Source organism: Oryza glaberrima, chromosome 8 (genome assembly GCF_000147395.1).
Source record: "Oryza glaberrima chromosome 8, OglaRS2, whole genome shotgun sequence".
Taxonomy (NCBI): domain Eukaryota; kingdom Viridiplantae; phylum Streptophyta; class Magnoliopsida; order Poales; family Poaceae; genus Oryza; species Oryza glaberrima.
The window spans coordinates 19,126,344-19,248,239 of record NC_068333.1 but is presented as its reverse complement, the minus strand read 5'-3'; the positions used below and the strand labels follow the sequence as shown (position 1 = coordinate 19,248,239).

General features: G+C 42.9%; 7 protein-coding genes and 1 pseudogene across 11 annotated transcripts in view; 4 read left to right on the top strand and 4 right to left on the bottom strand.

The window, feature by feature from the left end:
• Positions 1-6,983: 6,983 nt before the first annotated feature.
• On the top strand, positions 6,984-12,106 carry LOC127782232 (D-3-phosphoglycerate dehydrogenase 1, chloroplastic-like). Its single transcript, XM_052309334.1, has 5 exons — positions 6,984-7,669; positions 10,157-10,533; positions 10,633-10,743; positions 10,845-10,940; positions 11,067-12,106. Exons 1-5 carry the CDS (start codon positions 7,066-7,068, stop codon positions 11,742-11,744), a joined length of 1,866 nt encoding a protein of 621 aa, XP_052165294.1. The 5' UTR covers positions 6,984-7,065; the 3' UTR covers positions 11,745-12,106.
• Positions 12,107-13,000: 894 nt separating this feature from the next.
• On the bottom strand, positions 13,001-13,567 carry LOC127781333 (uncharacterized; annotated as a pseudogene).
• Positions 13,568-24,400: 10,833 nt separating this feature from the next.
• Positions 24,401-25,225, bottom strand: LOC127781505 (protein GLUTAMINE DUMPER 3-like). Its single transcript, XM_052308464.1, has one exon. The coding sequence runs from the start codon at positions 25,096-25,098 to the stop codon at positions 24,556-24,558; it is 543 nt and encodes a 180-aa protein (XP_052164424.1). The 5' UTR covers positions 25,099-25,225; the 3' UTR covers positions 24,401-24,555.
• Positions 25,226-45,422: 20,197 nt separating this feature from the next.
• Positions 45,423-46,961, top strand: LOC127782783 (beta-1,2-xylosyltransferase XYXT1-like). Its single transcript, XM_052310051.1, has 2 exons — positions 45,423-45,928; positions 46,017-46,961. The coding sequence occupies exon 2, from the start codon at positions 46,082-46,084 to the stop codon at positions 46,364-46,366; it is 285 nt and encodes a 94-aa protein (XP_052166011.1). The 5' UTR covers positions 45,423-45,928; positions 46,017-46,081; the 3' UTR covers positions 46,367-46,961.
• Positions 46,962-59,227: 12,266 nt separating this feature from the next.
• Positions 59,228-65,166, top strand: LOC127782514 (receptor-like protein kinase). Of its 4 annotated transcripts, none has more exons than XM_052309756.1 (5): positions 59,228-59,370; positions 60,341-63,006; positions 63,705-64,227; positions 64,369-64,445; positions 64,658-65,166. In XM_052309756.1, exons 2-3 carry the CDS (start codon positions 60,348-60,350, stop codon positions 64,076-64,078), a joined length of 3,033 nt encoding a protein of 1,010 aa, XP_052165716.1. In that variant the 5' UTR covers positions 59,228-59,370; positions 60,341-60,347; the 3' UTR covers positions 64,079-64,227; positions 64,369-64,445; positions 64,658-65,166. The 4 variants fall into 4 exon arrangements, with proteins under 4 accessions (XP_052165716.1, XP_052165717.1, XP_052165714.1 ...); XM_052309757.1 differs by lacking the exon at positions 59,228-59,370 and adding an exon at positions 59,460-60,056 and having other exon boundaries at positions 64,663-65,166; XM_052309754.1 differs by lacking the exon at positions 59,228-59,370 and adding an exon at positions 59,460-60,056.
• A 3,029-nt stretch (positions 65,167-68,195) lies between these two features.
• LOC127782352 (receptor-like protein kinase) lies at positions 68,196-73,994 on the top strand. Of its 2 annotated transcripts, none has more exons than XM_052309521.1 (3): positions 68,196-68,523; positions 69,900-72,865; positions 73,297-73,994. In XM_052309521.1, the coding sequence occupies exons 2-3, from the start codon at positions 69,907-69,909 to the stop codon at positions 73,674-73,676; spliced, it is 3,339 nt and encodes a 1,112-aa protein (XP_052165481.1). In that variant the 5' UTR covers positions 68,196-68,523; positions 69,900-69,906; the 3' UTR covers positions 73,677-73,994. The 2 variants fall into 2 exon arrangements, with proteins under 2 accessions (XP_052165481.1, XP_052165483.1); XM_052309523.1 differs by lacking the exon at positions 68,196-68,523 and adding an exon at positions 68,534-68,860.
• Positions 73,995-103,660: 29,666 nt separating this feature from the next.
• On the bottom strand, positions 103,661-107,538 carry LOC127782843 (probable alpha,alpha-trehalose-phosphate synthase [UDP-forming] 9). Its single transcript, XM_052310117.1, has 3 exons — positions 105,619-107,538; positions 104,767-105,040; positions 103,661-104,266 (listed from the first exon to the last, which is right to left on the bottom strand). The coding sequence occupies exons 1-3, from the start codon at positions 107,502-107,504 to the stop codon at positions 103,952-103,954; spliced, it is 2,475 nt and encodes an 824-aa protein (XP_052166077.1). The 5' UTR covers positions 107,505-107,538; the 3' UTR covers positions 103,661-103,951.
• An 11,894-nt stretch (positions 107,539-119,432) lies between these two features.
• LOC127783103 (uncharacterized) overlaps positions 119,433-121,896 on the bottom strand; it is a 3,926-nt gene continuing 1,462 nt past the window's right edge. Inside the window, 3 exon segments of the mRNA XM_052310363.1 lie at positions 119,433-119,792; positions 119,795-119,927; positions 120,502-120,728. Of these exon segments, the coding sequence (XP_052166323.1) occupies positions 119,515-119,792; positions 119,795-119,927; positions 120,502-120,728 (638 nt within the window). The 3' untranslated portion in view covers positions 119,433-119,514.

The window sequence follows — 121,896 nt, the reverse complement described above, 5'->3', positions numbered from 1 at the left end:
CAACCACCTGACCCAAGCCCCCAGTCCAGGTAGGAGGAGTCCACTACACAGTAGTAGTACACACTAAGAGCTGCTTGCTCGGGCCGGCGTACGTGCGTGCTCGCGACGAAGCTTCGTTGGGGCGGACAAATTCGTTCACCTCACTGTCTTCTCTTCTCGGCGGAGATGGAGATGGGCTTGTAAAATAATAATAATAATAAAATTCTCCGGGTCTATCGTTTTTGAACGACTAATAGGCTGTATCTAAGAAGAAGAAGATAGAGAAGATTGGAAAGATACGCAAAACGAGGTGAGCTATTAGTGCATGATTAATTGAATATTAACTATTTTAAACTGAGCTATTAGTGCATGATTAATTGAATATTAACTATTTTAAACTTTAAAAATAGATTAATATGATTTTTAAGCAACTTTCCTATAGATTTTTTTTTAAAAAAAGTACCGTTTAATAGTTTGGGAAGTGTGCGCCCGGAAATCGAAACAAACAATCTCACAATCACCCAGGGCCGAACGCAGCCTAAAGACGGGGACGTAGAAACAACGAGCTTTCCGGGAACAGCAACGCAGGGGCGATCAGGCGATGGATGAATCGATCGATCGATTGTTGGGACCCATTCATACATGGCGCCACTATAATGTGATTGTTGTTCGCTAGTTAATCTATAGCGAGCTAGTCGCTGCAACTTGCATTGAATCTCGTATCGATCGTAGTACAGTATTAGCAACTTGCTTCTCCTGCAATGGCGATGCATAATTTGGTTGGTGCGTGATATACCCTGCTCCCCTCCGGCCCGTAATTGTCACACCTGACGTCATCCCATCTTTTCCAAATGTGCAAATTTTCCTACTTGAACCTTATTAAAACATACTCCCTCCTTTTTGTTTAACGCCGTTGATTTTTTTAAATATGTTTGACCGTTTGTCTTATTTAAAAATTTTTATAAAATATGTAAAACTATATGTATACATAAAATTATATTTAACAATAAATCAAATGATAGGAAAAGGATTAATAATTACTTAAATTTTTTGAATAAGACGAACGGTCAAATATTTTTAAAAAAATCAACGGCGTCAAATATTTTGAGATGGAAGGAGTATATTACTACCACACTATCCACTAATTTCACCTCACTTCGTGGTGAGCCAGTGGAGGATATTCGGGGGGACCTTTTTTTGGCTGCATATATACTTGCAAGTATGCTCACATTGCAAGAGGTCAAATTTCCATCTAGTGGTGAACATTGAAGGTTAAGATTATGTTGTCATAATTCTCTATTCCGTTGTACGATTTTACGATCCTAATCAAAGGACCTATGGCTTTATTATTATTTATTTATATGATTTGCGGATCCTACCTAGAGATCTCTAATTCTAACATGTACACTTGATTAAAATTAACATGCATTTAAGTTAATCCCTTTTTATATATTCTCACCAACTTGGGCTTTTGAGATTGAGCTGATTAGTGCATGCCACTTAATTAATAGTGTTGATGCCTCTTGTTTTTTACCTTTTTTTTGTATGACTGAAGTGAAATTAACGCTCTTTTTCTATTTTCTATATTAGTATAGTTTTTTTTTGAAAAGAACTATATTAGTATAGTAGATTCTTCTAAAAAATAAATTGTTGGCACGTTGACTTGTTGGAATTATTATTTTTCAGATTTCCTATGTGATGAGAAATGCATAGGGGTTTTCCGGCTAGCTCCACGAGGTGGTGGGCTAGATGATCTGGATTCGAAGTTTCACTCTTTCTAATTATTTGATATTAGTTTTAGATTTCCTAGCTATGTGATCTCGGCTGACATCTCTGATCTTTTTTTACCATCGGGGCCTTGCGATTGTAATTTCCTAGCAGCTGCAGCGAACATTCGGTAAACTTACCCTTACCTCGCACATAATTGGATAAGCATTTCTTAATCAAGAAGCATTGGACTGTTACGGAATAGCAGATGACAATAAGAGTTGCAAATATGCAAAGTTTTTTTTTATTGTTTTGCTTTTATGCAATGATTCTTGCTTACATCATCGATGATATTAGCCAAGATCTTTTGATTCCTTTTGGCTGCTTACATGCGGGCTTGTTGCCCAATCTAGCGAGCTTCACAAAGCAAATTGCTCGTAGTGGGTATCGATAGTATGTCTCCCTGCATGTGGGTCCCGTCTCAGAGATGCTGCTGCCATTTTCGAAAAGGGAAAAAAAACCTAATATTCTACTAGTTTAATATATCAAGAACTAATTTTGGATCAAACAAGGTTAAGCTCATGGTATTAAACAAAAGCTGTGGTTGAAAAAATGGAAGCACACAAATTAATTTAGAGCATCAAACAAGTCGTAGCAGCAAGGTCGGTTCAGCTCACAGTTATTTAAACAGAATAAATTATATTATGTTCAAATGCTCAACGCATACATATCCAGGTCACAACAGTGTAGTGAAGTGAGACTTAGCAAAACAAATTTATATTGTCCAATGAGTAACCAATTTTAAAATAATTTAACAACGGGAGTCTAGATAACAGGATGATGAAGGATAATAGAATAGGAAGCATAAGGTGGCTGGCAGGCATCAGCATCGGCAAAGCCCCTCCATCCTAAAAATGAAAAGGACAAAAGTTTCAATCTAATTGTTATGGCACTAATTAAACAGGGTTTATATCAGTGTGAAGAGACGCTCCCAATGGATGCTAGCTCCTTAATCAGGAAAGGCCAGGCGCTCCATTAATAGAAGCTATATGGTTCTATCACCAACAATCCATGTGTAAAATAAACTCACGCAGTACAAAAATACGCTCTTTTTTAAAGGACAGGGCAATAGCACTGTGTTAACAACCAAATTTGGTAATCTGATTATCGGAGATGAAGATAGAAACGAGGTGGAATTCAAGATGAAAATCGTTCCGGAAATAGAGCAAGCATCGGCTAAATTCCGAATCGGCTGCGACCAGGATCGGCAGAGTCCGAGTTGGACAAGGTTAGCCGATTGAGCCAAATCCGATAATATGACACGGCATACGTTGTCGGGTTGAGTTAATGTGTTTCATGAGGATTGCCACACATGGATAGAGTCCTGAGAAGGCAATTGTATCTGTTAATTAGGATATTTCATGTAATTTCCTTAGAGATATGTTTGGGCATAATTCTGCCACAAAGACTTATGGTATCTTAGAGTTTGTTAGAGATAAGAGTCGTGTCCGACACGGACTTGTTTTGTAATCTCGGGTATAAATAGACCCCGAGCCCCATGTAATTAAACAATACACGTTCAATACAATCTCGGCGCATCGCCACCCTTTTACTTTCGTTTTGTTTCGATGAGTTCATGCTTTTGGCTTGAGCTGCATCAGTTTCGATCTTCAACTAGAGGTAAAACTTGTTGTGGCGGCTTGCGTTCTCGGGATTAGTACTTCCATCTTTATGATACTCTAATCTTGTTTATGTAATTCGTCGAGTTATCATATGTTTTATATAATCTCTGGCAATATTGCTATCTAACTTTCAATCGGCTAACGTCTGTCATTAGAAGGCAGCCGATTAGGTTAAATACCGACGTTGACTTAGATTATATAGGATATCTATCACTCTATGAAACATCCAACGGCTTGATTGTCTAGATATTGTCCTTTTTTTCATACTTATAGCTGCATCAGATGTTTGACCTTATAAGTCGTGATTAGAATCTCGATCTCTAGCCTTCTTTTGGTTGCCGATTAGGGTAGCATCGGGGTTTCAGCCGATCTTACCTGATTTAACTATATTTATCTTATATGCTTGATTAACATGTTAAATCTGCCATTTATATTAAGATCTTGTTGCATTTAAGTATATTAGGCTCTCGTTTGATATATTCTACTTGCTTTGATATCTTAATATAGAGTGGTATTGGAGTATTAGCCGATACATGCTAGATCTATCTGATCAGCTATGCTACGAACATATATAGTCTTGTTGTTAATATATATTTCGATCTAAGTGATTTATACTGTCTCGGCATGGCGACCGATCTATCCCAATCACTTGATTTAAGTATATATTGTCATAAGGATCATATATTGTTAATATCTACAGCCGATCGAGTAGATTTAGTTCTTTCTTACTCATTCATGATTGCCGATCGATTTACATATGACATCGGCTCAAAGATAAATGATATGTCATCGGCAACTAGCCGATCGGCTATCATTTATGGATTTAACCGCGGTTTCTTTGTCTTTATTTCTTGTTGATTGCAGGATCAAATCAACTGGCACGCTCACGAACCTAAAGGCAAGCTTTTGGACCTGCACAGGAGTTAAGCAGATCTCCTAGGCCTCGTGTTTTTACATCAACACACTGCCAATCAAATTGTGAACAGTGAACTTAGATTCAACATGCGTTTGGTTGAAGGGATTGAATAGATTAAATTAGGATTATCCGTTTTTTACGGTGGTTGGTTTGGAAACAGGTGAGATGAAATGATCGCTAACGGGCAGATCCAGGCCTCGAGTCACTTGCGCTGTGGCCTGAGGCCAATGATTGTTCACCCACTATGCCCAACAAGATTTCACAATGTAACTCAAATATAGCTAAAAGCCTAATGGGTTGACCCATACTTTGACCCTATTCTAGATCCGCAATAATTTGTTTGGTTAATCCTTTCACACTAGGATTGAGGAGGTTTAGAGGAAAATAATTCCTCATTTATTAGGGTGTATAATTAATCCTCCTTGATACTTTTGTTCGGTTAATCTCAAAAGAAAGGAATTGGAGGAGATTGTGAAAGATGATTAACCGAACAAGATCTAAAGGGAAATATTCTCCTAAGGTGTGAATTAGCTTCATATCTCAAAAACTGATGTACCAATCCAACTCACTTCCTCTCTCTTATTGACATGTGGGCCACACCCTTCCATCCCTTAAAAACAAGGATTATTACATCCCTCATGCCAAACAGGTAGTGGGATCACCCATTTCGAAAAACATGATGTACCTAACACATTCCATCTCATTTTCAAACCAAACAAACGTGGTTTTAATCTTTTATCTTATGAGACTCCTTGGTTACCTTTGTAGTAAAAAATCTCTATGTAAATAGCAGTGGCGTAGCAAGGATTTAAAGTAAAGGCGGCCCATCTATATATACTAGGTTAATTAAAAGGGTGGTCCACTATACAATTTTTATTATATTAACTAGTACATATACTATAGTTTTAATCTTGATCAATTTTTAGGTGGTCCATGGACCACAACGCTACCTAGCTAGCTACGCCACTGGTAAATAGATACTCCATTCAAAAGTATTAGACATATCACTAAGATCTAGGAAAAAAATAACTTATAACGAAGACCAAAAAGTGTATGCATGTATACAACAAATAAGTATTAAGATAGTTGTTCTAGTTCAACTTTTAGTGGACCATTTAATTCATCTCTTCCCATCTTATTTGAAAAACTATAAAATAAAATATGTTTAACACTTTTGGATGAAGAGTGCACTACTACTTTCATATGTGGCTAGGGGTAGAAAAAAAAAACTCAAAACTCATGACCTAACTCAACTCGTATAAAACTCGGCTCGACTCGACTCGACTCGGGTAGTTAATGAGTTGAGTTGATTTTGAACTTTTACTCATTTGCTTAATGAGCCAACTCGAGCTAGCTCGTTGAGCTCATGATGTATTAAGACGGAAATTAATTGTCTATATATTTACAGGTGTAAAGGTCGTGTTAACTCATAATTATTCATTGTAGCACAATCCTATGAGTCATGATATATAGCATGCCAATTGTAATTTTTGTCATAGGCTAACAAATTATACCACATGAATTTTAAATCATGTATTTTGGTGCAACGAATTTAGTGAGTTTAATGAGCCAACTCGAACTTTTTAATGAGTCAAGTCGAGTTCAGTTTTTCACTCATTATGTTAACGAATCGAGACAAGGTAGCTTGCTAATTTAACGAGTTATTATGTGTCCAGTCGAGTCGAGTTGGCTCCTTAGCCACCGCTATGTGCGGCTAATCTCACCTAACAATCAAAACAGAGATATAAGAAGAGCATATATTGACCGTACTACTGTACTAGTACAGTTTGGTTTATAATTTTATACACAATATTAACTACTCCATATGTCTCAAAATTTAAGCATTTCAAGGTTTTACGAAAAGATTATGAAAAGTGATTGAATTTGGATAAAAATTGTGATTGGTTAAGGGTGTGTTTAGTTGGGGAAAATGAAATTTTTGGATGTCACATCGAACGTTTGATCGGATATCGGAAGGGGTTTTCGGACACGAATGAAAAAACTAATTTTAGAACTCGCCTGGAAACCGCGAGACGAATCTTTTGAGACTAATTAAGCCGTCATTAGCACATGTGGGTTACTATAGCACTTATGGCTAATCACGGACTAATTAGGCTTAAAAGATTCGTCTCGCGATTTCCTCCATAACTGTGCAATTAGTTTTTCTTTTTATCTATATTTAATGCTTCATGCATATGCCCAAAGATTTGATGTGATGTTTGTGGGAAAAATTTTTGGGGAACTAAACATGCCCTAAGATGATATTAAATGAATAATGGCTGTGATTGATTGAGACTTAAGAGGAGATGGTAAATGGATAAATTGTTATATTTTCAAACAAATTTTAAAAGCTATAATTCCCCAAGTTAGCTACTCCTATATTAGAAATGGAAGTAACAATTTATTTTAGTGAAGTCAGTTTTTACCATCTGTTTGATGAAGTCACTTTTATTACTTTTACCATTTGCTTGACGTTGACCCACTTGCATTCTAACCCAAATAAAATTCCCTATCCAAGCTATCCTATCCAAACATTTCTCTTCCCAAAAAATAAAAGTTTACAAACTCTACCCACACTGATCCCCAAGCAATAATTCCCGGGCCCACTTTTTCTATTAAAAAATTCCCCAAAAAATAACCCCACCAACCTCCCTCCCTCCCTTCCTCCAACGATATAAACCGAGCCCTCTCTCCCTCCTCCCTAATCACGCAAAAATCCTACGCAAAAAAAAAAAGAAAAAAACACACGATCACTCTCTCGCTCCCCATCGATCGGAGAAAATGGCAACCGCCGCCGCCGCCTCACGCGCCGCCCTCTCAAGGCCTCACGCCGCCGCCGCCGCGGCGCGCGCGAGCCCCGCCGCGGGGGCGCGGGTGACGCTCCCGCGGCGCCGAAGCGTCCGATCCGCGGTGATCTCGTCGTCGGCGTCCGCGGCGGCGGTGGCGGCGTCGGAGCCGGCGGCGGGGAGGGTGACGCTGGGCGCGGGGACGGACGGGGCGCTGTGGCCGAAGCCGGCGGTGCTGGTGGCGGAGAAGCTGAGCGAGGCCGGGCTGGCGGTGCTGCGCGGGTTCGCGGACGTGGAGTGCGCGTACGGGATGTCCCCCGCGGAGCTCCTCGCCAAGGTGGCGCAGTTCGACGCGCTCATCGTGCGCAGCGGCACCAAGGTGACGAGGGAGGTGCTGGAGGCCGGGCGCGGGCGGCTGCGCGTGGTGGGCCGCGCCGGCGTCGGGATCGACAACGTCGACCTCCAGGCCGCCACCGAGGCCGGCTGCCTCGTCGTCAACGCCCCCACCGCCAACACCGTCGCCGCCGCCGAGCACGGCATCGCGCTCCTCGCCTCCATGGCGCGCAACGTCTCCCAGGCCGACGCCGCCCTCAAGGCCGGTCAGTGATGTGATCCATTCAACTCTTCAACTCTGCCTTTACATTTTGTTGCCACCATTCCATTCGTTCATCGCTGTGGACTGACGTGTTCGACTTAGAACTCGAGGCTGATTTAGTTGACCAATGAGCCAAAAATGAGGTCATTCTACTATTACTAGTTGATTACTGGAGGATCGATTCAGATGCGAGCAGGTTGTTTGACATCGACGTCGTGTTCGATTCTGATGGTAGGAGTAGCAAACGAAGTTACAGACACAACAATATTTGGGCTTAGCCATCGATACTGCAAACTGATTGAATTTTATAACGAATCCCCTTCATTTTAAATAATCCCCATTACTTCTTCTGTTGTCTCTCAACTTGCACGCGCATCACAACCTTTGGACATTAGCTTCTTTTTGTCGAGAACAACTTTGGCGTCCGTTTCAGCATGTTGCGATGGTGCTATCGAGATATTTTTTCTCTTTTCATATGGCCCCATATCATTTTCTTGTTATACAGTCTACAGCCGCATTCTTACTGTTTTCACTGCACAAGGTACAGACTGTCAGCGAGACACTGGGACAGATGAGCACTAGTACTTCTGTTGCAGTACAGAATTAGTACTACTACTCCACTAGTGGGCTAGTGGCAGTTTGTGGATAATTATCTGACATGGTTAGTACTAACTCCGGTCCGCTCCTAATGTTGTGGATATCTGGATCGAGTAGTGAATAGTGAAGCGAACTGTTAGGCGTTACTGAAGGTGGGGAGGTTCAATGAATCTGGTTGTGCCTAGAGTTTCTTCTGTTGCAAATTCGATACTATTCCTATTACTTCCTCTGTTTCAGGTCATAAGACTTTACATATTCATATAGATATAAATGAATCTAGATATATATAGGTGTCTAGATTCATTAATATTTATATTAATGTAGACAATGCTAGAAAGTCTTATAATATGAAATGGACATGCCGCCTGTCCAGATTCATTGTATAAGGATATGTCACATCCACCTAAAATCTCTTATATTATGGAATGGAGGGAGTATTTGTAGAATAGGAAACTTAACATAGACATGTGGATCTAGGCATCTAGCAGAACGATTATAATTTTGTTCAACTACTACAACATGGGCATAATAGGTGCAATAATTGGTTGGGGACAAATGAAACTTGCTCCTGGTGTCTGAACTAAATTATTGCATCTCATGAACCGCTCTGCCTGTGCACCAACAAGACGCTCGGCCCCCCTTGTGTGCATAAGTCGTTATCAGCAGTGCTTCTATGTGCAATTTATTTACAAATTCAGAATACTTTGTATGCCCCTTTTGGTGTCTCTTTTTCTTTACTTACCTTTTCTTTTCTAAGGCAGATCTTTTTGCTTCCTTTGATATAGTGGAAATAAATTAAATAATTGAGAATACATAGAGTAGTTAAGCTCGCCACAAACTCTGAACTGATTAGTGAACTGAATCCATAAAATGACTACACTTACTAGTGTATATTTTAGCTACTTGCCTGTGAGTGAATTGGTATTAAATTTTTGTCACAATAATTTTTACCAATGGTTTCTCTCATTGTCCAGTAGGCTTAAAGAACTGTATTGAATTTGCGTTAAAACCAAGAAGGCTTAAACAAATTCATTCCAATTCTTACCACCGGCCTAGCAGATTAATGTTCAAGAAGATTCACTTTTTTACAATTAATGTTATATTATATTTCTAGTTCTTCGGAGAACTGAAGGAAAAAAAGATTAACGTGTAGCAGACTTCTGAAACTGATACCATTAGAGAGGGAAAAGCAGGAAAGAAAGAGTTAGGTAATAACTTACAGTCATCAAGTTGATTCACTTGATTGTGATGTCCACAACCTATCTATTGGGGTAATTGATTGGCATAGTTTATTGTCCTTTTCCAATATGCAAAGTCTAATTCAGATAATGACAGCTTATCAATTTGACCAATACAAATGCGTCATAACTCTCGGTGATGGGCATATATCTTCTGCCATTAGTTCGGATAGCACAATTATGTTAGCGACTTCACTTATCAGAATATATGATCAGAAAAACAAAATCTAGGTAGGCATTTACAGAAGGCATGATTCCTCAATTCAGTGGAGAATATGATCCTGATCAACTTTAGAAATTTGTTCTTTCTGCAGAGGACTATCTATTAGCAAAAGTTCTCCTAAAAAATGTTACTTGTTGAAACAAAACATATATAGGTTATTTATGAAAAGTAGCTGCGTTTTGGTGCTTACAAGTTATAACACTGAAAAGTCTTCGCAAACTGAATTCTGTGTGTGTAAACTGTTTATTAGACTTCTGTATTGAGTACTAGCTATGGGCTACCATCCACAGAAATAATTGTGGAATACCAAAACATTTTACTGTCTCAGGTCATGAAATGGTGTATTGCAGTTTATCTTTAAAGAGGTTCTTCATTAGTCGGTTCTTTCTTGCTATCCAATGCATCGAATAAACAAATCTGTCATTTATTACAGGGAAATGGCAAAGAACCAAGTACGTTGGAGTTTCTCTGGTCGGGAAGACACTTGCGGTCATGGGCTTTGGCAAGGTTGGTTCAGAGGTAGCCAGGCGGGCGAAAGGGCTCGGTATGCATGTGATTGCTCATGATCCGTACGCCCCTGCCGATAGGGCTCGTGCCATTGGAGCTGAACTGGTCTCTTTCGATGAGGCCATTGGCAGAGCCGACTTCATCTCCCTTCACATGCCTCTCACCCCAGCAACATCCAAGGTCTTCAACGACGAATCCTTTGCTAAGATGAAGAATGGAGTTCGGATCATCAATGTGGCCAGGGGTGGAGTGATCGACGAAGATGCTCTTGTCAGAGCCCTTGACTCTGGCAAAGTTGCTCAGGTGATTTGCAATTTCCCATATGTAATCCGTTATCTTCTGAATTATCAATGTGCGATTTTTCTGAAAGTTGGATTTCTTTTTCTTGCCAATGTGGATCAGGCAGCCCTTGATGTCTTCACTGAGGAGCCCCCAGCCAAGGACAGCAAGCTAGTCCTCCATGAGAATGTTACTGTTACACCCCATCTTGGAGCAAGTACAGTGGAGGCCCAGGTCTGCATCTTACCTACAAGCATATTGTCCTGCATTGATGCAGACCATTAGCTGTTGTTCCCAACTGATGTACTAACTTCAATGAACTCACCAAATCTCAGGAGGGCGTCGCTATCGAGATAGCCGAAGCTGTCGTCGGTGCACTGAGAGGTGAGCTCGCAGCAACAGCCGTGAATGCTCCCATGGTCCCAGCTGAGGTACGAACAAATTTCCCTATGTTGGTTTGTTGGTCAATTAATGTCACAATTCAGCAATGCAAGTTTCTTGGACCAGCTCGTTCGATCTCATCATATGGATGTTTCAATTTTTCACAACTATGGCAGGTCATGTCAGAGCTTGCCCCGTATGTTTCACTGGCAGAGAAGCTGGGCAAGCTGGCGGTGCAGCTCGTCGCAGGCGAGAGCGGCGGCATCAAGGGCGTCAAGGTGGTGTACACCACGGCCCGTGGCCCGGACGACCTCGACACGAGGCTCCTCCGCGCCATGGTGACCAAGGGCATCGTGGAGCCCGTGTCGAGCACGTTCGTCAACCTGGTGAACGCCGACTACACGGCGAAGCAGCGCGGCCTGCGCATCACCGAGGAGCGGGTCTCCCACGAGAGCCCCGCCGCGGAGGCGCCGCTGGAGTCCATCCAGGTGAGGCTCTCACACGTCCAGTCCAAGTTCGCCGGCGCCATCAGCGACGGCGGCGACATCGTCCTCGAGGGGAGGGTCAAGTACGGCGTGCCGCACCTCACCGTCGTCGGGCCCTACGAGGTGGACGTCAGCCTGGAGGGCAATCTGATCCTGTGCCGGCAGATCGACCAGCCCGGCATGATCGGCAAGGTCGGCAACATCCTCGGCCAGACGAACGTCAACATCAGCTTCATGAGCGTCGGCCGGACCTTCCGCGGCAAGCAGGCCATCATGGCCATCGGCGTCGACGAGGAGCCCGACAAGGAGACCCTCGAGCACATCGGCCACATCCCGGCGATCGAGGAGTTCGTCTTCCTCGAGCTATAATGAACAGCAGCAGCAGCAGCAGCTCGTCGGATTCAAGTAGGTTAAGCTAAGCTAAGTAGCAGCACGTAATTTGGGCCAAGTGGCCACAGGTGGCAACTTGGGGGCTTCTGCATTTTTTCCTGTCACGAGTAAGTATATATGTGATCATGTGAAGGGGTGCCTTCGCTTGGCCCCTGCTTAAATAAGCAGTTAAGCACGGTGTATGTCTATGTATGTATGTGTAACTGTATTATTATTGATGAATGTTTGTGCTGTGTCAGACATATTGTACTGCTTGATGCTATGAAAATAGTCGCTAGTTCTAATGCTTGGTCATTTTGATGATGGGAGGAAATGGCGGTATATGAACCCTTTTTAACCAATTTCACCACTGAATTGATGCTATCTTCCCGTAGCCAAACATTATTGAATTATTACTAGTTTGCTATATCTTGGACTAGTCTGCCATTCGCACAATGATACCAGACACAATAACCGAAAAGAATCATCACAAGCACAAGCGGCATCAAACTGGAATCAACAGGCTACCAAAAATGTGTGCTGGAATCTACAGCGTGAGGCGTTGCGTTGAATTCTTGATGCAGTCCAACGGTGGTGCATAGCAAAGGGATTGCAATTTTGCAATCATACTGCAGAGACTAAGAAATTATTCAGTCACCATCGCTGCCATTGTTTGGGCACTATCTTCTTCCCTGCAAGAGGAAAGAAAATGGAAATGCCCTTGTCCATTATTAGAAAGCTAATGCACTTATGAGCACCGATGGGCTGTCATTGCTGAACACTAACTATACTCTTCCCTGCAAGAAAAGGAAAATGGAAGATGGAAAGTGTCCTTAAAAGCTGATGTACTACGCTGAGCACAAATGGGCTCTTATTAGTTCTGCTGCTAAATTGGGCCCACCAGTCAGTAGGTAAGCTGTTTATTACGGCTCATCTGTTCATCTTGTTTGGCTCCGCTTCATCGCGCGACGTTGCGAGTGAAGAAGAGGAGGCATGGCATGGATCCGTCCCGGCCTCAGCCCCAAAACGCGCATTGCTACCGATCATTCGCGGGAAGACGAATCAGAAGCGAATATGTATACATTTTCTTGTCATGAACTATATCTGATTAAACATATGCCAATGTTGGACTGCAGTTCTCGGACATAATAGCAGCGTAGGTGTTTGATGAACCATGGGGGGTATAAGCACAAGAAATCGATGATCGGTTTCATCTCTGGCCACGGCGTATCCTCTTTACTTTACTGTCCTAGAAACTATTGCTCTTCGGTTGGCAGCGGGAATCGGCAGAGCGGGCAGAGATGGCTGACCCGGAGCCAGTCCGAGATACTGCTCCCATGGAAGCAATGGGAGCAGGGCATCCTCGCCAGCATCTCTCCTTCCTCGAAATCCTCGAAGCACACGGCGCACTCGCGCTCCCTCGCCTCACTCGCTACCGCCTCCTGCAACGCGGCGGCCACGGCCGTGCTCGACGCGGGGACAGCGCCGGCAACCCACCGCCGTCGTCGCTGTACATGTTGTCAATGGTGCCAGTGCCACGGCTCTGTTGCTCCATGTATATATATGATGCTGAAGCTGCCGGAAGAAATCCCTGTCCAGTGTTATCCTCCCCTCTCTGATGTCTCTTCCTCACGTCCTCGCGAATGATCTCGTGAGCTTCTTCCCGGGTTAATGGCGTCAGGCATCTCGGACGCATCAAGATGTTGGAGTAGCGCCGGTTGCCAATCGCTCACCTGTAATGCGGGATGCCTCGGCGGTCGACGGAGCTCTCGATGGGAGGGAAGTCGCTTGGTAGTGGCTCTTGCGACCGCGGAGGCCTCCATACGAAAAAAATTGATAATTTGACACTCCATCCATATCCATCTGCCGCTCCACGTTCGTTCCCTGCACAAGAGACCGAGTAGGGTGGGGAGAATGGATCAGAGGAGGCGAACGAACCAAGCAAGAGACAAGCCCCTACCTGCAGAGTTTATAGACGAAATCGATCGGACTCCGTGTCCGAATCGTAATTCAGTGCCTCTACCCTAGTACGCAGATCGCCGAGAAAGTAAGGAGAGGAGATAGATCTCCAAATCGAACTGTGATGGGCCGTACGCGGCGCAGCGAGCGAGTGCGAGAGGTTAGATGGGCTTGAGAAATTGAGAGGGATTTATGGCCCGCCAAATCTCGAAGAGGTAGAAAATGGGCCGAGGGCTAACGGACGGTCTACTGTTTTGGTAATTGGAATAAGTTTACTTTATGTTCCTCAACGCGTCATTGATCCGCAATTCTAGATATAGCACGTCTCTTACCTTCCAAAACCGGTGCAAATATAGTCACAAGATAGTACTGAGACTATTTTAGCTGACATGGTGCCAGAATAGAAAATAAAAAACCATGTGGGACCGCATACAAGTGAAACAACATCTCCCTTCTTATCCTTCTATCACTCTCTATCGGCTGTGAGCAAAGGGGACGGCGAGGAGGAGGTGGACAAGGAGTAGCAGCAGTGGAGGGTGCAACAAGGAGGATGGGGATGAGCGTCCCAAGGAGGAGTGGCAAGAGCGGAGGAGGAGCCTTGGGCTGCTGGCCCTCTAACAGCGGCGCAAACTGGTGGATTGTAGACGTGGAGGCAGTGGGTCGTCGATGTGCGCGATGCCTCGACCTAGCCATCCTAGCGTAGACTCGTGGGCATGGAGGCGGCACGTGTAGAGGGCGTGCGTGGGGAGGGAAGGGAGGAGAAGTGTGAGGGCGGGGTAAGGGAGGAGTGCTGTGAGGGCAGGGGAGGAGAATTATGAGGATATAGTTAGTATGGAGATGGTGCGCGCGGCGGGTTGTCGGTGCATGCGACAAGGCATAGAACATCGCGGGGGCAGATGGGTTTGCCGGTGGTAGTAGTAGTGCGAACAGAGGCGGGCGAGGTCGGCGGTGATGTCTGTGGTGGCGATGTTGTCATGGTCGCTGGAGTTGGACAAGAGGAGACAATGGTGCCGTAGGGATGGGGAGCTCACTGTTAGGACACACTAGCTCTCTCGTCACTAGCATGGGACCACGAGTGGTCGCTGCGGCCAACCACGTTGCTTGTGCAACAAGAGACCGAGTAGAGACAAAGCCACTAACCCGAGCATGTAGAAAAGGGGAAAAAAAGACACTGTCGCCGCCGCTTGAGGATCAGACCCGGACTCGCCACTGCCATGTCAGCCATTGAGAAGCGGGAAGCATCGTCACCGTGTCCATGGTTAACTGTCATTGAATTCTCTTTCTCCTGAATGCACGTGCACGCATCGTCGGCCGCTGCCTAGCTCCTTTCCTGCTGCCCGCCATCCACATCTGGGAAGGGAGAGGGGAGAAGAGGCACTCTGACTGGAGAGAGAGTAGAGATGGTGAGGTGGGTCCCACTTTTTTTAATTTTTTTTATTTGACTGATATATAGGTTTCACATATTTTGTTTATTTTTTTTAATCTTGCTTTTAGTGTCAAGTCAACACTACGTGAGACGAGGACCAAGTCAAACCAGTCACGTAGGCACCATGTTAGCTAAAATCATCATTCGAACCGTCTTATGATCTCTTTTGCATTGATTTTGAAAGTTGAGGAAAGCGTTATATCTGATACGCAGTTGAAGTATAGGATTCAAACTCGACGTCAAGATAATTAGGAATTTGAGCCTAACGTGACGTAAGGAGCTCATCCGACGGAGCATGAATCTTGGCGTTGATCCAAGGGCGAGAAAATTCGACCGTGATCCTCCATTCCTCCCTATAATGATTCGAAGCATCTTAGAGTATCTGTTTAAATTTATTCATTATTTTCATTCATCTATTGTAAACACGAATTGTAAATTTAGCACATAGCTTTCAATCTTACTCTACGCATTGGACTTGCTCAATGCATTCGACTAGTTCTTTTCTTTTCCTTTTATTCGAAGAAAGGAGGTATGGATTTCTACTCACCATCATCAGTTTTGATCATGCACATACTCGTCAGTTTCCATAGTGAAGGGTAACATCGGAGCAACGAAATGGGATATATATGGCATCATTCTGTGCTCCGTTGTCTCCTGTTAAAACGGAAGAACATTCTAGATTTCTGGGTATTAATTCCGGACCATACAGACAGACACAGCGTACGTACGTAGGAATTGACAACTATGTTCTCAGAGATGACGAGAGGACGACGGGGATTTTTAATCCCATCCCCACTCTGTCAATGCTTCACCTTCCGTCTCGTCCATTTCGGTCCCAAACCGATGCGAATGTGATCGTTCCATGGACCATTATATTTCCTCTCCTGTGGTTGCAGCAGCAAGCAAGATTCCACCGCGAGAGCCGAGAACCTCCACGACCACTGCTCTTACAACTGCATCAGCAAACGTGAGGCCTCAGCTGATGAAAACTGTGCATGTCGTACATCCCAAGCAGCCGCAGCAGCGACGCGCACGGGCGTACTCCGTTGCGTCGGCGTCGCGCATGATCACGTCGCCGTCGTCGTCGTCGTCGCTGCTCTCCTTTCTTCCGGCGCCTTTTCCCGGGGCCTCTGCTCCACCGCTGATCCGCTCGATCCACACGCGCGGTGGTAGCTAGTCGCGGCTCGCCTCAACACCTGAAGGACGCAGCCCGAGCCGTCGCCCTCCACCTCCGCGCCATTATTATATATTCTCCGGTGTGTTGACTGCCGCGCGCGCTTGCCGCCGCGCGCCACCTTTTTTCCGCTGGACGGCCTGGCCGGCCGACCGCTCCCGCCGCGTCGCTGTCCGCCGCGGCGGGCGTCGCCACCATATGACCATGCACCACGCGCCTCCGCCCCTTTTGCGCGACTGTTACTCACTTCAGGTTCAAAGGCTTGCCGATTCCTATATCAACGTTACTATACTTTCCAACCATTAAAGGGATATCCCCTTATTTTGCGTGTCACTTAAAAAGTCATCAAAAAAATTAGTAGGATATATAATATCTGATATGTCATTTCACAAATATGCATATTCAAATTCAACTTATACAAGTAGAAACAAAAATAATACATTTGACTATGAATAGAACGCGTAATTAATGGTTAAATTTTTTTTTTCGAATTGTATAAGTCGAATTTTAACTCGCATGTTTGTGAAACGATATATCTTGGTATTTTTTTAAAAAATATTTGATAACTTTTTAAATGACATGTACAAAATGAGGAGATGTCCCCTCGAGGGACAAAAAATCCACTCCCCACTATTGAACTATATCGATGCCAACTGCATCATGCATCTCGGGAAAATATATAGTGGAAATTATTGAAAAATTATAAGTTCTTGTGGAATAAAAAATGAGCGTTTAAGATTTGTTCATATCAACATCAGTAAAACTTTTACTCATATATATAATCATGATGACGTTGACAAATCTCTTTTTTTTTCTTTATCCTACGGGAGTTTTCATATTCTCATTACATATTTTTACATTCGTGTCCACTACTTCCACTTGGCATGCGTATATTCTCAGCAAAAGCTGTTGTTTGTATTTTCAGAGCATCATCAGGTCACTGCATGCACGTTTTGTTTTTAGATTACACGGAAGAGACACCACTATGAATTGCACACCATACACCCATGACCATCTATAGGTTTTTTAAGTCACTAATTTCCTATTAAAAGTGTTTGTGTGTGCATAATATTTAATATTTATAGTACAACGATTTAAAATTTGGTAGATGAAGTTGTGCACCTATAAATTATTGACCACCACACTAACTACTCCCTATATCCAAGAAAGAGATTAAAAAACTACTATGTTCTTCATTAATATGAAGAAAAACAAGGTGAGAGAGAAAATGACGAGGTGGGAGTACTATGGTTTGGTGACTAAAGTGAGAAGAAAAAAAATGAAGCAGTATTAAAGAGTTTTAGTGGACCACTTTAAAATTACACTATTTTAAGGACAAATTCTTAATCTAAATAATACTTATATTTAAAAACGAAGGGAGTATATGTAGGCTTGTTCACCAGGCTTTCTTCGCAAGAGAAAAAGCTATCCCCGAACTATTTCATCAGAGCACTTAGCATCTAAATAACTTTTACCTTATTTTACACCCGCACTATTAAAAATGCTTCACCTTACTCCGTAACGTTATTCATTCTGATCTTTCCTATATAAGTCATAATATGCACTAAAATACGATTGATAGATGCATTATAATTACCTCTCAATATTTTTAGATTTTTTTTATTGTTGTTTACAAATGTTGAAAGCACTAAGACTGATTTAATATTGAGGTTTTAAATTTTAAGCAAATAATTTGTCATTATTTTATAACTTTGATTATGGTGTCATCTATAACTTGAAAAAATTCAGCTTAACATTCAAGAAATAAACAAGAGAAATTTCAGCTTAAAATACATGTTATTTTTAATAGTTTTGGGTAAAATGAGTTCAGCAATAGTTTAGGGGTTATAAGTGATTAGTTGGGGCCTTGGGGGTTGTTTAAAATGGATTTTTTTTCTTTCTTCTATTCTCCACAAAGAGTAAGTTCATCTCCAATGGTTAAATGGGTGATAAGGAGAACACAAAAGTTACCACACCATTAGGCATCTTTCCCAAGAGCTTTATTTTTAGGAGTGGAGGTAGTATATGTTGTTGAATCGTAAGTTGGTAACCGGTGAGTGTATGGTAACCAGAGGGGAAAGAGAGAATATCCTATATATGGTGACCTACTGTGGGGAGACATGCACAAATTGCACATGACGCGTTAATAGTTCTCGGATGTTGAAAAGACGTAACGGTTTTGCTCGCACGCGGATGGGAGCGAGTGGCAATACGACAACGATCACACACGCAATAATGCATGGTGGAATCCCCCAGAGTGTGATATAGCCACTCTAATTTGTTTAAGTATGATTACTCAAACTTTACCGCCATGTTTTAAGAACCTTTTTGGGCTGATGCCTGTATATGAATGAAACTCAACAAAATGTCTGTCTGGGTCACAAAAAATACAATACAAAGCCAACAGGCTACCGGCTACGTACTAGTAGGAAACATGAAATGTTAAATATATGATATGACTTTTTGGACTTATAATATATTCGGATTAGTTTCCTAGTAAGAGTCCATGTTGTTTCCTATTAGGTGTTTTCCTATTATCTCTTATATATACTCTTGTAAGCCGTACAGGGAGGGTGCGACATCCAAATATATCCTCTGCGTTTGTATTCAGTTCCTCTATACTGATCATTATCACGGCAATTCAATATATCCCTTGCGTTTGTATTCAATTCCTCTATACTGATCATTGCCATTTGGTGTCCGTGGTTTTTTTCCGTAAGGGTTTTCCACGTAAAATTCATGTCTCCGTTATGCTTCTATTTTCATAACACATGATGCTTTTTGACGGAATTTGGTAAACCGAGCACAAACCGAAGGCACAACTATACAAGGCCTATTGTTTCACTCACGGAAAGGCCCATCTGCCGCTACGGAGAATTGAGCAGCTTATCCCTGTACCGCGACGAGCGTAATTTAATACACAGAGCAAAGCAGAGCACTCTGTCCTCGGCCAGGGCAGCAATATCATTCCGAGGTCAGGCCACCAGCCCACCACGCGCGCACCACACGCGATCCGTACGTTTTGCGGCGAAGCGAACGGAGGACGCGACACGGCGTCCCCCTTCTTCCCCCCGGTGGGTGTGCGTGGTTTGTGGGCGCGTGTGGTCGCCGTAGTTAGTGCATGCCCGCGCCGCGCGCAACGACGATCTGGGACGCGCGCAACGCCATCGCGCGGAGCATCGCACGTCCACGAACGGGTGTGGGGGTGGGGACGTACGTGGGGTGTGGCGGGGAGGGGAGAGGAGGCGCCGCTACGCCCGCGCGATCGATCGTGTCGTGCGGTTGATGTGGCGGCCATGCGGAGGGTGTGCACATGGCTTAGCTTGTGTCATCTCGGCCACCGTGACGCCGCCCGCTGGTGGTCCGCTCTCCTGCCGTGTCCTTTCTGCTGCTCCGGGTTGAGGTCTTGAGCAAAGCTTAGCACAGGAATTCGTTACAAAAAAAAATCTTTAAAATTACAAGATCAAAAATTTTGATGATCTGTTCTGTTCTTACATCTCTGTACTTCGGTCCAACACATATACATGGTTAATTAATTCAGTATTCTTGATTAACGTGGAAATTGCAAAAAAAAGTTGCATACCAAGTGAAATGGTGTGCGTACATTCGGATTGTTGCGTCAAAAAAACACAAAAAATCACAAATCTTTTCAAGAGGTCCATATTATTGGAGGAAGGTCATGCACCCCTTCACCAGAAGCTACCGAAGGTAGCGAAGATTGACGACAATGACGCAAATCGCTATAGATGGTGAAGTCCATAAAGAGCGACGAGGGTTACTGCCGGAGAGTGGATCTCTTCTAGCAGGAAAGCAAGAACCCCCTTTTGAGATTTGGCCAGGGGGCGAGTTGAGATCAAACTCTTTCATGCGATGAACCCTAACCCTAAATGCGATGAACACCAAACATGACCAACTATACAGGTTCAGCCCACTCTATCCTACTCCTGTGTTTGAGACTATGTGTGATGTATGCATTACAAAGTTCTTACAACGAGATGAACTAGGGTCGAGCTCAATTTTTTCAGAACCCAACCCCCTTCTATGTTATCGGACTCCTCCTTTTATACCCTAAGGAGAGCCGACAATTACATTCTTGAATGGGGAAGCGACTATGCTCGGTCTTGTCCTTGTTCCATATCTATCACATTAGTCTAAACGTAATCATTGTTGTTGATCGGGCCTGCGCTTGTGTTCTGAAAGGACTGAGCAGGAGCCTACGAAAGCTAGAGAAGGCTTCTTGCTCCACACCTCCACCTGTCCTGAAACCGGGCTCAATGGGCCCATACAAGGACACAGTGGATTGGCTGCCCACTTTATTGCTTTACGGCAAAGTCATGCACCGTTCACCAGCACACGGCTCATTGCCCTAATGTTGTTCCTTTGAGTGACGCGGCTAGCTTGATTACTTCATATCTTTGCCACCTCCTTATTGCATGTAATTGAGATATAACCTCGAGTTGTAATTCTCTAGGTTCCACTCTGCTACGGCTTAATGCCATCGTTGTCCAATCATCAGGCCCACCACCCTGCGTAGACCGCCGGGAGGAGATCCCGAGCTAAGCCCGAGCAGCGAGCGTTGCCGACGAAGTTCCTAGGTCTAGCCCAAGCAAAAGGCACTGCCAGGCTTGCCTTCCAAAATGGTAATGACATGTCTAAGTCTTACTTTGGACCTATATCAGTGCCTCGAACCACTGTATCTCTAGGACAAATCGTGCTCCTGGGGCACGGTCCATGCTTGGGGCCCACGGGTTCTCTCAGGGCCCCGCGCGCTCCCATGTTGCTTGATGGGAAGTCTTCTTAACTTTGACAAGCTTCTTGAAGATGCCGTTGATGAAGGAGTTCATAATGGACATGGCCTTAGAGGATATGCCAATGTTCATATGTATCTACTTTAGTACCTTGAACATATAGATCTTATACGTCTCCACACTCTTTTTCATTCTTTGTAGATGTAAATCTTGTATGTCTTGATACTCTTCTTGAGGCTTCCTAAATGAAAACCTTAAAGGGCGTCGGTGCCCCAGACCCCTGTTGGATAAGGGCCTAGGATCCTATTTCACACCAATTGTCATCTTCCACCTATGTAGTTTTTGACTTTGTGATGAATTATATATGTGATAGAAAGTGATCTTGTGAGCCCACGGTATCCCAGGCCCCCGGAGGAATGGGGACCTCACTTTCCCATTTCTCCAATAGTTACATAAGGTGAGAAAGACCACCAGGAATAATGGAGCACACCCTCGAAGATCACGAAGACCGTTAGAGGTGGCGAAGGCCATTGGAGCCGAAGGCAACTAGGAAGCGACTCTGGTTGCCGTAGCTCTTTTTAACGTACACAATCCATATAGGATGGACAACCTAATTACAATCCATTAGGTCAAGAAGGCTAAAAATTCCTGAGTTACTCCGTAGATATGAGATGTCCCAATTAGGATATAGCTGTAAAATCACTGGTAAAGTCATGTACAAAGGTAGAGTCCAATATGGTATTTAACATACATATTATTTTGGTGCATTAATGATAACTACCCTCCTGCAACAAAATTTATTTTAATAAATGTTAAGAGTCGACTATGAGCTGTTGTCATGCATAGCAACCTTCATTTTCTTTCCTCTCATCTCTCTCTTCCACATCATCAAATTTATTTGCATCGCAACAAAAAGATATCGCTATTACATACGGTTGTACATGCCCTAAGGAAACCTTTGGACTATAAATAGGTCCCGAGATCCTGTAATAAGCAAGTTTTTTTTTAAAAAATAACATATATTGTTTCCTTATATATTCCCAACAACATTGTTGTCTTCGGCCACACATACTTTTCAACAAGATAAAATAATTTTCATAAACATCTCCAACCTACATCTTGTAGCTTGTAGCAATAGCCAAACATTACTCTTAAAAAAATATCCATAGTTTTAAGTACCTTCATTTACAAAAAGAGGCTTTTCCGGTCGAAGTTCATGACATGAGCTTGCAACTATCAACGAAAGCGGCCTTCACTTCCGGTGCAGAGGAGACGAAAGATGACTTCACAAAGGAGCAGAAATTGATCATCTACAACTTGTTTTTAAGTGGATCAATCATGCACTACTCTCGATTACATTGCATCTCTCCCCTCCTCGCGTCCCTTCTCCCAGAAATCGCCAGCCACTAGGCGTCGTACGTCGCCCTAGATCTCCAAATTTTAAGCGTCGAAAAGCTCTGGCCAAACCGTCCCCAAGACGTCGTCGTCCTCCCCTCTCGCTGCAGCACCTGACGAGCACCGTAATAAAATGACATGGAGAGCCACTGCATCCATCCAGCACATATATCTTGGTAGGTAAAACTTCAGGAAGCGAGCGAATCCAAACAAGAATTAATTAAGGATCATCATGCTAGTAACTCTCTAGGATTTGTGTGATAGAAGCGTAAACAGCAGCAATAATTCAGCTAGTGAGACAGCGTAGGAATCAGACTTCCACCATGCACAAATGGGCGCAAGCTTTGCTGGAATTTATGGAATATTGCCACTGTCAGCTCCCAACAACGCCATTATGGATGATACTTAATCAACTTTGATGAGGCGTTAACGTTTTCTGGACACGTACTCAGACTGCCGTCCTATCTCAGTCGTTTAGTGCCTTTTGCATCATACCCAACTCTGAGGGTTTCTTTACAGTAGTACTACTGTCATGGCCTCTTGGGCGACTCTTTGTTATTTGTTCAATATAAAGACGTGATCAAGAGCAACTGGACAGTCGCTAACACAATCTTTCTTGTGGCCTGTTGCTGTAGCGAACTAGTGGCTGACTCACTGGTGCATGGGACACTCCACTAGCTGACATAAACTCATTCCTAATCCTAATAGCAGGTACAAAAGCAGGCTATAAACCAGCTATAAACATATGTTAAAAGATAAAGAAAGAGAGAGAAGAACAGCGGGCTACAGATCTGTAGCTAGCTGCAGCACGGGCTCCAAGATGTAATGTGTGTATGACAGGTGGAACTAAATATTAATAGTATAGTAAGCAACTATTGTATGAATTGGCTATAGATGATTTGGAGCTAGTAGTGGGCTGCACTATTGACCTTGCTCTAAGGGGACATAGCAACTCATTCCTAATCCTAAGGGATATAGCTGAAATAAAGATGGAATATAAAATGAGCAAGAGAGATATGTAGATGAACTAGCAACTGAAAGTAGAGTGTGAGCATTGCACTGTTTGATGATCTTAACACAAACCAGCTGGAGAAATTTTAGGAAATTTACTACTAATAATTGTTACTGAAAAAAATCAGGCTTGTGTTCTTTTCCTAGACAAATTTACCATCTTAGATTTTTTTTTGGTTGAGTAGATCATAAACTGTGGTGATATATATCAGCATCAATGCATCATGGTATAAATCTCACATCTTCTTCAAGAATCTGTTCATTATACTCTGTCTGCCAAATTTCGGCTGACTGGATATTCTGAAAACAACAGAGCCACCAGGAAACACCAACTCAGGTCCTCTCCAAGAAAGAATATTTATCCTGTAGATGGTTGCTGCTGATCATATATATTCGCAATCATGAGGACTATGCCCATCGACGCACCGCGTCTCCTACCTGAAAGGCTCAAGCAAATAATTCTCATCCACTTTGCCCTCGATTTACTCATACACATGCAGAGTGTGTGCCCTACCTGATTCCTCCACACACACACACACACATGCATATAGCCCACTTGTCCAAATGGCCACTACAGAAAAGAGAAGACGACGAAGAAGAGGCAAAAATATTCTCATATTTTTTAGCAACAATAATATTCCCATTTCCATTCGCTGGGAGCAAAAACAAACAGAAAGGAAATAGAAGAACCCAACTTTTCTCAAGAAACAAAAGGCTTAATTAGCAAAAGCTGCCCTTGTTATCGTGGCAAAAAGTTACAAATGTATTAATTCTCTACAAAACTATGATCTTGGTTGCTGTTTTTCTCATGGCAACGGTTATCATTTATGATCGTTTGTCATTGCAAGAATTACAGATAACCCCCACAAAATTGGACCTTGATGAGGAGGTGTGGTTATCCAATTCTGCTCTGTTCTATTTGGCGGCAACAAAGAACTCCAGCTTTTCTCGAGGGAACCAAAACAAAATTGCTGTGCGTTCTGTGTTCCACAACAATCACAAGCAACTCTGAATCTCTGACGATCATGAGATCATCTCAACGAGGCATCAAAATAGACCTAAAAACTACATAAGAAAAAGAAATGGAAACAAAACTCATCACACCTCAGGGATGTGGTGCTCATCTCTGTCTCTCTGGCTCTCACTGTGCTCACCATTCTCACCATCCTTGACGAGGCTACCCATGGCGACCTCCTGCACCTTCTTCTTCTCGTCGTCGGCCTGATCGCCGTTGCTGCTGCTCCGGTCGCCGAAGGAGGAGGCCCTGCTTGACATGGGCGTGGCCAGGTAAGTCGGCTTCACGTCGCCGGCCATGATCACCAGTATCTTCTCCTCCCATATCGGCGGCGGCAGCTCCGACGCTGCCGGCTTCACGCCGTCGGCGGGGGCGCCGCCGTCGTCGTTGCCGCCACGGCCGCCGGCGCCACCCTCCAGGTAGCCGGAGAGCTTCCAGTACGAGCAGGCGAGGATGAGGAGCGCGAACGCGATGAGCCCGAGCATGGCGGCGAGGCCGCCGAAGAGGTACGGCACCGGGGAGTGCCACGCGGAATGCGCCGCCGCGCCGCCGGCGGCCACGGGGGCCACCACGGCCGCCTTCGCCGCCGCCACCGCCGTCGCGTTGAACCCTGCTCCTGGCCTCATTGCCTCTGCTTGTTCTTGGATGGAAATGGATGGATGCTTCGATCGATCGATCGATCTCCTCTCGGGTAGGAGAGCTGATCAGCTGGTTCTTTGTGCTGTTTTCTTGAGAGGCTTTTGCTTTGCTGCAATGGTGTGAGAGCGCAGTGCAACCGGGTGGAGGGGTTATTTATAAGAAGGGGAAAGGTGAGAGGGAGAAAAAAAAAGGAGGGAAAAATTTTGTCACTGCTTGTATGGATTTGTGAATTAAATAATTATAATTGTGAGGTCACTTTGAGCGTACTGTATACGGTTTTAGTGCTGGAAAATTGCAGCAAGGGGCTCATAAAGGTTCATTATTTTGCACTTCAGGCCATTTTGTTGGTGTTGTTTGGTGCAAGGGGGTGCCGATGCAATTGTAAAATTAAAGAAACCTATTGTGCGCTCTATGTGCAATCCTTTTGGCACACTTTTTGTCTCCTTTTAATTTCTTTTCTCAAATGTTATGGGAATATTGTAGCATTAGAGTACTATTGGATCATGGGGGAATGCGCTTATCCACAAGAATGGTGCCGATTAGCGTTGTTGAGTCGCTGCAAGGTAAGGGTATAGTGTGCATGGCAACGAGTTATATATCCCACTGAGAAAAGCATAGAGCACCACCCTAAAATAATAGAAACTTGGTGTTATCGGTTTTTAGCTTGAGCACATAGTTTTGAGCTTTGCATGCACAAGGTCTGCTTAATTTAACATGGAAGAAAAGCATGGGCATCAAGTTGTAGCATCAAAATGTATCATACTTTTCCAAAAATATATACTTTCTCCGTTCATACATAATTAAATATAAACATTTCTAAAAATTTGGTAATGTGATTAAATTAGTGGAAGTTATATATCACTGCTAAAGGGGTGGTTGGTTAGATTAGAAAAGTAGTACTCCATAAATGTTTATATTTATTGACAAATTTTGAACGGTAAAAGTAGTTACATTTATGGATAGGGGAGTACATTTGAATAGATATACATCCTATATATGATACTATCGGAGGCATAAACAATCTCCAATATGGCCACAAACATGTACACGCACCAAATACGCACATATATGTGGGGATGGCTTATTGGCGCATGCACGCTAGCTCGCACCCTTCCCATGCGCCAGTTTTTTTTCACGATTTTCCTTTTTGCGCTTTTTCCTGATTCTTTTTAATCTTCAGCACACGTGATTTCAGATCTTTGAGTTGAAAGTTTTCAATCTAGGCTTAGAAGTTTTCAAATCTCGAGTGGAAAGTTTTCCAATCTCGAGTAAGTTTTCAAAATTGTATTACAAATTTTAATTTTGAGTTAAAAATTTTCAAAATTTGACTTCAAAGTTTAAATCTGAAGTCAAATGTTTTCAAATCTGACTTGAAAGTTTTCAATCTGTTAGAAAAAAATTCTCTAGAAAAAGGATAATCCTACCTTAATTACCGTTGTTATCTAAAACTAATTTAGTTAGTTAGGCTAACTGCTCCCGGAAATCGCTCGCCACCAATGTACACGCGCGAGCTAGCTTTGCTGCATATATGTACACTCCTAAAATTGCCTATTCTCTTCATCCCAACATATAACAACCTAGTATCGGATTTAACATATCCTAAAACTACGAATCTAGACATATGCAGTTCTAGATTTGTACTCTTATGATATATCAAATCCGGTCCTAAGATACTATATATGGACGGAGGGAGTACAAAATATCAATGCTAGCCCTGGCTACACTACCGGACAGGGGTGGATCCAACGTGGGTGCAGGGGATACCCCCTTCAATTTTTTCACCATGAATGATAAACTAAAGGTCCCTAATGTTAGTGATATGCCCTAGAGGCAATCATAGAGATGATTGTATCACATACTATGTTTACATATTTATCCGACTTTGTTCCTTAAAATAGATAAACTCATTATTGGTTAATGAATATGTGATTCTTTCATGAGACTCTTTATGTTATGTGTTGCTATTTCTAAAGGATCCCTGATTAAATATCATATGTGGAACAAATATGTTTAGATGATCAGCACATGTATTAATTGATGATCATGTCTCATGGATCATGGTATAGAGATACCAAATTAATAATGTGGACACATGTTAGTGAACATATTGTTGGATAGACCCAACATGAGACACTGCAAGAGCCATATGTGTTGTGTCATCAGTGATCTCATTTAGTGTTGGTGTTGAATTCTTAGACCTGAGATTATCATGGTTCCCAACATGTGTAGTAGCTTACTTAGGGACTGCTAAATGCTACTCCGTAATTGGGTAGTTATAAAAGTAGTTTTCGGGTATGCTATGAAACTGTAGTGGGATATAAATAATCAAGATGGGATTTGCCCCTCCTATGGAGAGATATCTCTGGGCCCCTCGATGTTGTAGATTATGGAAGTGCATGGCCATGCCAAAGGTGATTGAGGAGTCAATCACAAGTTATATAATCTATCAACAGGTTCGAGTGAAAGATTGAGCTATTAGAGGATGGCACATATCTAGCCTTGAGCTTAATCGATATCGTGAGGCAAAGGGGTTCATACAAGTATACACTAGAGGTTTAGCCGATATGATCTTTATGTATGCCCGGTGGGTCAATACGTTCTGCTAGGGGCCGCTGTTGATGCGTGGACCGAAAAGGAGTTTTCGGGTTACAGCCGAGTATATATGAACCTACAGGGTCGCACACTTAATGGGTTGGAATAAGGGGATTGGATGGAGATCCAATATAAGCTTAATTCGGATAGGGATCCGAATAGGAGTCCTACGGACCTTGGAGGCCCAAGTGATGGATCCTATATATTCGTGAGGGTGTGACCGGCGGAGGGATTACATTACGTGAGAAACCCTAGCCGTCACTTCCCTCCCCGAGCAAAACCCTAGCCGCGCGCGGGTGCTAGCACATCTGTGCGTGGCGTTCCGTCCCTGTACGTGTGGATACCGGTAGAGGCGCCGCTGGTTTGCGGTGCTGATCGGCGTGGGAGTACGGCGAGGAGAACGCACGAGGAGGAGAAGGTCAAGCCGGTGCGATCGACTACTTCATCTACATCGACGTGCGCTACTTCGCGAGAGTTCCTTCGACTTCTCAGCGTCTTCTTCCGCTGCACAGCACGTCGAGTGGTAACGATCTATAATCTAATACTTGCATGGTTCCTGGTTTACGCGATAGAAAATTTTGATTTATACTATCGTAGCCTACGCGTATCCCAACACCTAAATGGCTGGTGGTTGAAAACACTGCGTAATTGAGCCCCCCTAATTTCTTGTTCCTGGATCCGTCCCTGCTACCGGATGAGATGAGCCAGAACGCACCTGCAGGTCGACCTATAACATATCAAACCAATCCCCCTAGGCACATCAGTGCACCACCACCTGATCTGATCATCTGCCTGCCATAGTGCCGAGGAGGCGCAGCAAAGAATCTGCCTGACGCGACGGATTTGACCCCGGCCGTCGTCGCGCGCGATAATGGTGAACCATGCACGTACTACGCGCTGGCCAGTCGCCGGAGCCATCAACTCCCCTAGCTAGCGGCGTACGCGCGCGCGGCCGCCACTACGCGTCTATGCCCCCGGGCGCGCGCAGCCGCAAGGAATCACACCTCATCCACGACGCACTCTACGTCCATCCGACTCGACGCCGTGCCGACCATCAACCGCGCGCGCGTACTTTGGCTGGCTGACTGGCCGGGTGCGAGAGGATAGCGTACACGCTGCACTCAGCCACTCATGTAGTACTGTACGCGCGCACGTCAAACTGTCAGTACGTACGGAGCGCGCGCGCGCTGCATGCGGTGTGGTGGCTGGCCGATCGAGCACTAGCTCTGTTCTCGTGCCGTCGGCATATGCGGCACGGCATATGACGCCCGCACCACACCTGCGCATGGCAAGATTTGGGCATGTTTCCTTTGGATTGGTTTACCCTGTTCCCTCTCGCCGGAGTGCAGCTTGCAAAAAGTAACGGATTTGTTATAAATGTGTCGCCAGATTTTCTAAGAAAAAACAGTCGAATTGTTGCCTGTACGATATTCATCGAGATTTGTGTCAGTGCAAAGGAAAAAAGTTCAGGCGCAGTTCAGGCTGGCAGTGGCGTGCATGGGCTGATGCAGCCGCTGGGTAGGCTCACACCACTTACCCACTTACCCACATAGGCCAAACCACTTAGGAGTAAGTGGGCTAATGCGGCAAGCCCACCACGTCCAGCGGCGCCGCCACAGCCCACATCGAGGAGCATCAGAAAGAGGAGGAACGAGGAGTGAAAGAGGATTGGAACAAGTTCGTCGTTGTTGCGGCTTGAACCCTAGCTGCTACCGCCATGGATTCGATGCCGCCTCCTCCACCGCCTCCTCCGCCGCAGCCTTCGCCGCCACCTCCGCTGCCATTCCCAGTGATCTCACATACCTCCGCCAGCACTGCCGCTTCCAATGCGCCCTTCAAGGGACCTTCGTGGTCATCGCCGGTCATGGTGGCTCATTCATCGTTGCTCGTCGCACCCACTCCGCCCGTTCTGTCAATTTCTGTGGGTGGTGCTATACTAGCTTCTGCTTCAATCCCGTTGACATCTACACAGGTGAGTTCTTGAATTCTTTCCCTTGATGCGGATGCAGTGAAAAGGAGATGCAGATGTAGTGAATCTGAGTAGGTTGAATCCAGTAGCAAGGATGTAATTTTCAGATTCAAACTATATTTAATTTTGTAAGGATGTACGCATCACTTCACCTAAAAAAAAGAAGATAATCTAGTTCCTGCTTGTCTGTGATTAGTTGCTTTCGTGACATAACAATGTGCAGTTTTGATGGCTTGCCTTTACATAACATGCTTGATGGTCACCTGGGATGTAAATATGTGATATGCCGGTTTGAGAAACATCATTGAATCTTGTACATTAATGTTATACCTTTCTGACTTTGTTTTGAGTTATATGAACAGACTGTTCTATTTGCTGTTCGATTTATGTTCAGCATTATTATGTATAAACTCATTACTATATATACACATTGCTTCTTTTTTCTCTAAAGTTAGTGATTAAACAACAATTTACATGTAACAACACACATGAAAACAAGTTAAAAAAATAATTTGCTTACAGTAAGTCCCCAATTCTGACAAGCCTTATGGTTAGCTCCAATGGTCAGTCGATGCCTTAGATTTTAAGCTAAGTTTAGCCTGAACACACAAGATTAGCCTTGGATAGCTAAGTTTTAGCACTAAAATCATAATCTGTTTTGTTCATGAGTTTCAGAGCCCCCTAGATTTTAAGCTATGTCAATTATATAATGCAGTCGCTTGGCTATCAAATTCCTTTTATGTCAGAAGACAGTTTAAGAATCAAACAAAGTGTAGCATTGCACCGACTAAGGACAATTTCAGAAGACAGTTTCAGGTTGCCAACCCATGTTTACCTTTTCATTTTTCCTTTTTACTGCTGTAGGTGACTCGAGAGGGAGGGGTACTAGCTTCAAATACCTCGAGGGCCAAAGCAAAGCGTAATGCCCCAACATCGAAACAACTAAAGCATTCAACAACAAAGCGGTCAAAACCAACTATGGTAACAATGGTGAGGTCTCCGGGGATTCGTATTATGATGTCACCCATGCTAAGGTCCCCAATACCACGTGCATTGTCCCCATCTCCAACACACGAGAGGTCACCATCTTCTTCCCCTGAGGAAGCAACTACACTTCAACATCGTAAGTATTTTTTTTTCCAATAAAACCTTCAATTGTCAGAAAAAAAAATAGATTTTCAATTTTACTGCTATTTATTTAGGCAATTGATGCATTTACTGTACATTGAATATTATGTTTGATATTTTCATAAATCATAATATATGATTGATTTAAATAATTAGGTTCATCTAGAAGCAAATCAAAACGGAAATTAAGGTCAACTGTTTGGAAAGACTTTGATCCGATATATGAAGGAGAGGTGCTTACAGGAGCTCAATGTGTTCATTGTGGCAAAATGTTAAAGGCTACACGAGATGTAGGGACTAGTAGTTGTCATAGACATTTACTAAAATGTAAGGGCAAAGCTAGAATGGATCAAATGTATTCTCAACTGATGGGTGTATCATCTGATACATCATGTGCTGACGCCCTCACAAATTGGACATTTGATCAGCATGTGTCTCGGAGAAAGCTTTTGGAGTTAATAGTTGCTCATGAGCCACCCTTTAGCTTTGTGGAATACTCTAAGTTTAGAACTTTTGTGGCTAGTTTAAATCCATGTTTCAACCATATTTCAAGGAATACCATAAAGGCTGATTGCATTAGTGAGTATCAAAATCAGAAGGTAGACTTACAAGTGGTTTTGAGTGGCTCGAATTCTAGGCTTTCTCTCACTGCTGACATGTGGACATCAAAGCAAAAGTTGGGTTATTTATGCATCACGTGTCACTTCATAGATGATAAATGGAAATTGAAGAAAAGGATAATTAGGTTTGCTCTTGTTGAGACACCACATGATGGCAAAAACATGTTAAGTGCAATGGTGAAGGCTCTTCAAGATTGGAATATTGAACATAAGCTATTTTCAATTGCATTAGACAATGCCTCTGTGAATGATAGTTTTATGAGTTCTTTGAAAGAAAATCTTGTTGAAAGGAAATTGCTGCCGTCCAATGGCGATTATTTCATTCTCGTTGTGCTGCGCACATCCTCAACCTTATTGTTCAAGATGGGCTTAGTGCGATAAGTGGTGCAACTCACAAAATCAGGGAGAGTGTAAGGTATGTTGGTGCCTCGCAAGCTCGTAAGCAACGTTTCAGGGAAATGATCAGGCAAGTAGGACTACCTAAAATGAAGTGGCCCTTTCTTGATGTGCCCCATCGGTGGAATGCAACATATGACATGTTAACTTCAGCTTTGCCTTATAAGAGAGCTTTCAAAGCTCTAGCCCGAGAGGAACCTAACTATAAACATTTACCATCAGATAATGAGTGGGGTATGGCCAGAAAACTTTGCAGCATGTTAATAGTATTTCATAAGGCCACACTAACAGTTTCAGGCTCCAAATATCCAACATCCAATCTTTGGTTTCATGAAATATGGGAGGTCAAGAAATTGTTAGACACTGAGATCTTGAACTCACACCCTAACATTGTATCCATGGCTTATGAAATGATACAGAAGTTTGAGAAGTATTGGAAGCTATCATTCTTGCAAATCTGCATCCATGTGATACTTGATTCTAGATTTAAGTTGACCTTTCTTGAGTATCGCTTGAAGCAAGGATTTGAGATAACAGAAGCTAGTGAATACCTTCAGAAAATAAACAGTACAATTCGAGAGCTTTTTGCTGAATATTCCTCAAAGATGGGTAGCTTGCAAGAAAGTAATATCGTGGACTTGACTGCTGATGGAAATAACCCTTGTTCTAATGGAAGTAGTCGCTGGTCTGATTGGGGACAACATGTTGATGCACAAAAAAGAAAAAGAGCAAATGAGCTTGACAGGTATCTTGAAGAAGAAGTGGTCTCTATTGGTGCTGATTTTGACATTTTGCAATATTGGAAGATGTTCTCCCCCAAGTATCCTATACTTGCTCAGATGGCATGTGATATATTGACTATTCCAGCATCAACCGTGCCGTCGGAAAGTGCATTTTCTACTGGAGGAAGAGTTATAAGTGATTATAGGAGTAGTCTCAGCAGCGAGACTATACAAGCTTTGATTTGTCTCCAAAGTTGGATTAGAGCAGAAGGTACTCCTATTTTCTCATGCTAAAAAAATGTTGTAACATGTTCTTTTATGAATACCTGTTGTTACTTCCATTCTGAAATCTCTTTTAAATATTTTAGACACTGAAATTAATGATAGTGAGAATGATGAGGATGATATGTCCATCTGATTTCTCAGGTAACTTCTTTTTACCAATTTTTCTATTTCCAAACACATGACAAGTTGTATGATATATCATCTGCTATTTCACTGAATTTAGATGTCAAATCAGCTTTGTTCCATTTTTTGTTTCCCTTTTGGATGATTCAAGATTTGTCAATATGCAGAACCTGAAGATTTGCAAGCGTCAACACCATCAGGCATTGAAGTAGAGCAGCTGCAATGAACAGTCTTGTGTTATTGATACAATCGTTTGTTTGATCTTCATTAGGATATTCATAATGTCCTATTATTCCACTCACATTAATATTGTAAATTCAGTGAGCAATGCAACGGTTCTATGACTTATGTCATTCTGTTTGCCATCTTCAAAATCTTGGAGGAAATTTCGTTGTTTGGGATTGAGTGCTTAGTCTGAATTCTTCTCAAACATTTCTTGTAATTGATGCCACTGTGGTTTACTACTACTTACAAACACTAGCACACAAATAGCAAGCTGATTATCTGATCATGCATGTTCTTTTAATGTGGGCAAAGTAGAACCAGCGGGCAGGCGGGCAAGGCCGCCAGAAGTTTGCGGGCTTGCACGCGGACTGCTCGGCGCCACTAACTTATTGCGGGCATAGCGGCCGCGGGGTGGGCACGCTGCAGCCGCGCCACTGCTAGCCTTAGGCGCAGTGGCGGGGGAGTCGAACCGTGGTCTTCTAAGTCTTAGACAGAGCGACTAACCAACTGAGCGTAGTAGGAGTAATGATTTCAATGCCACAATTAAGTTAAAATTCATTCACGGCGTACTTACAGTACTTACGCCATATTTACATAAAACTTACATACCACTTACACTACACTTACAACGTAATTGCATACCACTTACATTACAGTTACAATGTAATTACATACCACTTACATTACTAGTTATAGAATAATTACATTGTAAATTTTATGTGTTATTAATCATATGGTTTAAAAAATAAAATACGTACTAGTCCCTAATTAATCATAAAAGGGTGTACACTGAGTCGTTAGGTATGGATTAGCAGTAGAGAAAAATCCGACTGCGTTTGGCTTTGTTTTATGGCGAATGATTTGTAGATAGTCCCAAAAGTAATTAGGCCTCAGTTTGGATTTCTGGGTTTCACTAGGGCGAAACGTCTCTATTAATGCCATTTGGGAAACCCATATAAGATACCGAAATTCCCAACCACACCATAGTAGAGGCACTGATGAAGGTCGGTTCCTAAATCAACAACTTTAAGGTTCCACGAATGAAGAACAAAGCCAGCTCGAGCATTAATTGGTTTGAATCAAACCGATATGTTTTGAGCGGCCCATTGTCCCGAGATAGATTGATATCCAAAGAACAAAATCACATAATTAGACCAGCCCCATCACCCCCAAGATCATTCAATCGATATCTAAGAACAAAATCACATAATCAACATTAAACAACAAAATCAACATCCACATATCAACAACAAAATCGAAGAACATGCACGGAGAGGATGACATCGATGAATAGAAGGTAAGTCCGCCGACCAACGAGATGGAGATGGAACCGCCGCCGCCGGCGGCGGCGTTGGTGAAGGTGTTGTCGTCGTCGAACTAACCGAATCGTCCAAATCCAACTAACCCCAAGCTCATGGACTAGATCCAGCAACCACTAATTAAGCTCCAGATGGCCGAATCTAGTGGTCGTCGACCTCCACATAGCCGTTGCTGGCGCCTACAAATCAAGTTGTCATCGAGCTCCAAGCGACCAAATCCGCCGCCTCCTATTTTGTGCATTGTCCTCCCACAGAGAGGAAGTGAGCCGAGAGTGGAGGATACACTATCGGTGAGGAGGAGGACTGGCGACGGTGGTGGCAGAGAGGATGCAGCGCAGCGAGTGGGGCGGAGGACCGACAACGGCGCAGATAACGAGGGTGAGGGAGGGACACAACAAGCGAGAGGCTGAAGGTGAGTCTAAGGACTTAGAAAAAGGGCTGACATCTGGTTTGGCTCAGCTAAATCCCTAAAAATGCTTTTTTTCTCTCTAAAAATGGTACTTATATCCCACATATAAGAAAACTGGCACTTATATTAGTAGTGTCTATTTTTTTAAAATAAATTAGTATTTATAAGATGTTATTGGTGTTGGTTTTAATTTTAGACCCGTGTGAAAGGTTAGGAGAGTAAGGAAAGCTTCATGTTCCAGTTTTAAATGAATCAGTAGATATAAGGCTCTCTATTCCCTATTAGAAGTTTTTTAAGGGCTGTTCACTTTGATGCCAAAAAAACCTAAATTTTGGCATAGTTGCCAAAATTTTGGCAACTTACCAAAATTTTGGCAGGATTTCTTATATAGTTATCAAAATTTGGCAGCAAACTAAATATAGCCACTTTTTTGGCAACTTTGCTAAAATTTGGTAAGATTAAAAATGACATCAAAGTGAACATGCCCTTAGTAGTAGTAGTTAATACACTTCATCTCCTGGTTGAAGTTGAGGACATATATGTTCCTACACTACATGAATATTTGAACTGTTTAATTTCCAACGAAAATCTTAATTATATGTAGTTCCATGTTGCACACAACTACTGCTTCATACAAAAATACAGAAACCTAAGAAATTTATGTATCCAAACCGGACCTTGGAAAAAAGAAAGAAAAGGTAGGGATGGTAACCATGACTTTCCTTTCTCTTGATAATACCTCGATCAAACATGTCATATGGAGAGTTTGGCGTGCAGCAACATCTAAGACAAACTTATTTTAAGCCTCACCATTAACTATGATAGTTACATGGACCACCACCCAACTAAACATAATCCTATCCAAAGGGATATATAATCAATCTCTCATAACTTAACAGCAATGTAACAGTGTTCACCACTTAACAAAGTGTGTGATGTGCTTCCCCAGCAGTGGTACGCGCAACAAGGCAAGTAATTAATTAGTTGAGTTTACATTCACCGGCCACATACATGTGTGTGCCCCTCAGTTGCAGCAGCCAAAAATGATTGTCACCTTTGCCGTCGTTGTGTGATAGGAGCAACATATTAATTTGTGGGGTCATACATGCATTATCCATTCCATGCAATGGAAATCCATGGAGGGGAGTGTTTCTTCTAGAGCATGAACAGTGAAAAGTGACAAAAAAAAGGGGGACAAAATAGTGGGGATTGATCCATTTCAGCTCCATGATCATCATTGATCTGATCAATATATAGAGTTGTTTCTAATTGAAAAGGGTATTGCTAGCTCCTGATGTATCTTTGAGGCCCTTCCAAGTCATGAAAGGTTGTACAGCTTAGTCAAAAGGTAATTTCAGTGTGTTGAGGATTGAGGCATGCATGCTGCAGGATCTGGATAGGGTTGCATTTGAGGAATCCAATTGGAATCTCAAGAAAATCCCACGTTGACGTTTTTGGCTGCTCATGTGAAAAAATCCCACATTGTTAATGACTGAGATCTATCAGCTATATGATCAGCTTTTGGTGTTAAACAATGCACAATTTCTGATGGTAGAGCAACTTGTTAACTACAACTAATTAATGGTGAGTGGTGACCTCGTTTGATGAGTGACTTGTTGATGATCCGATATGGTTTCACTATAAGTGTATAACTAATCAGAAACTTCTGATGTCAGGTGTCACCTTTCTGCATTGATCAAGCAGCTATATATATATATATATATATATATATATATATATATATATATATATATATATATATATATATATATATATATATATATATATATATATATATATAATAAGACTATCTGCTAGTTGATCAAGAACGTTTTAAGCTATCTAGCATTAAGTAGTGGTTGAACCTAACTTCCATATCTTAGGAGATAAAATATATATTAATGTGTTTGCTTTCACCGATATATTTTCCTATGAACTGATAATATCGTACTAGTTAGAGAGCTAATGGAGGCTAGGATTTGGATGTAGAACGTACGTTACTACGTACTAGAATCCACGTTGATTGGCGCGTTTGAGTCACGCATGATATTGCTAAAACAATATCGATGAATAAAACGTACAAGCCTGAATTATCTGATTTGCTATATATGTTTGAACAATTGAACTTGTTTTGCATGATTCTAGCCGAGAAAAAAAAAACTAAGTCATTACACTTACACATGACATAGTTTCATTGAAATACCGTACAAAATTTCCTTTGATTCTATTTCTCATTCGACTCATGTGTTTTTTTTATTTTCTATTGAGACGAGCATTCCATCATTTCTCTAGTGTTTTGCAGTAATTTATTTTTTGTTTGCATATCTATTAAAATCTCGTATGTTTTCTATTTAATAGTTCTTTTCAATCTTCCAAATGAGCTCTTATACCGTTTTTGTTTCCTGTACTATGAGAACATTGACGATTTGAACCCTAAAGTATGCCCTATGTTGTATGCTACCCACCCATGGAGCAAAATGAAAGTAAAGAAATAGGACTATAGGAGTACAATATTGTGAACTAAAGCGAAACAATAATTCTGCTTTCAGAAAAAAAATAGAAAAAGGAAAATAATGGGATTACTACTCAATCAGGCCCCTCCACTTTGTGCCCTGTCTGCCAACTCCCCTACGTGATGATGCACCCACAGAGACATGGGGCCCAGCTCCAATTTCCAAGCGTCGGGGCCCCACCACACGTCGTCACACTCCACCCGTCCACCGTACAAAGGCATTTTTGCAGCCAAATGCGCCGCGTATGTGCAAGTGCAAGTAAACTTCTCTGACATTGACAAAATGCAAACCTTATTGTACCCACAAATTGCACACAAGCTTACTTTCTTTTCTTGGGCAATTTCCTAGCTATCTGTTCCGTTTTTCTGAGGAAGAAAATAGATTTGATACGAGTACTTGTATTTACGACTAACTGTTTTTTCAATGTAAATGATATATATATATATATATATATAAAATTTAATATCGCTTCCAAGATATGCTGCTACTTAATTCGGCCGATCATAATATGCAGTATGGTTCTTATGTAAAAACACATTAAATTTTTTATTGTTTTATGTACTTTTTTAGTATGCTGGCAATCTTAACCCTCCGATAAGTATTATTTTTCGTTTCCAACAGCCAAATACTTCTAGTTACAAGTCAATTTTACTTTCTGAAACGTTAAATAATTCCGTCCGGAGGCATATAAGAGCTAAGTCACATATGAGGCAAGTATCCATTCACATAATTTTGTTAAAGAAAGCACTAAAGCTATACTCCTGTATGAGGTTTCCATTCTATAAACCTTGAGTCTTTGCTTGTCTATTTCAAGCTAGTTGTTCTCTAGTGACTAGTGAGAGAGCAATTGCCTAGAAGTGTCTATTGGCAATCGGGCATATTGTTTTTTTTTTCAAGGGAACGGACGGGAGCTCTGCCATTTCAATTATAGGAGGAGAGAAAATAAAGTTCCAACATACATGGTTCGAGTAAACTAAGGGTGACACAGAGATGCCACCAAATACTTGTGAACTATATCGGAATTGGTATTTTCTTAAACAAATACTTGTCATAAAGTTAATAAGAGCAAGTTTAATATATATATAGTGTAGCTAGCCAATCCTGGTTTATACGAGCTGTAAGAGTAAGTTTAATAGTATAGCCAATTATTGGCTTCAAATCATCTATAGTCAATTTAATAGCTAATTCATACAATAGTTATCTATAAATATGTATTACATAATTAATGTATGATCCCACCTGTCATACACACATATATCTTATAGTCTGTGTTGCAGCTGGCTACAAATCTATAGCCCGCTGCTCTTATCTCTCCTCTTTTAACTTCCTAAAATATGTTCATAGCTAGCTTATAGTCTACTATTGTTCGTGCTCTAAGTTCACCATGAGCAATGATGAGGCCCTTTTGACGCTATCAGTTAAAATATATAGCTTGTCCATTAATTGTCCAATTGTCCTAGTCACTAGATGTGTGTAGCTGGCTGCTGTGAGCATAGCTCATCCTGCTTGGAATCCATCTTGCTAATGATACCCCAAAGGTTGGCGATACCATATGATATGGCTCTCGCTTTTGCCTGCATCAAAGATTTGGCCATCATGAGCTCGCAGAAGCTAAACCAAGAGGCGCCAAAGCTAGCTGGTTTGCAAGCCTAGCTAGCAATATTGGATAAGCAAAAGCAGAGCCTGATGAATAAATACGACTTTGCTTATAGCTCCATTATTGTTTCTTTCTCCTTTTCTAGTGGTAATGGGTTAGTAGCATCTTAAACCAGCAATCAGTCACTGTCAAATTAAATGGTGTCATCTCAGGGGAAGAGCAAGCTAATCTCCTGGAGGAAGCAGCAGGAGAAATGAGTGGGAACTACAGGTACATGCATAATGCCATCCTTGCTAGCTGGAGGAGTACCCAGCAATTGCTAACCTGTGGCATGCCTCCTTTACAGGAGAAGAGGGAGGCAACAATTAGGACTTTTTTTTCGCCAACGCACAAGTGACACGCATGCGTGTATCAATATATTACTCCCTCCGTTTCATGCTATAAAACGTTTTGACTTTAGTTAAAATTAAACTGCTCTAAGTTTATTAAGTTTGTAGAAAAAAGTAGTAACATTTTCAACCCAATATAAATTTATTATAAAAATATATTCAATTATTGATTTGATGAAACTAATTTAGTATTATAAATAAAACTATATTTATCTATAAACTTAGTCAAACTTGAAATAATTTGATTTTGACAAAAGTCAAAACGTCTTATAACCTGAAACAGAGGGAGTAGAAGATAACATGATGCAATCAGCATGTACAGTAGCATGCTGCAGAGAAGGAAGGTACATGAGCTACAAAGAGTATGGTGCATGTCCCTAAGAACTAAGAGATGTGCAAAAGACGGAGGAAGGATTTGCCAGTATCAGGATTGACTCTCAAATAGTTGGAATATGCTCGTTGGGAGAGTCATGTTGATAGATCTAAGGCTATAAGGGCATGCTTGGTAGAGTCCCAACTTCTGAATTTAGCTCCAGGAGTTGGGTATGGAGTGGAGTTGTGGAGCAGTCCAAACCCAACTCCATCTCTCTAGTTCATTTCGTGAGAGCACTCCATCCACCTCCGCTCCCATTTTAGATAGAGCTGAAACTGTCTTGTTGAACTCCCGAGCTGGAGCTGTACCAAACAGCCCTAAGATTTCAAAAGCAGAAAATAAAAAGAAGCTTTGTTCTAATTATCTCATAGAGATAATGATCCAACAATAAGCAGTGAAGCGAAATCCTTGGCAACCAAGGCTCGAAAATACTTTTTTTTTGTTTACTTCGCATAAATTGTGCTCCTTAGATGACAAGAGTTTGTCGTGTTCTTGTTGTCATCTTGAGGATGCACTTAACGACAAAGAATTATATGTGGAGTTAAAGTTCCTCCAAGATTCATCCCAGGAAGACATGGGTCCTCTTGACATTCTGAAGTTCGTGAGATGGATGGACTGTTTCCTAATGCCATTGTTGCATACAGAATTTAGTTAACTATTCCTGTGACCATTGCATCTGCAGAACAAAAAAGTCCTATTGTGTAATTCTGTGACAAAAAAAGACTCAATGGATTAGCGACAATTGCACTTGAAACTGATGTTTTGGAGAAGATTAAATATAAGGATATACTATATAATTGCAGATTTTATTTCGAAAAAATACCAGACGGATGATGATTTTTGGAAGTTACGAGGATATCGGTGAGTACGATTAATGTGTACGTACCCCTTCATCATTGTGATTGCCTATCATATTTCCCAGTTATGTAAAAAAAACACGCAGTTATATAATGGAACCAAAATGCATTATGGTTATTTGTGTTTCTCGAACCGTACGTAGGGCTTCATTTTGTATTTCTTCGCACAGGGTCCTCAAAATCTTAGGTGCAGGGCTGCAGCCTTGAGAACTGGCTATGAGATCAAGATAATTCCAAGGTTTCTCGTGCTTACTTGCCATAATCTAGTTGTGTATTTCTTGTAGGATTAAATTGGATATTACCTGAACCTGAGAAAAAAAAAAGGTCTTGTATGATAAGGAAGACACTGGCACTAGTCTCCTTTCACTACTGCCACAAGACTATGGGTTATTTTTTTTTGAAACTATGACTATGGGTTATTTTGGATTGATTCCATAACAACACGAGTCGTTCAAAAGATTCCATAACAATACATTGATAGTGCCAAAAACAGACAACCTTTAGTAATACAAATACTTTTTAATGTATGTATGTATGTATGTATGTATGTATGTATGTATGTATGTGTGTAATTGGCATTTTTTTGATAGTGGCTTCAAATCAAAATAATTCTACCAACACTATAAAGTTGAAACCATTTATGTGTTCTAATTATTAAACGTATATGTATTTCAACATTGTACTAAATCTTAAAAAAAAAACAAGCTAGCCAAGGTTGGATAAGAATCTGACAGCAGGGTTCACCCAACCATTCCTTAACAAAAAATAGGGGTCAACGGTTTTTCAGTTTTGTAAAAATTATTGGCTCCCAGTAAAATCCAGTCAAATTTTGTCAAAAACTTTAAATTTATTTTGAATTTTTTTGATCTTGACCAAAAAACCAAGTGATTTATGTTTTCGAGCTAACCCAGGAAGTCCCCTTTTTTTGAAAACCTATAGGTAACCCTTCGTCCTGGCATCAGCTAATAAGATCAGGTGAAAACTTAATCACAAAAACTTCTCCTTTTCAACTCGCTATTCTTTTTGACAGATCTTTTGTACTCACCATGGTAGAATATTATTCTTTCCAGTCAAGAATATTTGAAATTTAAGAAAAAATTCAGTAAAACTTTTAAAATGTTTTACGGCTTTGGTCTCTGCCAAAAGGCACAAGACCAAATTAGAGTCTCGTTTAATTAACTTTCTCTCACGCGTCTCTAGTGAACTAAATTTCCGAATGGAGTCTTTGATTAGGTTATGGGCTGAAAGGAATCATGTGTCTCTGAGCAAATTCAAGGAGTCAAATCACAAATGCGCGCCGTGCCGGCATATATATGCGCAGATGTGAGTAAATTTCATAGGAAACTCCGGAACCGAATGCCTTCGGTCTATCAATCAGCTGGCAAGGGCGCAGGGTTGCAAAAGGCGTAAAATTCCCTGAATCTCTCATGTGTCAAATTACCATACGAGGCACGCGCGATCTCCGCTTATCACCAAATCACATTACACAATGCATTCAGAGCAGACGGCTACACGAGGCAGCTGCCAAGCAAAGCACATACTTCAATTCAGAGTTCAGATCGACAGACAAAAAAAAAAAAAAAAAAAAACTCGCATTGCACACGAGGGATTGCAATAACCTAGTTTCAAGAAATTAAGCACGGTCCTAATCAGTAATCACAAACTCCTGTTGTTTTTATAGCGAAATCAGCATTAGTGGACGCTTTTGCTGGATATGGTGTAGTGAAGACTATCTGAAGACCCTGAAGCGTTCGACAGGGATGTATGCATTTGAAGAAGGGGACTGTCACTCACTACTCTAGCCATTTGTCTTGCAGAAGAATACGTCGGTATCATACCTTCCATTTCATTGCTTAGTTATTGGAGCAAATTGCGTGTTTTTGCTTGATTAATCCCACCATTCACCTGTTCTGATGTTTATTTCCAAAAGAAAATGTTGTTTAAATATTAGTACGTCTAGAAATGCGTGATATGATGCATTCCCCTTTGTATGTATCTACCTCTCTTTCCGGTGAAGATGTTGTGTTGCATGGTAGGGCCTACTCAATTATCTAATCATTCTTATCACTTGAGAGTATCACCATCAGATCATGTACTATACTTCCCTACAACCTTTAACTAATGGCTCCTTTGCAAGATGCATCATCTTGATCTTAAAATAAGCCATTGTAGAGCGACTTAACTTTTCCAGGATTGGCAACCGTAGCAACAAAGGATGTCATTTCTCAGAGAGTGGAAGAACTGTTAGGATGAGATGATGTCAGGGAGAATATTGCACCAGATTTGATATCATTAACTTTTCTCTGAACACTGTAATTAATTACACTGCACAGTAACTTCAATTTAACATGCATGCAGAGAATTGGTTGCACTTGCACCTAACCTTGCAAGCTGCAAAGCACGGCACAGTACGTTCATGCCCCATAATTTGGCATCTTGAGAAAGGAGGAGAGGAGACAAATGGGATCTACTCTACCTGAGTTGCACGATGACGTCGAGGAGCACTACTAATCGCCGGCGAGGTGTGAGCGAGAGGTTTGGTGAATCATATATCCACTAATGATGCTTCCTCCTCCAGGCAGAGAACCAGATCCGGTGTATATATAGCATTAGTGATGTCAAATGATGCGACGATCCACCAAAAGAAAGATTAATAAGATTAGGCAGGCAGGCAGCTGGGCTAGCTCTCTCTTTTGTTGGTTTAGATGCGGCGAAATTCCATGCATTTCTTGTTAAGCTTTCACTAATAGCTTTTAGCCTAGTGCCCTAGCTTAGCTAGCCAGAATCCTTTTAATCTGTACTTACAGTCGATATTTTGGGTGCTAATCATTGATGCTCTAAACCGCGTTTTGTTCTGGATAAGCATGGGGAGGGCAGTCGCGAGTTGCCAGTGTTAATTTGCTATGAGATGAGATATATATACGGTGCTTATATGTGTCCGTAATAATAAGAAAATTCGAGAAATGCTATTTACAAGTGTTCAATTATAAGAAATTAAATATGCTATTGATAAGTGTGAGTTCTATAAAATATAATGTTGCTAGACGCTTAGACAGATGATGACCCATGATTTAGATTCTAGACGATATAAAAAAATATACCATTAGCATATTTTTTTGACACACATGTAAATACACTTGTCATGCTTCATATAATATTGGAGAACTAGCGGCTGTGATGTGCGGAACCACTCGCATAGAGCCATAGGCTGGAGAGATGGGGAAGCAAGGTCCACGGCAGCGACTAGTAGAGGAGAGGCATGCGACTTCATGAAAGTGCAAGGTTTAGTGCAGAGGAGAGGGATTTGGAATAATGTCAAAACCCTAGGCCATACAGACCTTGGACGAGGTTTTAGTTCATGTCGCACAAAAAATACATTGGTCCATTGCCTAGACCATAATTTAAACGGTAGTTAATTTTATGGTCTAGACAATCTAGTACTATCTTTAACCATCTAGATGGTCAAACAGTCTAATTCACGGTTTAGTCTCTAAACTAGACGATAACATATTGTCTAACGGTTAAACGTGGACTAGACTGTGTAGACCATGGTAAAGGCGAACACTAATTGAAATACTATTGTACATGTGACTTTGTTCCAAAAATACCATCACCATTAGGTTTCCGTTAGCAACTCCTTCGTTAATTAAGTGGTATAGGATAAACAATGCATTTAATGGGGTAGAGTGGGCCGAACCGTAACGGCGATGATATTTATGGAACAAAGTCGCTTATACACTGACATTTCATAGAATTTATACTTATCGATATTATTTCTTAAAATTGGATGCTTGTCAATAGTATGTCTTGGATTTTCTCATTCGGTAATGATGAAAATAGCGATAGTAAATTCATATTAGGATATATTTATTGTACTAGTTATAGTATTTTACAGAAGTTATTTGATATCCGTTATATTCCAAGTGTAATTATCTTGTAATAGGTATAGAGTACAAACCAAAACTCATCATGTATCTCAAAATATAGCTACCGTGTTGTTCAAATTTAAACTATAAAGGGAACACACTACCCCTTCAGAAGCCTTCAATTCTCCTATTCTTGAGATCATAATTTGGGCTGATATAGTAGTGATTGCCTTTACAATTATGTTTCGAGTTTGTCAGATCTTTATCTTTTTTTTCTCCTGTTTGTCATTCCGGCCCAATTTAAACTACCGAGGGAGCACAGTACTCGCTGAGAAGCCTTCAATTCTTCTATTCTTGGGATCATGATTTGGACTGATACGGTAGTGATTATACATTTGTAATTGTGATTCGAATCTATCTGAGCTTTTATCTTTTTCTCCTGCTAGTCATCCCAGCCCAATTTACCCAAACTCGCATTAGAGACGGCGAGAACTCATGACACATGGATGCTTCCTCGTTAGTATGGGCCTCAATACTGATGGTGTGAGATGGAGGACCATACAAATGAGGCCTTAGAGTGTATGCCAGCACGCTCCGGCCCATAATGAACGGTACCACATGCAAAGAAGGAATAAGATCATCGGAGGTCCCTCAACTTAACAGCGAGATTTTTTAAGATCCCTTAACCCTAAAACCAGCAATGTATACCCCTAAATTTAACGAAACCGTGTAAAAAAGGTCCTAGGACAGTATGGATCTTTGGTTTCGCTGACGTGGTATCCTAGTCAGCAAAAATAAAAAAAAATTATGGGGCTATATGTAAGTAAGAAGAAAAAAATGTGGGACCACACTACTTTTTCCTTTTCTTTTCTCTTTTCTTTCTCCTCTTTTCTACTCCTCTCCGGAGGCCGCCGGCGGCAGAGGGAGCCTGAGAGAGAGGGGGCGGCGGGCGGAGCGGCCGCTGGCGAGTGCGGCGGCGAGCGCGAGTGGCAAGCGAGCGCGTGGCGAGCGAGCGCTGCGGCGTGCCACCGTGCCGGAACTCGTGCCGACGGGTCTTACTCAGGCCGCACCACACGTGGGAGCAGAAGCGGAGCTCGCTGTCGCTGTCGGTCTTTGCCCGCCGCCCGAAGTTGGAGAGGAACGGGCAGCCGCCGATGGCGCCGCCGCCAGCGAGGGGGAGGGCGGCGAAGGGGCGGTGTGACACTGCGGCGGCCCTTGGGGGGGAGAATGGCATGGCGTAGAGGAAGGTCAGGATGCGGCGGTTCTGTTCTTGTCCCTGGTGTGTGAGTAGTTGCTGTTTCAGACATGAAGGCAGCTGTGGGGAACAAGAAAAGCAAGGGCTCTTTCTGCGCCTTCTGCCACCCTTCTCTGCTCCTGCTCATCGTGGCAATCCAGTTCTTGATGATTTACTCACCAACCCTTGATCAGTACATGGTGATGCTAACCACAGGTAGTTGATTCTGAGTCTTTTTTGGAGAAAAGATTCTGATTTTGTTTTTGTTCGATGAAATTATTGATGCAGATGAGTTCATCCCGGAGCCTCACCTGCGATGTGACTTCAGTGACAATAAATCCGACGTGTGCGAGATGGAGGGCGCCATCAGCATCCTCGGCCGCGAGTTGGAGGTATTCCTGGTGGCGCCTCGCCTCGCCTCCATCTCCGGCCGCAGCGGCGTGAACACGACAGGCTTGGACGCGAACGCGACGAGGTGGAAGATCCAGCCGTACACCAACAAGGGCGAGTCCCGCGTGATGCCTGCCATCACGGAGGTGACGTTGCGACTGGTGACTGTTGACGAGGCGCCGCCGTGCGACGAGTGGCACGACGTGCCAGTGATCGTGTACTCCAACGGCGGTTACTGCAGCAACTAGCCAACTACTACCACCACCTCGCCTCCCTCCGAGCGGCAGCAGCGACCTTGTCTCCCTCCGCGCTCGCCCGTCGCCGCCCGCCTGTGGCCTGCTCCGCCCGCCGTCCTCTTAGGTTCGGGGGGAAGAAGACAAGAGAAGAGAACAAATTAAATAAAAGAGAAGAAGAAAAAAAATAAAAGAGGAGAAGAGAGGACGCTGACATGTGGATCTTGTTGGCAACTTTTTGTGACAAGTCGACAAGCACGATCGCAAACCTTGCGGTGATATGGAGTCGCCAACCACCTCGATCTAGCTAAAGAGCCAAATCAAGATGGATTTTGCAAAAAGAAAAGCTAAACCGGCTAGCGGAGCCGATTTAGATCGATATGAGGATAACTGCCCGTCTCGTGAGCAAAACGGAAGGTTTTCAGGACAAACCTACAAAGAGGTGTCGCACTCTCGCAGCGGCGGCAGACGGTTTACGGCGCAAACCGACAAAGATGGACTAAACTAGGGTAAAATAGAAAACACAGTAAAAGAACGATTCAAATAGATTGTATTCAGGGGTTTTACAATGAACCGGCCTTGTCCCTTAAATAGGGGTTGGTCTTGCCCTCTACAGGCCCTTTTCCACGTCCAACTCGGGATAGATACTAAAGGAAACACAAAACATGCCTTCCCGAGCAAGGAAACCCGAGATCCGACGAAAACAGACTCGGATTCGGACCCTGCCGGTCTGACCGCCCACATACCTGCGGTCAGACCGGCCCTACTAGCCGGTCAGACCGCCCACACACCTGCGGTCTGACCGGCCCTGTGAAGGAAACCCGTCACTTTCCAAACTTTGACAATTTTCCCCTATTTCATCCATAGGTGCCAAATTTGGGTGTAAACACATGCCCCCTGTCTTTTTGGTGAACATACGTGAACCTAAAAGTATAGAACATGTTATCTCATGACGATAATCCAATTACCGGCCATAGGACTTCCTAAGCATCTTGCCAAATGCTCGGGAAGTATTTATTCAAGTATTTCCCATTAATTGCTCTCTGAAATCACCGTCTTGAAATGTCTTCATCTCCTTCAAAGTCTTCAAACGCTTGTCGATAACGTCTTCAAAATTGCTTCCCATCAAGGTCTTGTAATCTTCAACCAACAAGTCGTCGTGCTTGAAATACCAAAGAGAGCCAAGATTTACCTCAACTGGCAAAACGGCAATTTCAACAATGTTTTATTACTCAACTCGGCTTATCCATTAGCCTGAGCGTAAGAACTCAACAACTTAATATCACAAGATTCGGCAAAACTTCTCACTTCCTTGGACATAAAAGAAGCTCCTTTAACGTTTTAGGAATACCGAACTTATGAACAATATGCTTCGAAATAAAGTCAATTACCTCCGTACAAGTAATATTCTCAAGCGGCACAGCTTCGGCCCACTTAGTGAAGTAATCCTTTGCAACTAGCACGAACCAATGCCCTTTTGATGACGAAGGATAAATTTACCAATGAAATCCAAAACCCAACCTCGGAACGGCCATAGTTTAATGATAGGATTCAACACAGCGGTAGGCGCTAATTGAACATTGCTAATCCGTTAACAAGCTTCATTCCCTCTATAGCATTTGAAACAATCATTAATTATTTTCGGCCAATGAAACCCCACTCTCCTAAGCAACCAATTTATCTTCCGGGCCGATTGATGAATTTCACAAATCACTTCATGTACTACTCTCCTAGCAACTTTAGATTGATCATTATCTAAGTAATACTCCATCTATTTTTCGGTGATATAATATTTGAACGCTTGGCGCCGAATCTTCCGATCAACCTTAAGTTTAGGATCTTTCAAATATCTAATCAAAGGAATTCTCCAAGCTATTTCTAACTCATGGGCACAAATATCCGAATTTACAATTAATTCGGCCTTTGAATCAATTGTAACGTGCCCCCCAGCTCTCTGCCCGAGATCAGTCAGACCGGCTATGCAAAGCCGGTCAGACCGCCCTGTCTACCCGGTCAGACCGGCCATGCAAAGCCGGTCAGACCGCCGGTACCACCGGTCAGACCGGCCGTGCAATGCGGTCAGACCGCCCCTGGTCTATGACTTTGCCAATTTTGTCCAAACTTTTGAAATCAAGCATCGGCCTTTAGTATATAATTTTTCTTCACATAATAGCCAGATGCTTGGTGTATCAAATTATTGGCCCAAAATTCCTTATCTCTAGACATATGAAAAACTATAAAATCCAATTAACATGTCTAGATGAATACTAATTCAAATGGCTTTTGAAACAATAATCATCATGGCATCAAAACACTTAGCTAATTAAAGTATGATCAATAATGAATCACCAAAGTCATACGCCTCACACACATGAATTCCAATAAACCACAAATGTAAGTAATCGGCTTGAGCATGTATGCAAAATATTAACAATGCCAATGTTTCTAAAGAAAACAACTCTAGAATAAATCATCACATTGACCATTGGCATTAGCCGAATTACTAATAAGTAAAACTTTTATGGTGCAATAATTATAAAATCTATATCTTATATGATGATCCATAAAAATACATACAATTTGGCTTTAAATAAATATCAAAGACTCATGAGCCAAATCATACTTCAAACAAATTATATGCCAACCTACCAATTCCACTACTTAGAACTGGCATTTGCAACATGTATGTATAATATCAATTCGATAAGCAAAAACACACATGTGCTAGATAGCAAGCAATGTTCTATCATGACATAGGCATATAATATAATGTTGAACACAACAAACCCATACCTTGCCTTAGCATCCAACAAACGGCGGCTCAAAGATGTGATGTTGTATCCATCGCCGTTCATCTTCTCTTGGTTTCTTCACGAGCATATTAATGTCTTGCCCCCCGAGCAAAATCGGTTTTCTAGATTGCGCGATTTCGAAGGCAAGATGGATACCGCACTAACACCCATAGCATCATGTGAAGGAGACTTATCTCTAATGACCGATGATTCTTCTCTCATCAAATTGGATTTATCTCTACTATGGGAAATCACTGGTCTCTTAACTTTTACCTCTTTGGGTCTCCACACTTGCCTAGGTGCTGTTCGAGGCTCTAAATTATTACATGTTTTGTTCTCCACATCTTCGGCCTCTTTTTCTTTTTTACCTATGGCCCGAAGACGTTGTAGCCTCCTCTTTTGAGAGCGAGATAAGCCAGAAGGTATCCACTTCGGCTGTGGTTGTTTTCCAGGAGCTAAATAATGATTCTTAATATTTTTGGTCGAAGTAGAAGCTCCTGTGTTGCTCTCAATTTTCCCGCTCACCTTTAATGCCCCTCGGTCCGATCGGCCTCTGAGCCCGGTCAGACCGGCTGCAAGCCGTCGGTCAGACCGGCCAGGAGGGTCGGTCAGACCGGCCGTAGACTGGCGGTTAGACCGGCCAGCTGTCTCGGTTAGACCACCAATGTTGACAGTCACGGCGTCAGCTTCGATCTCCTTTGCTTGCATGGTTTCCACGGCATCTCCAGTAGGTACATGAACATCTTGAGACTCCTTGACAACAACGACCTCCGGAGCTTTGGCTTCTTTTCTCACCTACACCTTCTTCACCTTTTTCACCTTTGATCTACCGGACCGATTCTTTCGTGGAAAACGGTCTTATCTTGAGTTAGAATGACTTGGTACCGTCCTAGGTGATTGCCTCCATCCTTGATGACATGACATGGGTGGTTGAGGCATCCATGGCATATAATACATAAAAGGATAACCATATAGTGACATTGGATATGGATACCGTGGCATCACAACCGGAGGTTTATATGGAGTTGGTATAGTTGATGGCCCCGATTGCTTTGGTGTTTGACCAAATCTCTTCCTACGAGATGATCTTGGTCTTTTTGAATCACTAGCTTGGTTATCAAATCGTTGATCGGCTAATCCTTTCTTTTACTTAGCCATAAGCATCTCAAAAGTGAGCTTCGGCTTTTTGGTCTTTTGGGAACTAGATGACTCATCTTTTGTAACCTTACGATCTTCGGCCTTTGCATTATTGATCCTATTCTTGGGCCGAAGATCTCCAATAACAACACTTTTCCCTTTCTTTTTGTCAACATCAATAGGACTAGTAGGGAGAGAATTATTAACAATTCCGGTCTTAGGTATAGGTGTAACCGAAATAGTTTCACAAGTGACCGATGAAGTATCATTCGGTCTTTGCTCCATCAAGCTTGCATCTCTGAAATAATCATGAAACTCATACTCCATTTGTGACCATGTAAAAATTGAACTAGGAGCAAGCAAACTATACCATGTAGATGCAAAGTTTGTCAAAGAAAGAGGGAAACAACTTCAACTTAAGCAAATCATCACTACCGGCCTTACCACATTGATCAATAAAGCGACCGATATGCTCCATTGTAGTCATAGCATTCTCACCTTTGAATTTCGTGAAGTTGGGCACCTCAAATCCTTGCGGGTATGGGACCGAATCTACGTGTTCAGGATACGGTCTTTGATATGTATGCATAGCTACTTTGGATTCTATTTCACCACTATCCCGCAAGACATTGTCATCATCTTTTCCAACATCCACATGACCGATTTTTGATTCGGTCTTAGGTGACAATACTATTTCATTTTCGCTTGTAATATAATCCGAACCATCACTTAGTTCGGCTGTATTTTCAATGATGCTATTCTCTAAACTAGCAACGCAATCCGAACCATCGCTTGGTTCGGCTATTCCATTATTGTCTAAATTAGTAACACAATCCGAACCAACACTTGGTTCGGCTATAATGGTTGTTGCATTATCATCCAAGCTAGTAAGACAATCCGAACCAACATTTGGTTCGGCTATAATTGCTATGGCATCATTGCACAAATTATTAACACAATCCGAACCGTCACTTGGTTCGGCTACACATGATATTGCACTATCATCTAAACTAGCATTTAAGCTATTATTATCCACTCGGCTTTCCTGAGCCAGAGCTTCATACAATACATGATCAACATTAAGAAATGTTTGGCCATTCAACCTCTTTTTAATAGAATCAAGCAATCCATCATATGCAATGTTGGCCAAATCTTTGTCAGTTATTTTCAAATTGAAACATCGGTTTTTAACATCTCTAAACCTTTCAATATAATCAGCAACAGATTCATTGTATTTGTGCCTAACCGATGTTAAATCAGACAACCTAAGCTCAGTCTTACTAGTGTGGAAATAATCATGAAATCTTTGTTCTAATTGAGCCCAGGAAAAAATAGAATTTGCCGATAAAGAAGTAAATCATGCAAAAGCAGTACCGGACAAAGATAAAGAAAACAAGCGCAATTTACATGTATCCCAATTAGCCTCACCACATTGCGCTAAAAATTGATCTACATGCTCCCATGTGGTCCTACTATCCTCACCACTAAACTTGGTAAATTCAGGAATTTTATAACCACGAGGATATGGGATAATATCATAAAAATCAGGATACGGCTTTTGGTACTCCCTAGCACGATTCCTTAGCTTTGCAAAATTCTCCCTGATAGTATTTCTAAACCAATCCTCCATAGTTTCAGGCTTTGGTGGATCTGGTGGTGGACTTGGTGGCCTAAAAGGTGGTTGTTGTGACACAATATTGTTATATTGGCCATACCTAGTATCGGGAGGATACCCCTATTAATATCATTGTAGGCATTAGGGATATGTGGAATAGCATGACTAACAGTATTAACAAGTGATGAATAATAATTAAAATCAGTACTGCTAGTCGTGGTATGAAAACCTAGAGAAACTCCCAGGGAACCGGTCTGACCGGCCCATGGCCCGGTCTGACCGGTGGTCAACGGTGCGGTCAGACCGGCCACAGGAGGTCCGATCTGGCCAGAATAGGGTACGGTCTGACCGGCTATGGTAGGCACGGTCTGACCGGCGTAGCACACGGTCTGACCAGCCATGGTGGGCACGGTCTGACCGGCATAGGATGCGGTTAGACCGATGCCATGACCAGTCATACCGTTATCTAGGTTTTGCATATAGCCGATTCCTGTGTAATCGGCCGTATAAACACCCGTTGATCCCCCATAGCATTATAAGCATATTGTATAGGAGCAAAACTAGATGTAGCATATGCATCTACACAACGATCACTAACCTTTTGAATAGCAAAGTATGGGTTGGGCGAATCGGAAGTTACCTTTGGTGAAACTATGACTTGAGGTAGCGGGATAACGCCTTGATCGGTCCTAATGTATTGTGTAGTAATATTGTTAAACCCGTTCCCACTCGTCATAGTTGATGACGAAATTCCTTGATTAATTCCGGCCATATAGCTCATAGCCGAAATATTTGACCGAATAAATTAATATACGGTCTTAATTTCTCCTTCTATGCTACTGTACTCGGTAAAAGTATTTGATCTATTTGGTAATCAACCGGTTAGGCCTAGCAAAAATTTGGAATTTTTCACAGAACAGCCGAATATGAATCGGCTTTGATTTTTTCTTTATGCGAACAGTAGATCGGCTTGGATAGCCTGATCCTTTTTTTTAGCACGTGCACAGTAATAAAAAGAAGCAGAGGTCCTGCTGCTTGTCTCCCGGTAGATCGGCTCTAATAGCCTGATCTTTTCTCTGTCGCCGTGTGAAACAAAAAGAAACGAGGTTGCCGATCCGGCTGTTGCCTCCTGATGATGATCCTCGGTACACACGGCGTACTGGATAGCGAGTACTCAGATGGATTCAGGGACGTCCAAATAACTTCACCGCCGAATAGATTAATCTGGTAATAAAACCAATGCAGCGGCAATAGCAATTAAAGTGCAGACTAATTTCGGCCGTTTGGCCGAAACTGATTCGACGAAACGAATAGAGTAAACCAAATTCGGCCGTAATATGGCCGAATAGATCAATTCCCCAGCGGAGTCGTCAAAAATCGTGTTGGCAACTTTTTTGACAAGTCGACAAGCACGATCGCAACACCTAAACGCCTTGCGGTGATATGGAGTCACCAACCACCTCGATCTAGCCAAAGGGCCAAATCAAGATGGGTTTTGCAACAAGAAAAGCTAAACCGGCTAGCGGAGCCGATTTAGAGATCAAAATCAGCCTCTAGGCCGATTTAGATCGATATGAAGATAACTACCCGTCTCGTGAGCAAAACGGAAGGTTTTCAGGATAAACCTACAAAGAGGTGTCGCACTCTCGCAGCGGCGGCCGACGGTTTACGGCGCAAACCGATAAAGATGGACTAAACTAGGGTAAAATAGAAAACATAGTAAACAAACGATTCAAATAGATTGTATTCGGGGGTTTTACAATGAACCGGCCTTGTCCCTTAAATAGAGGTTGGTCTTTCCCTCTACAGGCCCTTCTCCACGTCCAACTCGGGATAGAAACTAAAGGAAACACGAAACATGCCTTCCCGAGCAAGGAAACCCGAGACCCGACGAAAACAGACTCGGACTCGGACCCTGCCGGTCTGACCGCCCACATACCTGCGGTCAGACTGGCCCTACTAGCCGGTCAGACTGCCCACACACCTGCGGTCTGACCGGCCCTATGAAGGAAACCCGTCACTTTCCAAACTTTAGCAATTTTCCCCTATTTCATCTATAGGTGCCAAATTTGGGTGTAAACAGATCCCACCATATGCCATGTCAGACAAACCGGGAAAAAATTAGATCAATACTGCCTAAGGACATTTTTTTGCACGGTTTTGTATAGTTTAGGGGCGGAGATTTCTAGTTTTGTGATTAAAGGACCTCAAAGAATCTCGCTGTTAAGTTGAGGGACCTCCGGTGATCTTATTCCTGCAAAGAATGCTTGCCATCTTGATGTGGACCGATCGGGGTAAATCTAATGGGCGGGTGACCCCTCCCCCCTATACGCTCCCTCCTCTCCCTTTCCTCCTCCCCTTCTTCTTTTCCTACTACACTATAAATTTAAAAAAAATAAAAAAAAACAAAGTTGGAAAAATTTATGTATAGAAATACTATATATAAAAAATATTTAAATTCAAATTCAAATTTAAATTTGAAACGGGTATGTAAACTTTTGACTTAAAAACTTTGGGTCTATAAACTACTATTTGAATTCAAATTCAAATTTGAATGGGTATGTAAACTTTTGACGGGTTTATAAACTAATATTTGAATTTAAATTCAAATTTGAACGGGTATGTAAACTTTTGGCTTATAAACTTTGGGTCTATAAACTAATATTTGAATTCAAATTCAAATTTAAAATGGGTATGTAAAACTTTTGACTTATAAACTTTGGGTCTATAAACTTTAGAGGTATAGAAATACTATATATATAAAATATTTGAATTCAAATTCAAATTTCAATCGGATATATAAACTTTTGAATTATAAACTTTGGGTCTCTAAACTTTAGATGTGTAAACTTGAGGTGTACAAACTTTAGGTGCATAAATTTAATAAAATAGGAAAGTAATGTGATACAAAAAAAAAAAAACCACGTGGAGGGAGGGGAGGGGGACTGGCTGATCGCTAGGGGCGATCGATCGCCCCTTAACAATCTTGGGACCAGGCGATATGGTTGGATCATCCGTGGTGTTTGAGGCTATGATCCGGCCTAGTAAAAATTGGATTGAGAGGGCTCCATTTTCTTTGCTTGAAAAGTCCAATTGACTTCCTCAAATATTGGGCAGATATGATTCATATCCATCAACTATAAAACCGGATATAATGACTCTTTCAAATACTATAATTGTACAAAATGACTCCCTCGATAGTTTTAATGATGTTTTTGCTGATATTGTGTCCACTTCCGCTAACAGCCATCAGGAACCCACCACATGCTTCTCGCTATCCATCGCTCCCAGACACCTCGTCCCTGGAGCGTACACCGTCTCCGCACTCGATGTGACATCTTGGCCCAATTAGGATGAGGCATGTGTGGCTCATGTGAGCTGTGTGCGCATGTTTAGTACCACCTTGCTAGTTTAGCACGAGTGGAACCAACTTATAAGGCATGTTCCCTTCAACCATGCCACTCCTGTGTTAATCCTTTTACACGAAGCAAGGACGAAAGTGTAAGTGGCATGGTATGTATAAGTAGGCCCGCCTGTCGGTTGGGCCATGGTGAATTCGTTTGATGAGATGAAGCGAAAAGGCTAACGGCGATCGATCACCCCCCCCCCCCCTCCTCCACGTAGTTTCCGTTTTTGGCACCGCATAACTTTCCTATTTTAGTAAATTTATACATCTAAAGTTTAGACACCCAAAGTTTATAAGTCAAAAGTTTATATATCCGATTCAAATTTGATTTCGAATTCAAATATTTTTTATATATAGTATTTCTATACATCTAAAGTTTATACACCTAAAGTTTATAAACCCAAAGTTTATAATTCAAAAGTTTACATACCTGATTCAAATTTGAATTTGAATTCAAATATTAGTTTATAGACCCAAAGTTTATAAGTCAAAAGTTTACATACCCGTTTCAAATTTGAATTTGAATTCAAATATTAGTTTATAGACCGAAAGTTTATAAGTCAAAAGTTTACATACCCGTTTCAAATTTGAATTTGAATTCAAATATTTTTTATATGTTTTATTTCTATACATAATTTTTTCCAACTTTGTTTATTTATTTTTTAAAAAATTTATGGTGTAGTAGGAAGAGAAGAAGGGGAGGAGGAAGGGGGAGAGGAGCGTATAGAGGGGGATGGGGGGTGATCGCTGTGGGCGATCACCTACCCATTAGCCACGCTAGATGAAGGGCATGTTCGGGGAAGGCGTCCTTCTCAATTTGAGGTGAATTCGTTTGATGAGATGAAGGGCATGTTCTTGAAGTACCAAAACCGGTTCTTAGGCCAGCACTATCGTCGTCGATCTGTGATGGGGTTCACCAGTGACCCCCCCTCCCCCCCCCCCCGGCCAACGAGATTCTGCTCCTCCTGCTACTTCACCGTCGCCTCCTCTCCCCCACGCTACGGCGGTGGTCGAGAAGCTAGCTAGGCTCTCTAGTATCTAATCTTGCCGGAATTGTGAGGGGAGGAAGACAATGAGATTGGGGACTTACACGTGGGTTCCACGGTTTTTTCCTAATTATAATGCCACATAAACGTCATGTAGGAAAAGAACTAGGTCAACATGTGCCACATAGGATAAAACCACTATCCAAAACACCTGGAGAGGTAAATTTAATCGGTATTGATAGTTGAGGGAATCATTATATGCAGTTTTACGGTTGAGGGATACTAATAAGATCCGACCTCTACTTTTTTTAGGAGTAAAATTGGACTTTTTCGTTCTTTTGTTCGGTTAGCCCAGTATATGTACATCTTTCTACGATGGGCATATATATTTGGAAAAAGTACACCGGAGGTCCCTCATCTTGTTACCAAACTACAAAATCGTTCCTCAACCAAAAACCTAGACACAACGCATCCCTCAACTTACAAAACCAGTGCAAACAAGGTCCCTCGGTGGTATTGTTCTAGTTTTGGTTGACATGGCGCATGCATGTCCCTTTTGACCAGGTCTTCATCCCAGGTGACTTTGACGTAGCGCTCACATGGCAGTTTAATCCAAAAAATAATCAAATAATAAAAAGATGGGGCCCACTTGTCTGATCCCTTCTTCCTTTTCTCTCCCAAGCTGGCCAGCCGCGACGTGCCAGCTTCGCCGCCAAAGACATAGGTTCTTGGCGAGCGAGAAGCTCCGGATGAGCACCTTGCGCTGCTTCTCCATCTCCTGGTTCAGCTTCGGCGAGGCGAGCGCGCACTGCGACACGTCGGCGGTGGTGGCCTGCAGCTTCTCCTGGTACGCGACTATAGTGTGGACGAACTCCTGCCCACTGCATCAACCGCTGGCATGACATCAAGGACTACGGGCGACGTCACTCCTGGGCTGCTCGACCACCGCGGTGGTGGGCGCGGAGAGAGGCGGGCGCCGCAACGGTGGAATCGCATTGGGAGCTAACACCATTAGTACGAACCGTTCCACCAGCCGCAGCACACCCCTGGTGGTGGTAGATGTTCACCGTTAGCTGGTTATCCTCGCCGTCGCAAGATTACGCGAACAACCACCAGTTGCATCTACCTCGCTGGCCCTCCTCCCCGCTGCGTCGGTGACGCTGCCACCGCCCAACTCCTCTTCACCGGTCGCTGGCCGTCACGCTGGCCCTCCTCCCACCGCGTCGATGACGTCGCAGCCGCCCACGCCCAGCTCGCCCGCTCGTCGGTGGAAAGGTTGCAGCGGGCGAGTGGGCGGTGGAAACGCGGCAGCAGCTACCGCACGCCATCTTCGCAACACTGGCCACCTAGCGTCGCCGCCGCTTGTCTTCGCCACATGCTCCAAGTCGAGGAGAAAGAGCGGAGAGGGGGACAGGAAGAGAGAGAGAGGGGAGGGGAAATAGTAGCTAACATGTGGGGTTTATGTGGGTCCCACATTTGACACAGTTGCCATGTTGCATAAAACTGGGTTAAAACCATCTAAGGATTTAAACTAATCTGGTTTTGTAGGTTGAGTGATGTCATATATCTAGTTTTAGGGTTGAGAGACGATTTTGTAGTTCAATGACAAAATAAGGGACCTTTGGTGTACTTTTTCCTATATATTTACAATGGAAGAGTAAGCAAATGGATAACCGGGCCACTAGCCTGATCGTTTAAGAAAAGAAGGGCCCATTTGGGATGCATTTTTTACTATCTATTTTTTCCGGGAAAAGAAGTGAAATACTTGAATTTGGATCTGCCATGACAGTGTCAAAAAAAAACTGCCATAACTAGAGATCATGCTTGATGTTCCGTGGAAAAAAATGAATAAGTATGTATTTTCTCTGTTTTTCAATAGATGATGCGTTGACTTTTAAACACATGTTTAGTCATTCGTCTTTATTGAAAATTTTATGCAAATATATAAGATACTCCACAACAAAATTATTCTTAAAGTTTTGAGTGATAAAATAACCCCGCAACAAAATAAATTATACTAATATGTAACTTTTTTAACTAAGACAAATGGTTTAAATGTGCGAAAAAAGTTAACAGCGTCATCTATTATTAAAAACAAATGTAGTAGTATACTTTTCAAAAAGTAAATATAACTATTCGAACTCTACGAGAAAAAAAAATAGCAATCAGAGTCAAATTAAGAAAGAATGAAATGTGCATTTCCTTTTTTACTGTCCACGTGCCCAACTTGCTTGCTTTGACTCCGTAGCAAATACTGTAGGAACTGTGAATTCACCGTACTGCCTTGCAGTACCTCAAGTTGGACTGGCAATATATAAGCATGGCTGCTTGATATTGACAAACCGGGCAGAAGACTTCCTTGAAATTCACACGAGCAAACAGCAAGATCCGATCGTGCGCGATTCGTGCAAGTTCTTCTTACGGCTGCAAAGAATATACTACAGATTTCATAGTCAGCAATGACCTCCATGATCATCCATCCACCATCCTTTTCGTGACGAATTAACTATGCTCATGCTCCCTTGTTTTTACCTACTGTTGCGGCTGCCCGTCCTAATTAATCAACCACTTTCCCCATTGTCAATGAGCCGACTGATTAATTTACTTTTCCCCATCTGTTTGATGGGCAACGATTTGCTAGTGTGATTAAGCGAGAGTAGTGCACACGCCATAGGTGCAAAAGTCGTAGAGGTATATGCGTTGATGAAGCTATGGGTTGCTGTCAATCGATCTGTCAATCTGTCATCACTCTTCTCCTGCAACTCTCTGAACTCCAATTGCTCGAGAAACATCAGGCCCACGACACACAGGTTGTTCGCTGATGTGTAGCTTTCAGAGCGATTAGGCTTTTGGCCCGGTCTAGATTCTAGAATAGCTAGTACAGGTTATCTACTCTCAACTCGTACGTGATCTATCATTAACTCTCTGATTACCAGTACTAGCGCACTAAAGCATATACTGCCCTTTGCAGTTTCTTCTCAGCCGTTCTGCTCTTGACAGTTACGAAAGAACTGTCCTTGCAAGAGTCTGATCGGCACGAGCAAAGAATCGTCGCAAAAAGGCGCCCAAGATTTGAGTTGGCAGTAAGGATTTTCTGAATCTTTGTGCTTAGTTAAAGCCACGTTCTTAATTTCTCCTTTTGCTTTTGGTCACAGACTCACTGCCACAGTCCAAAATTCTTTTCTTGCAAGCTGCTAATGAGTTGCCTCAATAGCCATTTTTTTTTCTCCATTTTCTTGCACACTGAACTAGTGAACTTTTTTCCCTGTCCCTGTGCTTCCTAATCCCAGTAGATCTGCAGAAGATTGAACCATAGTATATGTTGTTAGTTTCAATACCCGAATGTCTTGACAATCGTAGTAGACGGTTTAATGGTCTAGAGCAAGGAGTTTCAGAGGAATGGAAATGCGAATGGAGGAAGGAGCAGGAGGATGAAGAGGGATTGGTTTGGTTAGGTTAGGTTACCAGCTCAAGATGTCTTAATCTTTTTTTAATCTTTTTCTTCTGTTGGATACTTGGATGATTGGGCCTGGGAAAGTAAGCCTACTAAAATGTGGTTCTTGGATGGAATCGCTTGGCCCAAGAAGAGTTGGCCCAACGGCACAGACGGGTCGGAGACTCGGAGAGAGCGGCGTGGGTCTCGCCGCCGAAGCGGAGCACGCGGATGGCGGCGGCGGCGGCGGCGGCGTAGTTACAGGGCATGGCGGTATTCCGGAGGAGGTTGGTTGTGATTCCGCGGTGCTGCAGACTCCTTGCTGACCAGACAAAGGTGGTGTAAAGGCGTCGACTTCAATCGTAATCTTCTCCTTATTTAGAATATTCTTGACCATAGTCCAGTCTGGATCTCACTACTCCCTCGTGAGTATCTAGGAAAAGCTCAATCTTTTTCTTGTTTGTTACCATGGGTTTCTTGGAATATTTAGATGCTTCGTAGAAAAAAATGCGTCATTTTGCTTCTTCTGTATTGCCTGCGGATGTGGATTTTGTTCTACATATGCATATAATGGGGAAAATATCATCTTTTTGCTGATTTCCGACGGATTATGATTTCAGGAGCATAATGGGACTGCACATATGGTGTTGGTTGGTTGTCTTGTTCAGCTTGGCCCCATTGTGTTGTAGTTTGAGCGCAGATGGCCTGGCTCTTCTGGATCTAGCCAAGACTCTGATACTGCCCAGCTCCATAAGCTCGAATTGGAGTGCTGATGATGCAACTCCGTGTACATGGAAAGGAGTTGATTGTGATGAAATGAGCAATGTGGTTTCTCTTAACTTATCATATTCTGGATTGTCTGGTTCTCTAGGTCCTCAGATAGGACTCATGAAGCACCTGAAAGTCATTGATTTATCAGGTAATGGTATATCAGGACCAATGCCCAGTTCCATTGGCAACTGCACCAAACTGGAGGTGCTCCATCTACTACGTAATCGATTGAGCGGGATCCTTCCAGATACATTGAGCAATATTGAAGCATTAAGGGTTTTTGATCTCTCCCGCAATAGCTTCACAGGCGAGGTCAATTTCAGATTTGAGAACTGCAAGCTTGAGGAGTTCATCTTGTCATTCAATTATCTCAGAGGCGAAATCCCGGTGTGGATAGGGAATTGCAGCAGCTTGACACAGCTTGCATTTGTCAACAATAGTATCACCGGTCAAATACCAAGTTCAATCGGTTTATTGAGAAACCTTTCTTACCTTGTACTTTCCCAGAACTCCTTGTCTGGCACAATCCCTCCTGAGATTGGTAACTGCCAATTGCTGATATGGCTGCATCTAGATGCAAACCAGCTCGAGGGCACTATACCAAAAGAACTAGCAAACCTGAGGAACTTGCAGAAGCTCTATCTTTTTGAGAATTGCCTCACTGGGGAGTTTCCTGAAGATATATGGGGAATCCAAAGCCTACTATCTGTCGACATCTATAAAAACAATTTCACTGGGCAGCTGCCTATAGTGTTGGCTGAGATGAAGCAGCTCCAGCAAATTACGCTATTCAATAATTCATTCACTGGTGTCATACCACAGGGGTTGGGTGTAAATAGCAGTTTGTCCGTAATTGATTTCATAAACAATAGTTTTGTTGGCACAATCCCTCCAAAAATTTGTTCAGGGGGAAGATTGGAAGTTTTGAACTTGGGTTCAAATCTTCTCAATGGTAGCATCCCATCTGGTATCGCTGACTGCCCAACTTTGAGACGAGTAATTCTCAACCAAAATAATCTCATTGGATCAATTCCACAATTTGTAAATTGTAGCAGTCTTAATTATATTGATCTCAGCTATAATTTATTAAGTGGGGACATTCCTGCTAGCTTGAGCAAATGTATCAATGTTACATTTGTGAACTGGTCATGGAACAAGCTTGCTGGTCTAATACCATCAGAAATTGGGAACTTAGGGAACTTAAGTAGTCTTAACCTCTCAGGAAACAGACTATATGGTGAACTCCCTGTGGAAATTTCTGGATGCTCCAAGTTATATAAGCTTGATTTGAGCTACAACTCTTTGAACGGTTCGGCACTCACAACTGTAAGTAGCCTTAAATTTCTGTCACAGCTACGGTTGCAGGAGAATAAATTCAGTGGAGGTATACCTGATTCTTTATCTCAGTTGGATATGCTTATTGAACTGCAACTTGGTGGCAACATTCTTGGGGGTAGTATCCCTTCATCGTTAGGAAAGTTAGTTAAACTGGGCATTGCATTAAACCTCAGTAGAAATGGACTAGTTGGTGACATTCCACCACTAGGCAATTTGGTGGAGCTGCAGAGTTTAGATTTGTCATTTAATAACCTCACCGGAGGTCTTGCTTCATTAGGAAACCTACAGTTTTTGTATTTCTTGAATGTTTCCTACAACATGTTTAGTGGACCAGTACCAAAAAATCTTGTGAGGTTTCTGAATTCCACTCCAAGTTCATTTAGTGGAAATGCAGATCTATGTATCTCTTGCCATGAAAATGATTCATCTTGCACAGGTTCTAATGTTTTGAGACCTTGTGGTTCAATGAGTAAAAAAAGTGCACTCACACCACTCAAGGTTGCTATGATAGTTCTTGGTTCGGTTTTTGCTGGTGCATTTCTGATACTCTGTGTCCTTCTAAAATATAATTTCAAGCCTAAGATTAACAGTGATTTAGGTATATTATTTCAAGGATCTTCTTCTAAATTAAATGAGGCTGTAGAAGTGACTGAAAACTTCAATAACAAGTACATTATCGGTTCCGGGGCCCATGGAATTGTCTACAAGGCAGTACTGAGGTCAGGAGAAGTATATGCTGTAAAGAAGCTTGTACATGCTGCTCACAAGGGTTCAAATGCAAGCATGATCCGCGAGCTGCGGACGCTTGGTCAAATTAGGCACAGGAACCTGATAAGACTTAATGAATTCTTGTTTAAGCATGAGTATGGTTTGATCCTATATGATTTTATGGAGAATGGTAGCCTGTATGATGTGTTGCATGGGACTGAGCCCACTCCAACTTTGGACTGGAGCATCCGCTACAGCATAGCTCTTGGAACAGCCCATGGTCTAGCATATCTCCATAATGACTGTCACCCTGCTATCATACATCGAGATATTAAACCAAAAAATATATTGCTGGACAACGACATGGTACCGCATATCTCAGATTTTGGCATTGCAAAGCTCATGGATCAATATCCTGCTGCTTTACAGACCACAGGAATCGTTGGTACTATTGGATATATGGCCCCAGGTAAGGGTTAAACGAAGCTGCATATTGTCTTTGTGATCTAGCTACTATCCTCTCATTTTTCTTTCCCTTGTGAGCATTTTGCATATTTATTAAATAGTGGAAATGTTTTTGTTAAATAGGTTTTTCTCATCTTCTAGTTTAGTCTGGAATTTCTTGTGACCTGTGTTAATATTCGGCAGCTACATCTGAGTTTTTTTGGCAAAGAATAGAGCGTGTGATACAAGTATGCCACACATAACGGATGAAGTTGCATACATATGCATGTCTGCATAATTTGATATTCAATATATGTTTTTGTTAATGACAGCTGTCTTAGATATTTTGAGAAAGAAGTAATACAACATCAATTATAACTGGTTCTAAAGGTAATGATGCAGACCAGCTTTTCCCAATCCATTCCCATGGGCCTTGAAAACCATTCAAACTGAACGCTATGAAAGAATCCACTCATGTGAACTAGGTTAGCAGGCCATTTGAATTATCAAGAAACTTCAGTCTTGAACTGTATTTTTGTTATTATCAACTACTTATTTCTATTTTCCGCTACTGTATTTGGGGGGATAGATAGCTTCTTGTCATTGATCATATTCAACATGTTATGAGTCGCAGATTCTAGTTTCATTCTGTTCATATTCTTGAATCAAGCATCTGGATACAGATGTACAGTAATATATGATAGGTTGTATGGTTTCTTTCAGAAATGGCCTTTTCAACCAAGGCTACCACAGAATTCGATGTGTACAGTTACGGTGTGGTATTACTTGAGTTGATCACCAGAAAGATGGCTGTGGATTCCTCATTCCCTGGCAACATGGACATAGTTAGCTGGGTATCCTCCAAGTTGAATGAGACTAATCAGATCGAAACTATTTGCGACCCAGCTCTCATTACTGAAGTATATGGAACACATGAAATGGAAGAAGTGCGCAAGCTGTTGTCATTAGCTCTTAGATGCACAGCAAAGGAGGCAAGCCAAAGGCCTTCCATGGCCGTTGTTGTCAAAGAGCTGACAGATGCAAGACATGTTGCTGGCTCATACTCGAAGCAGAATTCAGGCCCCAGCAATTCTTGATGGCTGAACAGGATACAAAAGCACAAAGCTTGTACCATGAACTCTCGTAGGTACTAAGAAATGAAAACAAGCCAATGGTCTAATAGTGTTGGCTCAGGTGATCTCCTTCGGTGACTGACAAATCTCCTGGCTGAAACAGATTAATTAAGGTATTCTTCTTTGGTACTGAATCCTTCATTTATCTGTTAATGTCAGTTCGTGTAGAGGCCAGGGTTTTATCCATTATCTGAAAGAAATCTGTTAATGTTGATCTGATAATAAGCAATCTCAATTGAACTCTTGAGCTGTAGATCATACATGACATGGAGGGTATAAGCTTTGGGTTTGATTTCTCAACAACAGGAGGAATGTGAATAAAACATTGCAGGTAAGGTGTCCAATATCCATGTCCAATTTTTTTGTTAGTTTATTGTGTATACGATATCATGCACAATCAAATCGTAGAAAAATCTTTCACATGCTTTTCGTGTTCTGTTTGGTACCGATTATAATAGGCGAAGCCAGTCCCCATATATTCTGCACAAAAGTTCCTTGTTATCTAGTCTTGGATCAATCTGATCTTTCTTTTTTCTTTCCAAGTCAAGGAACATGCGTGAGGAGCATTGGAGCAATATGATATTCTGATCTGATTATTATAGCCCATGTGAAGATATAATTATTTTATGGTTGCAGCTCAGTCCAAATTAACTGAGTACATGCCGTAGTACCTGGCATTCTCCATTGTTTTGGTTTGACAAACCAAAAGCTGAAAATAGACCAACACCTGCAGCATTCAATCGCTGTCCTTATCGTCTATTCTCCAAGTTACCTTGAATATGTGTTGAAACTTCGACCGAACAGTCAAAGTTAACGTTGATCTGTTGTCTGTTGATGATGTTTCTTGTTTCGATGGAACTGTCGAAGTAAACAATCTGTTGACGCTTCTTGTAAATTCAATGGAACAGTAAAAGTAAACACGCGCTCTGTTGACTTGGATCTGTTGATGATGTTTCTTGTTTCGATGGAACTATCGAAGTAAACAATCTGTTGACGCTTCTTGTAAATTCAATGGAACAGTAAAAGTAAAGATGCGCTTTGTTGACTTTGTACTCCCTCCATCTATTTTTATAGTCATATTTCATCTTCACACATAGATCAAGAATAAGTAATTCTACTCAACATTTATTTAAACATGCTACTAGTCATTCCTCGTAAACAAGTCATTCATTAATATTTACATTTCTTGATACTCATGTAGCCAATCTTGTGTGGAAGAATAGAGAGTCACGCATTAAATCCAAGAAAGTCATTAAGATAATAGGTTGTTGGATTGAAATATGTCTATCAAAAATAATTTTTTCAGATTTGGAAATATAACTAATTTTTTCAGATTTGGAAATATAACTAGTAACTTGAAAGGCCGTCGGCTGTCACACTGGCGTCAAGGTGTCATCTAGCTAAAAAGTCAGGGCGAAAGGCTGTAAAAGGAAAGGTTGCATGCATGCTGATATGCTCTGCTTTTCTGAATTCTGAGCAACATTGACCGTCGAACCGTGTAGTTAGAAAAGGCATGGTTGTTTTGTTGGCAAATGGCTGTCAACTTCATGCCAAAAAAACAATCTCCATCTGGTACTAGTTTACCGGTTAATTAGTAGGATAGTCACATGGGAACAAAATCCGCCGTTCCAATTAACAACCTGCCGTGTCGTTAGTGCGTCAGGCCGATTGGCACCAGTATACCTGATAAGATAACAAAATGTATACAGCTACTCTCGTAAGTATAGTATAAGAAAAATGCGATCATGGGGCAACATTTTTAATATGTAAAGTAGTAGCAAATGTCAAAAGCTAGTTCTGGAGAATATATGCTACTGTACTTATTATAAATTCCTCTTCTTCGATCGTAACACGGGTTGTGTTGCGAGTTTTAACTCGTCTATCAAAATAAGTCCCCGTCACCAAACAATGTAACCATAACAACGCCATCAAGTTCGACCAACGAAGAGCTTTTTTTGCTTGTAGTTGGCTGTTCTTTTTTTCAAAAGCTTTTTTTTTTCTCAACCTTTAGCAAATCGATACGTGAAGGTGCCAATTCCATTCTGAAAAAAAAAAGCTCTTTCTGCACAATTGTGAAATAAAAAATGCGTAAAAAGAAAAACGCCCTACAGAAGACATTTCTCCTCGAATGAAAGTGGTCCAATCACAAATCTTGTACTATACATATCTATATATCATATATAGTTGAGATAAAAAACTTAGACACGTACTTTTTTTTACGATGCTATATTGATGTAGCAGGAAAAAATTAAAAGATTACAACCCTTCAAGGTCATAACCAGGAAAACGAAAAAAATATACCACCACCCACACACCGATAGCTCCAACACACAGATCTAGAAGAAGACTAGCACCGGACCGGCCGCCACTAGACCAACAACGGAACACGACTGAGATCGCCAAAACCCTACCCTTACTACCAACACAAAACCCCCACTCTATTCAAGTCTTTGGGATTTAGGGAGAGAGGGTGAGAGAGAAGAATGAAACACCTCTCCCCCCTAGGCCCTCCGACGTGGCCAACTTGTAGAAGCTAGGACACCGACACAAGAGGATATGAATCTAGAGCAGGGTTGTACCAATTGCTTGGGGAGTTTCGGCAAGGGATGCCTAGACGATGTCTCCAAGGACAGAAGCAACGAAAACACCGCCGCCACCGTCCGTCAAGGTCTCAAAGAGAACCGAGACTGGGCTTGCACCCGACAGCCACACTTGAGGGGTGAAACGGCACGACAACGCCCTCAAGAGGGGAATGACGCTCGAACGCCATCGTTGCCCTGGGTTTTCACCCGTCGTCCACCGCTTGCCGGTCTACTACTGATGCACCATTGCTCCACCGCCATCTGAACCTCCGCTGGCGCGTGGGCACCACTGCACCGGCGGCCCCCGCCAGCCAGTCTCCGTGCGCTACCACCGGTCACGTATCACCGAGCTAGCCTCCACTGGCGCCTCTCCACTATCTCCACACCGGCAAGCCTTGTCGTGCCGCACCGGCACCTCGGCCTTGCCTCCACACCCGCAGCTGTCACCAGCCGCGCCTTATCAGCCTCCGGCGTCACTAGCTGCGCCTCCACGCATACTGCCTCCGCCGCTGCTCCTCTCGCCGGTTGCCCGCTGTCGTCGTCGTCGCCACAAGTCTCCCAAGCCACGCCACCGCATCGCGCTGGCCCGTCGCCACCATCACCCACGGTTGCGCCATCCTCCTGCCAGCCGCACCAGGCCGCGCCGGCTCGCCCACGCCGCCACTGGGCGGATCCGGCGCAGAGGTGCCAGATCCGGGTGCCCTGCCACCGGATCCGCGGTCTTCGCCACCGCCGCCTCCTATTGCCGAGACTGCCGTCGCCGTCACCATCCCTGCCGCCATCCCCGTTGCCTTCGTTGCCGATGCCTTCCCCGCCGCTGGCCGCCACCCCGCTAGATCCGGCCGGGGCGACACAGATCTGGTGGTCGTCGTCGCCGCCACCCAGGGTGACTCCCCTGGCTGCCCAAGCAAGTTGGCGAGAAGCACCACCGCCGCCGTCCTTGCGACTGCGCGGCTTTGCCGGCGGCCGCTGGGGCGACGGCGAGGCAGAGAAGGAAGATGGAGGGGGAAGGGGTGGCCGGATCGTCGACTCCCGAGCCGCCCCTGGGTAGGGCGACATGAGAAAGAGATGCGATATCCTTAGACATGTATTGAGCTACATCATCTAGAAAATAGTAACGTTGCTTTAATCTGTACCATCCATTTGTCATATGTATTTGTACACTCATATAATATGATGATCGATTGGAAACGTAGGGAGTAATACACATGAAGTTATAAAAATAAATTTTACAATCAATGAGAAAACAAAAAAGTGTACCAAAATTTTTATCTACATTAGAAAATATGTGGTATATCCTACTACCTTCTCTGCTATAAAAACTGTACGACACGAACAGCGGTACAGAATAACCCAAACTTTTTCAATCCGAATATAGAAATAAAACCGCCTACAAATCGAGGCATAAAAGGTGTTCACGCCAGAAAAGAAAAGAAACCAATGTGAACATGCACCACACGGGTCCGCGACACCTGCGCATGGGAACAGGGGACGCAGGTTGCAACCTCAAATTCCCATCGCGGATGCGTGTGTGTGAAACCGCCCTCGTCGCCGTCGCCTGGTCCCGTCCCGTGCGCCGCCCCCACACCCGCCATTACTACGACAACCACCTCCACCACCACCACCATCAGAGGAGGCAGGAGCAGTCACACGCACACCTGATCCTGTCGACAGAAAGTGTACTATTACTACTGTTTCTCCAGTGAAAGCAGTGGGTGCTATCGCGGCTTCATCCCTCCCGTACTCCCGTGTGCTGCCGTTTCTTCCGCCATGGACGGCCAACTCTGCCATTAGAGCAGTGCTCGCCTCAATCTTCGCCTTATTCTGGTTCGTACGCTCTTCTTCTTGCTCGTTTATGGTTACAGTTATATCTGCTCTCTTTTGGGCCGGTGTTCTTGTTGTTATATCGTTTGTTTGCTTTCGTCTGGAACTGCTAGCTTGATTCGTGCGTATAGATGCTTCATGACAGAGTTCTTTCTCAGGATATGATTCTGTCTTTCATATTACTTTCTTGCATTGCGCTTAGTTGCTGAGTTTCTTGGTTCTTGATGCTGATTCGGTAGGTTGTAGGGTAATCAGTTATGTCCCCAATGGAGGAGCAAAATTTGGTGCTCTTCATGCTTGAAAGTTGAAACAAACAAACAAACAAAAAAAGCTTTATTAGGTACCATTCTTGCAAATTTGCTGTGCTATTGGTAGCATTGTGGGGATTTCCTCGCAGATGCATATGAAGTTCCACCGCCTCCTGGCCCAAATCTTAGTACTAATGGAACATGGGGGGGTTGAGGAAGATATCGAATTCAACTGTTTTTGCTGGGGAAATCGGAAGAAATGTGCTTTAGCATGTTCGTTCCTCCCCCAAGGCTGAGATCCGGGTTGGGGTGGCTTTGGGGCATCCCTTTCATGGTTTAACTCTTCGCAACTGTTGTGAAAATTAGTGGTGATTTTTCTGAACCAAAGGAGTAAAAAAAACTTCTTTTTAGGACTTGTTGAACATTCTCGGGTTTACTTGGAGAGGAGAAAAAGCAGACTCCGGTTGACTTTTTTTTCTCTTTTTCTGTAAAAGATCTAGTAGTACACATATTTGCATTTGATTATGTAAAATACCAATTGGTTTTCTCTTGGTAGAATTTGGTGGCCTGGGCCGGAGATACATTAATGCTTGTGTATGAAATTATGCTAGCAATTGTATGGTTATGCTACTTTAATGTTTATGTATATTTCCCGTACATATGTAGAAGCTCTAATATATCTTTGATTAATTTGGAAAAAAAAAGACATTTGGACATCAATATGGTGACCCTTAATTATGACTAGAAAAGCATAACCAATCAGGTATGGTTTATTATTTAAAACATTTTTATACTCAAAAGATAAGAAAATATACTGAAAAGAGGTAAAACCATACCAGCAAGTCTAATTAAGTATTGGTTCTCAAAAATTTTAATAATACTAGTACATAGTAGTATTAGTGTACTACTGTACTAGCCCATACCACTCAACTGCATGGGTCGCTGTTGCAGTTTCGCACAAGCTACTTCCTTCTAAAATTGTGCTGTTTGACAAATGATTACAGAAAAGTTTGTTATTTGGTACTCAAGAGGGAGTATGCATTCATGAGACAATTCTAGGAACCGCCTTTTTTTCCCACATGAAGTAGAGATCTAATAAGCTTCTGCTGACTGCCGTTCAATGTTTTTCAGGCACAAAATGAGGCTGGTTGTGTGGCACTGGTTTTTCTTCTTCTTCTTCACTTCTGTTTCATCGTCTTGGAGTTTGACTTCAGATGGTCTAGCCCTTCTTTCTCTGTCTAGGGATCTCATATTACCTCATTCCATAAGCTCCACTTGGAAAGCTTCTGATACAACTCCTTGTAATTGGGATGGGGTTTCCTGCAACAAAAAGAATAGTGTGGTTTCTCTTGACCTGTCATCTTCTGGAGTTTCTGGTTCTCTTGGACCCCAAATAGGACTTATGAAGAGCCTACAAGTACTCAGTTTGTCAAATAACAGCATATCTGGTTCAATCCCTCAAGAATTGGGCAATTGTAGCATGCTTGATCAATTGGATTTGTCCAGTAACAGTTTTTCTGGTGAGATACCAGCATCCCTTGGCGACATCAAAAAGCTTTCGTCTCTCTCTTTGTACAGTAACTCCCTCACTGGTGAAATACCAGAGGGGTTGTTCAAGAATCAGTTTCTGGAGCAAGTGTACCTCCATTACAATAAACTCAGTGGTTCTATCCCCTTGACAGTTGGAGAAATGACTAGCCTTAGGTACCTGTGGCTGCATGGCAATAAATTATCTGGAGTTCTACCAGATTCAATTGGCAACTGCACCAAGTTGGAGGAGCTCTATCTACTAGATAATCAATTGAGTGGGAGTCTTCCGAAAACCTTGAGCTATATCAAAGGACTGAAGATTTTCGATATTACCGCAAATAGTTTCACAGGTGAGATCACATTTAGTTTTGAGGATTGCAAGCTTGAGGTATTCATATTGTCATTCAATCAGATTAGCAACGAAATTCCATCATGGCTAGGGAATTGTAGTAGCTTGACACAGCTTGCACTTGTCAACAATAATATATCTGGCCAGATTCCATCGTCTCTGGGTTTATTGAGAAACCTCTCTCAACTTTTACTTTCTGAGAACTCACTTTCTGGGCCAATTCCTCCTGAGATAGGTAACTGCCAGTTGCTGGTGTGGCTGGAGTTGGATGCAAACCAGCTCAATGGCACTGTTCCTAAAGAGCTGGCAAATCTGAGAAAATTGGAGAAACTCTTTCTGTTTGAAAACCGCCTCATTGGGGAGTTCCCTGAGGATATTTGGAGCATCAAGAGCCTGCAAAGTGTCCTTATCTATGAAAACAGTTTTACTGGGAGGCTACCTCCAGTGCTAGCTGAGCTGAAGTTCCTGAAGAACATTACACTTTTCAACAATTTCTTCACTGGAGTTATACCACCAGATTTGGGTATTAATAGTCGTTTAACCCAAATTGATTTCACAAACAACAGTTTTGTTGGTGGAATACCGCCTAACATTTGTTCAGGGAAAAGATTGAGAATTTTGGACTTGGGGCTTAATCTTCTCAATGGTAGCATCCCATCCAATGTTATGGACTGCCCAAGTTTGGAACGATTTATTCTCCAAAACAACAATCTAAGTGGGCCCATTCCACAATTTAGGAACTGTGCAAATCTGAGCTATATAGATCTGAGTCATAATTCCTTAAGTGGCAACATTCCAGCAAGCTTGGGGAGATGTGTAAATATTACGATGATAAAATGGTCAGAAAACAAGTTGGTTGGTCCAATACCATCTGAAATTAGAGACTTGGTGAATTTGAGAGTGCTAAACCTCTCGCAAAACAGCCTGCAAGGTGTTCTTCCAGTGCAGATTTCTAGTTGCTCCAAGCTGTACTTGCTTGACTTGAGTTTCAACTCTTTGAATGGTTCGGCACTCACAACCGTAAGCAACCTTAAGTTTCTGTCACAACTACGGTTACAAGAGAATAAATTCAGTGGAGGCATACCTGATTCCCTCTCGCAGTTGGATATGCTTATTGAGCTGCAACTTGGTGGCAACGTTCTTGGGGGCAGTATCCCTTCATCGTTAGGAAGGTTGGTAAAACTGGGCATTGCATTGAATATTAGTAGCAATGGACTCGTTGGTGGCATTCCGCCATTATTGAGCAATTTGGTGGAGCTGCAAAGTTTAGATTTGTCACTTAATGGCCTCACTGGAGACCTAGACATGTTAGGAAACTTACAATTACTGCATGTACTGAATGTTTCCTACAATAGATTCAGTGGTCCGGTCCCAGAAAATCTTCTGAATTTTCTGGTTTCCTCACCGAGCTCCTTTAATGGCAATCCAGACCTCTGTATCTCTTGCCATACCAATGGTTCTTATTGCAAGGGGTCTAATGTTTTGAAACCTTGTGGAGAGACCAAAAAACTACACAAACACGTCAAGATTGCTGTTATAGTTATTGGTTCATTGTTCGTTGGAGCAGTTTCCATACTTATACTGAGTTGCATCCTTTTAAAGTTTTATCATCCAAAGACAAAAAATTTAGAATCAGTCAGTACTCTGTTTGAAGGTTCTTCTTCTAAATTAAATGAGGTTATAGAGGCTACTGAAAACTTTGATGACAAATATATCATCGGTACTGGTGCTCATGGAACTGTTTACAAGGCAACACTGAGGTCAGGAGAAGTATATGCTGTAAAGAAGCTTGCAATATCTGCACAGAAAGGTTCGTACAAAAGCATGATCAGAGAACTGAAGACATTAGGCAAAATCAAGCATCGGAACTTGATAAAGCTGAAAGAGTTTTGGTTAAGAAGTGAGTATGGGTTCATGCTTTATGTTTATATGGAGCAAGGTAGCCTTCAAGATGTTCTGCATGGGATCCAACCTCCTCCAAGTTTGGACTGGAGTGTGCGCTATACCATAGCTCTTGGTACTGCCCATGGGCTAGCGTATCTTCATGATGACTGTCAACCTGCAATTATTCACCGAGATATTAAGCCCAGTAATATACTTCTGAATGGGGACATGGTTCCACATATAGCAGATTTTGGCATTGCAAAGCTCATGGACCAGTCTTCTTCTGCTCCACAGACTACTGGAGTTATTGGCACCTTTGGATATATGGCCCCAGGTATGCTTGAAATAAAGCATTCCATGTCTGTTTTTTTTCCCACATTAGCATGCATAATCTGAAGCAACTTGTTGAAATGTCGATGTTTCATAAATTTTCTGCAGTTTCAATCCAATTATACATGGCAGTAACTGCACCCACCCTTATTTCTAACTTGTAAAATGCCATCGAGAACCTGTAGGTGGAAAATGAAAGTGACAACACTGAATACTTAGTCCCTGAAATATAGAATAATAAAATAACTGTAGAATTTTTTTGCTAACTTTGACAATACTATTGGAAAGCCAAAACAACAAAATAATCAGCGACTACAAAATTGTTTAATTATATATTGCCGTCTTACTGTTTTGCTGAGGATAACCCTGAAACTATCAATTCGATATTCATGTTACAGATTTTTATGGGCTGTGCTGTACTGTTGTTCCTTGCAGAGTTGGCATTTTCCACCAGGAGTAGTATCGAGTCCGATGTATACAGCTACGGCGTCATACTCCTTGAGCTGCTAACAAAAAAACAGGCGGTGGATCCCTCGTTCCCCGACAACATGGACATTGTCAGTTGGGTGACCGCAACGCTCAACGGCACCGACCAAATCGAACTCGTCTGCGACTCGACGCTGATGGAGGAAGTCTATGGCACGGTGGAAATAGAGGAAGTCAGCAAGGTCCTGTCCTTGGCTCTTAGGTGCGCAGCGAAGGAAGCGAGCCGAAGGCCGCCCATGGCCGATGTTGTGAAGGAGCTGACTGATGTCAGGAAATCCGCCGGGAAGTTGTCCAAGCCGGAGAAGACGGCCTCCCGGAGCTCGTCCTGACAATAGAATTCATGGTATAACCTAGCCGTTCAGCCCCTCAGGACTCAGATAGCCTGGTACTCTGGTGCAGTTTAGCTGTGTAAAATGTAAAATGTTTGTAACCCCGGTTGTGTTTAGCACTAGTATACGGTTGGTTAGAATGGGGGGCTGGAAAAGTGGCAATTCGATATGGGATTGATTGGAACAGTTCATTCCTAACCATTTTTTGTGTAGTGTAAATGATCTGTGTGCAAGTGTAACTGATTACTGAATGTAGCCTTGACTGGTGTATAACTTACAAGAATTGATAGTTCTTCTGTGCCTTATTTATACTGAAAAGAGGGTCTCATTGTTGTCATCTTTTTTCCTTTGGGAGAGAGCTGATCACTCATCTAGTCATCTTCAGTTATTTGTGTGTACTATTTCTTGCAACGGTGCAGATCAGGTGGTGTTCAAAGTTAACCAAATTCACCAATTCCATGTAAGATACCCGAGTTTCTGTATGTGCATATTCCTGTTCCAGCCCATATATCATGGGCCAAAAGTAGGCCGTAGTCCAGTTCCAGATCATCGTATATGGGCTGGACGTTGGCCATAGGAATAAGTTCAATTTGACTCCCTGAAAAGTGGACCGAATTTGAATCTAACTCGTGACTCTCAACCATAATACTGGAATCCTAAACTGTTAAAACTAGAGCATTCCGACTCCCAGAGCAGTTTTCAAAGCGGTTTTACGCTGACGTGTCACATTGACCACATTCAACAGAGCTGAGTCAGCTTAAGCGTTACACTGGCAGGTGGGCCATGTTTCGGTGGCGACGGCCTATGCGGACGGAGGCGAAGGACGTCCACGACCACCCAGGGGCGGCGAACGTGCTCGCGGTGGCGACGGCGCGGAGCAGAATGCTGGTGAGAGCACCGCTAGCAGGTGGCCTCAGTCCCCTCGAAGCTCTGCTACCGCCTCCTCACCTGAGAAACGCCGAGCTCCTCCGCCTCCCCATGAGACCGATGCCCCTGCGCCGGTCCCAACAATGGGGGAGAAACGCCGCCGTCGTCGCCGTGCGCTTCCCGCCATCCATGTCATCCTAACGCAGGAGCCACCGCTGAGCCGCCAGTCCGGCTCGAACTCGCTGCTCTCCTTCGTGGATTTGGGGATTCCACACCGCAGCTGCTCCCCTAGCTTGCTGTCGATTCGGGGACCGGTTTTTTTCTGCCTGGGCTGGACCGCCGTCACTTTGCTGCCGCAGGCTTCCCCCTCTCCCGCCTCGCCTCGCCCGACCTCCTCCGCTCACGCCGCTCCGCCGCCGCCCAACCTCCTTCGCTCTGGCCTCACTCTGCTCGGCCTCCAAGACGGCCGAGGAGAAGGTAGCCATTGTGCCTCTCTGCTCTAACTTTTGGATCCAGGAGGTCGAGGTGTCCACTACTCCTCCGTTGTGCCATCGACGAGCCGTGTCCCCCCGTATTGCTTCTCCTGGTGGTGCAGGAGACAGTTGACGTCGAGGCACTCGCCGTCGCTATGTTGCATCCTCGCCACTGCCCTGCTGTGGTGCTGCAGAATTTGGGGGAGAGAGGGGAGGGGAAGGGGCCAGTGTGGAAGAGAGAGCAAAGCCCTGCCGTCTCCGCTACCGCTCCCCGTCGTCGTCTCGCCTTCACCGCCGGTACTCCCCGTCGTCGTCCCACCAGTCGCTGTGGTGAAGCTGACCGGGGAGGAAGGGGACTAAAGCTAGAATGAGAGAGAGAGAAAGAGAGAGAGAGAGGGAGAAGGAGGATAGGAGGAATAAGGGATGAGAATGAAATCTGGGCCCATATGCTGACTCAGCAGGATGGACCAAGTTAAAGCGCCACGTCAGTGAAACCTCTCTCTAAAACCACCGAGAGAGTCAAATTGCTTTGGTTTTTATAGTTAAAGGGTCAAGAGATCTAGTATTGTAGTTCAAGGATATAAATCAGATTCGGCCACTAGTTAAGGGAGTTTAAGTGGACTTATTCCTTGGCCATATAGTCTTGTTTTTTGTAGCGCATGCGATGGCCCAGTAGACTAAGCCCAAAAAGATCGCCTCCGCTTGTGTGGGCTGGGCTCTTGCCGGTTTTGTTCAGACTGCTGTGCACGTCTGCACGACACGAGCCACCATTACCAATCTATATGATCCAACAACCAAGACATGTTTTTCACAGAAAATTAACACGCGCACACAGCGGTCATACCAAGTCACCAACCGTCTGCTGTTTTAGCTAGCCTGCACGGCTGCACTCTGCACAATTGTAACCTTTTTTTGGTGCTTCGCAGACAGCAACGTTAACGTAACATGCAGGCTAATACTAGTAATAATTAATTAGCAGGCAGTAGGCAAATCTAATCAGGATTAATTCTTCTGGAGCTACTGCCTATGTCCAAGGACATATGCTATAGCTAGCTCTAACTTTTTACTCGCTTTTCAGTAACCAATGTCCATGGAGATCGATCGATCGACGTCAGTCTTCTAACCCGGCCGGCCGGGACCGCCGCTAATTATAAACCAAAAGATGCACAGTGGTAAGGACGGCGTACGTCGATCGATCAAAGATTCAAGAGAAAGCAAAGCAAAGAAAAAACCCACCCAAAACAGTGGCAATATCGGTCAATTCTATCGATCGATTCGCACGCGCGACGCAGCGAAAAAATAACGCCTAGATCGAGCGCACGGCCGGTATAACAAGGGCTTGTTTGGTTGGTGCCCTGAGCACCAAGCCTATCAAATTTGCATGCCTGAGAGGCACATAACCAGTTCATGAATTTTGCCTGTCCAAACAGCCTGTGACCTTACTTGTTTGGTTGGCCACCATGGCCTGAGAGAGAAGACTACGATTATGCTTCACACAATTACAGCTAAACATGTTTATAGAAAAAAACAAATCTTACCATAAAATTGCATCGTCCCTCCAACCGAAATAAATCTAAACCATGGAAAAATCAATCGAATGCATCAAGAAGAGAATTAGAGGAGAACATGAGAAAAGAGATCCCCAAATCCAACCGCATCAACCTTCCATTATTTCTCACATCTGCATGCTAAGCCTAAGCAAGACCATAAGAATTTCTCACATCTACATGTTAAGCAAGATGAGGACACAAGATCCAGCAGGCGGCGGCAGCCGCTTCGTGTGGACGGCCGGATCCAATGATGTAGCAGAGAAGACGGCATCTGATCTGACTAGGCTTCGTGCGGTTGCGGCGGCGCCAGCATCACACGTTGTCGTCGGCGGTGGCTGTGCTGGCTTCACTCATTGTCGTCGGCGTCGGCGGCGGAGGCGACGGCCTCGTGTGGTGTCGACGGCAGCGGCTGCATTGGCTTCACTCGTCGTCGTTGGCGGCGGCGACGACCTCGTGTGGTGTTGGCAGCGGCGGCTGCGCTGGCATTGGCGGCGACTCGTGTGGTGTCGATGCGACACTGGTTAGCAGCAGCATCCCGTGGCCTGTCTAAAGAGGATTAGGAATGTAACTGTAGAGCGCTGCTACGCTTGGAGCTCAGGCGATCGTTTTTGGTCGCCTGACTCAGGCTAATCCCACGCCATAGGGATTCAGGCCAGGCGAGGGAGAATATGCGTCAGGCTAGCAACCAAACAACCACATGTTATGCTCAGGCTTGTATAAGGTCAGGCAAATTTTCCTCAGGGTAGCAACCAACCAGGCTCTAAATCACGCCATTCACGCGCGCGCGGCGTGTGGTGTGGCAGATCGAGAGGGGACGGCGGCGCACGCGCAATAATCGCCGGAGCGATCGACTTGAGACCAGTGGCAAAACGTGCGCGTGCGCCAAGTTAAGCTAACCCAGCGATCATCTCGATCAAAAGACGTGCACGATCGGTGGCTCGGTGCTCACCTTGGCGTTGCGAATTCGCGATGGATATGTGCAAGCGTGCGTATGTGCTCTTGGGTGGGATGGACCAGCCTACATAACCGGACAGTGGCATAGTGGAATATATATATGTCGATATGATCGATCCGAGCTAGTAATATAATCCAATGTAGCTAGCGCTTGATTCCTCTATCTGTTGCCTGTTCAGAACGTGCACTCTGAAGTATGATGACGCCGCATCGATCATCCTAGGGAACTGAATTAATAGACTCACTAGGATTCATCTCTGATTTTTTTTTTCCAAAATATACTCCCCAAACCCAAAAAATTTGTCCAAAATATAACTCTTCACATACTCTCTGATCTTAACTAACACTCAGAATTTATCCCATATATAGAAATTATTCTAAAATATAGGACATTTTTTTTATTGATGTTAAATGTGTGCTATACCGATATTTTGGTAGTTTTCTCTAAAAAAATATTTTGGTAATTTAAATAGTAGACGTGGTGGTTTTGGTTTGAAGCCAAATCATTGGAATTGCCAGTATGGCAATACCCAATTAGGCATTTTCTAGATTCTACTTAAAGTTTGCACCCTAATGTAGCATCAAACCAAATACAACTATATCCTATCAAAGAATTGGTAGTCCAAAACTTATCTAGGCCTTGACACTACCAAAAGTATTTCACCAAACATATCCATAGCTACTTCATCTAATCCCAAATAGTATCTATTTCTCAATAATTTATATCTTCTTAATTTTCGTGAAAAAATGACTTATAAAGTGATTATATTTTACTTCCTCCATCCCAAATATATTAGTCTGACATTTAAATTTTATCCTAAAAATATATTTATATTTTTAGCTGCTCTATCATCTCAACCAACTAGCATATAACTATTTCCTATTTAGTTTTTTCCACATAATTTTTTATCTCAAACAATCACAACCATCTCATATAATTCCATATATTCTTAATGACCATAAATAAAAAACTTTAAAAGTACTTCTATTCTGGTTTGTGAGGAGGGAGAAACCATATGAAATAGAACTTAGGGGGTGTTTAGATTTAGGGGTGTAAAGTTTTGGCGTGTCACATCGGGTGGTATATAGGCTATCGCATGGGGTGTTCGGCACTAATAGAAAACTAATTACAAAATCCGTTAGTAAACAGCGAGATGAATTTATTAAACCTAATTAATCTGTCATTAGCAAATGTTTACTGTAGCACCACATTGTCAAATCATAGAGCAATTAGACTTAAAAAATTTGTCTTGCAAATTAGTCGGAATTTGTGTAACTAGTTATTTTTAGCCTACGTTTAATACTTTATGCACATGTTCAATCGTTTGATGTGACATGGTGAAAAATTTTGACATGGGATATAAAGAGGGCCTCAATTGTGCTAGCTGTCACATGCGTGCATCATTCTCAGTACGGTACGATGCCACGGGTCCCCACAATTTAACTCGTGAAGCACCACATTCTAGACCGTCTATCATGCAAATATTGCCTACGACGTCGGGGTCGGTGAGTCGGTGATCAGCTTCTTCGCTCGCCGGTCGGTCGTCTCCTTTTAAGGCGTATCACCTGCCAGGACAGCAATCTGATCGAACGCCAGTTACAAAAGAGTAGTAGTACTACTAGAGCAGGTACAATAGCAGGCTATTAGCCAGCTATAAACATATTTTAATGAGATAAGCAATGAGAGAGAAGAGCAGCGGGCTATAGATCTGTAGGTAGCTGCAGCACGGATTCTAAGATGCACTATGTGTACGATATATGGGACCATATATTAATAGTATCGTAAGTAACTATCGTATGAATTGACTATTAGATTGGCTATAGATGAATTAGAGTTAGTAGTGGGTTGTACTATTATACTTGCTCTTAGCGGTGTCCAGCATATATTACGTACTACTCTGGTACTTCGTACGTCCTGTTTAACAGTGCCATCTGTCCTGTAAAATTCAGTGAGCTTAGAGTAGCTTGCAGTGTCTGTCAATGTTGCATTGGTTGGGCGTTGAGACAACGACGGACTGCTTAACTATAGCTTTGCTAGCTGCCTACTAGCTAGCTGCACATACCACATGACATAATAATGGTTGGCCATTGGTGACCATCTGATCGATCTGGGTACGTTACCAAAACAGAACAGTTGAATTGAAACTGATAATAGGAGGAGTAGTGGTACTACATAACGTGCGTGTCGGCCTCCTCGAGTGATTTTGCACGCGAGCTAGCGTTTCTGGGTCTAATATAGTACAAGTAATACCTGACGCTGCATGTGTTCACTTTTGATCATTTTCACGTGCCTAGTTGACGTACACTCGGTACCTCTCAGCATATATAGGCAGTGGCTAGAGCTAAGCTAGCTAGACCAAGTTAATGAGTGTAAAAGCTAACCATGTTGCATGTTTAGCTTGGTTTAGAGCAAGTATAATAGTTATGTGGAGGAGAGATGTAATAAAAAGTTAAGGGTATTGGCTCTCATACAACAGCTAGCTTAACACAACCTCTAAGACAAATACAATTAATGTATAAGTGAGAGATAGAGAGATGAGAAGAAAATTGTAGCCAACTTTATAGCTAATCTATTATATGTGTTGGCTTTAATATTGGCTAATAGTAGGAAGTGAGCTCTATTATTATCCTTGCTCTTGGCTAGGCAGCACAGCGATTAATGACTGTGCCGGAACAAGAGGCCATGAGACACATTAGTGTACCACTTGCAGGAGGACAGCAAGACCGGCACCCCGGAGGCCGGCTAAGCTTGACGCTTGAGAAACAAGGCTGGTAACCACCCACGGAGAATACACGGCATCGTCGGCCTTACAGCGCGTAACTTCTAGGTACAGCGACATCCAACTTCGACGTGCTCATCTAAAAGCCCTGGATGCCAAGAAAATGCAAAACCTCCATATGAAAACCTTAGACAAACTAGCAATCCGAGGATGACCAAATGGCTCCATCTTTACCGCTAGACCCAATAGATGGCCCTACACCTCCTCGATGGTACATGAATGGTGGGAGGCAAGCGCCAAAGCAGGTAATGTGCATGTTGGTCCTTCTAGTTTCATGAGAGATTTGGAATTAAAGAAACCAGAGGACCTTTCAGCACATGGAGCTCTCGGTGCCCAACTTAGTCTCCAAAATTGTGGTGGAGACCAAAACGTGGGCCTTGCGGACGCTAGAAAACCAACCGCTTGGTTAGCTTAATTAGTCGCTAGACTGGTTTTCTAGTTGTATCTTGTATATATTTTTTTCTCTATACAGTTTTCTCCTACAATGTTCAAAGTAATTGACACTCGTTGATTTTTTTTAAAGAAAAAAAAAGAAAAGAGAAACAAGGCTGGTATAATCTCGATTACGATCTCAGGTTTTCTCGATCTGGTCGTAACGATTGAGATATGGAAGAAGACACGGACACCGTACGTACAGTAACGGGACGTGGTGATGCACAGGGATCGCGACAGAGAAACCCGTTGGGTCAAAGCGTTTGATCGATGAGGCAGCTGGGTAGCCAGGACCAACGCTAGCTTTTGCTTCAGGTGCGAGTGACAGATAGGTTGGTGGTGCGCTTGCATTCACGCACGCAGCTACGCCCAACGACCAACCATCGAGAGTCAGTGACCATTGACCAACCACGTACGCGCCCCGTGCCGTGTGTTTCGCGTGGTGTCAGTCTCACCGGTCAAAAAACCGGGACCCCCCCCCCCCCCCCCCCCCCCCCCTCTACGTGCTCGCGCGCGTGCGCTTGCTTGCTGGCCTGGTCGCCTCCTACCGAGATCTGCACGCGCGCGGCCGGTGGCATTGCAGCAGAAACGCCGGCGAGCCTCTGTGTCGTCACGGCCTGGATGAATGAATGAACCCACGCATGCCCGAACGTACGACGGCCGAAAGGCCGGGGTACGGCGACCGGCCGGTCGGGCAGCGAAATTCCAGAGGCTGGAACTCTTGGAAGATCTTGCCGGGCCCGGGCGATCGATTTTCCCTGTCGACTTTGACGAACGAACAGGCTGTTAGATTAATTAGATTCCGGTACGTGCTAGTTGTGGTTCATCCATCAGGGAGATCTTCCCTCTTTTTGAGGATTTTTACGGTACTCTATACAAATATATACGTGTAGCATGAACAATTCAATGGTGTAGATTCATCTGATTTTTCTCTAGATTAGTTTGCAGCATAAATTGAAAATGGTATATTTATTTTTTTCATCTTTTTACATAAGGGTATTTTTATATTTTCGCGTTTCCATCCTTGGTCAAATCCGGCTCAAGAGAAATCCGCTCGAGAGAATTCTGCAAGCGCTTGAGCCGAACTCGATGCCATCGGCGACGGTGTGCCCCAGCCTCTCGTTCGCCCGGTCGCCAACCCCAGCTGCATTGAGAAATTGTACGGATAGCCATCGTCGTTTTCATTTTGTATGATTGTCTCCTGGTGTCGGGTCCATGCAGGGATTGATTGAACTAGCAAATAATCCCATCATAAACTAATTGAACGAGAAATCAACATAGTAGATACTGAGAACTAACTTAATATGTCTGGCAACAAAATATGAACTAACTAGTCATCTATCAATTTCATGGATCATGGGCTATGCATGTCAAAACTTAATGGTGCTAATATTTCTAGATGCAAGTGCGACCAAAAAAAATCTCTACTACCGATGGAAAATTACTCCCAATGAAAATAAATCTCAATTTTAAATGACTAAACAACCTTTTCAGATTTTTAACAAATACCAAACCTACCTATATACCAACAGTCTTCTTTTTTTCCCTCTTCCTTTTCTAGGCGTACGGGTTCGTTTGTTTTGAAGGATTGTGGTTGCACCAAATCTCGTCTGCAGGCTGGAGTAGTACACGTACGACAATATGGCATATGTATAGTCCCTTTCAAATCAAAACTATAGTTGATACATCGATATTTTGGGATTACGGAAAGGAATAGCTATACAATTTTTTATAGAAAATTGCTCTAAAATCTTCACATACAACTACATTATAATTATATATTGTAATTAATTACATTGTAATTTACATATAACTACAATATATCTTATATAGTGTAATTACATTATTTTGAAGAAAAACACGCACTAGCGCAATGGTAGCCCTGCTAGTCGTGTGAAGCCGAAATGGTAGGATTAAATCTCCTACCAGTGCACGCTTTGAATTTTTTTTCCATCCCTAATTCAACATATTCTCTATAGGATTTCAGTCGATTGAAATCTAGCGATTTTTCTCTAGGATTTTTGTCCATAGAAATCTAGCAATATAATTCTGTTACAGAAGGTAATTCAAAAGATTTTCTCCAGGATTTCTACCGACAGAAATCTAATGATTCCGTTACAGAAACTATGAGGTAGATTTCCATTCTATTATAGAAACTATGAGAGAGATTTTCGTTACAGAAAATATGAGGGTTTTGGTAGGATCTATCCTCTAACAGTGCGCTCTTTGATTTTTGCCATTTCTAGTTCAATAGAAACTAGGAGGGCTTTTTAGAACAGTGGAACACACGGATGAAGATTGCTTCCTCCCCAACCGCTAGGAGAGCAGAGGGTAGATCAGTAGATGCACAGTAAGACATATATAGGCAGATAGACCTATCCGTCTATGGTAACCAAAGAACACATCTATGTATCATTGATACATAAAGTTTACTAGTTCCATTGTTTGATTATTAGCTTCTCAACCACCGCCAAAATTTATGAGCAACTAAATAGGATGAGAGTGCTGACTATATATATAAAGATGCCCATATAGAATTGGGTGCCCACTTAGAGCTGAGGTACAGGTCCGTAGGGGTGGGATTTTGGTTTCATCGAGAATTTTGATTTGGTCTTTTAAAAATTTTGGTCATCCAATTATAAGCGATTGAATGCTTTATGGGATATAATGAACACCAAGCTATTATGTTTTGGTAACTTTGGCCAGTTTTTAAGCATGACCGATTAATTTCAAGACATAAAAAAACATAATATTCTCTGTTTTAAAATAACTTTATCTTTAAGCTTAGGTGTTCAAAACAAGATAGAGAGAAAAAACATTGTAAAGTATCACTTATTAATATGAAAATGGTATTGGTAGGCGCATAGGTAAGAGACCCTGCCCCCGGGCAGGGAGTGCCCTCCCCTCTCCTTCCGCATCTTTGGACAATAAAACTTTATTTTTTAGGAGAGGACAATAAAACTTCACAAGATAAAACAAACAAACACCAAGTATGTAACATACCCAAAATTCGATTTTCAAATTTTGACTTCAATAAAACAATAAAAATGCGTTTCCAACTATATGACTAAAATTTTTCCGTTAAATGACCTAGGTGAAACTAATATGACTAGATCCCATGTGAAAATTTGTGAATAATTTAAAACCTTTTCCTTTCTAACCTAAAATTAAAAAAATATATAGTGAGTGCTATCATTTGCATTAGTGCTTTGTGAGGTTTGATCGGGTATTACGCGTGTATGGATCTCACTCTTCCAAAATCATGTGGTGATCACAATAAACATTGGACAATATGATTTTCGGGTGTCCTAACAAAGTATATATCAGGGTGATCTTCTCTTTTCTTTTTCCCTCTCTTTTTGATCGTACGTGTCTGTATGTTTTAAACTTTTGAAGAGTTGTGGTTGTACCTAATCTGCGAGGGTGCTAGACTGCTAGTGGTACATGACAATCTCTTTTGAAACTACGATGGAACTATAGATTAGCTAGCTAGCTAGCTGAGGCCTCCATGGAGCTACAAAAACTATGAGGACCTTTCCGGAAAAAGTCGACACAACAACCACCATACTAGTAGAACACAGTGGAACACGAGGACAGAGATTGTGCTGATGTGCTCCCCTCCCCAGCCTCCAGGAAGGCAGGGACCCCATTCATGTAGGCCATTCGTATAGTTGTAAACTATATAAGACGCACGGACTATTATTGCTACTGATAATGTAAGTATTATAATTCTAAATAATATGTTAATGTTAAATATGTTAGTTAACTTCTGCTTGTATCAAAATAAAAATCCACATAAGCTACAGCTTACTAATTATTGATTTCTAATTTTAGAATTAAATTAATAGAACACTAAATTGAGAGTCCAAGATATATACGAGATCATATTAATTTTGTAATTATGAATTTAATAATTATTAAATTAGAATCAATGTTATTTTCACGTTCATGATTTAGGGTCTGTTTGGTACAATTCCAACTCCTAAATATTGCTCCAGGAGTTGAGTCTGGAATGGAGTTGTGGAGCTGCCTAAACCCAGCTCCACAACTCTAGTACATTTTATGAGAGAGCTCCACCCAACTCTACTCCTAGTTTTGGTGGAGCTGGAACTGTTTGGCTGAGCTCCAGCTCCAGGAGGGGTGGAGTTGGAGTTGGAGCTGTGCCAAACAGGCCCTTATTTAGTACTTGCTCTCACTATTTACGAACGCGATAATACGATTATCAAATTAATGTCCAGATATTTGTGGTTATTGTTGGAAGCTCTTTTGAAATGTCCAATTAATATATGTATAGATAGATATAGATTTAAAATACAAATAGGTATATTAGTGTACTGTTGTGTAAAGTCACATGTTTCTATTCAGAATACATGACTGTATTTCTTATAAATCTTTAATATTTTTACATTACAATCTAGATCAGTCATAATCATAGAATTGTTTTCTACTAGTTTAATACTCACAAATAACAGTGGATTGCACACTGAGAACGTGCCATGCTAATAGCTAAAATAATGTGCATCGTATCCAATAAAGGGGTGGCGCCTGCAGTAAATGGCTGAAAATCTTGCAGTCAAGATTCTGTTGTAAAAAGTACTTAGCGCTTAAAATACACGGTAATGCCTTAGTCCACACCTTAGGCTAATTTACTACTATATTGTTTGATGTAGAGAATGACGAGGCACGCTGATGTGGATAAGATCACTCAGTTAAGTAGGCCCCCTGACTTGTATGAAAACCTAAGGAATTTGGAGAATTCACTGGTGGAGAAACCATCTTTCGTTGGTCGGACTAATTCCACAATAGTCCTGGTTGTAACAAAAACCGGGACTAAAGATGATATTTAGTCCCGGTTAAAAAGGGTAACGGGCATATTTGATCACCAACCGGGACTAAAGATGATCTTTGTCCCGGTTCAAATGCTGTCAGGTCTTGGCAGGCCCCCCCGGGATCTTTAGTCCCGGTTGGTATCGTAACTTTAGTCCCGGTTGGTGTTACCAACCGAGACTAAAGATCACGGCGATCTTTAGCCCCGGTTCATAACACCAACCGGGACTAAAGTCCCACCCCTATATATATGTCTTCTTCCTCCTCCAGCCCGAGCAAGCTTCAAAATTTCTTCAAAAAAAAAGAGGGGAGGTCATGCCAAAATTTCTAGTGAATTTATTTTGGTGATTATATAAAAATCGGAGGTGCCTAAAAGGTTAGCAACTTCATCCTCCAATGTTTTTTTTTTCATATTACATTTAGAGCTATGTTTTGCACACTTTTTTGTCTCCAAAATTTTGTTGTTAGTTGATGAGAGAGAAAATTTGTGTGGGGAAGAAAGAATATATAGAAATTTAGTTTATTTGCTAAAGAAGGTTTTATAAAATAGTTGAGAAGGAAAATATAGTGAAAGTTAATCTTGAATAATAGAAAACAAACTAAAATGAAAAATTAAAATAAGTACAACACATTAATATTAGTTTAAAACTTTATAAATAGTAAATATATAATTATTTGCTGTAATATTTCATAATTTTTGTATGAATAATGATATGTCATTATTGTGTGACTGTTGAAAGAGTTTGTAATTATTTTATAATTATTGTATGACTGTCATTATTGTACGAATAATTATGTATGTACGATTTTTTTTCATGTCATGTAGATGGATCGGCAATGGATGTACGCTGACCGGCGGTCCAAAGAGTTTATTGACGACATGCATTATTTTTTGAGAGTGGCCGAAGCTAACAGGCAAAAGGGTTTTATTTTTTGTCCATGCAATAAGTGTAAGAATCAGAAGGAGTATTCTGCATTCAGGACTATTCATTTCCACTTGTTTGAGTCGGGGTTCATGCCAAGCTATAATTGTTGGATATCCCACGGAGAGCAAGGTGTTGAAATGGAAGAAGATGAAATGGAAGACGACAATATTCCGGACTTTGCTCGGTATGCTGGATTTAAAGGAAATCAAACGGGCGAGGAGGAAAGGGATGCTGATGGTAACAACGTTGCAGATGATCTTGGTCAAATGTTGCAGGATGCCAAGGAGGATTGCGAAAGTGAAAAGGGGGCCCATAAATTGGACAAGATGTTAGAGGACCACAGAACGTCGTTGTACCCAGGTTGCGAGCAGGGGCACAAAAAGTTGGATACCACTCTGGAGTTCTTGCAATAGAAGGTAAAAAATGGTGTTAGTGACAAGGCATTTGGCGATTTATTGAAACTCGTCAAGAACATTCTTCCGGAGGGAAATAAATTGCCCGAGACAACATACGAGGCTAAGAAGATAGTCTGCCCTCTAGGACTGGAAGTTCAGAAGATTCACGCATGTCCGAATGATTGTATCCTATATCGCGGTGAGGAGTACGAGAACCTAGAAGCATGCCCTGTTTGCAAAGCAATACAATACAAGATTAGACGAGATGATCCAGGAGAAGTTGACGGGCAGCTAACGAAGAAGAGAATTCCTGTTAAGATGATGTGGTATTTCCCTATAATACCATGGCTAAGGCGTTTGTTCAAGAACAAGGGGAATGCTAGAATGATGCGATGGCACGCTGAAGAGCGTCAACAGGACGGGATGCTGAGACACCCCGCCGATGGTTCGCAGTGGCGAAACATCGACAGAAAATTTAAAGACTTTGGAAAGGACGCACGAAACATACGGTTTGGTTTAAGTATGGATGGCATGAATCCTTTTGGAGAGATGAGTAGCGGCCATAGCACTTGGCCCGTTACGATGTGTATCTACAACCTCCCCCCATGGCTATGCATGAAGAGGAAATACATAATGATGCCGATTATAATTCAAGGCCCCAAGCAACCTGATAACCACATCGATGTGTACCTAAGACCACTGGTCGAAGATCTTAAACTGTTGTGGAAGAAGGAAGGTGTCCCCGTGTGGGATGAGGACAAACATGAGGAGTTTAACCTACGAGCGCTAGTGTTCGTAACTATCAACGATTGGCCTGCACTTAGCAACCTATCCGGGCAGTCCAATAAGGGGTACAAGGCTTGCACTCACTGTATGGATGAAACAGAAAGTACGTATCTTAAGCACTGTAGGAAGGTTGTGTACATGGGTCATCGTCGATTCCTTGCAGCAAACCACCGGGTAAGGAAGAAAGGCAAGCACTTTGAACATAAGGCGGACCACCGTACGAAGCCTAAACATCGCAGCGGGAAAACAGTGTTTGCTATTGTTAAAGATCTTAAAGTAGTGTTTGGAAAGGGGCCTGGCAGCCAGCCTATAGAGAGCGAAGATGGTCACGCGGCGATGTGGAAAATAACTCTATATTTTGGGAGTTACCCTATTGGGAATTCTTGGACGTTCGCCACGCAATCGATGTGATGCACCTCACTAAGAATCTTTGCGTATACCTTCTTGGCTTCCTAGGTGTATATGGAAAGTCGAAAGATACACTGGAAGCACGTAATGATCTGAAGCATATGGAACAACGCGGTGACCTTCACCCGGAACCAAAGGAGAAAGGAAGCCATTACTTGAGTCCAGCCAGCTACACTATTAGCAAGGCAGAGAAGAAAAGTATGTTTGAATGCTTGGAGAGCATCAAGGTACCGTCTGGATACTCCACGAATATAAAGTGAATAATAAGCACGAAGGAGAAGAAGTTCACAAATCTAAAGTCTCATGACTGTCACGTGTTGATGACACAGCTGCTACCAGTTGTAATAAGGGGTATCCTCCCAGACAATGTCCGGGCAACAATAACAAAGCTATGTGCTTTCATGAACGCAATTTCGCAGAAGGTCATCGATCCTGATAGATTAGAAGCCCTGCAGATTGATGTGGTGCAATGTCTTGTCAGCTTTGAGTTGATATGTCCACCTTCATTTTTCAATATAATGATGCATCTGCTTTGTCACCTTGTCAAAGAGATCGGTATTCTCGGTCCTGTGTACCTAAACAACATGTTTCCTTTCGAGAGGTTCATGGGCGTTCTGAAGAAGTATGTTCGTAACCGTGCTCGTCCAGAGGCAAGCATCACCAAGGGGTATGGAACAGAGGAGGTCATTGAATTCTGCGTAGAATTTATCGAAGACCTTCGCCCAATCGGGGTACCTGAATCACGCCATGAAGGGAGACTACGGGGAAAGGGGACTCTCGGAAGGAAAGCAATAATGACGGTAGACAACAATTTATTCCGTAAAGCCCATTTCACGGTTCTGCAACAATCTTCATTGGTGGCTCCCTACATCGAGGAGCACTTGGCTCTAGTTCACGCTAGAAACATCGGTAAGTCCGATGCATGGATTACAAGGCATCACATTGATACTTTCTCCACGTGGCTGCAACAACATCTCATGGGTAACGAGACGATTAACCAACAACTGGCCTTCCTGGCGAGGGGACCATCTGGCTCGATCGCGACATTCCAAGGATATGAAATCAATGGGTACACATTCTACACGAGAGCCCAAGACATGAAGAGCATGAACCAAAACAGTGTTGTTCATATCGAGGCCATGGGACACGATGGTACAACTGGCACGTATTACGGTGCCATCGAGGACATATGTGAACTTGACTATGGACCTCTCAAGGTCTCTCTGTTCTGGTGCCAATGGGCTAGGTTGACTGGTGGAAGCGTAATGATTGATGACAGTGGGATGACAACGGTTGACCTTAACAAGGTTGGATACTCGGACGAACCTTTTGTCCTTGCCAATGATGTAACCCAAGTTTTTTACATCAAGGACATGTCTAGCAAAGGAAAAAAGGGCAAAGGGCCGACGAGCCGAAGCGCCACGTGGTTCTCCCAGGAAAAAGAAAAACCGTCGGAGTGGAGGACAAGACTGACGAGGATTACGATCAGTTTGATGGGCAACTCCCTTTCACGGTGACGATTGACCCTAGCATCCTCCTCTCAAATGAAGACACCCCTTACTCACGTAGCGATCACAAGGAAGGAACAATAGTAAGGAGAAAGTACGTGCGGTCAACCGTCACCGCCGATGTATTGCCGTAATTGTTCTGTACACGATGTAAACTATGTTGGATGTACTGAATATCCATACAAATCAATTGTTGTATGGCATATGTTAATTATGTATGATTATTAGAACTTTTATCAAATTGAAATCATCCATATGCTAGTTATATATGATTATTAGATTTTTTTTATTAATTATGTATGATTATTAGAATTTTAATCAAATTGAAATCATCCATATGCTAGTTATATATGATTATTAGAATTTTTAAAGGTTTTAAATCATGCACGTGGTATTTACATATGTTAATTAGAATTTTCAACAATTTAATATCATGATATGCTAGTTATATATGATTATTAGATTTTTTATTAAAATCATGCATGTGGTATTTACATATGTTAATTAGAATTTTCAACAATTTAATATCATGATATGCTAATTATATATGATTATTAGATTTTGTATTAATTTTAAATCATGCATGTGATATTTATATATGTTAATTAGAATTTTTAACAATTTAATATCATGCATATGCTAATTATATATTATTATTAGAATTTTTAACAATTTTAAATCATTCGTGTGCTTATTATATATTATCCACGTATTCTACTACATACAACAATAATTTTTCGAAGGTTTTATCATTAATTGTTCGACTTTAAATAATTGTAATGCATTATTTACTATTTTAGAAACACATATGCAATGAAATTCAAGACACAGCTGCTATTATCTTTAGTCCCGGTTCCTAACCCCAACCGGGTTTAAAAAGAATTTGGAAATAGCGGGAAAAGATCTTTAGTCCCGGTTGGTGAGAACAACCGGGAGTAAAAATATCTTTACTCCCGGTTCGTACGAACAACCGGGACTAAAGATCTTTTCTGTAGTCCCGGTTGTTGTTACGAACCGGGAGTAAAGATATTTTTACTCTCGGTTGTTCTCACCAACCAAGACTAAAGATCCAGGGGTATATATATTCCCGGTGCGCCCTCGTATTCTCCACCAACACTTAGACGTTTTTCGATCTCGGCTTCTCCTTCGCCACCATCGTGCCTAGGGCAACCCCGCGCCGACACCGTCGTCGTCTCTCGCCATCGCTTGGCGGTCCTCGCCGCCTCCGCCGCAGACGTCGCCGCCGCATCTCTTGGGTGAGAGCCGCCGCTGCCTCTCTCTCTCTCGATCTTGATCTCGATATCTCTCTCTCTCCACGGCCGACGACCGACTTCGACGCGGCCGCCGCCGCCGACGACGCCGTTGCCACTGCCACTCCGCCGCCCCCGCCTCGAGCTCACCACGCCACCGCGCCACGCCGCCGCGACGCCACGCCGTCGCCACTGCCACTCCGCCGCCACCGCCTCGAGCTCGCCACGCCGCCGCGACGCCACGCCGCTGGGCCCCCACGCCGCCGCCGCGGCATGACGCCGCTGCGCCCCCACGCCGCCAGGCCTCGACGCCGCCACTGCGCCCGCATGCCGCCGGGCCGGCCCACGGCGCCCCGACGCCGCCGCCGCGCGCCAGGCCACTGCCCCGCGCGCCCAACATTGCCGAACGTGATTGAAACGTGACCGAACGCGAACGAACGCGAACGATACGTGGACGACCTTTGAACGAACGCTGAACGAACGTGAACGAAACGTTAACGAACGCGATCGATCGTAACGAAACGTTAACGAACGCGAACGAACGTGCACGAAACGATAATGAACGCGAACGAGCGTGAACGAAACGCTTACGAACGTGAATGAAACGCTTATGAATGCGAACGAGCGTGAACGAAACGATTACGAAACGCGAACGAACGTGCACGAAACGCTTACGAACGTGAATGCACTTGTATTAAAAGTGTGAGAACGAACGCGTTTATACTAATGCATTTTACTGGTAATACATATATGATTATATATGTAACTTGGCCCGTTTAGACTAATACATTTTCCTGGTAATGTTGCAGAGAAGACGTCGTCGTCGTCCCTCAAGCCGAAGTGGTAGCTAGCCATCGAAGGAATTCGCGTAGGCAAGTGATGTAAAGAAGTGATTGTTAGATATTTAATATAAGATTGTTAGACTTAGCATATATGATTATTACAATTTTAATATAAGATTGTTATCGATTTAATATAAGTTTGTTAGACTTAGCATATATGATTGTTAGCGATTTAATATAAGATTGTTAGACTTAGCATATATATATATGATTATTACAATTTTAATATAAGATTAGTAGCGATTTAATATGAGATTAGTAGAGATTTAATATAAGATTAGTAGCGATTTAATATAAGATTGTTATACTTAGCATACGTATATGATTATTACAATTTTAATATGAGATTAGTAGCGATTTAATATAAGATTGTTAGACTTAGCATATATGATTATTACAATTTTAATATAAGATTATTAGAGATTTAATATAAGATTGTTAGAGATTTAATATAAGATTGTTAGACTTAGCATATATATATTATTATTACAATTTTAATATGAGATTAGTAGCCATTTAATATAAGATTATTAGAGATTTAATATAAGATTAGTAGAGTTTTAATATTACAGTTAGCAAATACATCCTATATACCTAACAAATATTTTTTGTATGCACAGATGGCTGATCGCGATGAGGAACAGATACTATACGATACAATCGCAGAGGGAAGCAGCCAGTACTGGAACGAAGAAGAGGGAAACGACGATCCACACCAGTACTTGAACGAGGAGGGGAATGTGGAGAGGGATGCGGAGGGGAACGAGGAGGGGAACGATGAGGAGGAGGCTAGTGGAAGTCATCCCTCCGCTGGACAGAAGAGGGCACGCGGACAACAAGGTGCCGCGAAGAAGATAGAGGGTCGGCACATCATAACTGAGGTGGACGAAGACGGCCGACCGAGTGCCCCGGCAGAAGCAGCCAAGAATTTTGTACGCCACAGCGGTTGGGTTGTGAGGGACAACGTGCCTGTCAGCACGGTGTATTGGCGCAGAACAAGGGCACGCGGGGATAATGACAGCTTTGTCCCGGACTTAGAGAAAGAGATGCTGTGGACCACAATGCTCGAGACGTTCACGCTACCCGTGGGTACGGAGAACATAGTGAAACAGTGGACTCTGAAGAAAATGGCAGAACAGTTCCAGAGCTTCAAGGGAGATCTCTACAAGAAATACATCCTGAAGGGACTAACACCGAACTTCGACGTATTCCCGAAGCTAAGGGATCATTGGGACGAGTTCGTTGCTTATAAGACAGGGCAACAAGGGCAAGCGATGATGGCCAGAAACAAAGACAATGCCGCCAAGAAGAAGTACCATCACCACTTGGGGTCAGGCGGATATAGCGTCGCAATGCCGAAGTGGGAGGAGATGGAGGCAAGTTTGATTGAGAGGGGTATCGAACCGGCCACCGCTAAATGGCCGGATCGATCGAAGTTTTGGTACTATGCTCACGGTGGAACGTTTAACCCAGTTGATGGCTCCCTTGTCTTTAGCGATCAGATACGCGAGGCTGCCAGTCGACTAACGGACGCAGTGGTAGCCTCTTCTCAGGGCACATTCCGACCCGACAGAGAGAAGGATGAGCTGTCACTCGCCCTACAGACTCCCGAGCATCCAGGACGAATACGAGGGAAAGGCGTGATTCCCTAGAAGATTGGATTTAAGGAGGACATCCACACGTACAGGAGTCGGATGAGGAGCAAGAGAGATACGGAGGCGAAGATTGTAGATCTTGAGTACAGGGTATCGAGCTACGAGCTCAGCATGCAAGAGGAGGTGGCAAGGAAGGTGGATGAACGTATGGCCGCACATCGGTCCTAGGATCCCCATCCGTACATTCATCCTGCAATGTTCAGCCCATCAGGCAATCGTAGCAGCTGCGCCTCAACGAGGCAGGTCGGATCACAGAGCATGGACGCCATGCAAACCTAGGACGAAACCATCTGCCCCATTGATGAGATCACGCAGCGGACACCATGTGAGCTGCATATTCCCTTCAAGAACTTATCAATCAAGGTATACTTGTAGTTTTATGATTTTTTACTTGTACATTCCGCAAGTTGCTGCTTAGGTTGATTACTAATAGATAACCTCTCATCACGTGAAGGTGGCGTCGGGAATGGCCATCCCAACGGACCCTTCCGGGACTTACCACTGCAGGCCGATTCCAGCAGGATACTTGAGGGTCGAAGTTGAGCTGGTGGAAGCCGCGTACGAGGACCTCGAGTTAGACTACCCAGGAGGAGACGGTGAGACGCATCTACGAGACACAAGCTATGCCATCATACTATGGCGCAAGCGGTACATCATCCTTCCTGGGCGACAAGCGGCGTCTCGTGCACCATCTCCTCCGGCTCCTCCACCACCTCCTGCTGCACCATCTCCTCTGGCTCCTCCGCCTCCACCGTGTCCGCCTGCACCTCCCAAGACAAGGTCTCGCCAAGCTCCACCGCCTGCCCGCACAAGGGCAAGAAGAAGGCGAAAGTTGACGCCACTAAAAACAAGGAGCCACCGTACGATTGCAGTCAAGAGGAGCTTGATGCTTATGTGGCAGGAGAGGTGAAGAGGCAACTCAAGCCTCGGAGTCCTGAAAAGAAGATACCTATTGACCCGAGCGTGAAGAACTTCTTCAAGGGAATGTCCACAACAAACAAGGAGGCGTTACAGATATCGGACTATGACCGAACACTTCAGAGAGCCTATCACAAGAAGTCCAAACCAGTCCCTCAGCTTGGAGAACAACCAAACCAAAAGGTCGAGCCGTTGGTGACCGGCGAAGATTTTGGCATAACGGAATTCATTTCAAACACCGGTCTAACTGTGGATCAGTTGGTTGGAGGTGCACCAATCCCGAAGGCGGAAGTGGCATACAAGTTTGAACTCGGTAAACCGCTTGTCAAACCTGAACAGCTGCAGTCCCTACCGACACAGATGTACAAATTCCATGAACGGTACATGGAAATGAGCGCCAAGGGTAGAGAGATGTTCGGAGCGAGGATTAGAAACCCCGACTTCTTGCAAGGAGAAGATGTTCTCTGGATCCATTTCAAGGATCTCTTCTATCTTTACCAGTTGGATGCCCTCGACGTCTCACTTCTGAGCGCATGGATTTTGTGAGTATCTTTGAGTTCGATTTGTTTCATTCAATAATTAGCTCCTGGCATATATGTAAGCAATAATACTTTCCTTTCATCGTTGTAGAATGGAGATTCAAAGGGCCCGACGGTGGAGGGTCTACGATATTGGGTTCATCGACCCTCGGAAAATCAACACCGAAATGATCGACAAGTACGAGAAAGACACAGAGGACAATCTCGTCCATCTCCTAACGCAGCAGCATTTCAAGACGTATATACTACTGCTGTACAACACAGAGTGAGTTTTTATTGTCGTTCGAACAAATTTCGTTCTCATACATATAGCATGTACATTTTCGATCATATATATCTCATCTCACGCATATTCCAGATTCCACTGGGTCCTGTTATTCTTCGACTTGTACGCATGCAGAGTCACTGTGTACGACTCAATGAATAAAGAGGAGAAGATTTTTGACAAGGTCTTCAAACTGATAGACAGGTAATATAATGCCATCTATTCCAAAGTCGCGGGGAATCTATTGCTATTATGTTGATCTCAGGTAATAATTAATTAATCATAGCTTGCAACTGCATATGTACGGCTTGGGATCGGTTCCGTTAATTGGTCTGCGGGACTTGAAAAGAAAAACTTGGACGGAGGTTTCATTTTCCAGTGAGTACATGCATGATCCAAAATTATATTGAATTGAATCTCTAATTACAGTTAATATAAAGAGTATATTAAATCTCTTATCGTTTCTCATGTAGTGTGCAAAGCAGGACCAGGGAACTAACTTATGCGGCTACTACGTATGCGAGTATGCCCACTGCCTATCAAACCAAATATGCACAACACGAGAGCTCGATGTACGTATACATAAACCATTCAAAATTTCATTGCGTATCGATTTGTTAAGTTGTTTATTAATTTCATATATTGATACATCATTATTTTTCGAACGATAGCGTATTCACATGAGGGATAATCTCCCACACAAGGATTTATCACGGTTGTTCAAGAACAACTGATGGGATTCATCAACGAAGAAGTCCTTAATCCCGACGGTGAATTCTACTACGACGGATCGACAATTTATAACGTCGGTCCTTCCTCTTCTGACATAACGCCGGCGTCGAAGTCGTAGCTATAGGTACCGAGCAAATGAATTGTACTATATATGCATGTATATATATATATTTATATATGTACACATTTACTTTTGTGTTAATATATATTTTGGTAACATATATATATGCACATAAAATGTTAAGTGCTTTAAATTGTACATATGTGTCTGTAATATATGATTTATACATATGCATATATATATATATATATATATATATATATATATATATATATATATATATATATATATATATATATATATATATATATATATATATAATCAACCATGCAGCAAACAGGGCCATGCAAATAAAAAAAATGGTGCAACATCTTTAGTCCCGGTTGGTAACACAAACCGGGACTAAAGACCGGCCAAACCATCTTTAGTCCCAGTTGGTAACACGAACCGGGACTAAAGATCGATCTTTAGTCCCGGTTATTTCACCCGGGACTAAAGATAGCTATCTTTAGTCTCGGATTCGTAGTTCTGGTTGGACAACCGGGACTAAAGGGGGTTACCAACCGGGACTACAAACGGTTTCTACACCAGTGATTTTAATCCTATAAAAAAACTCCTAAGGAAACCTTTGAATCAAATGATTAAATCATATATTTCCCTTCAAAATTTCAATGGAGTGAACAATCATCTAGCTCTACACAATGACCCATCTTTGCCAACTGATTTTATGTTGGCAAAAGGTCACCTTGCAACAAATCATGTGTTGGAGATAGCTATGTAAATTTGGTAATCTAGCTAGGCTGTCAAAAAGTAACTAAAATTCACATTTTTAGGTGACAAAAAATAGACGGCCCTTTTCTTTTTTTTAAAAAAAAAGACTAAATGGTGTGAGCTTGGATTATCTTTATCTGTCTTGGTCAAGCATATCTAACTTTTATTGCCTAACATGATTCATCTGCACGGTAAAAGGTACTAGCAGAATGGTACAGACGACACGAATACATGATGGGCACCTTTTGCATGCTCAGAATTGGCAGAACATATTGACGAAGGGATTAGATCGCGGTGTGAGCCTCGGACAGAAGTTTGGTGGACATCCTAACTTTCTTTGGCCTAACTTGATCCATTTGCTTGGTAAAAGGTAGAACGGAACAGATATTGGTGGTGCCTTTTGTATGCTCAGAATTGGCAGAACACATCTTCAATTGTCCCTTCTGCAGTTCCAGTGTACGCAACAGCTCAAAAATTATGAGATGCACTTGATAGTGCAGTGGTAAAAGGTGTGTGCTTTTAACTCTGAGATCACATGTTCAATTCCCAACAAATTGCGAGATGAAGAGTAGGTCAGTTAGACCTGTCATGGGGGACTGAAATAGAATACTTCGGCTCCACTCACAAATTACTGTTATTGTGGACTACGATATTTTATTTTGACCATTAATTACTCTAAAATAGTTTGACTAAACTATAATAAACAAAAGTTTATGCTTGAGTGGAAAATGCAATACACTTTGATAAGACATGTTTTTAAGTATTTGTTATTTACTGAAAAAAGTTAAAACATCAAGGTTTAAAGATGAATAATTTTTCTATCTGTTATTAATGCGGAAGCAATGAACAAACATGATCTGTTATTAATGCGAAAGCAATGAATAAACATGAGAAGCTTAATAAGTTAGGTAACCATGGTTGTATATTTTCTTATTATCTACTCCCTCCATCCCAAAGTAACTTTATAAAGGATGGAATGGGATGGACATATCCAGATTCGTTGAACTAGGATATGTCCTGCCCCATTCTAGGTTAAGTTATTTTGGGATGGAGGGACTATGGTCTAATAAGATCACCTAGATCTCCTTTTCATGTCATATGAGGCTCGTAGGTTTTGCTAGTAATATAGTAGTAGTATAGGACACCTTCCGTCTTCATCCCAGAATAAGTTCACTTGTCGCTTCTCCGATTTATCTCTAAATAAGTTCACCTTTTAGTAATCATGGTATCAGAGTTTATGAACTAAATTGTTGAGAATAGATAAAGAAAGTAATAATTACATTGGGATTTAGAAAGTGAGGTATTCTAATTTTTGGTTTTGTATTGGTATATATGGGGTGGGTGAAAAGTGAACTTATTTTGGTATGGAGGAAATATAGAGCATACTCACTTTGTCCCATAAAAACTAGATTCCTAGATTCCCAATACAACTATACTACTGCATCCGTCCCAAATTAGTTATAATTCTAAGTTGTTTGGCATGAATATATTAAGGTTTGAAGAAAGACTATGATATCTCTTATTAAATGGTTTATATGTAAGAATGAAAGGATAGTTGAGAATAAAATAGGAAGAAATTTGGATGAAAAGTGATTAATGTGATCATTAGTACTCTATTGTGACAATTATTTTGGGACAAGTTTAACTTCTAGAAATATAATTATTATGGGCTAGAGGTAGTACTAGAGAGGTGAAAGGACCAAAATACCATTTATTATTGTTAAAGTTGTATTGGATGGTTGGTTGGTAAGAGGCATTTAAGGAATATATTTTTTAAATTTGTGTGCTAAGAGTAGATAAGAATGTAGAAGTTGATTTTTTTTCTCTTTTTTTTTTACAAAATTCAAACTCAGCAAGTTGGTTTGTTTAGCACGGAGAAGGGGTATGCGTGATTGATCAATTAAAGATGATGACAACCAACTTGACATCGTACTAACCGAACGATTGAGACGATGTTGATTTTTGTTTGTCATCACAAGTTGCAAACTTGCAATGTTTCCGTACTAGCTACTATCGAGTATTTTATCATCGAGGTCAGGGAACTTGTCGAAATGTACCTGTCATCGTAACTCGAAATGTACCCGTCATCCTAACCGTTTAAATCAGATCGTACTTAACTTATGTGGGTGTCATTTCGCATGTGCACGACGAGTTAGATTGGAAGCCGAGATGCGTTGACGTTCAGATCCTAAATCTCGCTTATTCGGTACACAAATTTAAGGCGATTTAAGGTTAATTATCTTTTTTTATACTACACCTGTCCCAAAATAAACACAGCCACAAGTTTCCGCGCCTAATTTTAATTGTCCGTCTTATTTAAAATTTTTTATAATTAGCATTTTGTTGTTATGAGATGATAAAACATGAATAATATTTTACTCGTAATTTATGTTTTAAATTTTTTTAAAAAAATTTTAAATGAGACGAACGGTCAAAGTTGTGCGCGGAAAACCATGGTTGTAGTTATTTTGGGACGGAGGGAGTAATATATAAAACATGTATCGGCCGATATCGAGGCGTTTACGATGATTTCATCGCTCTGGACACATATACCGGCTATCTGGCTTATTCTCAGAGAGACTTTACAGGGGTTCAGATGATTATGTGCATGTGCAAATAAGCATAGTTTTTTGAAGAAAAATATATTAAACTCACAAAATATTTTTTTTGCGAGGTAATGAGGAGAAATTTGCAGTCAGATAATGGATCAGATCCTTATCAACTCCAGGCCGGAATTGCTCCGTGCAGCGACGACTTCCTCGGGAGAAATTTCTGACAGATTTGATGCGCCGCGCTTGTTGATTACGGTCTGATCTGATTGACAGAGGATTAAGTGAGACCCTTGCTTCGTGTTTATGCCATGTGTCCCCAGTAATGTGGCTGTATCTTTTGTCGGTGTCGATGAACAATAGATTAGTCTTCTACCAACAATATCAATTATTTTTGGCTGCGGATTCTAGCTTGTTGCAGCCAACGAATAGTATGCATGACAGATGGTAGGATGTAAAGTTGTGTTTACAGACTTTGCAGGTCACTAAGGCCCTGTTTAGTTTCCACGCAGAAACTTTTCACTCTGTCATGTTAAATTTTTGGACTGTATGGAGTATTAAATATAGAAAAAAACTAATTACAGAAATTGCATGTAAATTACAAGACGAATCTTTTAAATCTAATTGTTCCATAATTTGATAATGTGGTGCTACGGTAAACATTTGCTAATAACGGATTAATTAGGCTTAATAAATTTGTCTCGCAGTTTACATGCGAAATCTATAATTTGTTTTGTTATTAGTCTACGTTTAATACTTCAAATAATGTGTATCCGTATATCCGATGTGACACGTCAAATAATTTTCGTCTCGCGAACTATATAAACCGGACCTGAATACAAATCCACTCTGTTGGCTTTGACCATTTGAACCATCCAAATCTCTTCCTGCTTTGGAAACAAAATAATACTTGATTTGGATGGCAATCTGTACACCAATCCAATCAAACCGTGCCAATTATCAACAGTGGCCTTAACTTATCCACAGCAGCTAAACGCCAGCCATGTTTCCAACCATAGCTCATGGAATTATGGAAATTAACCTCTAGTCTCTACCATCTACTAGCTAGCTAGCCTCGAGCTGATCATCGTGCACGGCGATCCAACGACGACGACTTGTTGTTCGTGGACATTGATACTTTGGAAAGATGCATGTGTGTGCATCGGGTTTCTGCATACTACAAGCTAGCTTATCCAAACATCCACGGAATGTGCAGCACGTGGCATTGGTGATGGAGAAAAAAAATTCAGCAGTTGTACTTATCTTGTAGAATTGCTGAACTTCAATGCATGTGCTGTGTTCTTCAGCTTATCGTCACTTCCTTCGATCCTTGTTGCTACTACAGTTACATATTTCATAAAGACATATATATGATCTATCAGTATTGCAGCTAGATTAAAATTGACTATCTTGTAAGGTCAAAATCTTGCAAATTTCTAGCCTTACTATTTGCTTCAGGATTCGTGCTCCGGCAACCCCTTATCTTCCAGTTATGATGAAGCTCCAGCGACTAATGATAGTCTAACAAGTTATGGTTTAGTATTTCGGATTAGGGTTGAGGTGGTAAGAGGGTTGAGGGAAAAACATGGGAGATCATCAGGTTTAGAGAGATGGACGTGGGAAGTGGCGGGTAGTGGACAAGGGCGGGCAGCAAGGTGCCGGTGGTGGCTCCTAAGCTACGAGGATGAAGGAGGGCAATGGGCCGGTGTTGGTTGGTGGTAGGGAAAAGCAATCCTGTGGTTGTTAGTTCTGTTATATCTTTTTCTAATTATATAGTGTTACCTTAAATATATAGGATAATTAATATTTAACCAATTCTTTTATGTACACAAGTCTAAAATAGTTATAGGGAGTGTATATATATATTGTAATGACAACCATTTTTTTCAATGACACATATGAGGAGTGTAAACTTTTCTAGTACATGATAGAGAAGTTCAGTAGGCACCGGCTGTTTAGTGGTGCCGTCATAACTACATGACTATCAACTCCTAAATATTACTAATATATTATTAATAAGGCTAGAGATTGGCCACTGGTCTCTGCCTCTGCTTTGAGAATGGTTCAAGAGGTGTAACCATAGGTGCGCGTGTGTATAAGCATGTACACACAGTGGCGTGCGTGGTTATATGTCTTCTATGTAATAAGAAAAAAAGAGAAAAGTTTGGTACAATGAATTAAAACTGAGCAAAATAAAAGGAAAACATAAGAGGCCAAACTTCAAAAATAAAGAACGGAAGATATGATATCCTCATGGAGATATTATACACAAATGGCTCAGAATGTTTGGATTAAAAATTCTCCCAGATAAGAAAAAAGCTAAGGAAAAGCCACACCTAACAGGACCAACCATATGGGATTTCTTTTCAAGTACAACAATTATGAATTTGCTGGAGTACCAGCAAGATATAGTCATGGGTTCATGACTTATCAATTGCACTCGTGGGCGGCTTAAATATCAGAAGTACTGTACATGATAATAATCCACTTTCACAAACGACAGTTTGTACATGCATGTAGAAGCAAGCAAAGGCTATCTTCCTAGCTAAATATATCTATAAATGTGTGTGCATAATCTTTGTTCTTTCGCTTTGGTGACATCGTTTTCAAACGAAAAGAGAATTTCTTGCGCCCCAGCATCTTCCTCTTCCGTAGCTGGACAGGACAGGCCTTCTCCGGCACGACAAGTCTATTATACTACTGAATACTGATCATCTCTCGTCGTCTCATCGATCTCCTGAACTTTTCCTCATAATCATCCTGATCTTAGCTTTACTTGCAGTTGCATAATTGCATTGCATGGCTGCGATGCTGCATTCACCTTAGGTGGGACGGCAGGAACATTCCAAAAGATCTCCTCGCGATCACAGGCAAAGTACTAGTGTACTACATATGTTGGTCCACTAGCAACTCGATCCATGCAGGACGACGGATGGATCGTGATGTGAGCCGTTGTGTGCCTCCTGTCCTTTGGATCCTAAAGCTAACGCAGCCGGCAAGAAACCTTTGATCTGAATGAAGCACATGACATATGCAGCTACATCACCGGCGATCGAGCTCAGCTGGTTTGGTTTGGCACGCTTCTTGTTTGGTTGTTACTAGTGGTGACTGGTGAGCTTTGCTTGTGTTGTATCCCCATCATCTGAGACTTTTGCTTTGTTTACCAGGAGAGCTTTTCAAGAAAACGTTGTATATAGTGTCGTGTTAGTGTACAGAATATATACTCAGGCTGTGTTCTAGGAGAGGGTTGGGAACCGCTCCTCTCCGATACGCAAAACGAAGCACGTATTATTGTAAGATTAATTAAGCATTAACTTTATTTTTTAAAAAAATAGATTAATATGATTTTTTAAAACAACTTTCGCGTAGAATATTTTTTTTTTCAAAAAACACACAGTTTAGCAGTTTGAAAAATATGCGCGCGGAAAACGAGAGATGTGAGTTGGGAAAACTCACATAAGAACTCAGCCTTACACTTGCTCACGTTTGGGGCTTTGGGCTGTGTGTGCGTGCGACCAGAATGGCGGTCAGAGGAAGTGGGACGACAAATGAGGTGATCTGATAGAGATGACACACGCGGGTGAGAGAGAGTGAAAGAGAGTTCGAGTTCTGCAAGAATTCGGCACCTGAAACGGGGCGACAGCAACAGCCTCGCGCGCCGAGATACTACCGGCGCAGAGGAGGCGAAGAATCTTTCAGGAATTCGATTATTCGAGCGACTTTTCCTACCGTAGCTTCGGCATGGTCCATGGCACCATGCATGCGTGACAAGTCGAGGCAACGGTGGAAGTCGTCGCCGTCGTCCACGCTCCCCGGTGGGAGTCACCGACGGCGAACGACGACGACGATATCGCGCTTGCGTCCTGGCTTAGCCGCCCGTCGGTGTCGCGCGCGCGCGGTGTCGGGGAAGACCCGGACACCGCGCGCCACGCCGTCTTCCTGACTTGCTTCGCTCTCCTTTGGTTTTGGAATGATATACGAGTAGAATTTTTAACGGAGAGATGCAGACTATAGTTGTACTCCAGTAGTAGTACCTTTCAAGGCTCTTACAGTTGTACAGACTGCTTGTACACGAGCCGGCTTTTCTGTTCTTCGCTACTACTCGATGTCCGTCTCTGTCAAAGCTGGAGCACCGAGCAAACACCACGGCGTCGGACGGATGTGTCCCAGCGGCGAGCAGAACAGTTGGAAACACACGCAGGCGACGGAAAGCCTCGTGGCAACCAACAGAATCCAGCAAGTCTGACGCGAGAGGGGATGGCATGGCATGGCAAAGATGTACTAGTGCTGTACAGATGTTGGCTCGCCGCAGAGACGGTACAGGGGGGGCATTTAACACCAAGCTGCCGCCTGTAAAAATTGGTAGGGAGAGCTGAGAACAGAGCAAGCCAGCTTTCAGAAGATGCAACTGTCAGTGCTAGTAGCACTCGGCATTGACGCAGCCTGGCAGCTGGCAGCCCTGCGAATCTCGGGTGAGGTAAAGAACAATCGACAGATGGTCACCGAACCATATGATTTTGTTTCTTCTGACGATCTAGGCAGGGAAAAAAAAAACTTTTGACGTTTGTACAAAAGAACTGCCTACCGGGTAAAACATGAACATCTGTAACCTACCGATCGATCACTAGTCAGTTTTTGCTCACCTTTGCCCTTTTCCCATTTTCACACCTCCCCCCAAAACCATTTTTTCTCTCTCTCTTTCTGCTAATTACAAAAAGGAATCATGAACGAAATGAACGGGGCTCTTTCTCACGAGCATATATGTCACGCGACCTCTTCTTGATCCTTCAATCATCTAGCGAGTTTTCGAACGAGACGGGGGGCCGCGGTTGCTGCTGGGTCGGCGAGTCCGTCAGGCCCTGGAGCATCTTCACAACATCAGCCGGGTCATCCAGGTAGTACTTGGCCAAGCTCGGCTTGTTGCCGACAGTGCAGGGGAAGATCTCTGCAGTCTCCGGGAACGCAGGCGAAGGGCTGATCATAGCCTCGAACATGTCTTCATCCGACCGGTCATCGCCGATGCAGAGGATGAAATCTGGCAAGCTGCCACGATTTCCCATGGTTGAAATGAGATTACGCACGGCGACTCCTTTGCCCACACCCTGCATAGGAATAATAGTATAGGTGGTGAGACAAAATAGGACAAGTGATGGCAAATAAAAAAAAAGACTGCTCGAGGAGATAAGCTGGAGATATTAGGAAAAAAAATACAGCCGACAGAAGATATGTAGCAGGCGTGGCCCATGAAATTTTTATTAGACCGAATTATATTGATATGTAGCAGGCGTGGCCCATGAAATTTTTATTAGACCGAATTATATTGAATGATGCAGTACGTGCTAAAGGGATATGGTAGCTGAATATGAGGTGGATGAAGCTTCTTAAAGTCAGTCTAATCTAATGTCTTTTGGTCTGAAAGCAATGCTTGCTTGATCATGACAGCTACCGGTGGAATTGAGACTTGTTCTTTTCGTCTTGGTCTCAGCATTCGAAAGTGAGATAGCAATCCAAAAAGATGATACAGAGATATATCGGATGTGAACCCATTCAGAAATACTACCAAAGAGATGATACGGGGCGACTTTAATATAGGTTTCCGTACCTGAGGATTAACTTCCACAATCTGATGGCCGCTCTTCACAAAGACTGGCTCGTTCGCAAGCACATTCTGCAGGTGGTCCTGGAGCTCTTTGGCCTGGCATGATCCAAAATCCGGATCGGCTTCCTCATAGTGCCACACTAGTGATGTTTCTTTAACCTCGATGTATGACCCATCGGTTGCATCACTGTAGTGCTTCATTACAGGCCCTGCGATGTTCTTCCAATTAAAATGTGTCACCAACTTGCATGACTCCCAGGGAGAATCCCTGCTCCACCTGATAAACAAAACAGAGTTACTACTTAAGCACAAGCAGCCAATCTTATTCCTTAATCTCCTCACAGTCACATGCACACCAACATAAAGTAATGCTAGTAGAATCAAGAACTTCAATCCCACAGGAGTAGTCAGTTGTTGCCCTGTATTATCTATACTGTGAAGAACCTATATAAAATTCAGAATAGCTATATTTTACAGAGCATTTGTCAATCAACATCGACTCATTACCAACCTTTTCGGTATTCTAGATAAAGCAAATCCTCTTTGTCATGTTCACATGTAGTATTTCATTCAGAACATGTGTATTCTAACAGAAAAGATAGAATCACAAAGGCCCTCTACTTAAATACCACCAGCTCTACTCCTGTTTAGTATCATAATGCAAGCCAGCAGATTGTCACCACCCAGTTCAGGGTAGTGACCTGATTACAGAAGAATTGCTAGTTCGAGAATATACACTATACCAGGCACCTTATCCATTTGTCACCTAACAATGCCTAGGCCGACAGCAACCACAGTTTCACCTAACCAACGAAGGAACATGCCAAGGGAATAGGGAGGAAATCTTGTGCTTACCTTGTGAAGTAGCCGTGCTCTGCAGAGATCCCCAGCTTCTCGTCGCATGGTGCAAACCATTCAGCCAGTTCATCCTTGCCCCGCCCGCTGACGACGAAAACGGTGTTCATCGGATCAGAGCACAGTTCATTCAGAGTACGGATCACTTCCTCACTGGGCGCCTTGTTGATCAGCCCCTGTGGCATCACTGTGCCATCGTAGTCCAGTAAGATGAGCCTGTTGCCAGTCTGGCGGTATGCTTGGTCAATGAGCTCGGGTGAGAGTTTCTTGAAGCTGGGGCCGAGCGCGACGACGCGGAAGCCCATGCCGAGGCCGAAGTTGAGGATCACCATGGACGAGTTGTCCTTGCAGGCCTTCTGCAGGTCCTGGTCGAACGACTGCGCCCAGTAGACGACGTCGTGCGTGCTCACGTACCTGTAGTGCTTCTCCTGGCGCAGCTGCTTCTCGCCGTCGCTCATCCTCAGCGCCGTGTTCATGGCGTCCGCGACGTCGTCCACGTTCCAGGGGTTGACGCGGATCGCGCCGCTCAGCGACGGCGAGCACCCGACAAACTCTGACACGATGATGGCGCTCTGCCTCGGCTTCCCGGCAGGAGCGGTGGGAACCGGGCCCTCCTGCCGGCACACGGTGTAGAAGTACGGTATCCTGTTCAGCCCGTCGCGCACGGCATTCACGATGCAGATGTCCGCGGACGTGTAGAACGCCACCTTGTCGTGCATCGGCATGGCGCCGTCGATCACAACCACCGGCTCGTACCCCGCCCAGCCGAACCGGGCATTGATCCGGTCACGGATCGCCAGCACCTCCGCGCGGACCTCGTCGACGTCGCGGCCAAGGCTCCGCGCCGGGTTGTTGATCTGCACGAGGACCACCTGGCCACGCAAGTCCGCCCGCGACTCCAGCAGCCTCTCCATGGCCAAGAGCTTGAGCCCAATCCCCTTGAACAAATCCATGTCGTCCACGCCGAGCATCAGCTGTCGTCCCCTGTACTTGTCAGCAATCTCGTTGGCCTTGGCGACCGTCTCCGGCAACGGCAGAACCGCGCGGAGCTGGCCCATGTCGATGCCAACGGAGAGGATCTTGACGACCACCGTGCGGCCGAAGTACTCGATCCCGATGTAGCCGCGGCGCGAGCGGTTGGAGAGGCCGAGGACCCTGGAGCACGCGGAGAGGAAGTGGCGCGCGTAATCGAAGGTGTGGAAGCCCACGAGATCGGCGTTGAGGAGGGCGCGGAGGAGGTCCTCGCGGACGGGGATGGCGCGGAAGAGCTCGGAGGAGGGGAAGGGAGAGTGGAGGAAGAAACCTATGCGGGCGCGCGGGGATTTGTGGCGGAGGAAGGTGGGGAACGCCCAGAGGTGGTAGTCGTGGACGAACACCAGGTCCTCGTCGGGGTTGAGGAGCTCGAACACGCGCTCGGCGAAGTGGGTGTTGACGGTGAGGAAGGCGCGGTAGAGGTCGCCGTTGAAGGGGAGGCCGCCGCCGCTGCCGTAGGAGGGCGCGAGCGGGAGGAGATAGTGGAGATGCGGCCACATGTAGTGCTTGCAGAAGCCGTCGTAGAAGTCGGCGTGGAGCTTGGCGGGGAGGAACACCGGGTAGCATGAGAACCGCGCGAGGAGATCGGCCGCGAGCTCGTCGGACGCCTGGACGGCCTCGGCGACGGCGGAGGGGAGCACGCCGACGAAGATGACGGGGCGGGGGACGCCATGGGAGAGCTGGAGCGGGAGCGCGTGCGGGTCGAGGGAGAAGTCGAACCCGTGCAGCGCGCCCGGATTGGGATCCGCGCGGAGGGGGAGGCGGTGGGCGACCACCACGCGGCGCGCCCCCGGCGGCGGCGGAGTCGGAGGCGGCGCGCCGCCCTCGTCGCCGGAGTTGGGGAGGGAGGGCATCGTCACGGCAAACACGGGGGTTTGGCCGTTTGGGTTTTCGTGGAACTGGACGGGGGTGGGCCGGGAGGCGAGGCTATTTGTTGGCCTTGGCCGCGCCTCGAGGGCAGACGAGCGACACAGCTGGCGCCTCGCGGCCAAAGCGTGTTTTTACAGCCTGGACCCTGACGTTGCCGGTTTTCCAAAAATCAAACCGGGACATAAATGAAAATTTTGGACTCCCAGTTACCTATCCTCTGTAGCTTTGCTACATTTATTTTTCGATATGTGGGAGAAAATGTGATTGACACATTTATGAGAAATAAAAATATTCCAAAATATAAGGGATATGTAATAAAATAAAAAAGGTTAGCTTAATATTTACGCCATTTACATATGATATTTACTGCACTGATTAAAGCTTCTACGTTCATGTATAATGTTCTCTGGTGAGCTTTGTGGGTCAAGAGCTAATGATTTCTTAGCGCAGGCAACTATGCACGCATCGGTCGACTTTCATAACTAGATAGATAAGGATCCCCAGCTAGCATCAACATTAAAAATGTAGGATTGGCAGGAAATTAAATGCTTTTCATAAGTTTATTTACTATGACGAATGAAATCCAAATACCTCACTATTTCCTCTCGTATACTCGCAGATTTGCACTCGCATCCCATCTAACATTAATTTTTTGAACTTGTGTTTGACACGCAATCGAAAATGTGATACAATGATCTATGTGTCATGTAAAATAAAATAATTACAAAGTATAAGGATTGTGAAATAAAATAAAATATTTGTCTGATATTTACGCCATTTATATTTGTCATTTACTATATCGATTAAACCTTCTACGTCGTTTTGTGGTTAATTGTATACAACTATACAATATATACGCTCCTCTAGTGAACTTTGTGTATTAGTGGCTAATGATTTCTCAGTGCTGGCAACCATCGACGTACCATGCCACTGTTTATGACTATATAGATAAGGATTCGTTGATAGCACTAGCATTAAAATGTACAATTAAGCGGTTTTCATGAGTTCATCTACGATGACTTATAAAAACCGAAAGCATCAACATTTCCTCTCATATACACATATTTGCATTTGTATCCCATCTAGTATCTATTTTCTAAACTTGTGTTCAACACGCAATAGAAGATGTGATACATTAGTTATGCCTGATGTTTACACCATTCACATATGATATTTACTACACCGATTTAAGGTTCTATGTGGTTTTGTTGTTAATGGTATACAACTATACAACGTATACTCTCCTCTGGTGAGCTTTGTATGTTAAGGGCTAATCATTTCTTAGTGCTAAAACTATGGACGTAGTAAGTGGCTTTTATGACTAGATATATAAGAATCCGCTGCTAGCATCAACATTAAAAAGGAACAATTTGCAGGAAATTAAACGGTTTTCATATATCCATCTACTATGATGAGTGAAATAAAAAAACTTAACATTTCCTCTCATATACTCACATATTTGCACTCCCATCCCATCTAGCATCAGTTTTTTGAACTTGTGTTCAACACGCAATCAAGAATGTGATACATTGGTCCATGTGTTGTGAAAAAAAAAACATTATTCCAAAGTATAAGGATTGTGCAATAAATAAAAGGTTTGCCTGGTATTTACACAATTCACATCAGGTATTTACTACGCTGATTAAAGCTATTATGTTGTTTTGCAGTTAATGGTGTACAACTATACAATGTGTAATGTCCTCTAATGAGCTTCATACGTTAAGAGCTAATGATTTCTTAGTGCCGGCAACTTTTCAAAAACCTCATTGTCTCATATACTAACATATTTGCACTCCCATCACATCTAACATCAATTTATGAACTTGTGTTCGACACGTAATAAAAAATGTGATACATTGTTTTATGTGTAATGAAAAATGAAATTATTCCAAGAATAAGGATTGTGCAATAAAATAAAATGTCTGCTTGATATTTACGCCATTCATACCTATCATTTACTACACTAATTAAAGCTTCTATGCCGTTTTGCGATTAATAGTATACAACTATACAACGTATACGCCTCTCTAGCTAGTGAGCTTTGTGCTTTAATAGTGAATGATTTCTTAGTGCTGGCAACTTTGGACATAGTAGGCTATTTTTTATGCCTCGATTGATAAGGATCCGCTGCTAGAATCAACATTAAAAATGTGAAATTGGTAGAAAATTAAGCGGTTTTCATTATAGTTCATCTACTATGATAAATAAAAACTAAAAAAAAATCAACGCATCCTCTCATATACTTATAGATTTGCAATACCTTCCGTCTAGTATCCATTTAATAAACTTGTGTTCGACATGCAATAAAAAATGTGATACATTGGTCTATGTGCCATGAAAAATGAATTTGTTCCAAACTATAAGGATTGTGCAATAAAATTAAAAGTTTGCTTGATATTTACACCATTCGTATCTGGCATTTACTATCATTTACTATACCGGTTAAAGTTTATGTGTCGTTTTGCGGTTAATTGTGTATAATTATACACCATATAACTTCTCTAGTGAGATTTGTACATTTATATCTAATGATTTCTTAGTGTTTGGAAATATGGGCGTATCAAACAACGTTTATGACTAGATGGATAAGGATCGCCGCTATCACCAGCATTAAAATGGTACAATTTGCAGCAAAAGCAATATTCATAAATTCCTATAGCTTTTGGTATGAATTGATGAATGAAAACCTTGACATTTGGTCTTTATACTAACAACCCCCATGGCTTCATAGGCTTGGCTAATGTACATATATGTTGTTAATTAATCCATACAAAATGTTTGTTACATCTATTTATGTATTGACCGCTTTGTCTAAAATCATTGTATTTTCAAAATACAGTGGTTTTTAGTTTTGGAGATTATAAATCAACCCTCATATTTCTGTTTGCAAATAGACAAGGATATAGGAATACGTCCAATTTTAGATAGAATAAATATGTCGGAAAAAAAATCGAGTCCACTTTGTTGCTACACGTTTTCACATAATATTGTATTAAGATCCCAGATATTGACCTCCAAACGTAGCCAAATGTATAATGTTTTGTGTACATCTGCAAGCCCCTTCAATGAGTAGCTCTGATTGTAGATATTCACAACTTCATACTAGTATGGTTTCACGTTTCAGTAGCTCTTACAATTATTGCCAAATCTCGGATAATATAAAGCTTTATCATACAAATATAAATGAGAGTTGGCTAATTTGATTATTACTTTCTTGACAAAGTAACAATTCCTGCATCTTTATATGCGAATTTATAAATTGAGCAATATTCAGAGCCAACAACTTTAGTGTCTTTTATAGTTTGAATGCAGGCATTCCCAATAAATTTCTTAGGCAAAGTAGTGGTAGTGTGAAGATGTAGGGACCAAATTGAAATTCTGAAATAGGTTGAGGGCTGAGGCGCTGAGCCAACAATTGCCCAGGAAAGAGTGGCGTGACTTATCCAAAAGAGCAGAATATGGAATGACGGAACTGCCCCCGGGGCCCCCACAAACGTGTTCAACAGCACGTGCTCCTGCTGCTCTGCTCGCCTTCCGTTTTTCGTTTCCACCCTTCCTTTCTCCGTGGCGATGCGTTACGGAACTTCTGGGATTTGTCTAGCAGCGTGACTTAATTCACACGTCAAGCGAACTCTGCCCCGGTTCGTATCTTTGTTCCTCTTGATAATTCTGAAATTTGCACTTTTATTTTTTCGAAACAGAAATTTGCACTTTTCGTTATGGACACTTTGTTTTAGGGGGTGGAGGTGTCCACTTAAAGGATAACAAGACTGTATTCTTTTCACCCCTTTTCCAACTATATTTCTTTTTCACGCGTGCATGCTTTTTAAACGGTTAAATGATGTTTTTAAAAAAAATCTACAAAAAGTTGTTATAAAAACTATGTTAATCTATTTTTAAAGTTTTTTAAGCTAATATCTATTGATCACATATTAATTACTCGTTATGTTTTACATGCAAGATTATTACTTCTCGATGAGCCGAACACAGTCTTATTTACACCCTATTTTATCCGGGAATAATCTGACCACTTCGAAGTAATAATAAAGTTGTTTTGAGTTAAGCCTCTCTTTTGCTTAATGCTCTGTTTGGGAACTTATGATTATAAGAAATACTCCCTCCGTTTCAAAATGTTTGACACCGTTGACTTTTTAGCACAGGTTTGACCGTTCGTCTTATTCAAAAACTTATGTGAAATATGTAAAACTGTATGCCTACATAAAAATATATTTAACAATGAATCAAATGATAGGAAAATATGTAATAATTACTTAAATTTTTTTGAATAACACGAACGGTCAAACATGTTTAAAAAAGTCAACGGCGTCAAACATTTTGAAACGGAGGGAGTAGCTAGTGAGAGACTAGCTAGTAAGAACCTGGATATGCTGAGTTTTTTAGCTTCTGATTTCTAATTCGTTTTCTGGATTTACAACTTCTCAATCTAAGTGAAAATCTAGACTGTTGTCTGGGAGCTGAAGCTTCTACAAGAATCTCGACCTGTCAAAGCTCCCAAAATAGACCATTAGAAAATTTTGCTCCCAAATTAGACCATTAGAAAATATTATGCCTGTCTAGTACAATGACATAATTTTGGACGTATAATTTGACCATCTAAATTCTGATACGCATGATGTTATTTTACTACAAAATTAGTGATATTCATTTGATTATCCATAGTCTTTAAGCAATTATATGTGTTAAAATAGGTGATCTCTTTGTGCGCATATGATATTTTCTTTTTCGCGGTGGCATTTCCACTTATGCTAATGCAAAATTTTCGGTTAATTGGTTTTGGGGAAAATGCCTATGTCTATGTCGTCCGAAGGATGGTTAAGAAAAAAAATATTCGTGTTTTAGACCCAAAGAAACCAGAGTTTCGCAATGTCATACAAAGACAATGGACGAGAGATGACTCATGTATATCAGGAGGAGCTAGTCATGTGGTTTTATGAATTATCCATGCCTATCAGGAGGAGCTAGTATATGTCACCTATCTATCCATTACGCATCTCCTTTTTTTTTTCCTTTTGTCTGGATGTACACAGAAACTTCACTGGCGAAAGGACAAAGATGCAGGTGATGTTTGAAACCTGCGATTGTTTCGTTGTTCAAAGGGGAATTTTCTTGTATATTTCTGTGGCTTTTGATGGATATTTGTGGTGCCTTTCGAGTATCGGCGGATGGATCAGTCGCACTCGCTTATCATGAGTTGTTCTCTTTTTTTTTTCTTTTTTGAAACAACATTATCATGAGTTGAATTTGTTCCGGATATATATATATAGTGGATAATGTTGGGTACCATAAATTTCCCCATCTTTGGTCAGTTACTACCGAGGAAATGCTACTAGGAATATGGGATATACGAGTACGAAAGACTATTATATATTTAGAGCTCTTTATTATTTAGATAAGGCGATAATGATTATGTGTAGACAGAAATGGATAATCTGCACGTAGAAAATAAAATTAAAAAATGGGAGGAAAACATGAGAGTTGATAAGGACGCGTGACGTATCCAGGAAACGTACACTGCGAGTTAATGGACGGAGTTAATGAAGTGATGGCAACGGATTATTTTCAGAAGCAAAGTTAAGCCATAGGTTAATGAGAAAGGACATTATCTTTTTACGACGGAGTTTATTTCGGATGCCAAATAAAAATTAATAGTCCTATTACCATAGTTATATTATACTACTGTACATATGTGCACTTCCTTTATATATGATTGAAAATTATCAACGGCGAGAAAACACCAACGGTACATTGTGGATGATGACTTAGTTCACCAAAATTAAAGGGGCAATTTCGTTCTTGCCCCTACTTTTACCTCCAATATTGATTTTACCTCCGTTTTTTAGGGTTTTTATTTTTGCCCCCGTTTTTCTGAGCTGAAGCAACATATTGCCCCTACTTTGGATGGTGAAGTTAACGGTGTTAAGCATTTGGCAAAATAACATTTCTACCCTCACTTTTGTCCCTCATATTGATATTTAAAATCAAATATAACAATTTGGACCGAATATCAATAATATTGACAGAATTTGGAGGGATTTACAGTGTCAAAATTTGGACAAAATTTTGACAGCAATTCAGTAGCATTTTGACAACATTTCAACAGAATTTGATAGCATTTCTACAACATTTAACACAGCCAACTAAAGTCATATAAGAAGCATCACAAATATGACAAGTTTAGATTATAGCTAATACATCCCCAGCGCACGCCCACTACTCCCTGCCGTGTAGCCTGCTCCTCGCTGCCGACAGCCTCCTGCTCGGCTAGACCGGGTCGGCACTCCCACCGCCTACCTTGCTCCCAGTCGCCATGCATGTAGGGCTCTCAACGAGCTGAGCTCGAGCGAGTTTGACTATGTAGGCTTGAGCTTGATATGAACTTGAGCCGAGCTCAAGCGAGCCTACATACTGATCGAGCTTGGGAGTGAGCTCGAGTTCGAGCTCGAGCGAGCCTCGAGCCTACTCAATCTTGACAGTTTGACTTGGTGAAACTACAAAAAACTTACTCTTATACATACTAATGCAAATTATCGGTAGTTAAATTTAATGGGTGTTACTTGTCTTGAATTCATGGCTTTAAAACATTGCAATTAACAAAAGCTAGCTACTACATCTAATAGGAATAGTAGTACTATTACTAGCATCTGGATAATTGCTTTATTGAGAAGCATCGATGAGGTCTTGAGACTTGAGCAGGTCAAGCACGATGACAAGTATACATTGATCCATCAAAAATATCTTCTACATGCAATGCATCTTATGCTAATCAAGCCCTACCGAGCTATTCGAGCTCGAGCTTGCTAGGCTTGCGAGCCTCAGCCTAGGCTTGAGCTTGGCTTGTCTAGTATTCGAGCCGAGCTCGAATCAAGCCTGTAACGAATCAAGCTCGAGTAGCTTGCGAGCTCCGAGCTTTTTTGACAGCCCTAATGCATGGCCTCCAGCTCGCCTTGGGTCGGGGCGCCGCCAACGGCTGCTATGCCTCATGTCCCCGCCGTCTCAAGCGCGGGTCGAAGCCGCTGCCTGCTCCCGCCGTGTAGCCTGCTCCCCGCCGCAGGTCAAGGCGCCGTCGACGCAGTGGTGGATGCAGGATTTCGATGATGGGGTACAGGCCTACCAAAGCATCGTCCAGTGAAAAAAAAATGAAGTGCTAACATGGGTTACTAGGGCAAATAAAAATAATTATTATAGAAATAACAAAATAGTTAAGAAAAGTTTTATAATACTATTGGAAAGCATGATTTTGTGCTTAAGATTGGGTGTTTTGAACTATCAGACAATATTATACATGTTAAATCATACTAGATTGTTAAAAAATTTAGGGGTACAACTGTACCCTAATGTCCTACTGTAGGTCCGCCATTGCGTCGACGGCTGCTATGCCGCATGCCCTGCCGCCGCCTGCTCTCGTCGCGTAGCTCGCTCCCCACAGCGGGTCGAGGCGCCACCGTCGGCTGCTATGCCACCTGCCCCCGCCGCCTCAAGCGCGGGTCGCCGTTGCCGCCTGCTCCCGCTCCTCGCCGCGGGTCGGAACGCTACTGACGCCTGCTACTCACCGTCGCCTGCTGTCACCACCACAAGCACGAGTCGCCACTGCCGCTGTCGCTAGGTTAGGGAATGGGGAATGATTCGGGTCAGGAGTGGAGTGAATGCAGATAAGTCTCAAATGTCCTAAGGGCACAAAAGTCAATCAATATTTTAGAAATTATTATTTATTTTTTTCTCTATTTTTTTACCGCAACAACAACGGCTCCACCACCTTCCATCAAAAAGAGGGGTAAACGGCTTATTAAGATCAGAAAAACGGGTGCAAAAATGAAAACCTAAAAAACAGGGGTAAAATCAATATTGGAGATGAAAGTAGGGGCAAGAACGAAATTGTCCCAAATTCAAATGTCAGTACCTATGACTAGAGAACATTAATATTTACGGTTGGCTTCCATAAGTACTCCTCACGTTCCATAATATAAGTGATTTTGGAGGAACATATCACATCCCTCTAAAATTTTTATATTTTGGAACAGAGGGAGTACGTGCCAATGAAACATACCCATGGTTTTTTTACGTGTGGTGTAAGTGTTTAGAGATGTGTGGTGCAGTAAGTGTTTAGAGGTGTAGTATGTACATGTGTGTCTTTCATATAATAAAAAATGTTCACAAATATTGCATCCACCTTTTCCGGATTGCTGTTGTACGCGTACATATGTCCTAGAATTTTTTTTAAATCATGGTAACACTTCTAAAATTTTGTAACAATTATGCCAACTCATCTATTATATGTTGCCGATTTTAAAGTAAATTGGGTATGACAGACATGTTAATTTGATAGACATTTTTGTCCACGATTTATATGCCGAAGACATATGACATATGCAACACAAATAATCTAAGAGTAAGACTTTTTGTACTTTTACCCTCATTAGTTCAAAATAAAAAATCATTAAATTCATCGCAAAATGAAATTACGAGATTTAAAAATGATGAAGTAAGCCACAGCTTCAAGTAAAGCATGATCGTACCATGTAGCCGATGAAAGTGCATACGTGTGAGAACAGAGATGATGGAAGCACTGGCATCGTTATCCCGTGACACGTATACATAAGAATAAATCTAAATGGAGAAGTATAAGATAACCAAATTGTAATATCCGTCAGTCCATGTGTATAAATGAACTTACTTACCGTCAACCACCGACCCAGCTGTGTTGCACACAACATAACTACCGAGATAGCACGTGAAGTAGTACTGCATATCAGTACAGGCACTGTTTTGCACCGACCGAACCACCGCGACTGGGCAGGGCACCGCGTCGATTGCAGGCCACGATCGAGGGCGAGACGCCCAACCTAACCTGACACGTTCACCCACGTCATCTCGTCCATAATCACAACCTAACCTTAACAAGGCACGTGAGACCAAACTCGTTGCATTGCAATATTGCATAGCCAGGCATAATTCTTTTTCTCAACTCCAAACTTCAAAATCCTCAATTAGACAAAACTTCGTTTTCCGGTAGTATGTTTTTTAAACTGTTAAATGGTGTATTTTTAACAAAAGTTTTTTATAGGAATTTTTTAAAAAAGTTCAAATAAATTTATCTCTTAAATTTATAATAATTAATATTTAATTAATCATGTAGTAATGACTTTTCTTTTTTTTATGTACGTGAAAAAAAATCACTCTCAACCGAGAGATGGAACAGGGCCTAAGGCCCAAGCGGCAATTGACAAGGGTTGTGTTTAGTTCAGCGTAAAGGGTTGTGTTTAGTTCAGCGCAAAGTTTAAATTTTAGTTAAAATTTAAGATGATGTAACTAAAAAGTTGTGTGTATGACAGGTTTGATCTAAACACAGTCAAGAATGTCAAAAACATTGTTGTTTTTTCTGAGAGGAGGAGAGGATGTCAAAACTCGACTCGCGTCATCGTCGCCGCTCCCGATTTCCAAGAAACCCCGCATGTTAAAGAAAAGAAACAGTGCCCGTGTCGTGTGAAGTCAACCAGCGACGTCCAACCGTGTGTGTGTGTGTGAAACTTGGCCACCTGCCTAGCCACGGCGGCCCAATCCATCCACCGATTCGACCCCGACCCAACGGCGAGAGGCGGAAGTTCCCAGATGCGAAGCGGCCGCACACGACGCGTCCAAATCCCCACTTTTCGCGTGATTTGCCCGTGACCCCCCCACCACCCCGTCTCGTAATCTCGTTGGCCAAAACACGCGCCTCCGCCCCGCGCATGCGGCGCTGGCTGGGGCGAGAGAGAGCCGAGAGGCGGATAGTGCGAGACAGGATTTCCGCGTCCGCCGAGGCACGCGACGCGACGCGGCTGATGGCGAGCGCTACGGCACGTGGTGTGGTGAGAGCGATCCGGGTCCGTGCGGTGGGTCGGGGCGGGGCGGCCCATGCTGGCTGGCCGCTGTCGTGGGACGTGCTAAAATTAGTCAGGTGCACGCGGGGAAAAAAGGGGGGGGGGGGGGGGGGGGGGGCGGGAATTGTACTCGCGCGGCACACCACGTTTTAGCGCTGGATTTTACTGTATCGCCCATACTTTTTGCCTGGTTAGTGCAACAGCAAGTCAGGGACCGGACGGGTGCCGTTCACTTCTCATCCTCCTCGTCTAGTCCTCGTCCTCCTGAGCCAAATGTCCTAGTACAACTCCAATACTTTATTACTACATTATTATGCTAATTGTGTGAAGGATGTAAGACTAGGATATGGGAGGGTCAACCAGGATCCAGATTCCAAATTGGCTTTACCGTTCAACGAGAGTTTTTTGTCTAACCATGCTTTCGCAAAACGCGAGCGAAAATTTGTCGCAATGTCACCAGCCGGCGTGGTTTGTCAACGTGCCATCACCTTCGCACGTCCTGCGAGCACGACCGTACGTGATGCATCGAGAGACGGAGGGAGAAAAGTCGGCGCCTCGGCGGGCCAACGAGCCGGCTCCACACCGTCGGGTTTACTTGTCAGACGTGTCGATCCCCCCCCCCCCCCCCCCCCCGGCGACGAAGTCCCCCGGCGTCTCATGCTTCTTTTTTAGTGTTTGGCTTGTCACCTGCCGGGGGCTGCGTTGCGTTGCGTTTGGATGTGATTGGAATATGCAACGGCGTTTTCATCGGCATTGCCCTGTTCATTCGTCATTCGTTGACAAGGAATTGTCAGTGACGACGACGCAGGCATATGGTCGTAATGGCATACGTCGAAGGCTTTCTGCAAGAGGCTGAACTTGCGGTGTGTCATATGTTGGCCCATTGACCATTGCGAGTTTGCAAGCAATTCTATTTTGTCTCCCTCAACTCTTGTTACTAATTGAATCGTCTCTCTCAACCGCAATACCAGATATAACGCCACGTCTCCCCACATTTAAAAATCAGAGCAAACCGAGTCCCTCGACTGCATTAATAGCATCGTCCTATGTGGCTCTTATGGGATCCACATATTTTTGAAAAATAAATAAAAAATAACAGAATCATCATCCCTTTCTATCCCTATCCTCTCTCTCGTCTCCCTTTATTCTCCATGGGGGAGAGACTGACAGAGGCCAGCGAGGGAGCATGGGCGATGATTGGTGACTGCATGAAGCTTAGTTGAGGGGTCCCAAGACCGGAAGGTGTCGGTTCGCGGCATTGGAGGAGGATTGAAATGGAGGCAAGGAAGAGGGAGAGGGGTTCCCCCTAGCACCTCCACACCTCAACCTCCGCCTCCTATCTACGACGGTGGAGGATGGATTGTAGCGGTCTTGCGCCGGGCCTGCCTCCTCTCCAGTCGACGGCGAGCAACGTCGGGACCGTTGACAGTGAGAGGCATTGGGAGTGTAGCCCATCAAGGAGAGAATCTATTCTATACCACTGAGTTTATTCGAGTTTAACGATGTATACCGGCAACTTTATCAATTCTTTAAAATATGCCATCGGACTGGATATTCTTTTAAAAAATACCCACAATACCCTTAGAGACACACAAGATTAACAATTGATTTATCTCATCACAAGATTCAAAACAATATGAAAATTTTTATATGGCATCCTTACACAACATGGAAGTTTATATACAAGTTTCAAGTTTTTTTTTCTGGTTTATTTAATTTTTTGGAAAATATTTTTATGTGGTATATGAGAGAGAATTTGCTAATAAAAGAGATAATAGCACATATAATATACTTATTACAGTTTACAATAAGGAATAAGTTCATCTTAGGTCCTAAATCGGCCCTCAACCGGAAAACCAGACACAACGGGTCCCTCAACTATCAAAACCGGTGCAGATAAGGTCCCTCAGCGGTTTTGAGGGTGGTTTTGGCTAACGTGGCGCCTACGTGGCTAATTTGACTCGGTCTTCATCTGACGTGGCGCTTACGTGGCAATCCATCTCGAAAAATAATAAAACCCATGGGACCCACATGTCATTTCCACGCACAAAATAATAATAATAAAAATGGTGGGACCCACGTGGGCCCCACCTGTCATCCTTACTCCTCCCTCCCTCTATCTATCCTCTCTCTTCCCTCTTCTCTCTATCCCTTTCCTCTCTCCGGCGGATAGAGCGGCGCGAGTGGCAGCCGGCAGAGCAGGCGACGGGCGGGGCGGAGGGGCTAGCCGGCGGAGCACCACGTTGTCCATGGCCCTCAGCTCCGGTGGCACGTTGGGCTCGTCCTCGAACACTTCCAACCCCACGCCGGCGACCCTTCCCTCCGCCAGCGCACGCACCAACTCCGCCTCGTCGATGTTGGCGCCGCACACCACGTTCACGACCACGCCCACGGCGTGTCCAGCACACCCTAGTCCACGATGTGCTGCGTCTCCGCCGTCGGCGCGCACGCCACGACGAGCACGTTGGAGCTCGCGGCGAGGTCGGTGGCGGTTGAAAAAGAAATCAACAAAAGAAAGACATCCCCAGAAAAGAAAAAGCATCATCATTTGATGAACAACATAGGGGAAAAAGGTAGATTAATAAACGCGTGAATGAACTAAAATCTTGAAACCACGCGGAGCAAACATGAAAACCGAATGAGTTCCTAAATCCCCGACCAGCCCTTATCTTTGAAGAAACAAAAGGCAGATTGGGGAAGAATGTTACCACCAAAAGAAAAAAAAAGATACAATCTCTTAAATTCATAAAGGTTGAACTGGTGATGACGAGATAGTCCTCAAAAGAAACCTGCAAAAAGACGATCTCGCAGCAAAGTAAGAGAGCAGCAATACAATCATATGAAACCATAGAGAACATCAAAGGCCATGTCTACCCAAGAACAGAAGAAGGGAGAAGGAATCACAACCAAAGCTGATGCATGTCATCAGAAATTTCACCTCTTTTCATCTGCATTTGCAGCTGCAACCCGATGGAGATCCAGCTGCTCCCTATAGCAGAAGCGGGCGACCACGCGGTGCTCCCCCAGCGCGTCAAGCACGCCCCCGGTCCAGATGTGCCGTGTCTCTGCCGTCAGCGCGCATGCCACGACGAGCACGTCGAACAGGGCCGACAGCGTAGTCGGCGACATCGGTGGAGTAGACCCCGCCGGCGTTGACGACCTGTACGCCGCGACACGCGCACTCGCGGAGGTCGATGTGGTTGATCCCCGCGCTGATGGTGATGATGCAGCGGAGCGACGGGACGGCGTCGAGGAGCTCGGCGCCGACGCGGATGGGCCCGCCGCCGAAGACGAGGACGACGCGAGGTGGGTCGACGTCGACGGCCACCGCTTTGAGTAATGCGTGGATGGGAAGCGTCGGCGCCGAGGAGAGGGGAGAGAGAGGATAGAGAGAGGGAGGAGTGAGGATGACATGTGGGGCCACGTGGGTCCCACAATTTTTTTATTATTTTGTGTGTGGAACTGACATGTGGGTCATATGAGTTTTATTATTTTTTCAGCTCGAATTACCACGTAAGCGCCACGTCAGATGAAGACCGAGTTAAATTAGTCACGTAAACGCCACGTCAACCAAAACCGCTCTCAAAACCGCCGAGGGACCTCATCTGTACCGGTTTTGATACTTGAGGGACCCGTTGTGTCCGGTTTTCCGGTTGAGGGACGAAAATCGGATTCGTTGACAAGTTAAGGGACCTCAGATTAACTTATTCCTTTCATACGAGACCTCGTCGGCCCAAGCTGGAGAAGTGACAAAGTAACAATACACCGAATAAAAGGCCCACAGGCCCAAAACGATTGTAGCCTGGCACACGAAATTCGGAGCATGAATATTGGCCATGGCGCTGATTGGCGGATGGACTACCAGATCGGAAGGGATAGATTTGAACTGGGCCTACTATCTCGTTCTTCATGGGCAATTCCCTGACTGGGTTGAGATTTGAACCATGCTAAAAAGCTTAAAGGTGCTCTTTTTTTTTCGCAGGAATAAGTTCACTCTAGGTAGTTCAATTTGTCATCGAGTCCAAAATTCATCCATGGACCATAAAATTGGCTACTACGTATCCCCCAACTTACAAAATAAGGCAAATGAGGTCCCTCGACAGTATTGTCCCCAGTTTTGGCTGACGTGGTATCTACATTGCTCCTTTGACTAGGTCTTTATCTCACACGGCATTGACTTGCTTACGTGACAATTCGATCTAAAAAATTAATAAAAACCATTGGACCCACATGTCAATTACACACAAAATCCTCACTCCTCCCCTCTTCTATCTATCCCCACTCTCTCTCTCTCTCATGCTACGAGCAGGGCGGAGCGGAGCAGGATGGCGGAGCGAGGCAGGGGCGGGTGAGGCAGGTAGGAAGAACGGAGCGGGTGACGGGCGGAGCAGGTGGGGGAGAGGAGCGCCGCACAGCGGCCGGCGGGAGAGAGGAGTGGCACTCAGCATGACGATAGAAGAGAGGAGCAACCGCTCTCCTTTCCCTCCCAAATCCTCGT

Coding starts and splice junctions, on each gene's coding strand:
- LOC127782232 (XM_052309334.1), top strand. CDS start 7,066: ATGGCAACCGCCGCCGCCGCCTCACGCGCCGCCCTCTCAAGGCCTCAC. Junction 7,670..10,156: donor CGACGCCGCCCTCAAGGCCG/GTCAGTGATGTG, acceptor CATTTATTACAG/GGAAATGGCAAAGAACCAAG. Junction 10,941..11,066: donor CTCCCATGGTCCCAGCTGAG/GTACGAACAAAT, acceptor CAACTATGGCAG/GTCATGTCAGAGCTTGCCCC.
- LOC127781505 (XM_052308464.1), bottom strand. CDS start 25,098: ATGAGGCCAGGAGCAGGGTTCAACGCGACGGCGGTGGCGGCGGCGAAG.
- LOC127782783 (XM_052310051.1), top strand. CDS start 46,082: ATGGAGGGCGCCATCAGCATCCTCGGCCGCGAGTTGGAGGTATTCCTG.
- LOC127782514 (XM_052309756.1), top strand. CDS start 60,348: ATGGGACTGCACATATGGTGTTGGTTGGTTGTCTTGTTCAGCTTGGCC. Junction 63,007..63,704: donor TATTGGATATATGGCCCCAG/GTAAGGGTTAAA, acceptor GGTTTCTTTCAG/AAATGGCCTTTTCAACCAAG.
- LOC127782352 (XM_052309521.1), top strand. CDS start 69,907: ATGAGGCTGGTTGTGTGGCACTGGTTTTTCTTCTTCTTCTTCACTTCT. Junction 72,866..73,296: donor CTTTGGATATATGGCCCCAG/GTATGCTTGAAA, acceptor TGTTCCTTGCAG/AGTTGGCATTTTCCACCAGG.
- LOC127782843 (XM_052310117.1), bottom strand. CDS start 107,504: ATGCCCTCCCTCCCCAACTCCGGCGACGAGGGCGGCGCGCCGCCTCCG. Junction 105,041..105,618: donor GAGCACGGCTACTTCACAAG/GTAAGCACAAGA, acceptor TTTGTTTATCAG/GTGGAGCAGGGATTCTCCCT. Junction 104,267..104,766: donor TTGTGGAAGTTAATCCTCAG/GTACGGAAACCT, acceptor ATTCCTATGCAG/GGTGTGGGCAAAGGAGTCGC.